Source organism: Canis aureus, chromosome 3 (assembly GCF_053574225.1).
Source record: "Canis aureus isolate CA01 chromosome 3, VMU_Caureus_v.1.0, whole genome shotgun sequence".
NCBI classification, from domain to species: Eukaryota; Metazoa; Chordata; class Mammalia; order Carnivora; family Canidae; genus Canis; species Canis aureus.
In genome coordinates this window covers 171071-315249 of record NC_135613.1, presented here as the reverse complement: position 1 = coordinate 315249, position 144179 = coordinate 171071, and the positions used below count along the sequence as shown (strand labels likewise).

Below are 144179 nucleotides of genomic sequence, written 5' to 3'. Positions count from 1 at the left end.
ATAATATATTTAGATACTATTTATTTAATATTTAATATAATATTTATATTATATATTTATATATGTTATATATTATACATATTATATTATATATTTATTATATATTTATTATATATTTTAATATTTACCTTCCAAATTTGCTATAAACTGTATGCTAAGAGCAAACATTTTAGGTACTTAAATACCACTATTAGTAAATATTCAATATTTATATCATTTTTCCATTTATTCATCAAGAAAACTCAAATGAAGTACCTATTATTTGCCACCTATCTCTATGGAATAGTAAGTAGGATAATGTCATTGGTTAAGTTTCAAATGTTATTTTAAATCATTGGCCAGAATATCCCTGCAAATTAATATTATAGTTTAAAACTATTTGAATTCTAATAACACTTTCTTATGTGGAAATTAATTGCTTTTGAGAACGACAGCAATTCGTCGTAGAAAAGCCTTTTCTCAGCTACACTTTCAGGGATGATGCTCAGATTTTGATGTTTTTACCTGTGGAAGAAGATGAAGGTCAAAGTGTTAATTCCACTATCATTAATATTATGATTCTAATTATTATCATTATACGTTTTTATAGCACCTTTCATCTTAGAGATTTGCAGTAACTAACTGCTTTGTCTATGAGATGATTAACTCTTCACTGTGTCTGATGAAAATTTCTAGATGAAAAATAAAGTAGATCGTCATAATGGGGTTCAGATATCTCCCCATGAAGTGGAATGAAACTACTGTGGTTGGTTTCACCTTCTTTTAAATCTTATATAATTTGAGTTGAACAGAGACTAACTGAAAAGTCCTGAAATTATCTTCCCCAGAATGTGAGGAGTGACAGTATCTGATCCGGCGGTTCCAGCAAGCGCATCCAATTTTGAGAGGCCAGTTTGATAAAAGAATATTGGCACAACTCTCCAGATATCTGTTCCCCCAATTAACAATGTAATTTTCTGTTTTTTTTTTTTTTTTTTTTTTTTTTTAATGGAGTCTGGGAAATTTGTCTTGGCAATACCAGTCTCTGCCTGGAACTTATACTTGTCACAGATGATGACTGCTCCAATTCCACAGCAGGTGTAGGTGATGGAAGGTGATGGAGAAAATGAGAATAATAATATATAAACTCCAGAGCCATACTACCCCTTCATGCCCTCTTGTAGCCAGGTTTCTACGTTACAGAAACCCATATTTTTGCAAGAAGACAGACCCCTGTCTAGACACCCTAATAGAAGTTAGCTACATGGGTTTGACTTTGCATGGCACAATGAATGGACATCTGAGGAAACAAAGAGATAATGGATCAAAAACAAACTGTTTCTATTGAGGAATTTTAGATTTGGGACAGACTTCAGCAATCCTGTTGCTCACTTCACTGTGGTGGATCACAGATGTGTTCAGATACTTGGCAAATTTTGAACTTAACATTTGTTTATCCGTGTGTGGTACAGGAAATATATGGATATATGTGCTGCACACTTACACGTGTAAAGAATTTAGGACGGCATATCCGCCCTACTCTTTTTCCCAACCAACTTATTTATAACCATGGGTAGGAATGAGTTCCTAGTGTGGAAGATATTTGAGAAATACCTCAAGAAAAAAAAAAATGAAAACAAGGGAAGGTCATTCCTGCAGGTGATACCTTAATATTAAATCCCAATTATCTGCTTTCTTGTTTCACCAATCAATAGTTCAGACATGTGCCTACCTCAAAGCTTACCAGCCATTTGAATTCTAGCCAAGAGTCTACTTTTCCATTCCCTCTTTTCCTAGTATTTATTGGAGGAATGATTGTATTTTGCACCTAGACTGATCTACGAGTACATGGCCAGCGGCCATTTTTGGTGACACAGGTTTTCTATTCTGTAGTAAGCCTTGAACAAAGCAACTGTTGCGAGGGCCCATTGCCAGAAACTCTGGCACCAATTTGCATGTACCCATCGGACACCAGCCACTGAGCCTACTTGTGGCTCTTCCAAGAAGGTCAAATACAGAGCCATCGATACCTGGCAAGACTGACAAGGAGACAGAGCTATCAAACAAGGACTCAGGAGAACTAGTCACAGAAAAGAGCTTATCTCTGCTCAACACATGCAGTATTTCTCTTGTAAAATATGCCTTTTGAGTGAAAAGTAACCATGTCCACTTGTTTAATTGATGGAGGGTCCATGTATTCAAACTTTATCTGGACAAACATAAAAAAAAGGAAAATACATGGTCTGTATGTTTGTATGGCAACGAGGATGGGGGTAAATATGTCTAATATCAAACTGAACAAACTTTTAGAAGCTGGACAAAAGTAAATTGAGGAGGCACTTAATGACTTGCACAGAAATACTCAGAACAGTTTTATCCACAACAGCTAAGAAGTGGGAGCAGCCCAAATGCTCATCAAGAGGAGTATGGCATATTCATTCATACACGAATACACATTGTATGAATTACTTATTGATTCGTACATTGTATGAATGGTATATTCCTACAGCAGGATATATTTGGAGTCTATTAATACAGAATAAGACACTGTTCTGCAATTTAGGAAGTAGCAAACCATCAATGTAACAGCAACACAGATGAATCTCAAAAATTTTATTTTGAGAAAAAAAGTCAGAACCGAAGGAGTACAGACTGTATTTACACTGAGCTCCAAGAATAGGCAAAACTAAGGCAAGAAAATTGTGAGTAGTGATTTTACTTGGGGCACACAGCGGTGCCCCCTCATTCTACACATGACGAAAACCGAAGCTGCCAGAGCAGATTGGCAAGGTTATGAGAATAATTAGCAACAAAACTGAGATATAAATTCCCAGACATAGGCTGTCTCCTCTTGGCTCATATTTATTCAGTCAACACATGCTTATGCACCCTACCTTTTGTTCCAGGTGCTAGGCTAGGCATGAAAATCAAATGATAAAAATAAACTTGGTCTATGCCCTAAGTGGCAATAAAGCATAGAGGATAGGAATGCGTTTATTGCAAACCGAATATTTTGGATTCATAGTGCATAGAAGAAAACTTCTTAATAGAATATAGGTTGTTCATCTCACACTTCCAAGCTCTCATCCTTACCCTACCTGGGAAGAGAGGAATCTGCTAAGCAACAACGTCAGTCCTTGGGTCCCAATTTTCTCTAAGGAGGATACAGAGGCTGCAGCTCTGTTCTTAAATGCAGCCATGTGAAAGGATCCTGCCATTTTCTGCCACATTTCCAAATACTTCCTCTATTCCTCGAAGTAAAGGCCCCTCTCCTTTACTACTACACTAAAGCTATAGCTATTTTAGATCTACTTACTTCCTTCACAATGTTGTGAATTCCTTAAAAGTACAATATTATTACATTCATCTCAATATCCACTGAGCATACACCCCCATAGGCCAATTGTCTGCCTAGCAGTCTGGACCCTTTCCATCATCCACTGCCCTATTCCTACTCCAGGGACTGTGGGTCTATCTAATATATAGGTTGTACGGCCCCATGTCACCTATGCTCTGGAAGGAAAATGGCTCCACCAAAGGCTCAGCTCTAACGTAGGACATGTGTATATCGATCTTGAATTAGAACAGAATCCCCAAACTTCGGATGTTTTCCCATGACCTCAGCATCATTCATTCTAGCTTATCATCAGCCCCACCTCATCCAACCAAAAGGTCCAGTCAAGCCTCGGGCTTTGAAATAAGGAGGCAGGGCACCCCGGGTGGCTTAGGGGTTAGTGCCTGCCTTCAGCCCAGGGCATGATCCTGGAGACCCGGGATCGAGCCCCACGTTGGGTTCCCTGTGTGGAGCCTGCTTCTCCCTCTGCCTGTGTCTCTGCCTCTCTCTCTCTCTCTCTCTCTGTCTCTCATGAATAAAAAAATAAATAAAATAACATAAAAGTAAGGGCAGCCCAGGTGGCTCAGTGGTTTAGCACCTGCCTTCAGCCCAGGCCCTGATCCTGGAGACCTGGGATCAAGTCTCAGGTTGGACTCCCTGTGTGGAGCCTGCTTCTCCCTCTGCCTGTGTCTCTGCCTCTCTCTCTCTGTGTCTCTCATTTTAAATAAATCGAATTTTAAAAACAAACAAAAAAATGAAATGAGGTAACACAGGAAGGATAAAACTTTATCCGATTCAGCACATTGCCCTTGGCCTCCTGGAACCCCAAACCTGAACAAACAAGGAAATGAGTACCTGTCAGGGCTAAATTCTAAAGTTCTCATGTGAAACAGCAAAATAAAAATGGAAGATAATTCTTAGAGCATAGAACTTGGAAGATAATTCTCATACAAGATGCCAAGCACTGAATACACAACGACAAAATACCCAATGGAGAAATAGACAACTCAAACTGGCTGCTATCAGAAAGACAAAGAAAAGCCTCATACTTATTTTTTTTTTCTGTTCAACAATGTTGAATGTGTAAATATTAGTTCAGATAGAAAGAAGAGAAAGAGCGTATCTACCTACCTAGCACCACCAACTTCATTTGATGGGAAAGAATATCTGACAAGTTGACCCAAGCCCTGCCTGGCTAGAGACCCTCCTCCCATCTACATCCCCGCTTCTATGATTATTTAACCAAAACTTTGGATGCCACATAGACAACCTACATTGGAGCCTCAAGCATGATAAAAATAAATAAGGTTTTGGGACACGTGGGTGCCTCAGTGGTTGAGCGTCTGCCTTGGGCTCAGGGCGTGATCCCTGGGTCGGGGGATCGAGTCCCACATTGGACTCCCTGCATGGAGCCTGCTTCTCCCTCTGCCTGTGTCTCTGCCTCTCTCACTGTGTCTCTCATGAATAAATAAATAAAATCTTTAAAAAAAATAAAAGCAAAAAATAAATAAGCTTTTAATATCTTCTTCTTATTTATTTTTTGTTTGTAATTTCTTCAAAAGCATATCATTGAGAGTCTATATGGGTTCCAGCATAACAGTTGAGACAAACTTTTAAACCAAAATGTATTATTGCTCTTTTGCCATGAGCACGTATTCAGTTTAAGAATATTTATTCAGGACCCAAGAAATAGCTCTAGGCTTTTCTTTTTTTCAAGTTCAGTCACGAGTTACAAAGAGCCTTCATTATGAAAATTTAATTGAGCCACGTGGTTTTGTGTCAATGCGCACTGTGAAATATTTTGCTTCTGCCGGTGGGAAAGATATTATTCTTAGTTAGGTTTGTAAAATCCTACAGCTTTAATTCTTCTCTACCATTCTGAAATAGATCTGGTTTCTGGCAAATTGAGTCAGTAAGTAGAATTTATTTTTTTTCCTTATAATTGCTTTATTTTCCTAAAAAAAAAAATATGTGCAACATGAAAAATGAAGCAGGACCGGAATAAATGGCTGTCAACTCAACAAACCTTAAGTAAATTTTATGCCTGGTGCTGCCATTGGTATTCAATATCACTAGATATTTTACCTTGAATAATCACTGATGGACATTGATTTTGTCTTTGCTCTTCACAGCACAGCAAAATTAATGTGAAAGTCAGACTCAAATGAGTCCCAATGGTGTCCTCCGATCTCTGCTGAGAAGCACATTTCAAATACAGAAGAAATGGCAACCAGCTGAGACCCGTTGTATCTTGTATTGTAACAATTAATGGATATGAATAGCCCTCACGGGAGAGCTCGGGTTACCTTTATATCAACTTTGGAGGTGAGCGTCTGAAACAGTTCATCGAGGTTAATATGTAGTGGTTTTATGATTTGATTAATCCTCACCAATTAAAATGATGATGTTTCTCTTTTTTTTTTCACATTATAGTTTTGTAATTATTCTTTGGGGCATGTGGATAGAATAGTGAAATGCCAACAAGGGGGTAATAATTTCATAGGGGTTTAGAGTCAGGGAAAAAATGCTTTCCTGAATGTAGGGGGGTTTTTTTTGTTTTGTTTTGTTTTGTTTTAAGAGAAGAAGAGAAAGATAAGAGCGTAACGTAGTAGTGTTAAGTGGGAAAGTAGCTATGAACATAGGGCGTAGAGTATAGGTCTCTACCCGTGATTCAAGGTGTGTGGTGATCTGTCGATGGTGCCGAACCCTCCACCCTCCCATTTGTCTGCCCCAGACTAATTCGGATTACGTGATAGAAGACTGAAGGAAACACAAGCAGCTGCCTTCGGTGAGCTTGGGTCTATAAAGATGGTGAATCCTCATAAATAGAGGATGCTTGTTCCTTGCTTTTACATCTCTCAGCACCTAACTCGGTTCACAGGGTAGAGAAGGTAAGCAGGTGCTTAGAAAATGTCGAAGTGTAACAAATAAAAGACCGCCTGATAGTCTCTTTGTGTAGCAGCTACACCTGGCGCTCCATTCCTCAATGCTTGGCTCTCACTGCTGAGCTTGTACTCACCGACCGCATTTTATGGCAAAAACAGTCAACTCTCTGCCTAAAGATTGTTCTCATTAGCCAAGCATTCGCAGCCCACGAAGGGCAAGCCCTTGGGGCGAGGTATTAAGCAGCACTAGAAACAGCCCTCCAGGAACAAGAGCAGGAGCTGGGGACACATCATCTTCAGATCTTGGGTAGAACAACCCAGGGATATTCCTCAATGTCTCCCAGAGTTCCTTAGTGGGATTGACTCCAGGGCTCACAGAAGTCATTGTCTGATTCATGCACCCTATATTTTCTGCCTTTCCTTCCCCATCTTGCTTTTGCCACACACACCCCCTTCTAGCACTTCTTTAAATCACTTTCCAGGTGCTCCATCTTGCCATAAGTCTACTTCTAGGGAAATTCAAATCAAGACACTTTGTTTGGCAACATTCCTCAGCATGTTAAAAAAAAAAATAGATGATAGCACATGGCATCCTTTGCCACAAAGTGTTTTAAAAGGCAATGCAAAGAGGCAGCTGTCAAGCTCAATTCCAGTAGCTGCAACTTAACACCTTTTCGTTACACTGACACGCTTCAAGCATGTATGTTAACTGCACAGCGTTTGTAGGTGTCGGCATTATACCTCGAGCACCTACTCTGATATTAAGGCAGTGATCACAGAAGCAAAAACGTTCTACACAGTTAATCAGATCCCTTCGTGGACAAGAAAAAAAATCCAATCATTTCTCTTCAGTGCTTTTCTAGTTCAACGTTACCCTTGCAGCTGTCTGTGCAACATACACTGAAGAGAAGATTTGGCAATTATTTGGTATAATTTAATCAAAATAGACAGCAAATCAGATAATGCAAGGCAGAGTTACCTGGGGACTAGATTTCATCTGTGTTGATGATACAACTGCCAAATTACCATTTTAATCTCTCCTGAATCTTTACCTCCCTTAATGGAACCAGTTGTAATATCATTGGATTTTCGTTTTACCATTTTCACATTCAACAGTTTTGATCAATTGGATTGATTTTCTCGTTCTCAGTCTATCTCAACATTTTGAAATATTTTACGTCAAATATTAAGACTAGATTATCTCTATGTTCAAAGTGAGTGTTCCCCTTGATAACCAAGCACAGGAGATAGTAAAGAATCCTCAAAGCTATATACTGCTAATTAAATTTATTATCAATTATGTGACCTTGAACAAAGTTCTTGATCCCTCTAGGCCATTTATCATTTATATGATAAGAATAACAATGCCTAATTTTCAGGGACTTTATGAAAATTAACAATAACATATTTGATGCTGCTAGCACAATGCAAGTGCTCAGAGCTATCATTTTTGTTTTGGTATTGCTCAATTTTTTCCAGGCTAATTTCTTGTCCAATTGTATTAATTGCCTCTGAAATTGATTATGCTTCTTTGGAAAGCTCTGCATTTCATGTTTCCCACAATTCACATAGGACCAGTTTTAGCCAAGGCTTTCATATGCTTACAATTTCAATCAAGTCAACAAATAAAACTTTGCATGGACAGCTCATGAGCTAGAATTAGAAGTGCCTGTTTAGATAGTTTCCATGGAAAGGAAATACAATTTTAAGATAAGCCTAACAATGTAATTAAGTGTAATGTGTCCCTAAGCTAGGAAGAAAAGTAAATTTGAAATTATTAGTTTGGAGTTAACGTTTTAGAATTTAGCCTGCTGAATTGCCAGCTATAACAAATAGCAATTACAGGATGGCAAAGATTAAATGAGATAACGTAATCAGATCACCTAGCACAGTAGTCGGCACAAAAGGTTAACAAAAGAAAAACGTGAAATTGCATTACCCTTCTTGCTATATCATGGTCCAAGATCATGTGGTTTGGGATATACTACTTTATCTTAATGTCAGACATCAGAGATGTTAAATATGTAACATTTCCTTATGCATTTAAGACCCAGAGACATCATTTATAATGAAGCAGAATTTTAAATGACTTCTTCACTTTTTTGCCCATAAACTGCACTTCCTTTCTGTCTTGAAACTAAACAGCTGGGAAATATTCCCAAACACTCATTTGCAGTGATTTAAATTTAAGATTTTTGGTTTTAGGAAGAATAAAATATGCCGGTCTTGGGCTTGTTTCTTCCTCTGAACTCAGATTGTTAGGATATGATGCATCCTATGGCACAGGGCCCAATTTGTAAAAATGATCCAGGTTTACAAAAAAAAGTTTATGTCTAGAAAGCATTCTTAAACTTTCCATTTGGGATCTGTATTCTCAAGAGGGATGTAATCCGACTAAGGTAAGAGATTCATTCTATCCTATGAAATATCCAAAAGATCATGATATTTTAGATGTATGCCACAACAATGCAATGCACACGCCAGGTGGATAGCCAGCACTTTCGTTAATATGCCTTTCATTTCATTTTAATTTTCAAGCTTTCTACCAAACAACCAATTAGAAAGTTAGTTCTATGTACAAAGAACCTTTTCTTTCTTTCTTTTTTAAAGTAAAACATATGCATCTTTCTTTGGATCTTTTCATGCACACTCTTGAACTGCTTCTGCAAAACAACAGAAAATTGGGTGCAGTGTGATGGCACCACTAAAGTCTCTTTAGTTTCTGTAAGCATACATTGCTCACGAAGTGAACCAATTAAATCAGGTAAGTTCTGCCGCAATTTTGTAAAGAGAGGTCTATAAGCTATGAAAAATTTTCACTATGTTGAGCCTGACAACTAACGAGGAAAAGCAGAGCTTGCATAAGAGTTTCCTGAATATCTATGTATTTGCATGGTTTGTTTAAAACTTTACCCACATGATTATTTTTCAAAACATAATTTTCTCTTCTTCAGGCCTCCCCCTTTTCAGTTTTAGTGTAACTGGACATTTATGCATATTACAATAGTGATGCTGTCTTAATACACACTGTTGATAACAGTCGAGAACCTTTACATGGAGAACTTTTTATTTTCAGTAAGGCAGGCCCATTAAATAAATGAATGTGAAGGTCTGAGTCCTCCCCACCTTCAAATTAGCAGATATGTTAACTAAATTTGGATGGTAAGCCATTGAATAATTCATAAGAAAATAAATATGACATAAAAGATCATTGCAAATTTGTACTGTTTGCTTTCCTCTTAATTATAACTGAAGAAGAGAGCTGGCTCTGTGGGCTGCTAATTGGGGTGGAAATGGGAGTGGGGAGCTCATTTTCTGGAAGCACAATTCCCAGACTTGGTCAGCTTGAACTTCAACACTGGAAATAATCCCAACAATCATGATCCTAAAATGCTCCATCCTGGAACTGGGGTAACAGTCAGGACTCCTTTCCTATTACAGTAATAACCTATTGCCTGGCACAAACCAATAGGCACCAAAGCCAAGTTCTTTGCAAGAAAATGTATATTAGCTCTCACTGCTTGAATAATAATTAAATTTGGACAGTTAACTACACTAGATATGACAGTCTGTTAGGGAATGTTCCATTAGAGAACTAGAGTATTTGGATATATTACAGTCACAATGGATTTGAAAGCCCTTTCTATATGAAAATGCAGAAACAATCTCAGAATTATCTTTGCAAAGACAGGCTTCATGGACATGCCTAAAGGTCCAAAGTGCCTGCAAATAAAATGGATTTTGTGATCCCAAATAATTGTATCAATGGTCCAACTTTTCAGAGAAAAATGTTTAGCAAACATGTACCTATCTATTGGATTGCCATGAAATTCCCTACAAATTATCACCATTCTAGGGATGAGGAAACTGAGACTCAAAATGCATCAGCACTTTAATCAAAGTCACAGGGTATGGCATATTGCATTTTCTAAAGATAGTCACAACAACGCCTCCATATGTTTTTCTACAATGAAACCTTGAGGTGGAGTCTATGTTTCCTCCTCTTTTTTTCTGAGAAATCTTTTACCAGCTCTACCCAACAGAGGATGACAGAAGTGATGCTATTGGACTTACAATGGTAGGTTCCGTGCACCTTCTGACTTGCTCTCTTGCGACACTAACCTTGGGGATACAATGTAAGAGTTCCAACCTCGCCAGGACTGCCACACTGGAGAGGTCACACATAGGTGCTCCTTGGATATGCTGAGCTGAGCTTCCAGCCAGCAGCCAACATCCACTGTCAGTCATGCGAGTGCACCATCCAGAACATCCAGCCCAGCTGAGCCTTCAGATGACCATGGCCCCCAACAACATCCAACTGCAACTGCATGAGGGATCCCAGGTGAGAACCTCTCAGCCAGACCCTACTTAAATTTCTGGTCCACAGAATCAAGAGCAAAATGAAATAGTGGTTTTAAGCCACTAAGGTTTGGGGCAATAATAACTGATACATGCATCATCAAGCTAGGCTTTGAAGCTGAATGTATCTGATCCAGGGGCACTATTTTTCCCAATTATATATTCTCAGGGGTATATAATTCCCATTATTTTTCATAATAAGGGTGTAGGGTTTCAGTGAAGAGAACATAGGGCTTTCAGATCTACCTTTAATGAATTGAGTGGTCAGATAGGTAGATTCAATAAAGACTGAGTTACAACAAAGATAAAAGAAAATATGAGGTAGGATGCTGACATTCATTAAGCCATTAAGCTAAACCAAAAGCATAAAAGTCTCTAAGGCACTGGAATCTAGCTCAGTTCTTGTGGTTTAGTGGTTAGTTAGGAGACAAAAAAAATGTACCAGAATAAAGGTCTCTATCTTATCCCCACCCTCAAAAACATCCTCTGTTCTATCTCTCAGAAATCAAATACAGCAACTATTAAGAGTTTAGCTTCAACACAACTCACAGAAGGGAAGGGACAGCTAATGGATGCAGAATTCCAGTGGAGGCAAGCATCTTTCATAAAGGTGAAGCAGAGCAATTGAATTTGTTCTTGTCAATCACCATCAAACAAGATATATTGAGTATCTGCGCAGTGCAAAGAATCCTGAGATAGAAAAAAAAAAAAAAGGAACAGAACATAATTTCCATCCCCAGAGAGCTTCGGCAAGCTCCCTAGGGATAAGACAAGCATATGTGAAATGATGGCACAATTTACTTACTTTTTGCTTAAACACATGTAATACTTTCACAAAGGCCCTGAGGGCATTATGGAAACAAGAAGAGAAGAATTCTGATAAAAGAGAAGTAACCTAACATTTGAGGGTCTGAAGTGAAACTGTAAGATAATTCATATTTTTCTCATTTGGAAATAAAAGGATAGGATTAGAGGAGGTAGGTGATTTGCCCAAAGTCATCCAACAGAGTCAAGTTTATTTTTGGAGCCTGTTAATTTAGAAGCCTGCTTTCTGCTCATTGTGCAATGAAGGTGAAGGGTAGAGTACAAACAGAATGCTAGGCTCAGGACAGCTCTCAAAATGCGCAATTAAAGAGAATAATAAACAAACAAAAACATGCATCCGTGTTAGTCCATCTCCTTATTTCCTGCATCACTTGATTTGCTGCATTCTTTAGTTTTTTTCTTGCCTTGTGTTGGGTTGAAACCAGAATCTCAGCAACTCGCCTCCTGATTCCTGGAAGCATTGTTATACATGCTACCCTTTTGGTCTCTAACTTGCCTCCAACACCCACGTATAACCAAATCAACTGCATTTTTGAAAACTTCTTGCAACTGTTTGTCTTAACTCCTTGATGACAGCCAAGCCCTCTATTTCATATTTGCATTTGTTTATGCTTCACAGCAGCTTCCCCCATTAAATGGAGACATGCAGGCCTAAAATGGAGTCAGTGGTGCTAAACCCAGAGTCAACAAACCAAGACTGAATACCGACCTGAACTGCGGTTTCTACCCCTAGGAATATTTTAACCAGTCAACATGGAATCACCTGGTCAGCACTAGTGAAGATATCCCACCCAAAAGACCCCCCTATTGCCCTTAGGAAGGGGATCTTGCCCAAAACAATGCATTCCTTGCTGATAATTTCCCTCTTTTTCATACTCTTTGGATCCCTTTCTGCAACTCGGAAGAGCTCATGAATCATTTAGTAAAACCAATTTGATCTTTTCATTTTTTTTTTAAGATTTTATTTATTTATTCATGAGAGACACAGAGAGAGAGAGAGGCAGAGACACAGGCAGAGGGAGAAGCAGGCTCCATGCAGGGAGCCTGATGTGGGACTCGATCCCAGGTCTCCAGGATCAGGCCCTGGGCTGAAGGCAGTTGCTAAGCCACTGAGCCACCCAGGCTGCCCGAAACCAATTTGATCTTCAAATTTACTCGGATAAATTATGTTTTTTAGCACTCCCCATTAGACTTGCTCATCTGGTTGTTAAGAAATCTAGACAATCATACAAAAAGAGTTCAAAGAAGAAACTGTACCTGGACCTGAGCTTGTTGGGGATGTTTTCCTTGACTAAGCCAGTTTTAAGCGTGACATATAAAATGATGGAGTGATAAATATGCAATAAATATGAAGACGCTGGTGCAAAGTAAAGGTATGGGATGGTGGGGAAAGGAAATTAAGTCATACTACAATAAAATTTATTTCTAGTTTTTTTTAAATAATGGAATGACTTACATTGGCAGGGAAGATGGGAAGAACATAATTTTGGAAATGGATTTAAATACAACTATTATAAAATGTGATGGCTTTGTCTTTCACTAAAATGTTATTTTTATCTAGAATTTGCCTAAAATAAAAATATAAGATAAACTTATATCAAGCACCTAATCCACCCCAGGCATTCTGCTGTGTATGTGTATGTGATTCACATTGATAAATATTAAGGTTTGCACAGAAATAAAAGATGGAGACTCCATTGTGGGCTAAATCCCATCTTTGCAGTTTGGAGGCTTTTTTCATCACAGGCAGATGATGTCACCAGTACAGATGAAGCAAGAAGACAATTGTGTATTGAAAACCTTTTCTCAGATGCAAATTGACGTCTGGGCATTTACCTTAATGGCCTCCTCAATTCTCACAGGGTAGTTAGTGCTTTCTGGAGAGGTTTTCTACCCTTTTAAAAATAACATTATTGGGATTTTATTTTAACTGTCTTTCAGAGGCACTGAAGAAAGAGCCTAGATGTTTATGGCTCTTTCGTTTTTTTAAAGCCAAGTACTCTCTAGCCATCTTGATTATAAGGGCTTTTTTCTTCTTTCAATTCTCTATTCAGTTACCCTTTGGTATCAAATTGATGACGGTCAACATTAGTTAAGCAAAAAGCTGTCCTATTTTCCCCCTTATTTGCCTTTTCAGCAAATCTCACTACCTGAAACTCATTTACATAGAATAAGAGCATAAAAGCATGGCTCTGGAACCAAACTGCCTGAGTTAAATTCTCAACTGTCACTCACTGCAACACAAAAGGATCTTGGACACAATGCCTGGTCTCTTTGTGCTTCGGTTTCTCTATTTGTAAAAACGGGGATAACAATATAATCTCCTTCATAATAAGGTGACTTTTTTGATTGGATATATTTGACATGCAGTTTTTCTTGGGTAAATTTGTAATATTGTGTATATGTAAGGTATACCTCCTGTTTCTTGATAAATTTATATATTGTAATATGGTTATCCTTGTAATGATATTAAAAACACATACTTAAAGTACAATATTTTTGTCTATGTTCAATAAACTGTACTTTAAATATTTATGGCTATTTTAGTATTTGTTACAGGTTTGTGCTCTTAAACTCAATCTTATCCCCCATTCCTATCCCCTGACATTTTACTCCAGTGTTTTATTAATGTTTCTTTTTTTTTTTTTAGATTCCATATATAAGTGGTATCATAAATGAAGTGATATCTATAAAGAGCTCTGGGAAATTCCTGGCAGGTGAGATAAGCCCTTTATACATGTTAGCTCCGGTAAGTACTGGATGTAAGATCCAAGAGGGCAGGAGTTTTTGTCTATATTGTTCACCATTGTATCTTGGGTAAACTACCTAGTGTCTCCTACATAATAGATGAATTATATGAATAAGTACATAATTTCATTCATTTATTTTATTTTCATAATAATAAGGGAGACACCGCTAGAATTTTATTATTCCAGACAAATATAAATACAAAATTTAACAAAAAGAAAACATTAAATCCTGCTGCTAACCAAAAAATTAGACTCAAACGTAATGAATTTTACCATAGAAGAGCCTCTAATCGATCAAAAGTGTGAACAAATAGTCCAGAGAATTTCAAGATGAGTTGCAATAACAGATGTTGAGTTGCAGGTATTTATTAAGCATTTACTATAAGCCAGGCATTTGACACATATAATCATTGTATTGCATGCTAGCATAGCCTTATGCTTATAAAATGGTGATTTTTATCCTGATTTTACAGATGAGGCCCTTGAAGCTCAGAAAAGCTAAATAACTTGCCGAGGTTACTAACTAGTAGCTGACATGTAATGGAGTCAGGTATAGAACCCGAGGATTTCAGACTCCAGAGAACATTTAAATACTACACTAAGTGCTAACATATTCATTTAATAATGCATTGAGAGTCTAAAATATGTCAGGCTCTATGTCGAGTATCCTGCACATGAAACTGTGCTAGAAGATGGGACGCCTGGGTGGCTCAGCGGTTGAGCACCTGCCTTCAGTTCAGGGTGTGACCCGGGATCCTGGTCCTGGGATCGAGTCCCACATGGGGCTCCCTGCGTGGAGCCTGCTTCTCCCTCTGCCTGTGTCTCTGCCTCTCTCTCTGTCTGTGTGTCTCTCATGAATAAATAAATAACATCTTTAAAACAAAAATTAAAGAAAATGTGTTAGAGGAAGAGTTGGAATAAAAAAAAAAAGAGTTGCAACAGGAAAGTTAAAGAGAAGATGAGTATCTGAGGTACTGACTAATATAAAGGGATACACGTGCTAAACAGCATGAGGAATATTGAGATTGTTCTGCAAAAGCTGGACTATCAAACCAGTGATTGGAGAGAAGGGGAGAAAGTCAGTCATAGGTCTGGTGAACAAACAAAAAGTGGTCCTGAGTGAATCCTGTGGTTTGTCTTTGGCTTATTCCTTACTCTCTGACTTGCTAGAGATGAAAGGAAGACACAACTCCACAACGACACTAGACTGCCCTGGAGCCTGAGCACACTGTGTCTTCCCCTGCATGTGCTGTGGTCCCTCACGGTGATGCATTGTTCTAGCTTGTTTACCTGTTGCTCTCTCCCACTGAATATCAACTCTTCCTGGACAAGGACCATGTCCCGGCTGATTTTAGTATCTCAGCTTCCTTAGTTAGCACAGTTTACATAGTAAACGTACAAAACTCAACTCAATGAAACAAAACTTGCTTATTACAAGTCTGGTGAACTCTAGAACGTGGGACCGATCAACCCAAGATGAGGGATATGGTCTGGGGTTGAGGTGGTGTCCTGGCAAAGGAAAGCAATCTTGAAAATCCTTCAACTGTTGAAAAAGCTCATGTGGGCACTGGACAACCAGACAAATGGGTCAAGGCAAATGGCAGCTGAGGGAAGAACATGTTTGTGAACTTTTAAGGATATTTTCCATGAAGTGATTGAGCATTCCTTATCTGAGCATCCACATATTGTACTCCTCTCAGAGTGTAGGCCAAGCAACATAAACTCTTTGATCTCATCAGATGGCAGAGGTATGACTCCCTTGTCACACTGTCTTCCAAGAAGCTCAAACTACAATTACAAGTCTTAGCCTCAGCTGCAATATCTATGTTTATCTTGAATTTCTGTCATATTGAATTTCTCTTATCTTTTATTCTCCAGTGTCCATCAGTTATTTATCTCTTTACTCTTTATTACTCTAGTGAGGAAAATGTATTTTTTTTATGTTTGTTTAAAATTAGCATCTCCCTCTATATATATTAGAAATATAATAAAATACTGTTGTTGGATGGGCACAGGTGCTATGAAAAAAGAAAACTCCCTAATTGTATCCAAGATCACATGAAAATTAATGCTTTTAGTTTTTGATCTATGTGGGAAAGTTTGACTTCTTTAACTCTATTAAAGCATGAAAGTACATACCACAACATAGATGAACTGTAAAAACATGCTAGGTAAAAGAAACCAAACACAAAAGGCCTTATATTGTATAATTCCATATATAAATTCCATATATGAATAATCTTAAGTAAGCAAATTCACAGAGACAGCAAACTGATGGTCCCCATGGGCTGGGGGTGGGAGAGAGAATGGGGAATGACTGCTTAATAGGTATTGCAGTTTCTTTTTTAGGAACATGAAAATTTTCTGAAAGTAGGTGGTAATGGCGGTTTTACAACATTGTAAATATTGTATTTACAATACAATATTTTTAATTGTATTTAAATTAAATTATTTAATTTAATTTATTATAATTCATTGGCTTTATTAAAAGCCAATGAATTATATACTTTACAGCGGTTAGAATCATGGATTTTATGTTATGTGAATTCTACCTCAATTTAAAAAAAAAACACAGAAAAAATCAAGATCTTTTGTCCACAAGAATATTTTTTTATCTTCAATTCCAAAGCTTCAGGATATTCATCTGAAATCAAACACACTCTGAAAGTTGACAACATTTACTCTTACAGAGATTGAGAAATTGAAAGACTGAATGGTTTGCTTCTAAAATAAGAAGTTAACCTCTTCCCAAAAAATAATCACAATAAAGAAACAAATCCTAAGCCACTTTTCCCCCCAAATCACTCCCAGCAGAGCTACCCAGTCATACAGTATGTCTTCACTTCCATAATAAAATCTTTTTTTTCATGTTCATAATAAAATCTTTAAAAGTGCTCTAGGAAAAATAATTTCAGATGGCACAACAATATTGAGTTATTATCAAACCCCTAAAAGAACCAATATTTATTTAAACAATATTTATTTATTTACAGCAAGTAAAAAAAGCAAAGAAATTTGTTACTTAAGATATTTTGGTTCTCTTTATCCTTCTTTAGTCATTAAATAGTTCAATCTTCCCCCTACTGCTAAATAAATCAAGCTCTTGCCAGTTTTCTCACACCCCACTGACGTTCTTCAATCCAACATATCATACAACACTTTACTTAGCAATGTCCTCCTCCTGCTCCAAGTATTCTTGTCCTCCTTCCCCATTTTCATGTAAGACAATGAAGTAAGACACCAAACAAAGGAAGAAAAAGTGAAGCTCACAGAAAAAAGAGAGACAAGAGGTAACATGAAGGAGATCGTGAAGCTAAGAGATTAGATCTTGCTGCCTAAGGAGGACTAGTCGCACAGCCTTGCTAGTTATGGTGATACAAGGGTCACCATTCCATAGCGGCATCACAACACGGGTTAAGGTGACAGGCTTGGGGTCAGACACCCCTGGGTATGATTCCAACTCTTTACAAGTGTAGTCAAGTTTTTATCTACTCTGAGCCTCAGTTAACTCATATGTAAAGTGGGATCAATAATACCTATTTCATGAAATCATGATGGGTAAATAAGGTTATGTTAGCACAACACAGAGTTCCTACTGTACTTTGAGTGCTACTGAGGTGCCTGGGTGGCTCAGTTGGTTAAGCATCTGCCTTCAGCTCAGGTCCTGATACCTGGGTCCTGGGATCCAGCCCTATGTTGGGCTCACTGCTCAGCAGGGAGTCTGCTTCTCCCTCTCCCTCTGCCCCTCCCCCTTGCTCATGTGCTCTCTCTCCCACTCCATCTCTTTCAATAAATAAATAAATAAATAATCTTTTAGAAAATAAATAAATAAACTTTAAGCATTACCAACAGGAAAATGAACATCTTATCACTACTATCAACCTTATGGCCTTCCTTATCTATAAACATGGTCCAAAGATATGTTAAATTGTTTGGTTTTATATTAATATATTTTTTTAGCATTCCAGCAAGTATGATGATGGCTTATTTTTCCCATTTATAAATTTTATTTCCCCATCCTAATTATTTATTATTTACTTATTTGAAGGACTTTTACATTTTTTCCCTGTTCATCTTGTATAGTATCCTTGACCCTTGACCCTTTTGGGACCTTCCAATATCCTACCCTTTGCTGTGAGTAGTCTATTTTCAGCTCCTCTTGGTTGCCACCCTGCAATTCCAAATCACTACTGAGACAAACACTAGTCAATTGAATAACTGAAGAGGACAGTCCTTCCACTTGCATTTGCCTTTTAGGAAAGACTAATAAGTTGATTCACAGTCTACAGCTCAGGGATGAATCTGGAGAGTCAGTTCCCGGCAGGCAGGGCATATGCCTTCTGTGTAACAGCTGTCTCTTTGTGCTGCAACTTCAAACACAGTATTGTGCTAAAACAGCAAGTAATGTAATAAAAAGTGGGACGATTCAGCTTCCCCTCTACATGCTGGGGCATGTGAATAGGAAAAATAAAGAAAAAAAAATCTGACGTTTCATTAGCGAAATGGAGGAACTGCCCAAAAAACAGCTGGGATAGAGAAAAGGGCTGGGAGATGATCTTTCCACATCTTCTTTGCTAAAGAGAAACCCCAGTTATTCTCTGGCTCACCTCTAATGTCTTGCCAGTAGCATCGGATTCACTGAAATGAAGGCAAAGAGATGCCGACATCTGTGCCCAGCATGAAAACCACCAAACTGAAGCAGATCTGATAGCCTGTCGCGTGGCATCAAGCCAGAGGAAGATATCAATGATGTACTTAATAAAATCCAAAAAAACTTGCAGGTATCAGAGTATTTAAGAGAAATAGAAGAAAGAGCATTTGGACGCACCATGGACTCTACAGTATATTTCTTTTCTGAAAATATAAGAATCATAGGATTTCCATGAATGTGCTAGGTGAATGAATGCAGTAAAAGAGCCTATCATGATGCATAGTATCAGAGGAAATTCAAGGGAAAAAAATAGTATCTTTTAAGTAATCATAGTGCCATACTATTTCACATGTATCATTCAAATGATCTTCATGCTAACCTTTTGAATTAGGGAGAACTTTTTTAGTTGATAGAAACCAATTTCAAACTAGCTTACACGATGAAGAGAATTTATTAGCTAGTCTGGATTCATGAATATCACATACCTTGGAGGATACTCCTGTCAAACTTATATTATGTTGTCCTTGGACAGAACTCCTCCTCTTAGAAAGTGGAGTTGATTAAAAGAGAAGGAAAGTTTTGAGCTTTCTCTGTAGTCAATGCTCTCCATTTGTGAGCAAGCAATCACTATTTCTTCCATATGTCCTCAAGATTTCCTACCTCCACACTGCTAAACGAGTATCAAAGATCTTGCAGAGAGGGAAGGAGAGAAGAACAATGGAAGAGAAGAAAGAAGAAATGATGGAAATGCTATAGAAAAAGGGGGAGACTATCAATGGAATATGAAAATAAATTAATGTTCCAGTGTGTTCCATTTTCTCTCGAAACATAATAATAAATTAGGACCTCATTAATCAACAAGGATATGCTAAATATGTCCTGTCCAATATGGTCGTCACCAGCCACATGGAGTTACTTCCATTTAAATTAATTAAAATTAAACAAAGTTAAAAATCTGGTTCTTCGGTTGCATGAGCCACATTTCAAGGGCTCAACAGTCACACGTGGTTAGTGGCTACCATATTGGACAGCGTGAATATTAGAACATTTCCACCACTGCAGAAAGTTCTATTGGGCAGCACTGATCTATACAAAAGAGAAGCCAACGTAAGCTTTTTTAAGGCTTAATTTGGTGGACAAAATAATGAGAAACACAATTCATACTGGGAGAAACATAGAATTGAAAAACAAAAGAAGATAAACTTTCTGGTGGGGGCAGGACAGATCAGCCTATAGTGGGTAAATCTCAATCAGCTTATAGTGGGTAAATCTCAATCAGCCTATAGTGGGTAAATCTCAATCAAAGATAAGGTTTGAGCTGGGAAGTAAGAAAATGGGATCTGTAATATGGGGCCCAAGGACAAAATATAGAATGAGATTTCACCTCAAACTTGTGGATCAGAGATATGCCACTCAAGGGGAGGGATTTACATCTGACTAAAATAGGTAGTTTATTTTTTTTTCTTTCAATGGAGCTGCAATAAAATATACTGTAAATTGGCTAACTGATCAGGTTGCTCCAGCAGTTTCATTTCTTAGGGTAAATGCCAGAGCTTGTAAGTTTTATTATGAATTAAATACAGAATAGTGCATTCTTTCTTAGCTTTCTTAGGTGAGAATTATACTCAAATGGTGATATTTAAGTAAACAGATCACAGATACAAATAGCCATGATCTTAAAATGGAAATGATAAAGTATTTCTTAAACACTAGGTTTAGCATGAAGTGTGACACCAGATGTCACTAAGTGTACATAACCTGAAATTTTTGTAAATCTAAACCTCTGTAATCTGAGGCAGTTTGTTCTTTCTCTAACCTTCCAGATAGATTAGTACATTGACCCTGGTATCAAAAAGTCCTATGATTCTCGATATACCAACTGAAAATGAAGATGAAAGTCAATATTTTCTCTTTTTTTGCAAGTATGGAGTGACCTATAAATGAAAGTAGGGGATTTTCAACTTAAAAAAGATAAAAAACATATTTCCAATGTCCTTGATGGGTATTTTTTAAATGTCAATTTTTAAAAATATATTTATCATTTCTATAATAACATACTCATTATAACAGAAAATATAGAAAAAATGGAATAAAGATAGTCAAACATATTCGCACAACTTAAATACAATCCATATTGACATTTTTTTAATTTAATTTAATTTATTTATTTATTTGCTATATGTAGCTTAAATAAAAAGGTTTTTATCCTACATTTACATTTAGGATTATTTTTAAAGCTGCCAATATACAAACTTTGTTTATATAATTTTACATAAACATAATTTACTTAACCATTCTATTTATTTATTTTTTGACTTTTGGATCACCATAAATACAATGGTAACACATATTTTAGGAGATAAAATGCTGTACAACATCCAATGATTTTGGTGTTCAAACACTGACAGTAGTTAGATTCCCCAAGGTTGAAGACCTGATTCTTTATTTCCTATCTGTGGGATACTGGACAGCTGCCAAAACTCTGTGCCTCAATGTCCTCATTTGTAATTTTGAATTAATAGGGTTATTTTAAGAATTAAAAGATTCCAAAAAATAAAAAATAAAAAAATAATAATAAAATAAAATAAAAATAAAAATAAAAAAAGATTCCAGCACCAGGTAGCCCATTGTCTTCACAAACAAAATATCTGCATAGGGTAGATTCCCAGAACTGAAATTACTAGATCAAAGCTATAAAAGCTTTAAGTCTCTGGGGAATGTTCACCAAGTTTGCTTTTTAAAGATTCATGTCCATGATTCTGCCACCAGTTGTTTTTGGGCATGACTTTACATTATCCAGGCACCAGTCCTGTTTCCAATGGCTTTCTAACTTTTAGCAAGTAATCATGTAAACAACAGCCTTTTTCAGCCAAAATATAAAACAAACTAAAATTCCACACACACACAAAAAAAAAAAAAAAAAAAAATCAAAGCATCTTACTCTAAAACACCTGGAAGGAAATAATCTAGACATTTATTTTAAAATATTTACCACATCTTTCTCAGGAGACCTTTATTCCTTTATTTACATTCTCAGTGGGGAACACAATGTCCTACCAGCAAATGGAATATCACTGTTTATAAGTAAAAGCAACAGTATTCAAGGAATTTAGAAAGGATGAATGGAAATGATAAACATCCAAATGATAATAAGAGTTTCATCATTTTCCCTTTTTGCAGCTAAATAAAGCTTTACAGTAGATCCCAGTTGAGGGAATCTACTGGCAGATTTTGACTACCCAGATTTTCTATCGCATTTCCCAAGGTTAAATGTGTTGCCTTGAGGCAGCTGCTCGAAATGATAAAGGGGACACTGTAGGACAGTGGTGCTCTTTGTAATGTTAATAATCCTGATATCTGATGCAACTCTGGGGAAATCTGCCAGTTCTGGACTTGAAAATCTAACTCAGTTAAATGCACATTATTGCAAAAAAATATATAATAATAATAATAATACGATTTTTTTTTAATTTGGCAGAAGCAGGAAGATAATTTGAGCATTCCTCATACTTAGATACTTTATTTCTGTCACTGAATTGAATTTGCAAAGGATAACATGTTGTGATATAAAATTAATGTGTTTTTTTCCTACAAAAGCAGATGGTATTTTATTTCAGAATTCACATATATTTATACGCTTATTGGATTCATTTTATGGTATAAACTAACCAGGATAGTGATCTTCTATCATACTTTTTTACTCGTTTATTTATTTAAGATTTATGCCCCATCTGGCTTCAAAGGGGCATGAGAATTCTGTAGATGAAAGCATAGGTAAAATGAGACATAAACCTGTGGTAAGTTAATAAAAAAAAAAAAAAAAAAACAGAAGGAATGAACACATTCAGAACCAGAATTAATACAGGTACTGCTTTGGGTTAAAAAAAAATATACATATCCTCTATATTTTCTAATTGCTAATTCAAAAAAAAAAAAGAAAAAGAAAAAAACACAAATATTTTGACTCATCATATAAATCTCTACCCACTACCTTTTTTTTTTTTTTTTTTTGATAGGAAATATCCAATAAATCTATCTAAAGAAGAAATGATTGGGATGAAGATATGGAGCATTACAGGAGCCAAGAACAAAGAAGGAAAAGAAAAGGGAAAAGATAGTAGAGGGGATGATTCTAGAAGGAAAGGAAAAGGGCCTTCATGGATATGACATGATCTTGGGTTGGTTCAAGGAAGGCAATAATGAATACAATGAGGTTACTATCACAGGACAAGGTTTGGCAAATAGCAATTGCTCAGTAAATGTTGAAAGCAAATGAAAGTAGGCACTTTCACATGTTCTTTTTTCTTTGGACTTCCTTTTGAAGACATCAAGTCAACCAAGAAATAACATACTTAATTGCAGTTTTATGAAAGGCATTTTCACATTATTCAATTCATTATCACCTTAACTCTCAGTAAATGTTGAGGACGAAAGGAATAATATAGTTTGTATTCTGATGGTCTGACTTTTAGGAATCTGGAAAAAGCTGGAGAAATTGATATAAATTGGAAAAAGAAATAACAATATTGACCTTCTCATACATATATCCTCAGTCATCACTGTCTCCTAGCTATCAACTCCCCACTTGTGTGAATTTAGAGTTTAATTTTTATTTGCAAACTCTAGACATTATGGGTATGTTAGCTGAGCTTTCAGTAGTCAAATAAAATGACATCAGAATATTTCAAGCATAAATAGCTACTGAGGCAGAAAAAAAAGATGTCAAGACTAGAATACCTATTATCCAGCAAGAACAAAATTACAGGGCATATTTTAAAAAATAAGTCATAGCTGGTAGAAACCATAAATTTAACTTGGTTGCATTTATCCCTCTTCCAGAGATTACTGGACAGGGAGAATGATTGGCTGAAAGTCATAAAACAAGAAACGAGAAATGCTGGATTTACAATTGGGTTAGGCGTTATATCTGCCCGCAATCTTGACCTTTGTGATTTGCCTTTCTTCAATTCTAGAATTCTTTGGGGTCTAAAATAAGGGATCCAATGGATAAACACTGGGACCTGCAGCTAGGCAGTCTTCCCTTTCAGAGTATGACAGAGACAGAAACAGTTGCCTCTGAGGCACCTTATCATGATACTTGAAAGATGCCCCATAAATTTCTGCTCCTAATGTTCCAAGAATTCTCCTGGCTGTTGACCTTCCAGAGATACAAATTTTAGCATTGTGGCACCCTATCTCTTTTCTATAAATTCCCTTTGGACTTCAGAGAGCCAGAGTTGCTTCTCCATCTTGCAAACAAAAAACATTAGATAAGCCTAAATTTGCCAATTCCTGATTATCTTTCTCACAAAATGCCAGGATACTGAACATAAAAGCAAATCCACTACAGTATTTTGATTGAATCTAAGGACTCCTTTCTTAGCTTCCAAGTAGGTTTTGGGAAAGGAGCTTGTGTACAAGTGGCTTATCTGGGAGGTGATCTTGGGAAGCAGGAGCCAGGACTAGAAGAGAATAAAATAAAAGAGGGAAGGAAACCAAGGAAAAAAGTACCTTATCCAGTTGGCCATAACAGTCCCACTGGAACTTTAAAGACTATATAGAATTATTTCCTGGAGGCATGAAAGGAAAAGATAACCCATAACCCCGTTCTTCTCTTGTTGAGGGTTGCCTATGGGCATTTACTACTTTTTCTACAATTCCATGTCTTCCCAACAGACTCTTGCAGGTATCCTCTGCTAAGGGAAAGCAATGAGAGGAAATAATGGCTAAGGCAAGAACTAAAAAATAAAAGAAATTGATTAAGTGCAATGGCTGTAGGGTAGATAAATATAGAAAAATATTACAGATCTACACATTATCTTACTTAATACTGAGATGTATATTATTTCCATTTACTGATGAAATAATTCACATTCTGAAAAATTTAAATGATTCTCTCATAACCACAAGGTCAGTAACCAATGAAGCAATCACTTTATTTTTAACTTTGGAAAGTCAATCTGTTTCCTCACTGGCTCTTGAAAAATACTTTAAATATCTTAAATATATACTCTCCACCTTTGCCTCTGATCTTATTGAAGGTATGTGTGTTATGTTTTTTCTCCAATATCTTCAGGGAGGTGTTTTGTTTTACCTAACATGGCTTATTTCACTGTATTAGCTGGGAAATAAGGGGGCAAATAATAATAAATGAAAAATATTAATTAAGCTTTTATTAGATCTAGGCAATGCTCTAGTTTAAGTTGTTTACATGCATTTGCTAATTTAATTTTCACTGCAACTCCATACCATAGCTCTATCATGATATTTATTTATTTTCTTTGAAAGGTTTGTTTTATTAAGACTTTTTTTATTAAATCACATAATAGGCATTTTGTGCAGTCTTATTCATTATTAGTTTATCATGATATTTACTTCATATATTAGAAAAAATGAGGCAGAGAGTAGTTAAGTGATCTGCCCAAGATTACCCAAGAAATCCCATTCTAAAGTGGTGCCTCGCCCACTGTCATACACGGCCTAATATCTTGCATGTGTCTGTGCCATTCAAAGCAATCTAATCATGAGAAGTTCAGTTAGAGACTGGGGGAAAGCTCGGGTATCTTCTGAGTTCGTTTGCAAAGTTATTTAATTTTTGACCTCTGCATGATTATTAATATTAAAAATTCATACTAGAAATAGAAAGTTTCAACACTATTTTTTTGATCTCTCGTTATGTGCTAAATGCTTTACGTAGTGACTTATTTCATCTTCTCTGTAGTCTTAGGAGGTAGGATTTAGGGGATGAAGACCGAGTCTCAGAGACATTCAATAACTTACCAAAGGTCACTCAGTTGCAATGATAGACATAATTAAATTAGCATTCTGGCTGAGACTTCAAAGCCCTGCTCTGTAATCTAAATGTGTAAGGATATTTATGGGAAGGATGGTTCTATTCAAACATCAAATGTGGAGTTGAACTCTATAAAGTACAATGGCTTACAATTTTTTTTTTTTTTTTGGTCTTTCCAATCATATCTAGTACTAGTACTTTTTAAATTTTTTTTAACAGTGACAGCTTTTGAGCAAAAGCTACCTATATATTAAATCATTATGTTGTATATCTACTAATACAATATCATATGTAAGTTATATATCAATTTTGTAAAAGCTACCTGTATAAATATCTGCATTGGTATTTAAATAATTTTATTTAATTTTAATAAATTGAAACACTACCTCCACTCTCTTAAAAGGTGTTTTAATTTGTTTCTTGGCCAATCTACATCAACAAGATCTTCCTAGCAGCTCACTGAAGCCTGAGGAAGGCAATTATCCAGGGATATAAGAAGAGAGTTTCTAGGAAAGACAGACAGAAATTCACTTGATACTGAAAAGAATAAGAGCTAAATGGAGTAGTGCTAAGGTGTGGGAGAGGATAACAAAATAGGAAGTTTGTGGAACCTTATATGAAAAATGGCCATAGCAATATATCATACATTCACTGTAAAAAATTAAATAAGATAAGCCACATACTTAGCTCAGCATATGCTTTATAAATTTTAAGTTTTCTAACCTCTATCGTCATCACCACCACCAATATTGTCATCATTATCATGATCACCATCCCCTTAATCATAATTAGGCCCCTGTCTACTTCTCAATATCAGCTCCATTGCCTTCAAATTTTCCATAGCCTTATATGCAACATCATTCCTATTATGAGCAGAAATTGATACAAATATCATGGACTTTGTAGATCTTAGTAAAATTGCATAGATTCTAATAAGGAAGTTATTATTTCTTATCAAAATGTTAAAAGGGAAAATTTACGTAGTACTTGAATTGGCTGACACATAATAAATGTTCAATAAACAACTGCTTAACATGGACATAGTACTATAAGGTAATATGGAGTATACGTAAAGTAGAAAGTGGTAATATGGAGTATATGTAAAGTAGAAAGTCTATATCAAGCAGAAAATATGACACTTTGAGGAGACTTTAGTAAGGAGGCTATTTTAAAATGTGAGAATGAGAATATAGAACCCATGAAAGATATTACAGTGCCCTGGAGCTCTATTTCGACCCCTAGTACTGACTGGGTAAGAAGAGAAGAAGTTTTGTTAAAAAATGGACAGGACTGTGCAGAGAGCCATTGTGTGCCAGCTGAGAACATTGGTTGAAAGAGGGAACAAGCCTGCAGTGAGTCACGGAAAGGATCCAGGAGATTAAATATCTCAAACACTCTCTACTCTCCTTTCCATGGGTATAATCTATACAGGTCAGTGTCTTATGGCACAAAACAGAGAGGTAAAGGGTAGAAAGTGGATCTGAAAAGGCAAGCAGACAATGGTTCACCAAAGGTCTATTTAAATAATTAGCTTCTGGGGTGCCCAGGTGGCTCAGTCAGTTGAGCATCCCTTGATTTCAGCTCAGGTCATGATCTCACCATTGTGAGATCAAGCCCTGCAGCAAGCTCCACATTGAGCATGGAGTCTGCTTAAGGTTCTCTCTCACTCTCCCTTTCTCCCTCCCCTGCTCATACTCTCATAAATAAGTAAGTAAGTAAGTAAATAAATAAATAAATAAATAAATAAATAAATAAGCAAGCAAGCTTCTGCACATATGTATAAAACATATAAACACATATATATACATACTCACCAGGGAATGAGGCATAAAGTTTTCTTCTATTACGTCAAATGTCATGATAACAGGTTTTCTTTAGCTTAACAGTCAAGTAAGAGTTCATTTATTTGTTTTTCTTGTTATTTCCTTAATGGCAAAGATTTATTCCCTTTTGTATCTCAGTTTTCACTGCCAGTCACTATATACTTAGGTCAGTGTAGTTACTCGATAAATTGGTTATTGTATGGACTTGAATCAAATATCTGTTGGAAGCCACCCTTCCCTTAAATGAGGAATCTCATATTGGACTTAAACTTTACATTGGAAAATAACCTTATTGAAAAAGTTAAAGGTTTTAATCAAAGTCACAGAACTGATGATCCATAATACTGGATCAAAGCCAGGGTCCCAATTTTTAATCCCGTTCTTTTCCAATATGCCATTCTTCTCTACATACAAATTCTCCTTCCTGTGAGCTTGGCAACTACATCCACTCAGGACCCAGGACAGTGCTCAGGATATAGAAATAGAATTTTTTTTGTATGTGTGCTTTATTTTCCCTTTCATAGTCATACTCTCTGATCCTAGAACAGTCCTGGGAACCAGGTGGGCACTCCATAATGATTTGCTGAAGAACTAAAAGAGTTGATTACTAGATAGAAAGAGAGAAAGGAAGAAAGAATAAATTTTGTTCTGAGAGAACAGCACATTAATTCTTCCTATTTATGAGTCTTTTCCCCTAGGTACTTTGTTGGGGTACCTTGCACATTTATGCAAATCAAACACGTTACATCAGCAGCTGTGTGCCTGAGAACTAGGAATTGTTAGGGATATTCTCCATCAGCTGATTTCATGGATAGAAAACCAAAGGACAACCAAAGTAGAATTTTATGTAAAGAGAGCAGTCATTTTTCTATGTTCTCTTTCACAGCCATTAAAATGCTATTCCTTATTTAAATACCAAAAAAAGTATTTTATGTGCAGAGCTCACTCTGGACTAATCTCTCAATCTATGGGTGGAATGACTGAAATCTGGCTTTTCTCTCAATGAAAAATTATTAACGGAAGAGCTTTCGAAATCATTTCCTTGTGAAATATAAATCTGTCTTGTTGAATAAAGCATTCTGACAGGCAGACCAGAAAGTATTAATACAAGGTAACAATCTATCTATACTACTGAACTTTATTTGACTGTGAGAAAAACAGTATAAAATTCTATTATGGCACATCAGGAAGGTCTGGCTTTACCCAGGCCTTTGTATTTCTTTTACAGAAATCCTCATAAATCATTTAAGATCATTGACCATATCTTATACCTCCCTTTCAGCCATAGTTCAGATGGAAGCTCTGTCGTACTCTAAATGGCTTTGCTTCTCAAATGTAAAACAGAATTTATGTTTACTATTCTTCTTCAGACGCCCACACTTTCCTTCTGCAAGATAAACCTTATAACTGCTTTAAATCATCCATTTTCTTCATGTGATTACGGACAGACTGGCAGATTTACAGGCCTAAGACCATCTGTGCCAAGAAAGAGGATGATTTTTTTTTCTTAATCAAAAAGATGGCATTGTTTTATTGTCACTTTTACAATCTTGCTTATCTTCACACAAGAATCCTCCATGTTTGACCTGTAGGTATTCACTTTGCTGACAGTCCTCTCTGCTCTCCTACTCTCCCATATGAAACCAATGAAATATAGCCAGCTTTATGCTAAAGCAGGGTTTCCCACCCTCAACACTATTGACATTTAGGTAATGAACAATTTGATAATTCTCTGTTGTGTGGGGGAACATCCTGTGCATTTTAGGGTGTCTAGCCATGTCCCTGGCTTTTACCCACTAGGTGCAGTAGAACACCCATCCCCTAGTTGTGAAAACAAAAATGCCAGATGTCATATTGCAAAAAAGTCTCCCAGGAGACAAAATCACCCCTGGTTTGAGAACCACTATAAAAGTATTTCACACCTGTTTAGTAAATTGTGGGGAAAAAATTAAAAGTAAGATGTATCTACTAAGAGTCTAAAAGAACTCTTCACATCCATTCATACACCTATTCATTCATTTGCCAAATTCTTTCTTTCATTGACTCTTTCTTTCCTGGACACTTGGGGGCTACAGAGATGTCATCCCCAAGAAAATACCATTCTCTTGGAGAATGGGTTTTACAGTTATTTGAAGGCTATAAATATGCAGACAGCTCTGGAAAGGACTTGGTTGGCAGGTCCAGGAGAGAATAAAACTGAATAAATGTGAAGCCTGACTTAAAACTCACGAGCTCTGGCAATAGCAGTCATAGCACTCTCACACACCGAGATTCTACTTTGTGTATTGGAGTCAGAAGAAAACATAATACAAGGTGCTAATGCTCCTTAATATACATAATGCTTCACGTGCTCCATCTCCTAAGAAAACACTACGTTTTAGTAAACATTTAAGAGACAAACTTCAAAATATTTCTTAAGAAACTTGGAGTGAATTATGCAATGAATATAAAACAAAACTTGGATTACAGATTTTTTTCATTTGTTGATACTTGTCTAGAATTTGAAGTTTTTTTTTTACAATGAGTGTGCATTTCTTTTATAATTAGAAAAAAATCAATAAACTTTATAAATGAAAATTCAACAAAAATTCTGGCTTCTATACGTTTGAAGTTAAGCTCAGTGCAGTGAACACCTTACAGTGATTTTTAGTCTCAGAGGGGATTATTTATGGGCAACCACTGAGTACCCCTAGAGAGCAAGGAAATAAAGTTGACACGACGGCATTTTCCAAATTGCTTCTGAACGTACAAAACAGCAGCAGGCCTTTGAAGGCCAGGCTGCCCAGGGAACAATGGTCCATGTAACAAAGTCATCTCTCTCCAGTCCTCCTCACTTCTCTCCCCAAGTGATTTCTGCTATGGCAGCTAAAGCTCCAACACCCCCACACCCAGGGCTCTGGAAGGTCACATTTGCATTGGCTAGAAGGACGGTCCAGGTGGTGCTGCTCGTGGATACTGTCTGCTATTGCTCGTTTGCTTAATTACAGATTCTTCCCTTGCCAGCCTTTCCTTCCTGATCACCTCCTGCTGTGTGTTGTTTGGACATTTAGCTGGAGATAGGAGGAAAGGAAGCATAAAGCTGGGGATCGAGCTATGAATCTGTGAGAAAGACAATCTGCAAGTTGCATGCAGATACAAATGGGGGAAAAATCCACTTGATGAGAAAGGATTCCCCTGAGGACAAGAATAAAATCTTTGCCGAGGTCGTTGGAAACACTGGCTTGAATGCCAGGCACACCTGGTTTCAATCCCTGCTCTTTCAGTTATTAGCAACGGGAACTCTGTTAAGCTCCTCGAATCTACTTTTCTTCTCCTGAAAAATAGACTTAATAATACCTGTCACAGTCTGAAAATTAAATAACTACTATAAGCTGTCTTTACTTTTACGAGTCACTCGTAAATTCATTGAAGTAGTTGGGTACAGAGTACGTATCAGAAACTACTACATACTAAGACATAGTCAAAAAAGGAAACACAGTCAGCCTCTCTGCTCAGAGAGCATCTTGTCTAATTAGGAATCCACATATCCAGGAAATAGACACGTAAGTAAGTATATGATTCTAACGGTGATGTATTCCGCAAGGCAGAAGTTTGCGGGGCCAGTGGAGGGTCTGGAAGGCTTTGTTGAGGATTATCAATATACAAGATAGAGAATTTACCAGATAAAGGAAAGAAAAGTATTCGATATTGGCCGGACAGTATGGAAAAGTATCTTACGATATTATGGAATCTAGGAGGCTCAAATAACAACTCCTTTGTACACTCTGTACATGACACAGTACTTAGCACATAGAGGCCAATAAATATATATTGAACGAATAAATAAGATTTCTAAGAAGTATTTTGTGAATGTTGACTCAGTTGCTAGAAGTACAATTGTTGTCAAATCATTTACTACTCTAAGCCTTAGTTTCCTTCTTTGTTGGACCACGATTCATATAAATACACTATCTCTAGATTATTTTTAGGATCACATGAAAGAGTGAACAGGAAAGACCAGCTTGGTAAAGTACTGCACAAACTTCACTTAAATCTCCCACGAATTAGGATTTTTGTCCAGAAATATCACTAGATGGCAACCCCCTTGAACCAGGAGCCAAATCTACTTTGTTTATCCCTGTATTCGTGGCATCAGTCAGGGTATCTGGACTGAAGCAGATACTCACTAAATATCTGTTACTAAAATATCCATTGGTAATAATTACCGTTTTATTTTTCAATATGTCTACAACTATGTGTACACATATATCACTTTATTATTAGGATCCTACATTGCTTCTGTCTAAGGCATCAAAACCAAGATGGCAATAGCATATCAAACCAACTATAGGGATCCCTGGGTGGCGCAGCGGTTTGGCGCCTGCCTTTGGCCCAGGGCGCGATCCTGGAGACCCAGGATCGAGTCCCACGTCGGGCTCCCGGTGCATGGAGCCTGCTTCTCCGGTGCATGGAGCCTGCTTCTCCCTCTGCCTGTGTCTCTGCCTCTCTCTCTCTCTCTCTGTGACTATCATAAAAAAAAAAAAAAAAAAAAAAAAAAACAACTATGATTCCATGATCTCTCTCTTGTGCTTCTTGCACTATTCACCAAGTCTGTGCCTATTAACCAGCCTGGATAGGCCCTGAAATATTTCTAAGGAGAAGCAACCTGGGGCAATGAGGTAATGTCTCTTCCCGCTACTCCCTACCCCCAACAAAAGCAAACTTGCAGGGAGCCTGGGCTGGGCTCCCTGCTCAGCAGAGAGCCAGGTTCTCTCTCTCCCTCTGCCACTATTCCTACTAGTGCTCTCTCATTCTCTCTTTCTACCAAATAAATAAATAAAATCTTTTTAAAAAATGCAAACTGGCTTCCACTTACTATGAAAGTGGTAAATCCCATAATCTAGAGTATCTGTCCTATAATGCACTCCTTGGAATTGGCAAGAGGGGAACCAACACAAACAAACATAAAGCTCTGGTTACTGCTTTTACTGTGAGTAATAACATCCTTTGTCTCTGAGCCAGGAGTCTCATGTCTTCACCCGGTATCCATAATACAGTAGCAGACTAACCTGTTGCCTTTTAAGTGGAGTAAAATCACAAACTTTTCACCTTCTGGACATCGAATAATAATTTTGGCATTAAGAACTGATATATCTGGGTCTACCTTTCCATTTAACTTTTTTGAGCTCTAGTTTTATCTGCTGAGCCTAAGATTGGGACCCCAACCACAAGTATTGAGCCGGAATTATATTCTTTCACTTGCAACCAAATAGGTCTAACTACAGCATTGTAGTAATAACAAAACCATACAAAATAAAATAGCCATAAACTTATTTGAAATATGCGGAGGAATTTCTAGAGTCTTAGAAATAGTTAAATAATCAGGTTATAAGAAAATCACAAATAGTTCTGGGTATCTCAGACATGGGAACTCATGGCCATCTCTAGGGTAATTCTTAATGACACAACTCCAATTACCTTCTATTTTTATGTTCAAGATTCAAATGCTTAGAAGAGAAATATTGATTATTTGAGCTTGGGCCAAGTATTTTCCTTGTGGCCAACATAGTTTGAAAGAGAACGAAGAGAGAAAGGCATCTTACTAAATATTTGGACTGACTAGAGTAGCAAATACCCAATGAAAAAAGCAAAAACCACAGATATGCTTCAAATATCACTCAGACATATGTCAATGCTCAGTACATGTTGTGTTTTTATCTTATTTTTTAATATTGCTGTTGTCACCATTATTAATAATAAAAATCATGTTACAAAGCTGTCAGTTACTGATGACATAAGCTCATTAAAAAAAATGTCTTCTACTGTTAGAAAATTCATTCTCTACAGAGAAGGTCATAGATGCAAATTTAAGAAATACCAAAATTTTTTCAATGTTAAGTTTACACTGGTCTGGCAACCAGTGGGTGTGAAAGCCTAAACTAGCAAATTGTCTTTAAGTTGATAAGAAAATGAATTCTATAACTGTTGATGTCAATTCTAGGGGTGCCTGAGTGGCTCAGTTGCTTGAGCATCTGACTCTTTATCTTGGCTCAGGTTTTTTTTTTTTTTTTCAAGGATTTTATTTATTTCTTCATGAGAGACACAGAGAGAGGCAGAGACACAGGCAGAGGGAGAAGCAGCCTCCACGGAGAAAGCTCAATGTGGGACTCGATCCTGGGACCCCGGGGTCATGCCCTGTTGGCTCAGGTTTGGATCTCAGGGTCATGAGTTCAAACCCCTTGCCTGGCTCCATACTTGGTATCAAACTTAAAAAAAAAAAAAAAAAAAGTAAACAAATAAATAAATAAATAAATAATAAATAGGAGTGTAGATTCTAGCTGTTTTGAATCTTAGCCTACTCCCTTCCTAATTATTTGATTCTGGGAAATTAAATTAAACTCTCCACATTTCAGTTTTCTCACATTTAATTCATAGAGTTAATTGAAGCAGACAATCCACTTAAAGCATTAACACAGTCCCTGACACTTAGAAAATGCTCAATAAATGTTAACTATAGCTATTATTCAGTGAGCTATAGAAGTCCATGTCTTCACTCTTTCACCTGTCGGCCCGCTCCATATAAATAATAAGTAGATCTGCAAACTCAAGTATGGCCCCTATTGGACATGTTTATAAATGAAAGTAAACAAACAACTGTGACAACTCTGTACATAGATGATAAAGACTTAATCTGACAACATATTTTTCTGATGGAAAATAAAAGACCCAATAAGATTTTTAAATTTACCTGTACAGAAAAAAGTACACTTAAAGAGAGAGTTAATTATTTGGCAATAAAATATTCCTCTTTTACTGTGATATCTGTGAGCAATTTAACCACACTTTTTGATCTTGTGTGATCTACATTTTAACCATTCAACTGTCTTAATTTAGCCATTTGTCTCCTTTGTCTTAGAAGTTGTTTTATTTTTTTGCACTGAACCAAGCTTTCAAAAATTACTGTAAATATTAGTTTTATATAACCACTTTTAAGGAAAAAAAAAGCCCCTTCAGCTCCATTTAACTCTAAAAGGTACAGAAAACACGATATTTTACTCTTTGCATGGTCAGTCTATAGTTGTATAAATTGGACCCCTGAACAACTGAGCTTGCATTCACTAAACACTTTGTCAAAGTAGGACCCAGGAATTATAAAATGTGTTTGCTTCTTGATCTGTGGCATCTTTCCCCCACTTAATCTATGCCTTTTTAAAAATGTGTTAAGTATCTAACTAGGGATTTACCAAAATGTTAGTTACGTAATAACTGTTGATCTCAACTGTTATTGATGACTCCTGAAGAAAAGGGAAAAATCATCATATTTGAATTTCTCACAACTGGGCTCATGCTTTGGAAATATTGACTCTTACTGGACCTTGATCCAGACAAATCTAGGCCCAAAGTCTATTGTTGCCATTTACTCCCTGCCAAACATCACACTTCAGGAAACTGTTCAGCTCTAGTTCATAGGGATCCTGGTCTTTTATATTATTGAGTCTGTGGGAAATATCATAAAATAATTTTTCTGAGTTCGTGTTTGTGATCCCAGTTGTATCAGAGTAGTCCTCTCTCTCAGAAATGACTTTATTTTTACCAATCCCCTTAGCTTTTGTCTTCTTCAACCTTGACACCTATGACCAAAAACTAGGTTTCCATAACAAATTCCTGTCCTGCTTTTCCTCCTGCCTCTTTAATCATTCTTTGGCCCACCTGCATCTCTTATTTTTCCTCTTACCCCATGCATGAAGAGGCCAATAACACAACTGAATCTTTAGCTATATACATCTTCATTCCTAGAAACAACTTCAAAAAATTCTTATCCCACCAATCAGTACCAGGCATCCTTATTCTTGGAACAATTATACAAGTTAGTTCTAATACTTGTCCCTTACATACTGCTTTTGTTCCTAGCCTTAAAAAATAAACACCTTAAAACCAGATTTGTCTGACTCTAATGACCATACTCTTTCAGGTACACACTGCTTCTTTATTACACCTTTTCCTTGGAGAAGGGAAGTGCACTGGTAGGATTCTTCTGTATCACTCCCATGGGATGAAATTCTTAGCGAATACCACTTTGAGGTAAGAATTTCTATCTTCAGTTACCAGATTGTCTCCTGAAGTAATTGAAACCTTTAAGCCTTAGAGAGAAGTTGGTGCCATTAATTAGAGCAATTTCAGGTCGGGCAACAATACTGTTTTCGAAGTGGAAGGGTTAGTTTAGCCTATATAAAATATAGAAATACATATTTATTTAAATATATATATTGTAAAGGATTTGTGTCTGAATAATGCTGCTCCCGAAACTGAGTACATTTAATATAGTAAGGGAGCCTAACCATTTCTTCCTGATCCTTCCAATAAAAACCAAAATAATATTCCGTGAGCTTCAGAAGGGAAAGCCCAATGACCCGGTGTCTCTCTGGAGAATCCTAAGACAGCAGAGCCTGAACTTGGTCCGTGCTACTGCTGATTCGACAGTTTCTTGCTGGCCACTATTCGAACGGATGAGAAAGTAACCATTAAATTCCTTCACCTTGTATCTTATTGGGATCTGGAGAATAAAAGTAAAGCTTACTTCTACTTACTTCTACTTTTGCCTCTGAGATCATCAGAAAACTGATTCCTATTCAGAATAGTCCAGAAGAGGAAGTACATGGATAGACAAGAGACCACATGCCTCTTATTAACTTCACTGTCACTTGATGAAGGCATCAGTGTCCAGCAGTCATGTGAAAGTCAAGGGAGATAGTCCTTTCATACAGAGGCACAGTGATGGAGTACAGTGGCATTCCAAAGAAAGACAAGTGAAGAAACATTTGAAATAGAATTGCTTGTGTTTAAATCCTGCCTATACCATATTTACCAGTTATGGGGCCTTCCACAAATGATTTTAACATTTTGAATTCCAATTGGCTCATTTGCACGATGGAGATAATACTTACATTAGACAACTGTTGATAGAACTAAAGATGATATACACAAATAGTGTGGCATTAAATCAATATCCAGTCAATTATGATTGCCTTTTTTATGTTTCCTACCAACTCCATCTCCTCCAATAATACATTTAAAAGCCAAACATTAATGATATAAAAATCAAATAATCAAGAAAGGTAAGTTATTTTCTGATTAAAAATAGAGAAGAGTATAATCCAAGAAGCTGAGAAAATATTTTTTAATTTTGTATTAAAAAATATTCTGAGGTCAAGTTAATACCTATGTAGTTAGAGTATTCTTATTGGTTGACAATATCTATATAACCAAAGGAGGAGATAGTAACTAGTTACACATTATGCAGTTACAGTCTCTGAATTAACATGTTTCAGAAATATATGCAGCATAATATACCAAAAACATAAAATGGGAGAGGAGTGTAAAAATGTAGAGCTTTCATATGCATTTGAAGTCATCAGCTTAAAGTAGACTGTTATAAGATGTATTATGTAAGCCTCATGGTAAACAAAAATCAAAAACCTATAGTATATACAAACTGATAAAGAGAAGTAAATAAAAGCATGCCATTATAGAAAAAAAATCATCAATTCACAAAGAAAGAGAGCAAGAGAAGAAGAAAGGAACAAAGCAATTATAAAGTGGCCAGGAAACAATTAACAAAATGGCAATAATAAGTCCATATCTATTGATAATTACTTTAAATGTAAATGGACTAAACTCTCCAATCAAAGTACCTAGAGTGGCTGAATAGATTTTATAGACCCAACTACATGCTACCTACAAGAGACTTATTTCAGATTTTTTAAAAATATTTAATTTATTTATTCATGAGAGACACACAGAGAGAGGTGGAGACATAGGCAGAGGGAGAAGCAGGCTCCCTGCAAAGACCCTGATGTGGGTGGGACCCAGTCCCAGGACTCCGGTATCATGCCCTGAGCAGACAGCAAATGCTCAAGCTGAGTCACCCAGGAGTCCCTAGACTTACTTCAGATTTAAGGACACAAATAGAAAGTGAAAAGATGGAAAAAGGTATCATATGCAAATGGAAACAAAAAAAGGGCAAGGAAAGCTGTATTTATATCCCATAAAATAAACTTTAAGCCAAAAACTATTACAAGAGACAAAGGACAAAGAAGGTCATCATATAATAATAAAGAGGTCATTCATCAAGAAGATATAATAGTTCTAAATATTTTTGCACCCAATATAGGAACACCTAAATATATGAAGCAAGATTAACAGATATGAAGGGAGAAATAGCAATACAACTATAAGGGGGGCTTGAATACCCTACTTTCAACAATGGATAATCATCCAGACAGAAAATCAATAAGAACTTAAGTGACATGTTAGACTAGATGAACCTAAAAGACACATACGGAACATTCTATTCAACTGCAGCAGGATATACATATTTTTTTTCTGAAGTACATGGAAAATTTTTCAGGATGGATCATATATGTCAGGATACAAAACAAGTCTTAGAAGTTTAAGAACACTGAAATCATATCAAGAATCTTTTTCTCACTTTTTCTACTAATGATATGAAACTAGAAATTAATTATAAGACTAAAACTTCAAAGTTCAAAGTACATGAAAATCAACACAATCTTGAACAATCAATAGATCAAAGGGGAAATCTAAAGTGAAATCAAAAAGTATCTTGAGACTAAAAAAAATAGAAACATAAAGTATCAACACTTATAAGAACAGTAAAGCAATTCTAAGGAGGAAATTGAGGACCACATTAACAAAACAGAAAAAGCTCAAATAAACAACCTAGCTTTACATCTAAAGAACTAGAAAAAGAACAAACTCAGTGCAAAGTTAGTAGAAGAAAGCAGTAAATGAAATAAAGACTAAAAGGCAATAGAAAAGATCAAATGAAACTAAAATTTGGTTCTTTGAAAAGATAAACAAAATTCACAAACCTTTAGCTAGACTCACAAAGAAAAAGAGAGAAGAGTCAAATAAATAAAATAAGAGGAGATGTTACAACCGATACCACAGAAATACAGAGGATAAGAGACTACAATGAACAAATACAGACCAGTAAATTGGACAACCTAGAAAAAAATGGTTAAATTTCAAGAGTCATACAACCTTCTAATACTGGATCATGAAGAAAAAGAAATCTGAAAAAAAAAAAAAAAAAAAAACAATCCCTAGTAGGGAGATTGAATGAGTAACCAAAAGCCTCTCAACAAACAAAATTCCAGGATCAGACAGCATTCCTGGTAAATCCTACCAAACATTCAAAGGAGAATTAATACAGGTCCTTCTCAAACTCTTCCAAAAAAAAAAAAAAAAAAAGAGAAAAGAAAGGAAGATTTCTAAACGTATTTTTTAAGGCCAGGATTATCCTCATATCAAAGCCAGACAAGGACACTACAAGAGAAGAAAATTACAGGCCAATACTCCTGATGAATATAGATTAAAATATCCTTAACAAAATACTTGTAAACCAAATTCAACAGAACAGTAAAAGCATCATATGTCAAGACTAAGTGGAATTATTTCTGAAACAAAAGTATATTTAACATTGCAAATCAACAAACAGGCTACATAGCATTAGCATGATGAGGATAAAAAAATATATGATGATCTCAATAGATACAGTATAAGTGTTTGACAAAATTCAACATCCTTTCATGCTAACAACTTTCAACGAACTATGTATAGATGAAATGTACCTCAACATAATAAAAGCCATTTATAAGAAGCCCACAGCTAACATCATACTCAATGGTGTAAAGCTAAAAGCTCTTCCTCTAAGATCAGAATAAAACAAGTGTCCACTCATCACTTTTAATTAACATAATACTAGAATTAGGCAAGAAAAATAAAAAAAAAAGGTACCCAAATCAGAAAGAAGGAATAAAACTGTCACTAATTTCAGATTACATGATGTGTATATAGAAAACTCTAAAGATGCCACCAAAAAACTCTTAGAACTAATCAACAAATTCAGTTAAGTTTCAGGGTACAAAATCAGAACACAAAAGTCTGTTGCATTTCTGTGTACCAGTAACAAATTATCAAAAGAGACATTAAGAAAATAATCCCACTTACAATTGCATCAATAAAAATAAAATTCCTAGGAATAAATTTAACCAAGGAACTGAAAAATCTATAGAAAGGAAACTGTAAGACATTGATGAAAAAAATTTAAGAAGAGATACAAATAAAGGGAAAGATATTCCATGCTCATGGACTGGAGGAATTAATATTGTTAAATGTGCATACCACCCAAAGCAACCTACAAATTCAATGCAATCTCTATAAAAATTCCAAAGACATTTTTCACAAAATAGAACAATTCTAAAATTTGACAGACAACCCTGACCTGCCAAAGCAATGTTAAGAACGAAGAACAGAGATGGAGGCACCGTGCTTCCTGATTGCTTTCTGATTTCAAAGTATATTACAAAGCTACAGTAATCAAAATAGTCTGGTATTGGCATAGAATACAATCAATAGAACAGAATAGAGTCCAGAAATAAACACATGCATCTATGGTCAATTAATTTAAAACAAAGGAGTAAAGAATATACAATGGGGAAATTGTGGTCTCTTCAATAAAATGGTGCTCAAAAAATGGATAGTCACTCGCAAAATAATGAAACTGGACCATTATCTTATACAATACACAAGAGTCAACTCAAAATGGATTAAAGACTTGAATATAATACGTGAAACCATAAAACTCCTAGAAAACACATGGGTAAGCTCTTTGGCACTGCCCTTAGCTATGATTTTAACTTGACACAAAAACAACAAAAGTAAAAGAAAACAAGTGAGACTATATCAAACTAAAAAGCTTTTGCACATCAAAGGAAATCATCAACAAAATGAAAAGGCAACCTATACGATGGAGAAAATTTTTGCAAGTCACATATCTGATAAGGAGTTAATATTCAAAATATACCTGAAACTCCTACAACTCCGTAACAAGAAAAACAAATAATCTGATTTAAAAATGGGCAAAGGATCTCAATAGACAGCCAAAGAAGACATAAAAATGACTCAACACCACTAATATCAGAGAAGTGCAAATCTAAACCACAACTGAGATCACCTCATACCTGTTGTGATGACTATCATCAAAATCACAAGAGATAACAAACGCTGGCGAGAATGTAGAGAAAAGGGAACCTTTGCGTACTGTTGGTGGAAATGTAAACTGGTGCAGCCACTGTGGAAAACAGTCTGGAGGTTCCTCAAGAGATTAAAAATAGAAATACCACAGGATCCAGCAATCCCACTTCTGGGAATACACCTAAAGGAAAACAAAATGACTACCTCAAAGAGATACTCCAATGTTCATTGCAGTATTATTCATGATAGGTAAGGCATGGAAACAACCTAAATGTGTATCAACAGGTGAATGGATAAAGAAAATGTGAGGTCACACACCCACACCCACACACCCACCCACCCATCCACACACACACACAGAGGAATACTATTCAGCCTTGAAAAAGAAAGGAAATTGTGCCATTTGCAACAACACGGATGAACCTGGAGGGCATCATACCAAGTGACGTAAGCCAAACAGAGAGAAACAAATATTGTATGGTATCATTTATATATAGAATTTTTTTTTTTTTTAAGTAGAACTCACAGAAAGTAGAACGGTAGCTACCAGGGGATGGAGGAAATAGGAAGAGGCTGATAGGGGTATAAACATCCAATTATAAAATGAATAAGGTCTGAGGAGCATGGGTGGCTTAGGGAGGTAAGTATCTGAATCTTGATCTCAGCTCAGGTGTTCATCTCAGGGTCATGAGTTCAAGCCCTGCATTGAAAAAAGGGAAAAAAGAGGGATGTTTGGGTGACTCAGTGGTTGAGCATCTGCCTTCCACTCAGGTTGTGATCCCGGGGTCCTGGGATCGAGTCCCACATCAGACTCCTGCAGGGAGCCTGCTTCTCGCTCTGCCTATGTCTCTGCCCCCCCTCTGTGTCTCTCGTGAATGAATAAGTGAAAAAAAAAAAAAAGACAGAAAAAAGAAAATGAATAAAAATGAATAAGTCTAAAATCTAATGTATATAACATGGTAATAATGCTTTGTTGTATAATTGAAATTTGCTAAAAAAATAGAACTTAACTGTTCTCACCAAAAAAAAAGGGGGAGGTATAAATAAATATATGAAGTAAGGAATGTGTTAATTCCTTACTTGACATCAGGAATACTGATAGCGGGAATCCTCTAATGTGTTTATTCGTTACTTGATATCAGGATACTTGATAGCAGGAATCCTCTCACAGTCTATGTGTATAATCAGACTGTAAACTTTATAAATCATAATATAATTTGTCAGTCATACCTCATTATAGCTGGGAAAAAAATAAGAGGAGTATTAATACCCCTGTCATCAAGAGGTCTATGTCCCCTACTCTGAATCTGGGTGGGGCTGTGCTTTCCAACATCAATTTTCTAAAACAAACTGGATGTCCTATAATTCAATTAAATTTTAACTACCTAGGGTTAGCACAGACTCCACGGGTTGAGGGGATCAGAGCTATGAGACTGTCCCCCTTCACGCTACGGCCACAAGTCCTGAGGGTTACCACACTTTACCAGATGGACTTGGTCCAAATTCAGAGGTTCCCCTGAACCTCCGCAGGATCAATAATTTAGGACTAGGACAACTCACAGAACTCAGAGAGTGCTATAATGGACGTCACCGTTTTATTATAAAGGATACAACGTACAGCCAGTGGAACAGGCACGTGAAGCAAGGGTCCCACACCCGAGAGTTTCTGTCCCCGTGAAGTCAGAGTACATCACCCTCCTGGTAGCTCAGTTTTTCATCAACCAGAAAGCTCACCAGCCCCTCTACCCTCCCCAGAGGTCAGGCGGTAAGACGAAGATTCCCTTTAACCATATGGTTGGCTTTTCTACCGACCGGCCCCCACGCTGAAGCCAGCTAGAGGCCCCACTGTAATTCACCTCATTGCATAAATTCAGATATGGCTGAGGGGAGTGATTATGGATAACAAAGGACACCCTGATCATTCAGAAGGTCCCAAGGATTTTTGAAGCTGTGCCAGGAACCAGGGATAGAGATCGGATATGTTCTTTATTATACCTCAGCCTGTGATTGCTTCAACAAACAGGAGCTGCCTGAAGTTATTCTGTGGGATTCACAGGGCTTCCACCTTGTGCAGCGAGATACTCGGGCTCAGAGCCCTGAACCGTGCTGTAAGAAGCCCAACCCCATGCGGTCACCGTGCTGCAAACCAACCAAACCAGGCAGGCGCTCTGGTGACTGTCCTAGCTTCCGAGTCAGGCCAATGTAGATGAGCCTTTAGATCACTCTAGTCCCCAGGCCTAGAGCCACTTCAGCCTTTTTTTTTTTAATAAATTTATTTTTTATTGGTGTTCAATTTGCCAACACACAGAATAACACCCAGTGCTCATCCCATCAGGTGCCCCCCTCAGTGCCCATCACCCAATCACCCCCACCCCCCGCCCACCTCCCCTTCCACCACCCCTAGTTCATTTCCCAGAGTCAGGAGTCTTCCATGTTCTGTCTCCCTTTCTGATATGTCCCACTCATTTTTCTCCTTTCCCCTTTATTCCCTTCCACTAGTTTTTATATTCCCCAAATGAATGAGACCCTATAATGTTTGTCCTTCTCCAACTGACTTATTTCACTCAACATCATACCCTCCAGTTCCATCCACGTCGAAGCAAATGGTGGGTATTTATCATTTCTAATGGCTGAGGAATATTCCATTGTATACATAAACCACATCTTCTTTATCCATTCATCCTTCGATGGACACCGAGGTTCCTTGCACAGTTTGGCTACTGTGGACATTGCTGCTAGAAACATCGGGGTGCAGATGTCCCGGTGTTTCCCTGCATCTGTATCTTTGGGGTAAATCCCCAGCAGTGCAATTGCTGGGTCGTAGGGCAGGTCTATTTTTAACTCTTTGAGGAACCTCACAGTTTCCACACAGTTTCCCAGAGTGGCTGCACCAGTTCACATTCCCACCAACTGTGTAAGAGGGTTCCCCTTTCTCCACATCCTCTCCAACATTGTGGTTTCCTGTCCTGTTAATTTTCCCCATTCTCACTGGTGTGAGGTGGGATCTCATTGTGGTTTTGCTTTGTATTTCCCCGATGGCAAGCGATGTGAGCATGTTCCCATGTGCTTGTTGGCCATGCCTATGTCTTCCTTCAAGATAAGAAGCTTTTGCACTTCAGCCTTAATTAAGTCTTCCCAACTGAATCCCCAGATGATATGGATCAGAGAAAAGCCATCCTTGCTGGGCCTTATCTGCATTTCTGGCCCATAGAATGTGGAAAAAAAGATACTCTACGTTGCTAAATTACAAGATAACTTGCTGCTGGGACAAGTCAAAGCAAGTACGGCTGGAGAAGTAGACAGGGATCACGTCATGAAGTGTGAAAAGTGTTGGGCTCAATTCAATAGAAAACCAGTCTTTAGAGTGGGGAGGGATGCATCGTAGATTCCTTTTCCAGATAACTCATACTGGCTGCTATAAGAAGGCTACACTTAAAGCCAGCAAGAGTAGAGAAGGGAGGAAGATGTTGACATTTATTAGGACACTAATGATAGAAATAAAGAAAAGAGGACATAAATAAATAAATAAATTAATTAATTAATTAATTAAAATAAAAATAAATAAATAAATGAATGAATGAATGAATGAATAAATAAATAAATAAATAAATAAATAAATAAATAAATAAATGTAAATGGAGAAAAAAAAAACAGCGGACTTAATGGAAAGCCAAATATAGAATTGGAGAACAGGAGGGAAAAGGAAGAATTAATGATACCCCCATGTTTCTGAAATGAATGGCCAGGAAGGTGCTGGAGCTCTTAGTAGACCTAGATATAAAGACACTAGCAGTGGCTAAGGAAAAGACAATAACCATCAAGTTTTTAATGTATTAAATTGAAATTTCTTTGGATTCTAGGTGGGTATAGCCAGAAAACTGCTCACAAGCCCAAAGTTTGAGAAAGAAGGTAGATGGCTGGTGTATAATTGAGAATCAACAGTTAATGAGAATAGATTAGATCATATAAAGAAATGATACAAAATAAGTAAAGTGGAGAGTCCAAGATAAATCCCCACAGAACTCCAGTGTTTAAGACTTTAAGCAGGGGGACGTCTGGGTGGCTCAGGGTTTTAGCACCTGCCTTTGGCCCAGGGCGTGACCCCGGGGTCCCGGGATCGAGTCCTACGTCGGGCTCCCTGCATGGAGCCTGCTTCTCCCTCTGCTGTGTCTCTGCCTCTCTTTCTCTGTCTCTTTCTTTCTGTCTCTCATGAATAAATAAATACAATATTTAATAATAATAAAAAAAAGACTTTAAGCAACTTGAATCCATGAATCAGAACTTTTTTCATACTCAAGACCTGAGGGCCCTTACTTGGGGTTCAGGGGGCTCATCTGCATGATGGGCCTGAAATTCTGCAACTTCTGGGAAAGGCACACAGGCTGAGATGGGTAACTAGCATTAATTTGTGTTTTTTTTTTTTTTTCTAAATCCCACTCAGAGAAGCAAGGGGACTGCCATTCACACCAGTCTGCAGGGGAAGCCAGACCCTTGTCGCTCAGCATCAGTACAACTAATGGGTAAACTGCCTCTCTGCACAGAGGACCTCTCTGCTATTGTTCTGACCCTGCACCATTACGCAGAGTGGAGAGCAATTGAAAGAAGCTTTTATTACTCCTGGAATTGAAATCCAGAAGCCAGGATTGTTTGGGAGCTAAAAGCAATTTATTCTTAAGCTTTCATTTTTATAAAGTTGAGATGATTCTCACATCCTGTCCCCCCGCTCCTCCTGCACTTTCCATCTGCAAGCTCCAGGGCAGGTATGTCACATTTGGGGAGTCGGTTCAACTCCAGACGGTTCTGAGGTTTTCTGCAAGGCCTACACATTTGCAGAACCCCAAGTTTTGTCTTTAGAGAAACAGCAAGCGGTGTATTTTCAGATGTGAAAGAATTTCCTCCATAGTCAAGCACAGAAAACCATGTAAGTATCATGCATACAACCGGCAATTTTAGTAAGAACTTACGTGTCCCTTCAAAGTGCTATGGGGCGTGTGTGTGGGCACACGTGCGTGAGGAAGAAAGAGAGGGGTGAGGTCAAGGATTTCAAGGAGGGAGGGACCGTTTTACCTTCCGGGAAGCATTTGACAATGTCTGGAGAAGCTTTCGGTTGTCCCAGCTTGTAGGTGTTTCTGGGATCCAGTGGCTAGAGGCCGGGGAGGCTGCGCAGCACCCCGCAGTGCACAGGACAGCCCCCACAGCAGGGAATTTTGCAGCCCAAAATGTCAATAGTCACTAGATTGAGAAAACTTGAGAAAGAAGAGAAATTAAGCAGTTTTTCCAGTGTTGTTGTTGTTCTTTTTCTTCAGAAACATCACATCTCGGGGGTAGGGGGATGTTCCAGGTATCTTGGAGGCTCATGTGCCATAAAATCCGGTGTGAGGAAGGCAAGATTGGTTTGGGCATTATAATTCTATTAGACAGACTTGCTTGGACAAAAGAGAACACATGGACCATAACTGCATGATAAGGCTGCAGAAACGTCACCCTTGTGCTGCGCCCAAAAGCAGATATAACCCCCCAAGCTAGCAACAGAAGGAGACTGGCTGCCTGGACAGACAACGAGACAGAAAATATGCTTGATGTTCCGTTTGGATAGAGGCGCCTGCTAGCTGCAGCTCAGAGCCGGTCTTGGAGATTTAGGAACCAGAAGGGAAAATGGCCTTTGACCTTCAGGGGATGCCGGGAGACAGACGCCTGAAGAGCCCGGGGAAGAATTTCTGACCCCAGAACGGGCTTCTTGCATGTGTCAAATGGTGTTTCTTTTTGTGTGAAAATTTGCTGTTTCCTATTAAAATATGAGAAAACATCCAAATTCTCATGCAGCCTCCCCGAGGCTCCAGCTCCTCTGGTTGGCCGCGCTCCCTGCAGGAATCCCTAATTCCCAGACCCTCCCACTGCCCGTTACTCAAGGATTCGCTCTTCTGGGAGATGGCACGGGGCTGCCCCTTGTCTCATGGCGCACTGGGCGCCTCGGTCTGAGCAGAGACTTCCAGGAAGTTACGTGTAAAAACAGGCGCTCGAGGAACAGACGAGACGAGCTTGAGCATGAGTAGCTGAAAGACCATTTGAAGAAAATGGCCTTGAGCTTCTTACTAACCCTGCTGGTGACACAGCGGCAGACACAGGACATACAGCGTGGAGGGAAGGGCGCTAGGAATTTAGATAGAGACAGTTTTCCCGGAAAAGTAAATTCTAGAGTCTGTACATTCAGTCCCTACTCTTCCTGACCTTGACAATAAAGAGAGTGGAATGTGTTTAATTGCAGCAGATGCGGAGAGATGACTCACGAATGTAGAGCCTCTTAAAAGAAAAGTTCTTATGCTCAAGTACACTTAAAACCCAAAGGGCCGCAGTGTGTCCCACCATGCGTCCACCCACCCCACCACTTAGCAACGACCCCAGCCCAAAGTAAAGTCCAGATCTTCCAGGGACCGTGGAAGGAAATGGATGCACTGCTCTGAAACACGCTGCGTGGAATTTCATGGAGGCAGAGACTTCAAACATGAACTATGGTATTAGGTGTTATGTCCACATGATGACGCTAACTTTTTCAATAGTGAAGCCACTAAAAATACAGAAAATAGTTTTCTTTTAGTCCACGGAGCCACCGGTTCAGTATGAACATCTAAGTACGAAAGCTGGAAGAGCCTCCACCCTCAGGTGTTGCAGAGCTGGAGGAATAAAGGAAACGCCACAGTAGGCCAAGACAGATGTTGGAAGCAATATGCTTGGCCGCGACTCCCGATGTCAGCACCTACTAGCTACGAAAAGTTGGCGAACTAATTGCATTCTTCCGAGTCAACAGTTCTCTCACTTATAGTGACTGTTACCATCCGCCTTATTTATGGGTATTAGGCAGGTAATGCAGATAAAACGTGTGACATGATGATCGCCTTTGCTTTGTTACTAAATTCCCGTTCCATTGTTTCCTAGGAAAGTTGCGTATTGCATCTATGGATCCCTCTTAACTCTATCCGGTCACTTGCTGCCTACTGTCTCTGCTCATTTCCTAAACTGAACCCTTCTTTGCACACTCTCAAGCCAGTAAGAGAAAAGCCGCTTCATTGGACAGATTCCCGGATATGACTACTGCCCTCTAAGACATCGAAGTAAGGCCATCCCAGCCAAGGTCTCATCGACTGTGATAAATCTGCTATGACAATTGCAAAGGCCCCCGACCTTTTCAGAGCACTTTCGATCCTTCATCCAAATGCCCTTCTATGTGTCAGGTTTCTCCAGAAAAACAAAACCAACAGGATGTGTATATACAGAGATTTGTTTTAAGGCATTTTCTCACATGATTATAAAAGCTAGCAAGTTCAAAATCTACAGGGGAGGCAGGCTGGAGACTCAGGAAATAGCTATTACTGCAGGCCAAGTCTGAAGGCCTGTCTATGGCAAAATTCCCTCTTGCTCAGAGGTCAGCCTTTTACCTATTCAGGCCCTCAACTGATTGCATGAGGCCCACCCACAGTATGGAAGGCAGTAAAGTCCGTCAATTAAAATGTAAATCCATTCAAAAGCATCCTCACAGAAAAATCTAAAATAACATTTGATGAAATATCTTGATACCATGGACCAGCCAGGTAACACAAAAATTAACCATCACAACCCTCTCTGAATCCTCTCAAATTCCATACAGATTTTCATTTGCTTCCAGTTCTATTTGTCCAGGTTTTGGCAGAGACCTTTCAGTGCTGTGATGCCGGTCCCTAATTCTCAGGTTAGCATAATGTCCACAGTCGTTTCAAGAACTACGATCATGGAAGATATTTGAAAATCATATATCCAATAAGAAGTTGATATCCAAAATATATAAAGAACTTATGCAACTCAACACTGAAAAAACAAATAATCCAATTTAACAGCACGCAGAGGAAAAATAGACATTTTTCCAAATAAGATATATAGATGGCCAACAGACACATAAAAAGATGCTTAACATCACTAATCATCAGGGAAGTACAAGTAAAACCACAACGGGATATCACTTTACACTTGTCAGAATGGCTAAAATCAGAAACTTAAGAAACAGCAAATGTTGCCAAAGATATGGAGAAAAAGGAACTCTCGTGCACTGTTGCACTGTTGGTGGGAATTTAAATTGGTGCAGCCACTGTGGAAAAAAGTATGGAGACTCCTCAAAAAAATCTAAAAATAGAATTACCCTGTGATCCAGTAATTCCTACTGAGGGTTAACCCAAAGAAAAAAATACTAATTGAAAAAGACGTCTGCACTTCTGTTTATTACAGCATTATTGACAATAGCCAAGATATGGAAACGATCCAAGTGACCATCGGTAGATGAATGGATAAAGACGATGTGGCGCACACACACACACACACACACACACACACACGGGAATATTATACAACCATGAAAAAGAATGAGATCTCACCATTTGCAACAACATGGATGGACCTAGAGGGTTTAACGCTAAATGAAATAAGTCCATCAGAGAAAGACAAATACCATATGATTTCACTCACATATGAAATTTAAGAAACAAAACAAATGAGCAAAGGGGAAAAAGAGACAAATGAGGAAACAGACTCTTAATTATAGAGAACAAACTGATGGTTATTAGAAAGGATGGGGTGGGGGGTGGGTTAAATCAGTGACGGGGATTAAGAAGTGCACGTGTCATGATGAGCACGGGGTGATGTGAGGAACTCCTGAATCACTGCGTTGTATACTGGAAACTAATATAACACTGTTATACCTGTTAACACTGTTATACCTGTTATACCTCACAGGAATGAAAAACAAAACAATTAAAAACAAGAAACAAAACACATGAACAAACAAGAAAAGAGACAAATGAAAGCACACTCTTAAATACGGAGGACAAATGGGTAGTTGCCAAAGGGGAGGTGGGTGGGTGAAATAAAGGGGATTAAGAGTACACTTACCTGGATGAACACTAAGAAATGTACAGAATTGTTGAATCATTACACTGTACACCTGAAACTAACATTTTGGTAATTATACTTGAATAAGTATAATAATTGAATAAAAATGAATTTTTTAAAAAAGACCTGTAATCACAAAATCATAAACCTTCTACATTTTAGACCGTCCCATAGTACACAGCCATGTCTTCTTCAGACAGTAGTAGAGATCACAAATATTTATTGAAGACATATCAAATTCTAGGCTTTTACCAATCTTAAATATGGCGACAACAAAAAATAGCCCCCTGCTCACACAAAACTTACTTGCTTACATCATACGTTTAGAAATGAGATGTATGAAGCGAAGATGATCCCTTTCACTGCATTTATCACAAGCTGACATCAACAAGGCACTGTGGTCAAGTTTAGATGCGATCATCTGGGAAGGCCTGCCTGAGGATACCATTCGAGCTCAAACTGAAGGATCAAAAAGAGGGGGGCAGGACAAGAGCTGAGAGCCCCTCCAGGCAAGGGAACAGGAAGGGAAAATGGATCTTGAGAATCCAGAACAGCATGCGTAGAGTACAGAAGGTGAAGGGGCAGCTGGAGGGGAAGGGCCGGGATCCCATGGGGTCTGGTAGGCCACAGAAGAATTTGCTCTGAATTTAAAAGGCCCCAAAGAGACATAGAGGCATTTAATGGGAGAATGTGCAACAGACCAACCCTTATTTTTAAGCCTATTCTTTGGGCTTCTTTAGGGAAAATATGAGAAAGTGACGTACAGTAACTGTCCCTAATTTTATCTACCAATTGTCTACAAGATTGGGCCTTCTCATTTATATTTATCCCAATTGGGAGAGTCGGAAGATTTAGGTAAGTGCTTCCACCATCTTACTTGTCTTGATGGCTTAATTTCTGCCCAAATCCTGTTAGCCCAATAATAGAGGCTTAGTCACAGTTTTGAATAATCCCTGATGCTTGTTGGTTTCCACCTTAATCCAGTCTCACCATTATTTCAAGCAACCAGGGGCTGGTATACTTTATTATAGTTAGGAATAGGTTTTGAAAGGGATATAGACAACGAAGACATTACAGTTCTTCAGAATTCCTTTATTAAAATATATGTATATGCTTAATTAAAATATTTAATGAATGTGCACCATGTGTCAGGCAATGTGCTGGTCATTAGGGTTTAGAGTAATGGATACGATGGGCTGTCCCTGCTTGAATAAAAATAAATGACTTAATGAATGAATCTCAGAATATTCAAGTCAAAGATCATACTAACTAATAGAATTTTTCCCCAAAATAAGAATGTGTCTTCATATGGAAATGGGGATGGTAGGATTGTTGTAAGGATCAAATGCTTTAAATTGTCACAGTGAATAGTACATAGCTAAACACATTTTAAAAAGCCATATTTATAGAGCCCTTGACATGAAAAATGGAGGCGCTTAGAATTACAGCACTACTGTGATTTCCTGCCTATATTCAAAGCTTGTTTGAGCTGTGGATGTCAATGGATTTTAGGAAAGGATTTATATGTGATCCGCTATGGATGAGCAATTTCTCAGCAGATTACCTAAACCAGTTGGGTGCATCCTTCAGTTATACTGAACTCTTGTGTATTAATACATGCTTTGTCTGGGGCCCCTGGGTGGCTCAGTGGTTGAGCGTCTGCCTTCGGCCCAGGGCGTGATCCCTGGGTCCTGGGATCGAGTCCCGCATCGGGCTCCCTGCAAAAAGCCTGCTTGTCCCGCTGCCTGTGTCTCTGTGTCTCTCATGAATAAACAAATAAAATATTTTTTAAAAAATACATGTTTTATCTATCAAAGGGGCCACCAGCTAGACTCTAGAAACAAAATTAGCTTTAAAAAGCTAATTTTTTTTATTGGTGTTCAATTGGCCAACATATAGAATAACACCCAGTGCTCATCCCGTCAAGTGCCCATCTCAGGGACCATAACCCAGTCAACTGAACACCAGTAAAAAAATAAATTCATAAAATGCAAAAAATAAAAATAGAAATAGAAATACCATATGATCCAGTAATTCCACTACTGGATATTCATCCAAAGAAAACAAAACACTAACTCAAAAACCACCGGGGTGGCTCATTTAGTTGAATGACCAGCTCGTGGTTTTGGCTCAGGGATGATCTCAGTACTGTGGGATCAAGCCCCATCCTGGGATCCCTGATCAGCATGGAATCTGCCTGAGATTCCCTCTCCCTCTCTCTCTGCTCCTTTCCCCACTTGTGTGCACATGCATGCTCTCTGTCTCTAAAATTAATTAATTAATTAATTATTTTAAAGAAGCTAATTTTTTTGTATACAAAAATGAGATAGAAATCTGAATCTTATTGATAGCAGAACAATATCTAGGGACCTACAGAGAGACAGCACTGCTTTCTTCCAGATAGGACAGACATGAGGTATTATAAGTATTAGTAGTAACAATCACATCATTTGTATTGTAAAAAAAAATGTGAACTTTATGAACAAATCCCGCTTACTGAACGTACTAATGATAATGCAATGGCATCTGCTGACACTTACTATGTGTCTGTCCTGAGTACTCTGTATCTGAGTTACCCTCTAGCCAATCCAAAGAAGTGATCTGTTATCCCACACATAGTAAAGTCAGGGCTTGGGGAGGTCACGCGAGTTACTGGTGGACTTGAGACATAAGCCAAGGCGCGCTGAGTCCAGGGCTGTGCTTGTGCTGCGCACACTGTCTCAGTACGGAGGTGTGATGTGCCCACCCCCGGGTGCGGTTTCACACCCCCTCTCTGGAAGGGCAAAGGCTGCTCAGCAGCTCTCATGCTGGAGACGAGCAGCCTGCAGATGCCAGGCGCAGGGGCGCTTGAACCAAGCCCACTGGTGGTAAAGAGAAGCCTTTTGTAGCAGCAGGCACGGGCTGCCTGGCGTTTGCCAGAGGTGTAGTGGCATCACCCTGCCTGAGAAAGCCACGTTCTCTGTGAAATCTGTGGTTCTGCACACTCCTGTTGTCCTGCATTACTTCCGAGCATGCTAGATTTCAGAGCATTCTCTAAGAGGAAGGGGGAAAAGCAAGCTCAGTAAATCGCAGTATTTTTACTGCCTTTGCCAAATTTGACATCTTTCAAAGTAACTGTGAGAAGCACGCGCAATCTCTGCCAACTGCATGATTTAGCAGCTATAAAATCCCTCTGAATCAAACCCATTTTGAAATAAAAAGGAACCTACTTGAGAATTTCATCGCACTGCTGGATACCTACTCAAAGATCAATCACCTCTCTTCATTCTGTATTCCTGGTATATTTTTAAGTTTAATCTTTTTTTCAGCTTACCCATTTAGTTAAGGGTAGAATTTTAAAAGACTAAAGATCGAGCAAGGAGGAGGAGGACATGAGATCTGAACAAAGAGTTTCTTTGTAATCTGCACAATAGAATTGAAAAAGATGGTCTATTTTCTTTTCAGCTCTTCCCCCAATGGTGCAGTACCTAGAGTCTCAAAACTTGAGTGTCCTTTCCCCTAAGGAAAATAGTATCTCTCTGCAGGCTGTCTAGTAGGATGAAACAGCTGTGTTTCCTACTCCACAGGGAATTTCTTTAGATGAAAGTCTGTTTTTTAGGCTGACTATGATTGGGTGAGGAGAAGACTAAACACGTTGCTTATGGTTTGGCCTCCAATGACAACCGGAAAAAACGTGCTCATAAAATGTATTACAAAAGGAATTAAATTAACTATCTTAAAACTGAAATATACATTGTAAAGAAAACACTCGTATAGAGAACTATAGAGGTGTGAATATCACCAACCCTCAAAAGAATAAAAATAAAATTGTTTGAATTTGGTTTTCTATAAAGGTTTGGTGTGTAAAGAGCAGGAAAGAAATCTTGGCTTACACTTTGAGTCTTCATGCAAATATTTCAATTATGACATATGTACAGATACTTCGCTTCTGTAGATGCATACACACTGTATGTTTAAAGGTGACAGCAACAGAGGAACACTTTTTCACAGTAAATATTCTTTTTCACAATAAGGATGTTTATAAAGGACTAGTACGTGTTGTTCTATAAAACTACTAAGAAAATTCTAAATTCTCCTTCAAGGGAAAAAGTATATGTTAGTATTACCACCTAGCCTCTATCTTCCTCTCTCTCTCGGAACAAGTCCCCCCAAAAATCACACCGAAAAGCCATTCATAAACTATAAATGATTATGAGACCATATTTTTCTTGTTTGGACAACCAATAACATTTTATTAACAGACCAAATTGATTTCAACAGTGACCAACGTCAGGGTGCATCCACTCACATGGAATTGGTGTGGAGCTCATAGGTTTGCAATTGTGTCTGTGCAAGACAGGATTTTTGAATTAGTGTGTGTTCACTTTGCATAAGCCATCAAGTTACCAAACTGCAATTTATATCTTGAATGCAAAGTGCATTAAATTATTTTATCGCATGGCATCTACAACTTTCTTGTAAAATACACCATAAACTCTGCAGTGTGTGTGTGTGTGTGTGTGTGTGTGTGAGAGAGAGAGAGAGAGAGAGAGAGAGAGATAAGTTGGGCCACAGGAAAATTTAGAACTGGAAATGATAACCTACCACCAAAACATAAATAAAATGTGAGTTATTAGGACAATCACATAATTTATTATCTAAAATGGACAATCGTGGGAGGCCATGAGCTAGGACATATGGCCACACTAGCAAAATATTCTCTTCCTAACCAGAGCATGAAATAACAGCGGCGTAAGGGCAGGGTGGGGTGGGGGCAGCTGTTACTTTATGCTCTTAGGAAGGGGCTAGGCTTACATTTTAATCTAAGCAAAAAAAAATAAATAAATAAAAAATAAAACAAAATTTAATCTAAGCTCTGATAGGTATTAGTTGTGTGCATGTGTTTCTATGCATCTCCATTTCTGCGTTTGTAAAGTAACAGGGAGTACGTCTAATTTTGATTTAGGGTTTTTTAATGCAAAAATGTATATATCAAGGCATAAAATATCAAACAACCAAATCATGGTGTCACTATTTTCCCTATTTTATGCATGAAACAATGTATTAAGTGAAGTTAAGTGGTTTGCTCATTGTCATTCGGCAAGTAAGTGGTAGAGCTGAAATAAGAACGCTCGCAGTTGGTTTCAGTATTCATACTCTCACACATTGTGATATCCTGAGGATGATTATACCAACCTTTTAGAGTTTTTGTTAGGGCTAAATGAGATACTGGATGCCAGACACTTATCACAATGCCCCAAAACACAGTAGAATTTAAAAGTTACTAATAATGGAATTTTTAAAAATAGCTGTAGGGCCGCCTGGGTGGCTCGGTCAGTGAAGCATCCAACTCTTGGTGTCAGATCAGGTCATGATCTCAGGGTCCTGGAATCAAGCCCCATGAGGGGCTCTGCCCTCAGCAGGGAATCTGCTTGAAGATTCTCTCTCTCTCTCTCTCTCTCTCTCTCCCTGCCTCCCACTGCTCCTCCTCCTGCTCTTTCTCTTTCTATCTCTCAAATAAATAAATAAATCTTTCTGAAAATAGCTGTAAATATTTTTTTGAGGTCACCCATATGGGACCACTTTAGAAGTGAGAGCCCTTTGATGATTCTGTACCTAAGTCTCTCACTTGATTAGAAACCTCTACTAACCTGATCTATAGTGAATAATAGCTTGTAAATCAGAGAGTGAGAATTAGGGAACAGTGCATTCATTTTATACTCCTTATAATCTGGGACTACAGCCATTATTGATTTTTTTTTTTTATTCAAGGCACTCAATAATTTTCGTATAAGGAGTATTTCTTCTCAAGAAGTAGGAAGAATCAACCCGGTTGAAAAGCATTTGATAAAATTCAACATGCATTCATAGTAAATAACTATCAGCAAACTAGGAATGGCAGAAACTTCCTTAAACCTGATAAAGGGCATTTAAAAAAAATCTGTCAACTAACATGATACATCATAGTGAAAGGCTGAATGCTTTCCTCCAGAGTGAACAAGAAAAGTTCACTCGTGCCACTGCTATTCCACATTATATTGAAGGTCCTAGCCAATAAAATTAGTTTTTTTAATTGAACAAATATATAAAAGGTGTCTATATTGAAAATTAAGAATTAAAATTATCTCTATTTTCCATTTTAAAATTATAAAATTATCTACATAGAAAATCCTAGGGAGTATACCTCAAAAAGCCACTAGAGCTAATAAGTGAGTTTAGAAAAGTTACAAGATGCAAGCTCAATGAAATGAAAATCATACATATTTTCTCACATAGCAATGAACAATTGGAAAGTGAAATTTTAAAGCTGCCATTTTTTCTCTCTTAGTATGTAGAAAGCTAGAAAGAGTATCACTTTCATCCAACTGTAAAGAAAAGCCAGATAATCAATAAGACTATAACATTTCTCAAAACCTCAGCAAGCAAGTAGCCTGGAATCCAAGGAAAGACAGACAATTCCCGAGGAGAAATACAGACACTACACTGCTTTACCTAAATCAGAGCACTGGACAAAAGACAAAGCCACCATAGAAGCAGGTCAAAATACTTTGGTTAAAATTTTTAACAAACTGCTAAAGCTCAGCTGTGGCCAGTGTGAGAGAAGAGAATCTGTGGGAGCTATAGACACAAGAGGAGTCTACACCCATTTCTAGGCATGGGGTGCTTCTAATGAGTTGAAATTTATATGTTGAAGTCATAATCTCTAGTACCTCAGAATGTGACCTTATTTGAAGATAGGGTCTTTACAGAGATCATCAAGTTTACTTGAGGTCATTAGGTGAATTCTAATCCAATATGGCCGTATTCTCACAAAACGGAGGAATTTGGACAGAGATATACATACAAGGAAAATGATGTGAAGGGACATAGAGAGAAGATGGCTATCTACAAGTCAGGTAGAGGCCCGAAACATACCTTTCTCTCACAGCCATCACAAAGAGCCAGCCCTGTTGACCTCTTGATTTTGGACTTCTGGCCTGCAAGACAATAAATTTTTGTTGTTTAAGGTCCTTTGTTATGGCAGGCGTAGTGAATTAATACAGTGCTCATGAGAAAAATGGGGTGGAGTGGGAAACTATGAGACAGCCTCCTTCAGTGGTGTTGGCCGGGGCAGGGTGGGGGTGGGTTGGGCCAGGAATAGCTTTTCTCTTCCAGTGACTGTAGGATGGGCACAAAGCCACAGCTGGATCCTTCTCTCCTATCTCCCCCACAGAGAAAAAATCATAAGCAGCCAGGGCATAGGTAAAGAGTCATTGAGGCAAATGGAAGGAAGCAAAAAATAATCCTCAGACTCTGGAAAAGGGACAATAATCCATCTTGGATCCAGACCATTAGAGGTACCCTAATGCTACCCACGGCGTAAAGGCTGGATCACAGAAATATCGCTCTTCTCAAGATCAAGAGATAGGGCATGCCTACAACCGAGGCCTTAGCAGCACAAGACAGGATGACCCCATGCCACTTATCGTCACCCAGTCATTAACTAGGAACGTGTGACTGTAGTCTAACTCAGGGGAAGAGTTACAAGAGTGAGGGGAAAAGCCTCATTTCTTGGTGTTCATATTGATAAGAAATATATAAATCTGAGGGTAGAACAGAACCATTGAAAGAATATTCCAACTTCTAACCCTACTCTAAGGGTTAGAAGGAATTTCCAAAGGAATTGGAAACCAGTGATCAACTGGGAGGAACCATAGCAATAATAAAAACAACAAAACACAAACCCAACTCACCTCTTGAGTGAATTAAGTGAACTCCACACAGTAACAGTCTAGCAGAAAAAGAGCTCCCTATTTCTACACATAAACCTTAATCTCTGCTATTCTACATAGGGTGTCCATCATTCAACCAAAAGCTGAGACATATATACAAGAAAAAACCCACTGTCAAGGCACAAAACAATCAACCAAATTTAGACTCACGATAGTGGGCCCTCAGACAAGAAATTTAAGATTTCTTCAGAAATTCCTTCAGACAAGGGATGAAAAGTAACTTCATCATATATTAAAATATATTTTAAAGATTTTATTTATTTATTTATTTGAGAGAGACTGGCAGACAGGGGAGAGAAAGAAGCAGGCTCCCCACTGAGCAGGGAGTCTGATGTGGGCCTTGAGCTCAGGACCTTGGGATCATGACCCGAGCCAAAGGCAGATGCCTAAATGAGCCACCCAGGTGCCCCTTAGATGGTATATTTAAATAAAAACCATAGTAACATAAATAAATAATGACTTTGATGAGTTCATCTACACAAATGAGGAAAGAACCAGTGAACTTGAAGTTAGGTCATAGAAACTGTCCAAATTGGAATGCAAAGTAAAAAGAGTTAAAAAAATAAAAATAAAAAGGAATATCCTAGATCTTTAAGGCAATAACAAAGTTGCAGTATACATGTAACTGGACTTCCCAATAAAAAAAAAAAAAGAGAGATAAAATAGGGCAGAAGAAACATTTGAAAAGATAATGGCATAGACATTCCAGAAATAATTATGTGAACTCAAAGACCCAAGAAACTCAGAGAACACCAAACGGGATTTTAAAATAAATCTTAAAAATAAATAAATAAGTGCCACATGCTGGAAACCAAACATATCAAGAAAATATTGAAGGCAAGTATAGGAAAATAGACATTACATAAAAGGAACAAAGATATTCATTATAAAAGAACTTATCAAAAGCTATATAGGCTAGAACATTTTTTTTAAGATTTTATTTTGTTTATTCATGAGAGACACAGAGAGAGAAAGAGAGAGGCAGAGACATAGGCAGAGGGAGAAGCAGGCTCCATGCAGGGAGCCTGACGTGGGACTCGATCCCGGGTATCCAGGATCAGGTCCTGGGCTGAAGGCAGGTGCTAAACCCCTGAGCCACTGGGACTGCCCATCTAAGGAACATTTTTTAAGGAGCTAAAAGTAAAAGAAAATTCTCAACTCTGCACTCTGCTTTTAGGGAAAACCATATTTTAAATATGAAGAAACTAAAACAACAATGAGATACCACAACATGTATATTAAAATGACTAAAATCCAAACACTGACAATATGAAATGCTGGTCAGGATGCAGCACAACAGAAGCTGATTTCTTGTAGTCCTGAATGTAAAATAGTACAGCCGCTTAGGAGGGTAGTTTGGCAGTTTTTTACAAAGCTAATCAATTGTCTGACCATAAGATCCAGCAGTCGAGCTCATTGATATTGACCCAAAGGAACTGAAAACATGTCCACACATAAACCTAGACACTACGTTTATCATTGCTTTGTTCATAATTCCAAAATGTAGGAAGCAACCAAGATGACTTTCAATAGGTAAATGTATCAACTGGTAAACACAAAATTTGTCAGAGACCTAATGTAAACCCTAAAACTACAACATTTCTAGAATGAAATAGAAAATACTTATGATCTTGGGGTTAGGCAAAGATATCTTAGACAATACCAAATTCATGTTGTAATTCACTGACCTATTTAAGAAATTAATAAATTATGAAAATAGATAAATCTAAATTATAGAGTTCTCTGTAAAAGACACAGTTAAGAGAATGAACTGGCAAGTTACAGACCAAGATAAAATATTTGCAGAAAATACATCTGGAAAAATACTTGCATCCAGAATACATATCCAGGATATATAAAGAAATCTCAAACATCAAGAAAGCAAACAACACAACAGAAACATTGCAGAAGAGATGAATAGACGCTTCACCAAGGAAGATATAAGATGGCAAATAAATCTCTGAATGATGCCTGACATTATTAGTTATTATGAGAATGCAAATTAAAAACATAATGAGTCGTCTCACACCTGCCAGAATGGCTTTTATCAAAAAGACAAGAAATATCAGCTGTTGATAAGAATGTGGAGAAAAGAGAACCCTCATGCATTGTTGGGGGAAATGTAAATAGGTGTAGCCACCCTGGAAAACAGTGCAGAGGTTCTTCAAAAAGTAATAAATAGAACCTTCAGAGATGCCAGCAACTCTACTTCTGGGTATTCATTCAAAGGAGATGAAAACACTAAGTCAAAGAGAGACCTACGTCTCCGTGTTCACCGCAGCATTATTTACAACAGCCACGGCAGGAAACTGAATGAATGAAGGAAGGAAAAGGGAGAGGTAAATAAATATATATTTAAAAAATATATATTTGACCACAAAAACGAAAGAAATCTTGCCATTTGCCACAGTATGGATGAATTTTCAGAGCATTACGTTAGGTGAGATGATCCAGAGAGAAACACACTCTATGATCTCACTTATATAGAGAATCTCAGAAACAAATAAAACATAAACTCAGAGACACAGAGAACAGACTAGTGGCTGTCAAAGGTGGGAGGTAGGGGATGGAAGAAATGGGTAAAGGTGGTTAAAAGGCGTAAACTTCCAGTTACAAAATGAGGAGGTCCGGGAAGGGAACGTGCAGCATGGAAACTTAACTTAGTGATACTGTACCGCATATTTTTGAATTGCTAAGAGAGTAGGTCTTAAAAGTTCTCATCTCAAGAAAACAAATTTGTAACTCTCTATGGCAATGGATGTTAACAACTTACTGTGATAATCATTTTGCAATATATACGCACACGGCATCATTATGTTGTATACCTGAAACTAATATATGTCAATTATATCACAATAAAACACGAAACAAAAAACATAATGAGATAGAATACCCAGTGCTGCCAGATATGCACTTGGAACTCTCACAAATTTCTAACGGAAATGCACAATGTTACAGCCACTTTGGAGAAGTTTGTCAATCTAATAAATTAGGCACACATATTCGATATGACTGTGTAGTCCCATTCTTATGTATTTTCATTTCATGAGAAATGAAAACTTAGGGGCATCTGGCTGCCTCAGTCGGGGGAGCATATGACTCTTTATCTCGAGGTTATAAGTTCAAGAACCCCACAATGGATATAGAGATTACTTAAAAATAAATTCTTAAGAAAAAGAAAACTTAAGTTCTCGCAATATATTAGACATAGATGTTTAGTATATTTTTTATCCATAATCACCTATCCTAGATACAACTGAAATACCTACTGATGAATGGATAACCAACCGTGGTGCATCCACACAGTGGAATGTCGCTCATCAATAAAATGAATGAACTACTGATTCACACATCTTGGGTAAATCCTTTTTTAAAAATTTTTTAAAACTTGAATTACAGTGTAGTTAACATACAGTGTTATATTAGTTTCAGATGGACAATATAGTGATTCAACAATTCCATGTGCTCATTATAATAGACTTACTCTTAATCCCCTTCACCTTTTACACCCATTCGCCCATCCATCTCCTCTCTAGTAATCATCTGTTCTCTATAGTTAAGAGTCTGTTTTTTGGTTTGTCTCTCATTTTTTTCCTTTGTTTTTTTTTTTTTTGTTATTGTTGTTGTTTTGTGTTTGTTTTTTTTTTGTTTGTTTTGTTTTTTTGTTTTTTTGATTCCACATATGAGTGAAATCATATGGTATTTGTCTTTCTCTGACTGGCCTATTTCACTTATTATACTCTCTAGCTCCATCCATGTTGCAAATTGCAAGATTTCATTCTTTTTTATGGCTGAATAGTATTCCATTGTGTGGTAGGTGTGTATGTGTCTGTGTGTGTGTACACACCACATCTTCTTTATCCATTCATCTATCTATGGACACTTGGGCTGCTTCCATAGTTTGACTTTGCAAATAATGCTGTAATAAATGTAGGGGTGTGTCCCTTCAAATTAATAGTTTCATATTGAGTAAATATCCAGTAGTGTGATTAGTGGATCAAAGGGTAGTTCTGTTTTTAATTTTTTGAGGAACTTGCCATCATCAATAAATCTTAAATGCATTTCTTAAGTGAAAGACCCAAAGGTCATGAGGGAAATTTGGAGGATGACAAAGCTGTTCCTTAATTATGAAAGTAATTGTAGGACTACACATTTTGTCAAAATTCAGAACTCTAAACTAAAATAAGAATTTTACTTTTAAATCTTCTCTATCTAAATCTCTATCTAGTTAAATTACTGATTTTTCTCTCAGATTCCATCAAATCAAAGCATTTGCATCCTCTACTTGTACTTTTATAGAACTGTAATTAAACATCTGAGAATGATGGATACGACTTGAAGTATTGTGCAAATAGAGAATTGTTAGAAAATTTGTTGGTTCATTCTCTCAAAAAAAAATAGAAGAAAATCTATTAAAATGATTGATTAACACAGAAATCATGTGACCAAGGAGCCAATAAGTTAATTGAAGTTCATTCATTCTACTAGCTCATCTGATGAGGAAGAAGTTGACTAAATTGAACATAGTCAAAGATTTTTGTATCCAATTTGCCTTCTAAATAAATTTTACGTCTATGTATATAGACTTTTTTCATATCCTTATAGAAGATTTAATAACTTGGAAAATGTACCAAAATAACACTTAGGAAGACATTTTAACAAAACTCCCCAATCAGACTTTTTAAATCTTATGAGTGTGATTTAGGATGCTAGCAGTAGATAAAATTATTTTCCATCACCCATTTAGAATATTTGATTACTAATTTACATAGGCAAGGCATCAGAATATAATGAATGTATAAGTCACCTTTGAGAGAGAACCTTTTCAAAATTGAAAGTGAGTACCTTGTTGCCTTCAACCCAAGAATACTAATGATTCAAATACATTCTGTCCTATTGGGTGAAAGCACCCTAAAGCACTAATATGCCCAGAAGTTAGAGTTAGTTAATACAAAAACATGTGGGTAGATGTAGCAATCTTTTATTATTTGATTATGAAGTACCACTTTTACCCTTCAACCTGAGTGATTTGACGACAAGATGGTTAAGACCATCTTTGGGGTGTTGACGCCTCAAAGGAACTATTCTGATTTATGACCTTTTCACACAAAATCACGATTGTCTTGTTTAAAGGGGTTCTAGGTTGCAGCCCGTTTGAGTACAGAAAAATAATTTAAAAGTTTACCACAAATAATTCAAAATTTCCATCAAAGTTTGGATTCACAGTTTCTTCCTGTATCTTTCTCTCCTGGTGGCCAGTTGCCTCGCTCTTACACAGTATGTTCTCAGACTACAAAGTGAGAGCGGTAGTTTAGGTCCCGGGATGCTCAGCTTCTAATCCCACTTAGCATGCTCAGCAGACTCCTGTTGCCAAATACAGCCCTTTTTTCTAAGATATCAATCTCTAGCAAATAAAATTGTGGTATTTTAATGAGAACTTTATTAAATGTCATCACTCTATATCTTATGTGTAGGATTGACCAATAGATCGAAACAAACATTTGAATACTTGAGTTATATTAGATTTTGCTAAGAATAAATATCTTTATATTGATGGCTCGATTTTGGTGTGGACTATTAACCAACTAAAATAGGCTTTAAAAAGGAGTTCCAGACCTACATCCTCTGAAGTGTGTGATCTTGAATATGCAGCTCAGGCAAAAATGCCTGGAGAGAAGTGCCAGCTATTTTGGAGCCATGAAACAGGTAATTTGAGTTGATTTTTCTTAAGATCATTGTAGTTTGAGTAGTAGGTGGATATTCTTGCTTACTACAGTTGCGTGGTTTAATTTGGTTCTGCTTTCCCTTTATCTTTTATGAAGTGTTTAGGAAGTCTCATATTATCTCATTTTTGCTCTACAAACCAAGGGATCTTGTCTCATCAGCACTGTGCCTTAAGGGTTGGGCCAGGGTAGCAGGTAATATCCCCCGGTAACTAGTGTGGTGACATCTCCCATCTTTCCCATCTGCCTTCCCCACTCTGAATTTTTTTTTTTTTTCCTGCCAGCACTCCAGGTATTAGTAAAATTAAGGGAGACAAGTTTTCCTTTTCAGAACATCAAACTGAAAAACTTTATTCTAAAATTATTAATTAGTAATGATAAAGAGCTATAGAAAAATGATTTTTGAGAAAACAAAGTAAGATAAAAACAAAATAGTATTTGGTGTGGCAAGTATTCACAAGACCCACAGATGCTTTATGTTACTTGTAACTCTGACCTTGTGTTAATTTAACAAACATTGGCCCATTCCTCCTATGAGCTCAGCCCTAGATCTCAACCTTTTTCCCTCTGCAAGGCAGTTTTACAGTTTAGAATGTATTTATCATTACTACTGGCCCATGTGAATTGGTGACCATTAAAAGGAATATTCTTTTTTTAAATCAAGACAACTTCCCACAGTTGAATAGATAAACTTTAGGGGTCTTTTGGTTTGTTTAATTGTTCTGGGCTTTTTCAGCATTTTTGTTTTCTCTGGATGCACGTACTTTTGCAAGTGGGATATATGAGCCATGTAATTATCATTCCTATTGAGTTTTCTTGGGTCTATAAATAGGAAACTTGCTATCCTTCTCATATTATTCCTCAGTGGGGGAATTCTCTTAGTCTAACACTAGCCCAGAGAAGAACAGTGTATTTCTGAAGGCCTCTCAACTTTTTGGCAGTTTTTTTTTCTTTTTTTTTAAGAGCTTCACACATACATACCATTCTATAATCCCAAAAGAGCAGAAAAGAGAAAGAAGCTGCTTTATAGGACACATGCTCTCCTGCCAGGGGTAGACTCAAGATCACATTGCTTCTTTCCTCTGATCGACTACTGATGGATGTGCATGAGCTGTTTCTGGCTACTGCACTATATTTTCTCCACAACACAACCGGGTATTTGACACAGTCCAGGCAGGCCTCATGTTACTAATGGGCCTTCACAACAACAAGAGGCCACATGTCTGTACGACATGATATCTCAGCTGGAATTTAACTTCTATTATTTCTATCTTGTTTTGTGACCTTTGGCAAGTCTCTTAACCTTTCTGAGAATCTCTTAACATTTCTTCAGTCCCACGGTTTGAAAAGTGTGGATAACAATAGACATGGTTCTTGCCTTTCTGAGGTAGCATGAGGATTAATTAGCTATATTTGTTAAGAGCTATATAAATGCTAAGTATTATGATTATTCTTTGCTCATGTTAGCATTACAAAATGTCAGTGTGTTGAGTGGGAGAAGATGGGGTTATAGGGCCCTGATGGAGTATGTCTCTCCTAAAAGTTCCCCTCTCCGGTGAAATTACTAGAACTATGTTTAGTTGCCTTGATTAATGGTCTCATGATCACCAGGAGACAGCAATTAGCTCATTTAAAGTGATACATACAACTATGACTCACAGTTTTATACAGACCATAAAACTCAGAGAGGGACCCCTCCAGATAATCGGCAAATCGGTGAGTTATAGTGGGGTATGATTACTCTGTGGGGTCCATAGCTGGCCACTTGGAGATAAGTGTGCTCTGTACAGGACCAAGACAATATCAATTCTCCCAAAGAGAACTGGATTATTATTCTACTAACTAACTGCTTATGTTCAAGGAGTCACCTTGGCTGGTGGCTCTAGGCGCATTAATCACTCATAATGTAACTCTCTTCCTTAAGCCTGAGTGCTGAGCAATGAGCAGATTGTTTTAAACAAACAAATACATAAATAAATACACAAAGGCAAAGGGGCTTTTGAACCAATAATCCTACAAGGATGCATACCAATAATTGATACTGATAGGTCTTCCATTTCCTCTATGACTCCATATAGTCTTTACTACCTGGATACTTGGAAGTCTGAATAGAGCCAGTGTCTTGCATATATATTTCCAAGGTAGTGAATTCTTAGTTTAAAGGAAAATATTTTATTGCTTCTATTTGGATCAAAGTAATTATTTAATAGATATCACAGGGCCTGCATACAGATTCTAGTGTTAATACACTTCTTTAGAATATGTGTTATATTACTGGCATCCCACCACAAACGGTTTCCCAACCTTGGTAGACTGCTGGAAGCCATGGATATTTTTATTTAATTTATTTGCACTCAATACTCGAGAGTTGAGAATATCAACCTCTCATTCCTTTTTGATAAGTAAATAGTGCTCTCACTACTACCACGACCACCAAAAGAGCAGAAGAAATCTGCAAGGAGGCTTATACAGAGAAGGCAGGTTAAGAAACCTTGTGCATACTCTCATCCATGTTTTCGCATACAGGGTCAGTTCCCCATCACATTGAGGAAATTGAGGCAGATTATTAGACATCTTCAACTGTTCATGTGAGAATTATTTAAATGACCATTCAAAGCTGGATGATAGGTAAAAACGAATTTCTGTGGAGACTAAACTCTGATGCTGCGTTATATTCCATAACACTTTTACCCTGACATCAAAATTGTATTACTTTTTATGTAATAGACATTGACTTGTATAAAACCCCAGAGCAATAGCCATTGGTTGGCAGACAGTGGCAGGGAATGCTTTAATAGATGCACATTAACAAGAATCTAGTGTGAGTCTAGCAAGAAAGATGAATCTGCCCCAGACAGAAGGGTAATAGCATTAGCTAAAATTTCACATAACTATTTAGAAGTCAATGACTTACTCTAAGTTTGGACAAATGTTTCTCATACATGCACTTAAATGTCTCCTCCCTCAAAAAAAAAAAAAAAAAAAGGTGTTTGTCTCCTTTTCTCCTAGACTGCCAGCTTATTATAAGAGCATTTTGTACAGGTGAGTACAGAAGTACATCAATCGAAATACAATTGTGTCATCATTTCAAGCTCAATAGACACAAAATATGTCTCTTACTTGGCAATTCCCACATTGTTATCAGGAAATAGACACAAATCAACTGTAAAGGTTATATTTATTCATATCTAAGAAAGGTTTTCTTGTCAATAACTGGGTATAGATTTTTCCCTACTGATTTAAACAAAAGGAAGATCCACAATGTTTTGGTAATTTATTCTTGTCTTCATTTATATCTCTACAGAAGTAGAGTTAATATTATATGATGCCAATATATTTTGAGCAGAGTAATACTCTCAGTGCAGCAATGACCTTTTCCCCTGTAATTAGTTCCAACTGAAATTAGATTCAGTAAAAGCATCGCTCCAATTAGAGCTAAATCAAAACAAAACTCAGGGCTTGATTTCATACAGCAAAATTGTTGAGGAAAAAAAAGGTGGAGGAAGAGGGGATCTTCTTCAAATTTAGTTCAGCAGATTGAACCAGATGGTAAATCCTTTGAACTCTAGAGAAAATGCGCATTTATTTCCAAACAGGCCTATGTTAATATTTTCCATGATTCATAGGGATTTTGTAGTCTCACCTGGATTGACCAGTTTTCCCAAACTCTGCAAACAGCAAATCAAAACTTCACAGTTCTGATCGAGGATAAAGAACTCTTCCAGCTTCCTTTGGGGATAACATCATAAAACAGAGAGCCAAGATTATGAGGATTACTGAAAAACATTTACTGCTTGTCTCATCCTAAATAACTCTACACAATCTCCAAACATACAAGTCTATGCCATGAGAGAATGTCTTTTTAAGTTGAGTGTTCCTAACTGTAAAAAAAAAACATGCAAACAAGCAAGTCAATAAACAAAAAGGGGAGCAAAACCAAGTCCTAGTTCATGAGACATATTATAAATGTGAGTTACATTTCTTCCCTTTTCCTTATCAAACTGGTGCTGAGGCACAAAACATCAAAATCCATGGCCTCGCCAGAAGAGAGGCTTCACAAGATACAGTAGTGGGAACATTAGGCTTCAGAAAACAAGGTCGGGACTAAATCATTAGATTTAGCTCCAAAGTCTAGGTTAAGAAGTTGTGGTGGCCACAAGGATATGCCTCACAGACTACGGGAAGAGACAGCTATTCCAGATGTGAATTTGCCTTTCATTCACAGAAATATATTCTAACTGCTGTCTGAGTACTTGCAGAATTCCTGGTCGACAAGCATGAAGTTCCACACAGCACAGCATTCAACCAGGGGACCTACTCTACAGCAAAAGAGGTGTAGGAGTGGGCCCATGACTATGAGATTTACTAGTCACATCACAGACGACACCAGTTAGCTTCACAGACCATTGGAACTGCTTCAAAAGGCACAGGTACAATGGCAGCTTGGAAGAAACACTAAAAAAATAGGGTTTCATCCTTCGGGACATAACATACTTATTAAATCAGAGATCAGTGGGCAGCCCAGGTGGCTCAGCAGTTTAGTGCTGCCTTCAGCCCGCAGGTGTGGTCCTGGGGGCCTGAGTCCCATGTCAGACTCCCTGCATGGAATGGAGCCTGCTTCTCCCTCTGTCTGTGTCTGTGCCCTCCCCCTTTCTCTGTGTCTCTCATGAATAAATAGATAAAATCTTTTAAAAAATCAGAGATCACTATATGATGCTATCTTCCCAACAGGGAAAATACATGGGTAAGTGGGAGCAGAAGTGTCCCCACTTACCATCTCTCCCAATTGAGCCACAGGGGACTTCATGCTTTCTGTCCTCATAATTCTAGGCTATGAAAAATTGGAGATATTGGACCCAAGATTCATGAGCAGACATCATCATGGTTCTTCTATTGAGCTACCAGATACAGCTGCCTCCAGGGTCCTTTAGACTACTTGTGTCCAGGGGCCAGCAGATGAAAAGAAGAGTCACTGTACTGGTGGGAGTAATGTGCCCTGATCAGCAGGAAAACCTAAGGCTGCTTTTATACAATAGGGGCGAGGAGAAATATATACATTGAACCGAGGCTCAACCAGGTACGTCCTGGCGCCCTCATATCACAGAATAACTATGAGCACACACATGTAACGGTGCCTCACTGAGGGAGGTGTGATTATCCAATGTTCAGATCATTCAGGTATGAAGTTTTGGTCACACTACCAGATGAGCTACCCAGATCTGCTCATCTGGTGAGCAGTGAGGTGAGAGCTCAGAGTGAAAAGAATTTAGACTGGATATTGGAGGAGGAGAGAGAATATACCAGAAGCAGCTCCAAGGTCAACTGTATTTGTAGCCATAGTTCACCCCTGTAGCCTCCTCTTTATGAAATTCCCCTCAAGAAGAAAGACCCCAGAAACCATGGAGGAGCTGTTTGCTGAATCTGTGTGAAAAGCAGAGGTGTGAGGCACAAGGATGGACAGTGGTAACTAGGAGAATGTTCTGTGTAGACCTCCTATTCCAAGATCTTCTATTACCCTCTCCGAAGGGGGGGAGAAACTCCAAGGACCTCAGTTTAGAGGTTGCTAGACCTCCATCTAGAAATCTGCCATTGCCCTGGCTCAGTGCTCACTTCCAGTCTCTGTTTTTCACAATATAAATTGTCAAAGAGCATGACTGATTCAACTTGGATTGAGTGTCTAAATCTAGTCCAGTTGTCTTTTCCCAACGAGGAAGGGTTACCTAACACCAAATGGCTGTCGGTTTCAGCGCAAGAGAAGTCTCCCACTGCACAGACCCCATCTGCTAAGAAATCAAAAGCAAAAGTCCAAATTGATATGACAAATATACCCTCTATGATTCCTCTGATGTAAAAGAATCCACTTTCTTCAGAAGCAGCTTTTCCATCTGGGGATGGTTCTAAATATTCTCTCTGTCCCTGGGTATTTTTGGAACTGCATGAGGCCACTGCCTCTTAAGGTAACACAGATGATATCTGCTGCCTCTCAGAATTTCAATAAGTGACCAGAAATCTGTAATCTTTTGAGCTTCTGGAAATTTCATCATTTGATACGATTTCAACCACTTTTTCTCTCCATTCACTCCATGCCCCCGGCTCGCAACTGCAAATGAGGAAAATAGCTTAAAGATTTGTGTTAGTCTCCAATATCTGTTAGGTTACTCACTTGCAAGTGCTCCAGTGTCAACAGATATTTTGAACAGAGCAAATCTTCGTTTTACTTAAGTCAATGAGGGTTGAGAGTATTTGTCATTTTTTCTGCCCACATTTCCATTTTGTTTTCTAAACCTCAACCTCTCCAGAATGCAATGGTTTATGAGGATCCTGCATCTAAAAGAGTTTTTGATGTTCAAAGCTTTTTATCTTCTGTTTTACAAATGAAATACATCTTCCTACATTGCAAAACACCACTTACAGTGAATCCCTTTGGGAAAGACATTAAAGTACCATTTCAGCTTTATCAATAATGGAACTCCATTGGCAGAGACCCAACACAGAGACATCCTTCTCTCTGGCTACTTGAAGAGTATATTCTAAGAAATTCCTTGGAATTGGCCTGCAAAAACTGATAAGAACAGCAAAAAACAACAACAACAACAACAACAAAAACAAACTGATAAGAACAACAACAACAAAAAGCCTAAGTATTGTCGGTGAAAAACTAAGATGTAGGCAAAAGAAAGGGAGGCTTATGGGATTCTTCTGGGGTCTCTAAGGACATTAACTTAGCTGACATTTACAAGGTGTCCAAGAAATGGGATTTTCCCCATTATTTCCAAGTGAGAAACTAAGGCTTAGAAAGGTTAAGCAAATTGCCATAATGGTCACACAGTTCACATATTAAGGAGATGGGACTCAAAAGCACATCTCCCTATAATCAAAGCACATATTTTTCAAAAATATAGCAGTATCTGTTCTCTATTCCTACATCAACATTAGTCTTCCTCCTCCCTTGTCATTAAATATAAGAAGAAATTTTAAAAGGCAAATTTGACAAGACTTCACAGTAAGTGGTCAGTTGCTGTGCCCTAATAGCATTGCCTGTGGGGGCAATACAAACAAAAAACAAGGGAATAAATAATTATAGTTTAGGGGTGCCTGGATGACTCAGTCCGTTAAGCAACCGACTTCTGATTTTGGCTCAGGTCATGATCTCAGTGTTGTGAGATTGAGACTCACGCTCGGTGGGGAGTCGACTTGGTATTTTGTCTCTCTCTCCCTCTACTCATCCCCTCCTCTCAAAAAGAAGAGAAAAGAAAATTATAGTTTAAAAGCTAACGAGTATAAAATGTCAGTGGAAATCAAAATTATCTGATGTCCTACCCTTATCCCTATCCCCATGTGTGCTAAAATAAAGTTTATGTCCAAGTGGCAAGGAGAAGTAGAGTTTACTGAACTACATTATGTGCTCTGTGTTTCAGATGCTCTGTCTTGTTTTATCCTAACAGTACTCTCCTTGAGAGAATACAGTTCTCATTTTACAAATGAATAAACTGAAACCCAAAGAAAGTTTAACAGAATTATTCAGGCTACAGAAAACTTAATAGTGGCTTGGGCAAGCAAAGCATTGTTTCTCAGGTAATAGGAAGTCTGCAGTGGGTAGCAGAGGTTAGAACAAAGGGTCAACACTGTCAAAGTCAGGGTCTCAGGCTCCTTCTGCCTCCCTGACGTGCCATCCCCAGCCTGTGGGTTTTATCCTTATTCTTTCAATGTGGCTGCTGGACATCTGGACATTGTAAACACATTCCAGCTGGGAAGATAAAGAGCAAAGGATGAACACAAAAGGGCCATGCCAGCCAAATCTGTCCCATTTTATTAAAATGACAATAGATTTTCTGGAATCCCCATCCAAAACTTTATCTTCTTCTTCAGAACTCTATCACATAACCACCTATCTCTGCAAGGGAAGCCAGTACATTGAGTATCCTAAACTCAAGTTAGTAAAATCAGTGTTAGTAAAGAGTTAATATTTGCAAAGTGCTTAGAATAAGATCGGACATATAGTAAATGTTATGTATTTAATAAATGAAGAAATGAAGGAATTAAGTAATGATAAGATGAAGGAAGGAGACTGGATACTAAGTAGGCAAATAGAATAATTTAACACGGAGATAAATGACTTGTCTAAATGGCCCGGCTAATGAATGGTAGTGATGTGATTCCATCCCGACGTTTTTGGATTTCAAAGGACCTTTTCAATATTTTCTTTCCCTGTTATTACTTAATAACATCCCCCAACCCACACACAGTTTTAAAATTCCAATGTGACTATGCCCGTGAATGTCATGTGATTTTCATGAGTGCTGCTTCAAATATTAGCATTAAAAGTGAAGAACTCTGTTATGAGAAAATAGGCAGGCCAGTCGAACCAATTTCATTCTCTAATGGGCTCCTTAGCTTTTCATATCCCAGGATGGAAAAAGATTTAAAGTAGCACGGCATTCACGGAAGCCCAACCTTGGCTTAAATTTAAGAATCTCAGACCTTTCTTGTATTCCTACCACTTACTTAATCTAATGCCACTGATAAACTGTAGGCGAAACACGGGACTTCCCCAATAAATATTGACAAATGAGCACTTAACTGTAATGTGGGAGCTGCCTTTTATTAGCTAGTTTTCCAGCATTTCTGGTTTTTTTAGCCCTTGCGATGGTGAGTAATCTTAGTGTGTTAGTGTGTCCAACTATTGACAGTACATCCATATATCAACACAGTGGGTAACCTCCTTTGCTTGACCTTAGAAATCCTTAAATGTCACATATCATCCTCCAAATACAGACAGGTCAGGTTGACTTGAGTTTATCCTAGATGACAGAAGGGAGACTCAAAGATCAGCCCTTATAAAAATTCATTACTGATGAATATTGATATTTTACTGGAAAATTAATCAGTATTATTAAACACCAAGAGATTAATGCTGGCTTGTTTTACGGAAGACAGAATCAACCACTACAAAGAGCTATTAAAACAGCTGAGTCGGAGAAGGACAAACATTATATGTTCTCATGCATTTGGGGAATATAAATAATAGTGAAAGGGAAAATAAGGGAAGGGAGAAGAAATGTGTGGGAAATATCAGAAAGGGAGACAGAACATAAAGACTGCTAACTCTGGGAAACGAACTAGGGGTGGTAGAAGGGGAGGAGGGCGGGGGGTGGGAGTGAATGGGTGACGGGCACTGGGTGTTATTCTGTATGTTAGTAAATTGAACACCAATAAAAAAAAAAAAAAAAAAAAAAAAAAAAAAAACAGCTGATATAAAATGTTTACATATAATACATATAGAATGTGAAAATGACTGACTTTTCTTTCCAAAGTTCAATCAAGGATAGAAAGCAAATGGAAAAGCCAAGAATGAAGGGTTCAGTGGTATAAGAGATTGTCTGTGGTCCTCCTCAACAGTCCTGTCACACCCAGAGCTCATATTGACTTTAAGTGAAGTACCTCTTTACTACTCAAATAAAGGGAATTTGGCCTCTGCTTTAGCTGATATCCACGGTGGATTCACTACATATGCACTGGCTAGGTGGACCTTAAAAACCCAATCAAATAATGAAATCCCATCCCTTCCCAAAAAGAAATTACTGTTTTCTTTTCATGTGGATTATGACTTGTTTAAACCCCAATGACTATTCAGTTTCTGCTCACAGAAGACAAATATTTGCTAATTAAGGGTAAGAACAGATAGAACCAAAAGGTCAATCTGCTTATTCCTTGTTAGAAATTACACAAGGAATTTTTTTACAAGACATTTAGAAATTCTTGTCTTCCATGCATACTGACACCATTACTGTAATTTAACCTGCCTTCCTTTGTGAGATTATTACTTAGTGTGAATCCCAGAATGAGAACCAAGAATGATTTCTGCTCTAGACACTCTTGAACTATTTCACCCAGAATACTGTGTAATCTCCAGTTCACCTTCTGAAACTGGACTCCCTGTGTTTGAATATGGGTTCTACTACTTACTTCCAGTACGGTCAGGAACATTATTCTTATAATGGATTTAGAGTACATTCACATGTAATATTTTTCCTCAGTCACTCTATCCTTTCAAAAGGTTAATAAACTACTTAGCTATATGAATACGGTCTTAGAACCCCAACATGTCTTAATGCAAAACCCATTCTCCAGCACTCAGTGACTCACCATCTGATTAATAGATTAATTCCTTTCCTTTGTTTCTGGAATAGAGTGATATAGTAAAAGGAATGTAGACCTATCATCTGAGTGGGAAGCATCATATATTCCAAGATGAAAGGTAAGATCTTTAGGGAATGTCAGAGCCCCCTGCTCATAAGCTTCAGTACATAAATGGATATGTATCAAGGTGCCTCTCATTTGCTTTAGTAAAACCTCCCTTTGAGAGACATTAATTAAAATATTTAAGGATCACAGCTGAGTCCACAATTTGAGTAGAAGCCAGATATTGAAAAAAGGTCTCTCTTTCACTGTGTTATTTATTGTTGATAGAAATATTCCAGCTGCTACTCAGAATGCTAAAACAACACTTCAAAGATGTCATGCATTTAATCTCCTCCTGTCCCACGAGGACCAGAGAAATGAGTCATGATGTAAAATGGTTCTCCTGCAGACATTCTGATGCTACAACAGTGGAATGAAAAGAAAGAGGCATTCTGGTCTCAAGCAATAAACCCAAAGTACAAAAGGTCTCTAAGAATACAGTGACAGGCTGGTCCAAAATCCAAATTATTGTGCCAACAGGCCAACAGCTGTGACCTTTCTAAACATCACTATGTCAGATGCATCAATAAATTTTGATGAATAATTTCACTTCCAGGATTATCTTCTAATAAAATGATCATAGTCAACATATCTCTCAAATCTCTATTCTACTCACACTCAAATCTCTCTTTTAAATTTCACATAAAAACTGCCTGTTCTTCAAGAATATCACAGATTTTAAACATATCCCTCCTGAGCCTCCTGGGTACCTCAGTCGGTGAGGCTCTGACTCTTGGTTTTGGCTTAGGTCCTTATCTCATAGTCTTGGGATGAAGCCCCATGTTGGGCTCTGTGCTTGGCATGGAGGCTGTTTCAGGTTCTCTTTCCCTCCTCCTTCCTCCCTCCTCACTCTCTCTCTCTTTCAAATAAATAAAATCTTTAAAAAAAAAAAAGTATCCTCCCTATGCTGGCCTCTGTAAACGCATAGCATCATAACCTCCCCCCATGAACTCCATCCTCGACTGCTTCTTCTTCCTTACTTGCTAAATAAAACCATCATGTCTTGTCACTATTAATTAAAAGGAAAAAAAAGCCTCCTTTATCTCCATCCTAATTCCCAGTCTCCTACTATCTTAGGTCCAACTATCATCATCGATGCTTTGCATTAAGGGAATCATTTCCTAACTAGCCTTCTTGTCTACTTTGCTCCCACCAATGCAATCTGCACAAAGTCACCAGTAATCGTTCACAATGCCTTTGTAATTATGTTGTCCCCTCAACCCCCCTGGCTAAAATAGTTTAAAATTTTCCACTGCCATCAGGATAAAGAATACATTCCTTAAAATTTTGTAAAAGTCTTTTCTTGATCTAGCCTCAACCTGTCTTCTCAAGAAATCCATTACCCCTCACACTCAAGGTTTTAGATATACTGAAGTACTTGTAGTTTTTCTAAGTTGTCAGATTTTTTTTTTCTTGCTCATAGGTATTGGAACTTGCTGTTGACTACAGTTAGAACAGTGGCTCCTTCCTCAATATTTTCATTTATCTGGTAAATTCTTATTCACGTCTGAGGTCTGAGTCTAAAGACTGCCTCTTCCAAGTTTTCTCTGACTTCCAGGGCTCCAGGGCAGCACAATTGGTTAAGCATCTGACTCTTGATTTCAGCTAAGACCCTGATATTAGGTTCTTGAGATCAAGCCCCTCCTCAGGCTCTGTGCTGAGGAGTTTGCTAAACACTTTCTCTGCCACTTCCCTCCACATGCTCTTTCTCTTTTTAAAATAAATAAATATTTTTTTTAAAAGAAGTATTCTTTGACTTCCAGTTTTCTCCAGTATATATCGCATGCCCCGAGCACTTTTCACACAATAATGCAATTGCCTTTTTTCCCCCTATTCCTCTGTAGACTTCTGTGTTTCCAAGATTATTCAATTCAGCAACCACATTTGATGAATTTTCAATGCGTAAAACAGGGTCTTGCACAAAATAAGTACTCAATGAAGAATTTTAAATAAATACCAAGATATTCATCGAGGTTTGATTACAAAAACAAAGAACTGGTAACTATGCAAAATGCCAAAACATAGAAGTGAGTGAACAAACTTGGGCACATCTCAAAGGTAAAAAAAAAAAAAAAAGCGTTTTTCCTTTTCAAAATAAAAAAGTCTTTGAAATTTTTCATAGAAGGGGCCATAGAAATGATAAAATACTAAGTGAAAATCAAACAAAATATGCATTACCAATATGATGTTAATCAAATAGATATATGATAGATGGATAGATAGATGATAGATAGATAGATGATTGATAGATAGATAGATAGATAGATAGATAGATAGATAGATGATAGATAGATCGATATAGATGATAGACTTGAAAATATACAAATTTGATGACAGCGTTTATATTTGGTATATGTATAATTTTTATTTGCTTACTATGCTTTGAAGTATATTTCTGATTTCTTGTGATGAATCAAGTAAAAAATAATAGAAGAACAAAAGGGCTGCAGTGAATTCTGACTCCACCTGGGCCAGTGTCCACAACCAGAGAAGTCACATTTGCAAATGGGGAGCATCGCAGCTGGATTCTCAGAACAGAGCTAATGCTGAGAGTTCGATGGGTGGCATATACTGGGTCTGATACCAGTATCAAAGGCAGGAATGAAAACCAGGGAGCCAAGAGAAGTCCAGAAGGTAGAACTCAATGAATGGCCAGGAGAAATTTTCTCCCAGTATCATAAATTGCACCAATAATGATCTAGTCTGTATCTGGGTGGGCCAGCAATGATCTAAATTGATCTAAACAGATCAATTTCTGGGAGTGGAAAGAAATCTGAGCGGCTAATTAAAACCTGAGGTAGTCTTACATTGCCTAGATTAGATATGTATGGTCAGAATTAGAGTAATTATTTTTAGGGCAAGAGGGTAAATATAAGATACTCAGACCGATTTCAATAAAACTCACACTGGACCCCACTAGCTAATGGAAATTAATTCCTCCATATATCTTCTTCAAAATGTGCACAATGCCTAGACAGGGGTTAGCAGTAGGTGAAGGAATCATTTTATATTTTAGAAGGGTGGGGAAGCCAAAGGCAGAAGTGGGGGGGGCAATTTTATTACTATTCTTTGATAAAGACAATGTTCCAGCATTCTTTAGTAATTTTCAAAATGGAACTAAATAATAAATGTTCTCTTCAAAAAGAACAATTACCTAGTTAAATTAAAGAATGTTTTCCTCATGAGGATTGCAATTAAAAATAGAGGGCAAGAGAAACTTGCCTTAGCATTTGCCATCACCCCAGGGTTTGTTGATCAACTTTATGCTTCATTTATGTCTCCATAAATCATACTGTGGAATTAAAAGTGTGTGGCTGACATGAATATTGCCCACTTTGCAAGGGAAAGACAAAGAGCAAGAAAAACTTTATGCCAAAGCGTGAGGCTATCACACAAAAATTCTTTCCAATTATTATCTCTGCTTCCCCACAAAAGCGAGATTACTCTCTTGGTGGATGTCATAGAATTGAGGCTTTGAAATGGAGATGCCAAGCTGTAAATTACATTTCTGAATCAATTATGCCTCTATCAGAAAGGCTATAAATAACATGCAGAATTACCAGATGTGTAATTTTTTGTTACACTTGAACATTTGGTGCGTTTAGAATGTCTAAGTGAGGGACTTGGGTTAATCTGTGAATTTCACGGATTCATCTGACAAGACAGCAGAAAAATGTGGGTGAGAATTATGATGACCTTGCTTCAAGGAGACTTACCAGAACAAGGTCGACTCAGGAATCTGCCTGCATTTTTCTTAAAAGAGACTTAGACGGGATATGGTCATGGAGCCCTTTGGTGTTCACTGGCTGAATTCTCAAAAGAGTTGGAGCAAAGGACACATTTGGTTTCGGATGGGTTACTTGAGCAACACATAATTCGGTGATGAGCCCTTCCTTTGACAGCTTTACGTGGATTTTATTTTGTCACCCTCTTGAGAAGTCTAAGCAAGAGACTGTTGGCCGGCTGCGTTCTTATGACCAGACTCAGCATCTGAAACTGAAACATCGAACAGTGGGTCCACATGAGGACTAGAGTTTATCAAGTAGCCTCAGCCAGTGACCTTCCCAGGAATCTCACTTACTCCTTGGTCTGTTGCGTCATAGCATTTTGTCCCCTATGGCAAGTTAAGCTTTTATTACTCTTACGTGTAGGTGGTCATTTGTGTTATGAAATTTAAAAGCTGTCATGTAATAGGACTAAGGGAAAAATATTCCTCTCCATTTAGGAGAATGTAATACCCACGTTTCCCTGAAAGATGCTCAGGTCATGTAGGAGCTTCCTTGTTACTGCAGTAGAGGAAATCTGGCTCCCTCTGTGGAGTGAGGCAAATACTATGCAACCAAATAAATTTTTATTGGTTATGGCTAGAGTTAACTACCACGTCTTAAAGCTAGCAAAAGGAATAAGTCTGTGTGTGTGTGTGTGTGTGTGTGCGTGTGTGTGTGTGTGTGTTTCTTAGCACAGCATAATTAAATGAAGAAAGTGTACAAAATCAGCTGGAGCCTGACAGATAAAATATATCTCAGATCATAATGTTGAAACTACCACACTAAGATTCCAATCCAACTCAGTTTTCTTATCCATACAATGGATATAATGACATCTAAACTCCAGCATTAGTTTTTAAATTAAGCTGGATATGCTTACAAAATATTTTGCATAATTCTCTGTCATAGAGGAAGTGGTTCTCACTATCACTTAGAGATCTTTTTCTTCTTCTTTTTCTTCTTCTTCTTCTTCTTCTTCTTCTTCTTCTTCTTCTTCTTCTTCTCCTTCTTCTCTTTCTTCTTCTTCTCCTTCTCCTTCTCCTCCTTCTCCTCCTCCTCCTCCTTCTTCTTCTTCTTCTTCTTCTTCTTCTTCTTCTTCTTCTTCTTCTTCTTCTTCTTCTTCTTCTTCTTCTTCTTCTCCTTCTTTAATTCAACATGCCTCTCCCCACATTTATCTTCTACCTACAATCATCTGCTCCCAGGGAGAAGTGCTGCATGGCACTTAAGAGCTTAAACTCAGTCTGGGTTCCGATCCTAGTTCAGACACTCAACAGCTTCTTGAGCTTTGGCTCAATATATAACCTACCTCTGCCTCTGTTTTCTCGTCTGTTAAATTGCGATAACAATAGTAACCACCTCACAGAGATGATACTTTCCTTACCCAGTGAGTGTTTGTTTGCAAGAATAACTGAGATAAAGCAGGAAAAGCATACATAACACTGCCTGCCACATAACAGCACACAGTAAGTGCTGCTTATAATACAAATACTTTTAACATCTGTTAAACCCATTCTTCCTCCACTATTTTGTAGGCTTCAAACTTCCATTTGCATGTAAACTCTATGTGAGAAATGTGTTTACTTCTTCTGGTTAAAATGATCCTCACCAGCTTTTGAGTAAGAGGATACAGAGTGGACTGGTGAGTGGACTTCAGAAGAATATTGGCAGATGTCAAAGCTAATGCACTTACTGAATGAAAAATCAGCCTCAGCTATCATAATGGGATGCACCCAAACCACATAAGGTATGAATATGAAGGCTAGTAGCAAATCCTCCACAAAAGGAAGCAAGAGGAAGAAGGAGATGAAGAGCACCACAGTCACGTGCATGTGTGTAATTATTCTAGAGGGATGTTCTTTAAGTAGCTGGAGTTCACACTTGAAAAAGGCCTCTTTGATCCTGATTTCCAATAATTAGAAAAATTAGCAGCCATGCATTTTTAGAAAGCTACTAAGTATCTGCTTGTGAAGCCCTGAAAGCATTGTGTTTTTTGTTCCGATGGAGCAATGCATCCAAATGCAATGGACATCTCTTCAACAAGTATGAAAGGATCTGTGGCTTTGGCTTTGCAATATCCAAAAGTATAAACCATCTGAATTATTTTTTTTTAAATACTGGAGGAGACATTGTCACATCAGAACTCGTTCACACACTTGCCCTCATAATGGATCTGTGAAGATGTGTTGAGACTCAACGTTTCAACCAAATCCCAAAGATCCTGCAATATTCTGATGAACACTTTGCATATGGTTACCCTCAGAATAAAGGATATTTTCCCCCATTTAAGGATAATAATAGAGTAATATCAAGCCTCCACACTGAAGTATAATTGTCACATCGCCTCACATTATACCGATAATTTGCACATTAAACATTCTTATTTGTTTAAAACATGCTGTTTTGCTCCTATCTGAACAACAGCTTTTTGGGAACAGAAGGAGAAAATTAAAATCTTAGAGTTTACTCTCTAAAGCATATAGTCATTAAATTCAAGTCACAGGAGGAAAACTGATAGGGTCAAATCTTCTCTTATGTCAACAGCTAAATGTGAGTAAATAAAAAGGAAAATTGAAGGATTCTACTAGTAAAACATATGATACACGTTTAGTATAATTCACACAAATTTAAAGCAAAAGTAGGATAGCACAAGAAAACTAAGTAAATTTGTAATTTAATGCTAAGTGAAATATGGATAAATTGACTATGAAGACAAAAAACAGTTATTCTCACAATGAGAACATATTTCAAGATATGGCCTGGGGAGCATGGATAACTCATGCTAGTCTATACTTTCTGAGTTCGTTTTGCCAAAGGAACAAACTCTTTGCTCTTATTTCTTTTGTAGGATAAATAGTCCTAAATTGATTATAAGCAGAAAATGAAAGGATTGAGACTTCACTGCTAAACTTATGTGCACCTATTTTAAAAATTTATTTTAAAAGATGGAGGGTTTTGGTAGTATGCGAGGATTTTTTGGATAAATGAAAAAAAATTCCATTGCTGAAAAATCTCTGACCAATTAAGGATATTGCATTAAAAAGTTATTTTGATAGTTGACTTTATTCTTAGCACAGTTTCATGTGAGATGGTATATAGAGAGAAAATGGACACATAAATTTGAACATAGGAGCCAGTGACGAAAACATTGCATTTACCCTGGATCAAACTTTGATGAGGACAGAAGTGAGGCAGCCGATGCTGTGGCTCAGGCAGTGTTAGTGGAGAGCTCATTTCCATGGGTTTTCAGATGAATAGATGTTTCTGACAATGGCCTTCTCAATGTAAAAAAAAGAATATTAATTTCCTATATTCTCATTTAGATATGATAATACCTTGTTTGTAACAGTATACCCAATATGTTTTCCCCTAAAATGTAGCTAGATGACAAAACTCCAAATTCTGGCTGGCTGATTTATTCTGAAAAGCCCATATTATATAGTTCAATTTCAAAGAATTAAAACTAGGCTAGTAGCAAGCTACTGGGGTTTTTTTAGAGATTTTATTTCTTTACTTATTTGAGAGAAAGAGAGAGAAAGAAAGAGTACAAGCAGAGGGAGGAGCAGAGGGGAAGGGAGAGAGAGAGAGAATCTCTAGCAGACTTGAGAGCCTAACTCAGGGCTTAATCTCACAACTCAGGGTTGTGAGATTGAGCCCTAAGTGACCTGAGGCAAAATCAAGAGTTGGTCACTTAACCAGCTGAGCCACCCCGGCCCCCCTACAGTTTTTTTCTAATACTTTTATAAGGCACTTTTTTCCTAATCAGCTTTATAAGGCACTTTCACAAATGCCACACTGTAGACTATTTAATATGCACTTGTTCATATATCACATTTCTTGTAGCAAGATCCTTGTGAGATGGGTAAGCTTCTAAATTAGCTCTAGGCTCCTGTGGTCTCAATCCCCTTCCACACATTTCAAAGAAGGATGCTGATCTGGATTGGACAAACTCCAGAATAACATAACACGTCAAGATCGAGAGACTAGGGATGTCAAAGGAGTGAAAAGACCCAGCATACTCACTGAATACATTCTCCTTCTCCGTGTGGCTATTGGAAATGGACCACTGGAGTATTGAGAGGGACCAAGGATATGTAGCCAGGGCCACCATCATGCTGGCTTAGGGTTTGAACTGTCTTCTTTTCCTCAGCCAGGTATGCTCATACTTGGATGGCAAGACAGGAGGGATGTTTTTTGGCCATACCAAGGTGCAGCAGGGTAATGGTCTAGGTAAGAAAGGCCCAAATTTATGGATAGAACCAAACCTGGTAATGTTGTCTTCCTACAGCTTACCTGTACCACCAGGAGGAAGAACCTCTGGAGAAGCCATATTGCCAGTGATTTCTACCACTGTGAGTTTATGCCCAGACAATTATCTGTCTCTGTGAAGACAAAATTCCTAGGGCATTTCCTAGAATTCCTCTTCTGAATGACAAACAGGTTTGTGTTACATTCTTTATCTTCTTTACATTTTATTCACCTCATATTTTGATAGATGGCATTAGAGATTTAAAGCAAGGTTACTACCATTCTGTTCAAGATAAGATTATGTGGACAACGAAAGAGTACACACTTACTTGTATAAAATCATAAAGCACAGACTTCCTCATCCTTTCTTCATGTGGCTAAATTAGCCACACAAATCAGTTTTCTAAGCATTCAGAGACACCACTCATAATTTCACAGATTTTATGCACACTGTTGGCATAGGAAGGAAAATGTCAAAGATCTTCTACTGAAATAATTTGGGCAAATGACAGAATGCCGACTCATGGCAATAATTCAGACAGGAAATAGATTCAAGTAAACAAACATTTAACAACTTACACAGTGACCAATTGATAATTTTATTCAGCAGCTGATAGAAAATTCTGGATTTGTGAAGGGCTTATTATTCCTTGACAAGCAACTGTTCACTACAGTCCATTTAAATATTTGGAAAGGTTAATTGGGCATATTATCCTCTTAAAGACACAAGTAATTTCTAGTTTTCACTCAAATAAAGAAAATCAGTGCATCCTTTATTCATTTTATTGTTCCTTTCTTTGTTGTTATATTTTGGCAAAGTACTGGGGGATAACTTATTTACGTCAATTAGACCTAAGTTCAATTCCACATGAGCTACTTATTAAATGTTTAATCCCCTTTATCCACATCCTCTGCAACATTTGTGGTTTCCTGCCTTGTTAATTTTCCCCATTCTCAGTGGTGTGAGGTGGGATCTCATTGTGGTTTTGATTTGTATTTCCCTGATGGCAAGTGATGCAGAGCATTTTCTCATGTGCATATTGGCCATGTCTATGTCTTCCTCTGTGAGATTTCTGTTCATGTCTTCTGCCCATTTCATGATTGGGTTGTTTGTTTCTTTGCTGTTGAGTTTAAGAAGTTCTTTAAGATCTTGGAAACTAGCCCTTGATCTGATAGGTCATTTGCAAATATCTTCTCCCATTCTGTAGGTTGTCTTTTAGTTTTGTTGACTGTATCCTTTACTGTGCAAAAGCTTCTTATCTTGATGAAGTCCCAATAGTTCATTTTTGCTTTTGTTTCTTTTGCCTTCATGGATGTATCTTGCAAGAAGTTACTGTGGCTGAGATCAAAAAGGGGTTGCCTGTGTTCTCCTCTAGGATTTTGATGGAATCTTGTCTCACATTTAGATCTTTCATCCATTTTGAGTTTATCTTTGTGTATGGTGCAAGATAGTGGTCTAGTTTCATTCTTCTGCATGTGGATGTCCAATTTTCCCAGCACCATTTATTGAAGAGACTGTCTTTCTTCCAGTGGATAGTCTTTCCTCCTTTATTGAATATTAGTTGCCCATAAAGTTCAGGGTCCACTTCTGGGTTCTCTATTCTGTTCCATTGATCTATGTGTCTGTTTTTGTGCCGGGACCACACTGTCTTGATGACCACAGCTTTGTAGTACAACCTGAAATCTGGCATTGTGATGCCCCCAGGTATGGTTTTCTTTTTTAAAATTCCCCTGGCTCTTCAGGGTCTTTTCTGATTCCACACAAATCTTAAAATAATTTGTTCTAACTCTCTGAAGAAAGTCCATGGTATTTTGATAGGGATTGCATTAAATGTGTAAATTGCCCTGGGTAACATTGACATTTTCACAATATTAATTCTGCCAATCCATGAGCATGGAATATTTTTCCATCTCTTTGTGTCTTCCTCAATTTCTTTCAGAAGTGTTCGATCCTGAAAAAAAATAAAATAAAATAAAATAAAATAAATGTTTGATCCTGAACAAACTGCTTGATTTCTCAAGTTTCCCCATCTATACAATGATGATTCTTACAAATGCTACTTACAAGTAAGTCTGTCAAGAGAAATCAATGAGCAAATATTCATAAAGGTACTCAACAAATACTGGGTCCTCTGTACTTAAGGCATTGTACAGGCATGAAAGAGCTACAAAGATATTTAGGGAACACTTACCACCTTTAAATAAATGAATTTAGTAAGAGGTTATATTTATTTCTTAAGATTCTATTTATTTGAGAGAGAGTGCACATGAGTATGGGGAGGGTGAGAAGGAGAGAATCTCAAGCAGACTCTAGAGCATGGATCCCAACATGGGGTTCACCCTCATGACCCTGTGATGATGACCTGAGCTTAAATCAAGAGTCAGGCACTTAGCTGATGGAGCCACCCAGGCATCCCAAAGATTATGTTTAAATAACTAATTTTTATTATTTTCAAATAACATTATTGGGACCATAGTGTGAAGATTGAATTAGGTTGCTCTTCAACCATGTGTGCCCCTTCAGTCATCAGATTCTTCTTTGCCCCACTCATACCCTAGAACAGAGACCATGTTTCTTGACTGACAAACCCATACCACCTTTGGCAATATTCAGCAACCTCATGCATATTCCCTTGAGTGTGTGTTCTCTGTTATTAGGAAACATGGAAATTAAAAGGAACTAAACAGTAATATTTGTGAGAGTAGAGACTATACTTTTGCTAAGTATTTTATTACCAGGAAATTATAAGTATGCAGTCAATTTTGTTTGCATGAATAAATGTCTGCTTTGTTCCTAACACACCCTTAGAAGAAGTTGACTATGTGTCTTGTTGGTCAATCCTCCAAACTACCTTGATAGTGAAATACAAACACTGTTTTACATGGAGAAAATCAAGGTTCAGAGTTGTTTATTGATTTTCCAATATCTTATATATACTAAAAGACTGGGTTGGTATTTATGTCAGATCTATATAACTCCAAGGTTCCTGTGCTATCATCTACTTTAGCATCCTCTCTCCCTGCATGAGGTTATTCATCACAAGACTTTTAAAAAGTATTGATAAATGTATTAGTTAAAAACCTTTATGACTTCTTTCCCAGAAAATAGTAGATGGATTGAGCATCCCCACTTAAGAGATGAAGTAATTATAATAATAACTAACATCCATAATAATAATCATCGATATTTTCCATTTTGTTGTAGTTCCTTAAAATTCTTAATTACTTTACACATATGATTTTTAAATGTTAAGTGACTTGCCCAGTGTCACACGACTTTAAGTGATAGGGCCAGATTTCTCTGTGATTTGAAGCCCCTTCACGAAATCATTCCTTATCCCCTAAAACATGCCAGCAATGTACCTTGCCTGGACATTGCTTGAGAGTCTTCTTACAAATGCAGAAGGGACAGTCTCTTCTTTGCCCTTTGTTCCATTCCACTCAAACAGCCCAGTGACATGAGCAGGAAGGCCTCCTTCCATGAGCTGGTAACAAGCAGGTCCAGAAGTAGGTGGATACTGGTAAGGTTTACCTCCTCAACATCTGATTGCACCACCTGCTTCACCAGCAGGTCCATCCTATAATACTCTCTCTTTTGATAACAACAAACATGTCAAAGGAACCATAAGACATTATTTCTGGAAAATGCTTAGAAAACATCTCGAATCTGATCTAGCCACTTTGCAGATGAAGAATCTGAGATGCTGGAACTGATTTTCTCAAGGAAAAGTCAAGATTAATGAGAAAGTCAAGATTAAGAATGTTTCTTTCCTTCCTCCTTCCTTGCTTTTCTTCTGCAACAATTCACTCCTTGTCTGTCATTTGATAATGACTGTGTAGGACTCAAAAGATGCAGATTGTTTTCCTATATATCTCTATGTGTATATCTGTGTTGTGTGTTTTGCACATGTGTGTGCATGCATGTGTGCATTTTTCAAATAGGATTCTTGCCACTGAAGATATAAGCTTCATCTTCCATGAATTCACTGTCTATTATTAGAGAAACAAAATATGCAGTTATACATGTCATGATAGCGATATTGTCAAAATTGAATACCAGTTATACATGTCATGATAGCGATATTGTCAAAATTGAATACCCCTCCTTTGAGAGCCAAATCAGCTTGTTGGTGCCTTCTGTTTCTTAATCTAAACCTTGTTTCTTCCCTCCAGATTGATTTTTATCGCCTTGTCCATTGCAGGCCTCCCAGGAGACCAGAGTGGGTGATATTGTAACCCACAGTGGACCTCAGGGACCAGACCCTGTAGCCAGGACTATGACACTTTCCTTCCATTAACCCTGACTGAGTACTATAAAGATGGAACATTTTGGTTTACAATTCCCTAAACACCTCTTGAGTTCAGCTTGCCTCAAGTAGGACCATACATCAGAATTACATTTTCCCTAGCTTCAGTGCCTTATAGTATGGTTGGTTCCAGGAAATTTAGGTTTCAAGCACCAAACCCTGTTCTTAAAAGTCACTCTTTCAAATATTCAAAATATTCTATTTGTTTGTTTTTTTAAAACTCAGTGGAGGAGATTAAACAGAAATGGCTTCTCATTGAAGAAGCTAGTATAGAAGCTGGATTATAATTAGTACAACCGGTAAGTACAGAACTTCCGTTTGCAGGAAGGCTAATTGCCTACATCATCCAATATTTATAGCCAATTTGGGCCACTGGTATCCATTTTTGCATGTAGTGAATGGTTTAGGGAAGGGGGTTATTTAAAATTTTAACCAATATGTTCTTTCCTCAAAATAACAAACCTATAATACTGTAAAGTGTACAGGGATAAACTTTGGAAAGAGCAGATATACATCAGATTATATATATATATATATATTATATATATAGTATATATACCAGATATATTATTTATATATGTATATGTATTTATATATTATATATTTATGTACATATTTATATATGTATATATGTATATATATATCTATAGGTAGAGAGATAGATCAGATATATTATAGATATATGAGATCCCCAGACCCTGGGATCATGACCTGAGCCAAAGGCTGATGCTCAACCGCTGAGCCTCCCAGATGCCCCTCATTACTGACATTTTTAGTCACACACTAGCTCTGTTTTCCTAAATAATCAACATACTAAAGACTTTTGTTACATCTAATAATAGTCACTTAGACCCAGGAATAGTCTTCTGGTTTAAATCATTAAAAAATCTTCATGTCTGAGAGAAAGAGAAACAAAAAATACGTTGGTTGGCATTTCTAATTCTAATCTGTCTTTGCCATGTACTAATCTTTCCATCACACTCTGGAGCAAGAACAAATTATTGCTGAAGTGGGTAAATATCTTGGAAGAGTTGTGTTAGGTAATACAGCAAAAACACCCTCAATAAATATTTCTTCTGAATCATTTGTACCCCACATATTTTCTAATGACCGCCATGTCCCATTCACCATTCAACTTCTGAGAATGCCATGGGGGAGTAGACTTATCCTCTCTCATGAAGTAATTCAAGCCTCTCTTTTGAGCCGTGCAAACAGAAAATTAAATGCCATTGCCAGAACAATTCTTTCTTTCTCTCTCCTCCATCCATCCAAGATGCCAAAAGGAAAGCCTAAGGGGAAGAAAGTAGCCTCAGCCCCTGCTGTTGTGAAGAAGCAGGAAGCCAAGAAGTAGTTTGGGAAAAGATCCAAGAATTCTGGTACCAAACAGAACATCTAGCCCAAAAAGGACTTGACCTGCCTTGTCAAATGGCCCTGCTATAACTGGCTGCAGCTGCAAAGGGCTATTCTCTATGGATGTCTAAAAATGCATGATTAACCCATCATTAACCAGTTCACCTAGGCCTTGGACCACCAAATAGCTACTCAACGGGTTAAGCTGGCCCACAAATATAGACTAAAGACAAAGCAAGAGAAGAAGCAAAGATTGTGGGCCCTGGCTGAGAAGAAAGCTCCTGGCAAAGTGGAAGTCCCCACTAAGAGCCCCCCTGTCCTCCCAGCTGGGGTTATTACTGCCACCACATTGGTGAAAAACAAGAAGGCTCAGCTGGTAGTGACTGCACATGATGTGGATTCCACTGAGCTGGTCGTCTTCCTGCCGGCCCTGCGTTGTAAGAAGTAGGCTCCCTACTGCCTTATCAAGGGGAAGGCCAGGGTGGGGCTTCTGCTCCACTGGATGACTTGCACCACTGTCGTCTTCACACAGATTAACTAGGAAGGCAAAGGAGCTCTGGCTAAGCTGGTGGAAGCTATCAGGACCAATTACAGTGACAGCTATTTTAAGATCCACCGTCACTGGAGAGGCAACCTTCTGCTTCCAAAGTCAGTGGCTAACACCGCCAAGTTGGAAAAGGCAAAAGCTAAAGAACTGGCCACCAAACTAAGCTAAGTGTATGCTGTTGAATTTTCTGTACATAAAAGTAATAAAAAGTTATCTTTCCAAAAAAAAAAAAATCCCATTGCCAGAATAATAGTATAGATGCAAACAAACTAATACAACGTCATAGAAGAAAAACAAATGACTGTTCAGAGGGGAGTCAGGAAAGGTAATAGGAGGCAACAGTTGAGAACTGAAGAGGAGCATTTTAGGTGCATGTGTGGAGAACAAAAAGAGGCAGATAGGAAGCGAGGAGGCTGGAGAATCCTAGTGGGATTAATCACAAGTTGTCTAATCACGAGTGAAAAGGAGAGCAGAGTGGAAGGATGCAACTAAAGCTACTCCTGTTCCTACACACTGGTATACATGCAGCTCTTCAGACCAAAAACAAATATTCTTAAAAATTAAGCTGTTACTGCTTTTGGTAAAGATGACTGGACTCTTCCAAACTGGAAAAGATTCCCGGTTTTTCCTGCTCTCCATTAGAACTCATCCTTCTGCAGCTCCTCTCTCCCCAAAGAAGCCCCCAACAGTAAGTAGTTCTTATGCGGAAGGCCAAATGATGAGACGTTCCTCGAGCCGCACCTACCAGCCAACTGTTGCAAGCATCATTGACTGAGGAGATTCGCCTCATTTGCATCACTAAGTCAGTGCAGAAAGACAGTGGTAAATAGCAGCGGAAACAAAGAAATAGATCATTTAAATAAAAGAAAGGCACTGCCACCACCGTCTATCTGTGTCTCCTCCACTGAAATTCACCCTGGAGGGACCAATATAAACTAATATGAAAATATGCTCCCTTTGTATAAAGGAAATCCAATGAAATGGAATTCTAATTCTGCGTTTCTGACAGTCTAACAGGAAAACGAGAGATGCATGCAGCTGCAGTACTTCCAGTTTTTGCCGTACGCCACACTCAAATTCTGGAGATAAGAAGACAAGCCATAGTCATTGCTCTCAAGGATATAACGATTCTTTAAAGGACACAGATAGGTAATTGCAATGCAAGTTGGTCAAGTGTACAAAGAATGATACACAAAATGTCATGGGAGGATCCAAGAGGAAAGAATTATCCTATCCTTAAAGCTGGTTGATATTATGTAGGGAAGGGAGGATAATTAACTATGAAAACTTAAGAGGCTACATTTAAGGCAGAAGGTTAATAAACAGAAATGTTGATAAGGGTTGCAGATGATGTGGAAGATGGAGTGGCCTGTCAGGAAGGGGGGATAATGTACAAAATCTCAAGCATATGAAATAATAGGATCACAGCAATTATTTCTATAACGAGAAGAAAAAGAGATATCAGGGAGACTGGTGGGAAGCAATTAAGTGATGGGAGCAGGGATAGGAGTTTAAGCTAAAAATATTGCAGGGAGCCAGTTTGTAAGGCCTGCTTGCTATATGCCGAGAAAGTTGCATCATATCAGATGCTTGAAATGATCAGATTTGCTTTCCAAGAAAACAAAGTAGGTAGAAGGTGAAACAAAGGGATTTTAGTTAAGAAGATTTAAGAGAAAGTTATTTAATAATTTGGAGTGGCAGATGCTGTAACCCAAATCAGTGTTTATATTGACTGGGATAATTTTTGGAATTCAGTCAAAAAAGCAACAGCCAAAGAATATTTAATAACAATAAAGTGCTAGGCTTTTCTCCCAGCCCAAAATACCTTTTTTTTTTTTTTTTTTTTTTTTTTTTAAGAAAAAGCAATAAGGAACTCCACAGAGATCTTGCTCTCAGAAATCCCAAGAATCCCAATATGGTCTCAAGGTTTTGATTAGTGCTTAACAAAGAACAGGTGTTTGATAACCACCACAAAGCCACCTCAGTTAAAATCAAGGCGAATTCTTTTTTTTTTTTCTTTTTTTTAGGATTCATTTATTTATTCATGAGAGAGAGAGAGGCAGAGGGAGAAGCAGACTCTTCGCAGGATCCCGAGGTGGGACTCGATTCTGGATTCCAGGATCAAGCCCTGAGCCGAAGGCAGCCACCCAACCGCTGAGCCATCCATCCAGGGGCCCCAAAACCAAGGGGGATCCTGCAGGGCTCCTCAGAGTTAACCTGTTCTTGAACTCTAGGTCAACTAGCCATTGGATGAGGACCACCCACCAGCTAAAGGAAGTTCTCAGAGAGTCAGCTCTACAGTGTCGTCAGCAGCCAAGCAGCCCTGCCTCTGGGGAGTGAATGTCTTGTACTCAACGGGGGCGGGGGGACAAGTCTCCATTGCACACTGCGGTTTTCTAACACCTTCTAATTTATAAAGGAGAAAGCAAAGGATTGGCTTAAACTGAGGGCAGGCAGGAGGCATCAGGAATCAAAACTGCAGTTCTCCTGGTGTAGGTCCCAGGGTAATAGCAAGCACTTGTAAAGCACCCGGTCTACAGCCCTATGCTGACCATACTCCACTTACACGCTTGCCCCACTCTCCCTGGGCACTAGTGCCCTAACCGAGAAATGGGACAGAACAGCAGTGCTCAGCTCACAGCTTTCCTGAGAATAAGATAATATATTTCATGGGTGTGTGGTGCATAGTAAGCAACCACTGGATAACGAAATGGTATTATCTTGGAAACCCTGAGACTACAAGAGTGATTTTCCTCTTTTCTTTCCTGGGTGGTCCCCAACGAATTATGTTGGGGAAGTAAACTTTCCACGTCTCAATTTTCAGAAGTTCAAAGTCTCCTTCTGTTAGGAGCCCTGATTTTCTTCTAAAAGGTCAACTGTCTTCTAGAGGATGAACATGAAGTAAATATAAATTAATGGCTTCAGAGAAAAGGTTCATTCCCCTAACAAGCGTGGCTCTCCCGTGCAAGCATGTCACCGGAGTGGAAAGACAGGAGCACCTGACAGACCTGCGAGTTTAAAGAAGTTGCTTGTACTCCCAGAATCTAAGTTGCTTTACTGATAGTAGGACCCTCTTCAAAAGGTTGAATTGAAGAGTATGTGAAGGAGTATCCACATGTGAAAGGCCAAGCAAACTGGCGGGGAACACGAGCTCCTTAAGGGCTTCAAATTCCAGATAATCACTCCCTTTTTTGTTCTTGGTCGTGGTTAGTTTCCAAGAGAACAGGTCCTAGTTCTAGTGCTTAATTATTCTTCTCACTGAGCTGTGTGGGATTAGACCTCCAGCGATTCAAAATCAAACAAACAAAATAGCCTGAAACCTCTTTACCTTATTAGAAAAAGGAAGTGTTTTTTTTTTTTAACTCAACAGAAAGGGACATGAAAATTGTATACTTTCTATGAAAGTCGTGATAATATGTGTATTACCGATAGTTGGAATAATGCACCCAATCATGGGTTTCGCCAAGTCAACGTCTTTGAACCCTAACCTTGCACCCGGCTATGTAACTGTACTAATATTAGGACAGCATATGAGGGCAGGGATTATAACATTAAACAATTTGCATTCTTAATCTAGCTCTGGGGATCCCAGGTGGCTCAGCGGTTTAGCACCTGCCTTCGGCCCAGGGCCTGATCCTGGAGACACGGGATCGAGTCTCACATCGGGCTCCCTGCATGGAGCCTGCTTCTCCCTCTGCCTGTGTCTCTGCTTCTCTCTCTCTCTCTCTCTCAATCTGTGTCTCATGAATAAATAAATAAAATCTTTCAAAAAACAAAAAACAAAACCTAGCTCTGCCACGTTACTACCTATGTGATGAATGAAGTTCCCTTAAGCCTCAGTTACCTTTTTTTGCAAAGTGAGCATGAATAGTAGCATCTAATTCATAAGACTGGGTGATGAGTGAACAAGATAATGCATGTAAAGTTGCTTTGTGCCGTACCTAGGACTTAATGACTCTTACCACTGTAAGCAGCCATCATTTTTAAATGCCATATCAGTTAGGGCTGCTATAACAAAATACCACAAATCGGGTGGCTTGAGCAACAAAAAAGTATTTTCTCACAGTTCTGGAGGCTAGAAGTCTAAGATTAAGGTGTCAGCAGGTTTGGTTTCTCCCGAAGATTCCCTCCTTGGTTGGTAGACAGGGGCCTCCTCCTTTGTCTTCACACAGTCTTTCCTGTGTGTGTATACCCCTGGCGTCTCTTCCTCTTCTTATTCGGACACCAGTCATATCAAATTAGGGCCCCAATGTAATGGCCTTATTTTGACTTAATCATACCTTTAAAACCTTATCTTCAAATACTGTGACATTCTAAGGTTCTAGAGGTCGAGGCATCAATACGTGAATTTTGGAGGGGACAAAATTCAGCCCTTAACAACAACCTACTATTTGTTATCTACTACATGTCAGGCATGATGCCAGAAACCACGTTCTTCTGGCCTTGCACCAAGTGTGTTTGCTGTACTTCATAAATCCTTTCACTCTTTAAGTCAGCTTACTTACTCTTATGGTTTTATCAAAATAGAAAGACTTTCTTCCTAATTATTCTATACATATAACATATCTACATTATAAATACTCGGACATTATAAAAATGTATAAAGATAAAAGGAAACCTACCAATAACCTCACCTAAAGCTATAACCACTGTTTCCAATTTTGCATATGTCCAGAATTTTTTCTTTTACACAAATTTGTTATTTTCCAGCACTAATATTATACTCTGCCTTTGTCCGTATTTTTTACTTAAGATATTTTAGACAACGCTTTCCATGTCAAGAAATAAAAATCTGTATCACAACGTTAACATCATGTATTTCATGGTAACTGTTTTCTTTTTCTTTTTTAATTTTTTTTTTTTTTTATGATAGTCACACACAGAGAGAGAGAGAGAGAGAGAGAGAGGCAGAGACACAGGCAGAGGGAGAAGCAGGCTCCATGCACCGGGAGCCCGACATGGGATTCGATCCAGGGTCTCCCGGATCGTGCCCTGGGCCAAAGGCAGGCGCCAAACCGCTGCGCCACCCAGGGATCCCCATGGTAACTGTTTTCCAACATTAACTTGTTTAAAACCTTTTTGCTGGGCAGCCCGGGTGGCTCAGTGGTTTAGTGCTGCCTTCAGCCCAGGGCATGATCCTGGGGTCCTGGGATCGAGTCCCGCATCCGGCTCCCTGCATGGAGCCTGCTTCTCCCCCTGCCTGTGCCTCTGCCTCTGTGTGTGTGTGTGTGTCATGAATAAATAAATAAAATCTGTAAAAAAAAAATATTTTTGCTATTATAAAAAAAAGTTCAGTGAGCATCTTACTTAAAACATCTTTGTCCTGATCACTTCTTTCATATACTTTCTTACATAAAAGCTTAAAAAATCCTTAGATTTGTTTATACATATTTCCAGATTGCACTCTAGAAAGATGTTCCAATTATACTCCTAAGTGCTAACAGGTTAATATAATTGCCAGGAAACATGCTGATTTTGCATCAACCCTTTTCTACCCCCTGCCTCCCCCAACCATAACCATCATTTTGAGAAGCCATATAATATTAATCGAACCAATATAATATGGCCCTTTCTGCTCAGAGTGAAAAGGCTCAAACAGATGATACAATTTGCAAGTAACACATGGAAACATATATCCAAGTGCTAAATTGCATGTAGTACAGATGCTAAGCACCCTGGGAGACTCAACTTGTTTCTTTCTGCTTTTAGTCCCCAGTCAGGGTTGAAATGAAATAGATCCACGAGCTGCAATGTGTCTAATGCATTGTACTAAGGGAATACTTCATCTTCTGACTCAACTTTGGAGAGATTGAAGCAAAAATAGGGATCAACCACCTCTCTACTTTCACCTGGCTCTGTGATTATCCTGACCCACTAAATGCCTGCTGCACTGGTTTTCTTTAAGATTCTCTAGTATCAAGCTCATTGCTAAACAAAAGGCTCTCTACTTCCTCTCTCTCACCCAAGTGTTCTTCTGCTATGTCATCTCTCGATAGTTTCTTCTCACTCTTCAGACATTGGTGCCATTCATCTCACTCAGGACATCCTCAAAACAGCCCTCATTGGTGGCCTAATTAAAGGCACCTTCAATTAACTCCATTGACCTTCTTTATAGTACATACCATAGGCAAGAATTACCTGGCTTATTTTGTACTTGTTTCACTTTAGCCTCTACACACTAAAATATAAGGTCAATGAGGACAGTAATCTTGACTACATTATCTATAGAACTGTGTATTCCTATTATATATAGCATTTCTTAAACTTCAAGACACATTTTTTCACATTTAAATATCAAGATGTGTTTTATACTTAATGTCATTCAGACAGCAATTGAGATATAATTGGCATTGCTTACACATGGTCAAACTTGGTGATAGCTGCTCATACCGTCATCTCTTCATTGGAATTTGCATACTGTTGAAACTGCATGTGTAGAGTTTAACTGCCATGTAAAATATCTTAGAAAATATAATGTTACAATTCAGCCTTTTACTGAAAGACTGAATACACAGAAAGTCATAGAAATAGAGTACCAGTAACAGAACATACATTTGACATTAGTCAAACAAATAATAGTAGCAAAAGAAAGGATCACATTTTCATATTTTCCTTCAAAACAAAAAGAAGTGCATTATGGAGCTTATGAAATAAAAAGATATTCAAGTAGAATAAGATGTGTTACACTTTATTACTAAGATATATGCAAAAGCTCGGTCTATTATCTGCCAAATAGAAGATTTACAAATCACAAACATTTATACATCCAAAAAATGGAGCTTCACAATACATGAAGCAGAGAGAACTTCAAGTAAAAGTAGACAAATCCGAAATTATGATCAAATATAATTTATAGAAAAAGGAGAAAGAGTATAAGAAAAGACATGGAAGATGGGAAAACCACAAACCTGACTTAATTGACTTTTAGAACATTCCTCCCAACAAAAGCATTGTATATAGTCTTCAAGTGCACAATGGAATATTTACAAATACAGAGCATAATCTGAATCATAAAAAATCCAGGTCATACACCATTAGCTTATACTACAAGCACACAAAAAAAATTCAAAATGGATTAAGGGCCTAAATGTAAGACCTGAAACTATAGAAATCCTGGATGAGAGCATAGGCGGTAATTTCTCCAACATTAGATGTGGCAATTTTTTTCTAGATATGTCTCCTGAGACAAGAGAAACAAAAGCAAAACTAAATTATTGGGACTTAATCAAAATAAAAAGCTTCTACACAGCAAAGGAAACAATCAACAAAATGAAAAGACACCTTACTGGAGAAGATATCTGTAATTGATATCCCTGATCAAGGATTAGTATACAAAATATATAAAGAACTAATACAACTCAACACTCAAAAAGCAAATCTAATTTAAAAATGGGCAGAAGACATGAAAAGATACTTTTCCAGAAAAGAAACATAGTCAACAGACACATTAAAGGATAATCAACACTGCTGATCATCAAAGAAATGAAAGTCAAAACCGCAATGAGATATTACCTCACAGCTGTCAAAATGGTTAAAATAAAAAAACACAAGAAACAAAAAATGTTGGAGAGGATGTGGAGAAAGGGGAATCCTCATACACTGTTGTTGGGAATCCAAACTGGTGCAGCTTCTGTGAAAAACAGTATGAAAATTCCTCAAAAAGTTAAAAATGGATCTACTCTACAATCCAGTAATTGCACTACTGGATACTTAACCAAAAAATACAAAACACTAATCCAAAGGGATACATGCACCCCTAGGCTTATAGCAGCATTTTTTTTTACAATAGTCAGTCAAATTATGGAAGAAGACCACATATCCATCAATACATGAATGGATAAAGAAGATATACATAATGTAATATTATTCAGCCGTAATAAAGATTGGAATCTTCCCATTTGCAACAATATGGAAGGAGTTAGATAGTATAATGCTAAGTGAAATAAGCCAGTCAGAGAAAGACAAATACCATCCAATTTAATTTATATGTGGAATTTAATAAACAAAACAAATGAGCAAAAGGGGGAAAAAATAAGAGAAACTAAGGCACAGACCCTTAATAAAAGAGAACAAATTGATGGTTACCAGAGGGGAGGCAGGTGGAGGGATGGGTGAAATATTAAAAATAAATTTAAGATAACAATTAAAAAATAAGGATATAGTGGATACAAAAATATCAAGTCATAAAAGTATTTTCTTTGAATACAATGAAATTAAGATAGAAAACAATAACAGAAATATCTCCAGAAATCCCAAAATATTTGGAATGAGATAAAACTCTTACAAATAATTCATAAGTCAAAGAAGAAATTAACAGAGAGATTAGAAAGCTTTTCAACTGAATGAAAGTGAAAACACAACACTTTTGAATAATATCACTGAATACCTATATTTAAGAAAATGAAGAGAAATGAGGAAGAAGGCAAGGAAGAGGAAGAGGAGAAAAATCCCAAACCAATAACCTCAGCATTCATCTTGAAAAATGAAAAAAAGGACAAACTAAACCCAAAATTAAGAAAAGAAAGGAGATTTTAAAATGAAATTCAGTGAAATAAAAAGAACAGAGAAAACCAACAAAACCAAATCTGGTTGTTTGGGCAAACCAGAAATATTGATGAATCTCTACCAAGATTTTTTAGAGAGAGACAGAGAGGAAGCAAGTTACCAATATCAGGTATAAAAGAAGTGAAATTATTTATAGATTCTAAAGATAAGCAAATATTATGAAAAATTTCGCACCAAAAAAAAACAATTTAGATGAAATAGACACATTCTTTGAAATGCATGAAGTACTAAGGCTCACTCAAGAAGTAACCTAAATAACTTATATCTATTACATTAATTGTAATTGGAGTTAAAAGCTCCCCCACAAACAAAAGTCTGTGCCCAAATAGTTTCACTGGTAAAATCTACCAGATACTTAACAGAGAAGTAATAACAACTCTACATAAACTACTGTAGAAATTTAAAAATTAAAGAGTACTTTCCAATCTATTTTTATATGACCAGCATTATCCTAATACAAAAATCAGACAAAGATATTACAAGAAAAGAAAATTATAAGCCAATAACTCTCATGATCATGAATACAAAAGTTCTAATCTTTTAGCAAAACAATTCCAACATTGTACAAAAATGATAATACATCATGACCAAGTTGAGTTTAATCTTAAAAATGCACTATTGGTAAAAAAAAAAAAAAAAAGGCACTATTGGTTCAACATTCAAAAGTCAATATAATTCCCCATATTAATGATTTTTTTAAAAAACTATTTGATAATCTCAGTAGATACAGAAAATACATTTGACAAAATTTAATGTTAATTCTTGATTTAAAAAAAATTTGCAACAAACTACAAATACAGGAGAACTTTCTCAAACCAATGAAGACATCTACATAAAGCTTATAGCTACTATCAAAAATAATGGTAAAAGCCTAAATATTTTCCTACTCAGAACAGGAACAAAGATGCCCATTCGCACCAGTTCTGTTCAGCATTGTGCTGGAGACTGGCCAGGGCAATAAGACAAGGAAAAGTAATAAAGGTCCTCCAGTTTGGAAAAAAAGAAGAAAAAATGTTTTTGTTCACAGATGACATGATTATCTATGCCAAAAAAAAAACCCATGATGGAATGTGCAATAAAGCAAGTAGAACTAGTAAGTGAATTTAAAAGGTTGCAGGATATAAGATCGACATACAAAATCAACTATATTTCCATTTACCAGCAACAAACAGGTAGAAGTTGAAATTTTTCAATATGTTATTTATAATAGCAACAAATATATGAAATTATTAGGAAAAAACCTGATAAAATATATGCAAGACCTGAGCACAGAAAATTATAAAATGTTGAAACTGAAGAAGACCTAAGTAAATAAAGAGATAAACCATATTTATGAAACAGAAGACAGAAGTTCTCCCCAAACTGATCTATAAATTCAATAAAACACAATCAAAACCAAATAGAAATTTTTTTGTAGAAATTGACAAACTGATCCTCATACTCAGAGGTAAACACAAAGGACCTAGGATATCCAAAATAACTTTGAAAGTTGAGAACTAATGTAATTATAAAGCTACAATAATCAAAAAGAGTGAGTTGTTGCCATAAAAATGAACAATTAAGTCCACATAACAGAATAAAGAGTCCAGAAATTAGATCCAGACATACGTGAACAACTGATTTTCAACAACAGTATAAAGACAATTCAGTGGAAAAGAAAAATATTTTAAACATATGGTGATGGAGAGGTACCTGAGTGACCTAGTCAGATGGGCATCCAACTCTTGATTTTGGCTCAGATTATGATCTCAGTGTCATGAGATTGAGCCCTGAGTTGGGCTCCACAATGGGCATGGAACCTGCTTAAGATTCTCGCTCTCTCTCTCCCTCTCCTTCTTCTCTCCTCCCCGTTCACTCACTTGTGTGAGCATTCTCTCTGTCCTCTCTCTCAAAATTAAAATAAACACTAGGGATGGAATAATTGGATATCCATATGCAAAAATAATAATAATGTTGATACATACCATATACCAAAATTTACCCAAAATCAATCACAGACTTAATATAAACTGAAAATTATAAACTTCCAGGAGAAAATATAACAGAAAACTTTTGTGACTTGCATTAGGGAAAATTTTCTTAGATACGACATTAAAATAAAAGTCAATTAAAAAACAAATTGATAAATTGAACTTTATATTAGTATTATCCAGAGAAGCAGAATAAATATCTTATATGTCTTATATGTCTATATCTATATCTATCATCTATCTATCTATCTATCTATCTATCTATATATATATATATATATAGAGAGAGAGAGAGAGAGAGAGAGATTTATTGTTAAGAAATTGGCTCATGCAATTATGGAAGCTAAAAAGTGTCAAGATCTATAGTCAGCAAAGCTGGAGACCCAGTCAATATGTGATTCTAGTCTGAATTCAAAGGCCTACGAACCAGGAGAGATGAAGGTATAATTCCATCTGATAACAACAAGCTTGAGACTAAAGAAGAGCTAATGTTGCCATTTGAGTCCAAAATCAGGAAAGATCAATGTCCTAGGCTCAAAGCAGTCAAGTAGGAGGAGTTCCCTCTTCCTCACAGGAGGTCACATCAGGGATAATAGCACAATCTGCTTTCCTCAGTATACCGATTCAACTGTTAATCTCATCCAAAAACATCCTCACAGACACACCTAGAATATTGGTCCAAGTATCTCGGAACCCCATGCCCCACTCAAGATAACACATAAAATTAATTACCACAGACTTCAAGATCAATCAAATTCAAGATTACTCCTCCTTAGAAGACTTAATGAAAAGACAAGAAAAGACTGGGAGAAAACATTTGCAAAGCACATCTTGATCAAGGGCTTGTATTCAGAGTATATTAAAAACTCTCAAAACAATAAGAAACCAAATAACCCAGTTTTTTAAATGAACAAAAAAGATTTGAACAGAAACTTCAAAGGGAATAGATGAATGGCAAATAGGCATATGAAACAATGTTCAACATCACTAGTCATTAAGAAAATGCAAATTAAAATCACAACTAGATAACACTATGCATCTATTTAAATGGTTAAAAAAAAATGTAATTACCATACCAAGTGTTGGCAGGAATGTGGAGGAACTGGGATGCTATAAACTGCTAATGGGAAAGTGACATGAGGCATCACTATGGAAACAATTGGGAATTTTCTTTTTTTTTCTTTTTTTTTTTTTTTATTGGTGTTCAATTTACTAACGTAGAGAATAACACCCAGTGCCCGTCACCCATTCACTCCCACCCCCCGCCCTCCTCCCCTTCTACCACCCCTAGTTCGTTTCCCAGAATTAGCAGTCTTTACGTTCTGTCTCCCTTTCTGATATTTCCCACACATTTCTTCTCCCTTCCCTTATTTTCCCTTTCACTATTATTTATATTCCCCAAATGGAATTTTCTTTAAAAGTTACATATGCGGGGATCCCTGGGTGGCTCAGCGGTTTAGCGCCTGCCTTTGGCCCAGGGCACGACCCTGGGGTCCCAGGATCAAGTCCCACGTCGGGCTTCTGGCATGGAGCCTGCTTCTCCCTCCTTCTGTGTCTCTGCCTCTCTCTCTCTCTCTCTCTCTCTCTCTCTGTGTCTATCATCAATCTTTAAAAAAAAAAGTTACATATGCATTTACCATATGATCCAACCCTTCCTCTTGTATTTACCTAACAGTATATGTTCATTCAAAGACTTGTGCACAAATATTCATAAAAGATATAATTTTAATAACTAAGACCTGGAAACAACCCAGAAGTTCATCAATGGGTAAGTGGATAAATTAGTATATCATACAATGGAATACTACCTAGCAAGAGAAAGAAATGACTTAACTAATATACACTACAAACATGGATGCATCTCAAAACAATTAAGCTGAATGACAGAAGCCAGAGCATGAGGATGTGGAGAAAAAGGAGCTGTTGTGCACTGTTGGTGGGAATGCAAACAGGTGCAGCCACTGTGGAAAACAGTGTGGAGGTTTCTCAAAAAGGTTAAAAATAGAACGACCCTAGGGTGCCTGGGTGGCTCAGCCAGTTAAGTGTCTGACTCTTGACCTTGGCTCAGGTTTTGATAGCTCAGGTCATGCGTTCAAGCCCCACATTGGGCTTCCATGCTGGGCAAGGAAACTACTTAAAAAAAAAAGAATTACCCTAAGATCTAGTAATTCCACTACTGAGTAGTTACCTAAAGAATATGAAAACATTGATTGGAAAAGTTACCTGCATGCCTATGTTTATTGCAGCATTATCTACAATAGACAAATTATGGAAGCAGCCTAAGTGTCCACTGATAGATAAATGGGTAAAGATGTGGTGTATGTACACGTAATGGAATATTGCTCAGCCATAAAGAGAGAGTGAAATCTTGCCAATTGCAACAATATGGATGTATCTAGAGGGTATAATGCTGAATGAAATAAGCCATTCGGAGAAAGACACATACCGCATGATTTCACTCATATGTAGAATCGAAGAAATAAAACGAGTGAACCAAGGGAACAAAAAAATAGACTATGGAGAACAAACTGATGGTTACCAGAGGGAAGGTGGGTGGGTGGGAAGATGGGTGAAATAGTTGAAGGGGATAGTGATAGCAAGCAAATCAATGGCTGCCTAAGAACATGGTAGGAGTAAGGGATACTTTTGTGCAGCTGGGGAGACAGGGATTGCCAAGGGGCTTGTGGAAAATTTTGGGGGTGATGGCTTTGTTCACCATCTTGATTGTGGTGATGATTTCATGGGTGTAACATACATTAAAATGTATTATATACTTTAGATGTGCGCAGTTTACTGTATGTTATTTATACCTCCATAAAGCCACTAAAAAGCACGCATCTCTAATGTGACAACTTAAAAAGAGCAAGAACAGATTAGTTCCCATATCATATATAAAAACACGTTATAAGAAGAAAAATATGACAATAAAACGCTTACTTATAGAGGTGCAAAGAGTATCTTACATGAAATATTCTATGTCACGGCCCTGTGGTATAAATCTTTCTTTGAAATTAAACACCTGGTTCACAGGTTAACAAAAGAGAGTTCTTATTTTCTGAATTTTTAAAATATATGTTTTTTTAAAGTTATAAGATTAAAATCACAGTGAATATAAATATATTTAATTGATTCTTTAAAAAGTAAAAAAATGTGAAATGATATATAAAGCTACCAAAAATGCTAGAGAATTTTTTCAGATAACTAAGAAAACATATAATCATGTATAATTTTTAAAGTATGAATGTGTAAAATATATAAATTTTTTTAAAGATTTTATTTATTTATTCATGATAGAGAGAGAGAGAGGCAGAGACAGGACGAGGGAGAAGCAGGCTCCATGCCGGGAGCCGGACACGGGACTTGATCCCCGGACTCCAGGATCACACCCTGGGCCAAAGGCAGGCGCTAAACTGCTGAGCCACCCAGGGATCCCCAAAATACATAAATTTTAAAAAGCGGAAATATAATAATATATAAATCCATATCCCAGGGCAACTACTCTGTTTAAAAACAAACCAAAGAAAGGGAGACAGAACGTAAAGACTGCTAACTCTGGGAAACGAACTAGGGGTGGTAGAAGGGGAGGAGGGCGGGGGGTGGGAGTGAATGGGTGACGGGCACTGGGTGTTATTCTGTATGTTAGTAAATTGAACACCAATAAAAAAAAAAAAAAGAAAAAAAAACAAACCAAAAAGACAGATATCAAATGTATTTTGCAAATACCTGAAATCATAATCACTATACAGTTTCGTATTATGATTTTTTCTTAATATTGTATCAAAACATTTCTTCAATTACAACAGAAACTCTACTATCTGACTGTTTGGTTTTAGATGGTTTTAGTAAATCCAAAGTGTGTGGTTATTGTTCTATGACTTCTTTAAAGCTTTGACTGCTCTTAATAAATAACATGGATTGGGAAAAGAGGCATGATCTTATTTCCACACTTTGTATGCCCCTCACCATTCAATAGGACTAGAAAAAGTTTCCAGTATTTTCTCTGCAATTTTAAGTCTTTTTGGGGTTTAGTATAAATAGTTGTAGGTCAACATCTCAACAACTTTCTATAAAATACAAAATAGAATATGTCCAAAATGCTATATTTTTCAGGACTATTAAGTTTCAATGTTATTAAGCTCAAACTTGAACTAGCCCTGCAGGGTGAACTGCGAGAAACACCCTCATAAATTCTCTGTGAATTCAGTAGCATTCCGTTGGACAGTCTGCATACTTCTTCAATATTCCCAAGAGGCTCGTTCCTGCTTTGGATTCTTCCCCTAATATACATACACTTATTTATAAATTTTGTAATATGAAAATCTATCCATACATAAGAAATACAAGGAAAAAAAGACCTTCCTAAATATGAAACAAAAATGAAAGGAGTCATATTTTAAGAATAGTTATTTAAGGTATTATTAGAATAAGTAACCTCATTATTGTCATTAAAAACATAGCACTATGGTTCAAAGGACTGGCTCATAGGTCAACTTATTTCAAAATCGTGTTTTAGCAAAGCTAAACTAGCTAAACTCCCACAACACAGAAATAAAAATGAAAGGGAAAAAAAAAAACATCAGCTTGCTAGAGAAGTCATAATACTCATTTATCAAACACATAGGGTTTGCTTCATGTTGTGGATGCATCGTTTTTAAATATCGTACTAAGGATGATGATTTCATACAAGCTTTAGTTAATATCTCAATTCTCAATTCCAATTCCAGAATGTGCTATGTTAATAATCATGTCTGTAATGTATATATCAAGTAGTTTCCTAGAATTTTTTTTTTATTTTTTCAGTCTTCTTGTTTGACTCGACCACAGTCGTTTGCAGCCTCACTGTGCCTGCCAACAGCACTGTAGGGGAGTAAACAAAGTGCGGCTCTGTCGTTCTCCAGTGTTTGCTTTTCTGCTTGCCTTATTGATAGAATTTGAAATTCATGATTCTTTGCAGTAATCATTTTTAACAATTTTATTGAAATATAATTGACATACAATAAATTGCACATATTTAAAGCATACAATTTGATTAGTTTCAACATATGCATATTCTCAGGAAGCCATCACCACATTGTCTTGGTTGTGCTGCTCTATATTAAGTCTTAAAAACCAGATAGGATATTCTTTATTCTTTATCAAATAAGTCATGGCTGTTCTAAGTCCTTTGCATTTCTGTATGAATTTTAGAGTCAGTTTGTCTATTTCCACACACACATCAAGACAACTGGAGATTTTGACTGGGATTGCGCTGGATCCGTAGGTCAATTAGGGGACAATTTATATCTTAAGAATTTTGAGTCTTCTTTACCAAATATCTATAGTCCTATTAAGTATTGAGAGAGATTATTAAAATCTGTGACTAATATTGTGGAGTTGTCTATTTATTAGTTGCAGGTCTGTCAATTTTAGTTCATGTCTTTGAAGATCTGTTATTAGGTGCATAAACATTAGAATCCTTATGTCCTCTTGATAACTTGATCCCTTTAGCATTATGAATCATCTTTTTTCCTGGTAAGAGTCTTCTCTCTGAAACTATTTTGTCTGATTTTAAAAGTCGCTCCAGATTTCTTTTGATCAGTGTTAGCAGGGTATTTGCTTCCACTACTTTACTTTTAACCCATTACATTAAAGTGCATTTCTCGTAGGCAGCATAAACAATGTTCTGTGTTTTTAACCAATCTAAAAATCTCTACTTTTTACTTGAGGTATTTAGACTATTTATATCTAAGGCAATTATTCATATAATTAGGTTTCTGTCTTAATTGTTTTCTATTAGTCCTATCTTTCATATTCCTTTTTTCCTTTTTTCTGCTTTCAATTATATAAATTAAATATTTTTATGAATCCAATTTATTTCCTTTGTGGGTTTATGAGCCAAAATTCTTGTTATTTTAGTGGGCTTGTGGATTTTAGTGGGCTTTTTTTTCACTAATCTAAATGTATGTATTCACCTTTAATTTATCACAGTCTACCATTAAGTGATATTATATCACTACAAATATAGAACAACATCCTTGTATCAGTATGCTTTCTATTCTCTGCTTTCCCCCTTTATGCTGCTATTGTCATATTTGTTGTTTTTATATATGTTTTAAAGCCACACTATGTTGGTATTTTTTTTTTTTTTTTGGACAGACAGGGATCGCTTACAGATATTTGAAGACAAGAAATAAGTAAAATTAAATAAAGAAAGTTCTATTTTTGCCCAGAGAGTTACATTTCCAGTGCTCTTCAAAGTCTTCCTATGACTCACTGATGCTCTATGCATTTTTTATTCTCTTTTGTCTCTTTGCTTTTTTCAGCTTCTACTGTTAGGTCTTTTCATGTTTACTAACCTTTTCCTCTACAATGTCTAATCTGCTGTTAATCCCGTTCAGGGTATTCTTCATCTCATACATTGTGCTTTTCATACCCAGAATTTCTATTTGGATCTATTTTAGATCTCCTATGTGTCTAACTAACTTTTAGGATATATGTAGAATACAGGGACGCCTAGGTGGCTCAGTGGTTGGGCGCCTGCCTTCAGCTCAGGTCATGACCCCAGGATCCAGGATTGAGTCCCGCGTCGGGCTCCCTGCGTGGAGCCTGCTTCTCCCTCTGCCTATGTCTCTGCCTCTCACTCTCTGTGGGTCTCTCATGAATAAATATATAATTCCTTAAAAAAAGGATATATAGAATACAATTATAAGAAATGTGTTAGTGTCCTTGCCTATAATTCTAATATATGTCAGTTCTGAGTTAGTTTTAATTTTTTCCTCATTATGAATTATATTTTCCTGCTTCTTTGCATGCCTCCTAAGTTTGCACTGGATGCCAGGCATTTAGAATTTACCTTGCTGGGTACATGATTTTTTGTATTTCCATATTCTTGAGCTTGGTTCTAAAATGCAGCTAGGTTACTCCAAATAGTTTGATCTTTTTGAATTTTTCAATTGATATTCATTAGGTAGCACTGAAGTATGCTCAGTCCAGGGATAATTACTCCCTACCACTGAAGTCAGGGCCATCTCTGCATTCTACCAAATGTAGGGTATGGTAGGTCCTATCAGTGCTCCAAGACAGGCAAGAGAGCACTAGCCCTTTGGACAGCCTGTGGAAATTTTGAAAAATTTAAATTTGCAGTCCCATTCATTCCCTACCCAGGCAGAAGCTGGGACCTGGGGTTTTTCACCTGCCTGCTTGGTGTGGAGACTGAAGGAGGAGCTATGGTAACGCTTGCATGCTCATTCACACCACCATCTTTGTTCTCGCTGATCCTGAGGTGCCTAGATAATACGCCAGGCCCCAACAGTGTGCCAAGACAGGTAAGACGAAGCCAGTGTCTTGATCAGCCTCCAGAAAAGTTGGAGCATTAGATTCGCAGTCCAGTTCTTTTCCCTCTCCACGGAGGTGCTAGGAGTTGGCGGTTTCTTCGGGTTGTATGATGTGGTTAAGGGGGTGTGTCTCGATTTTTCCCATCCACTTCAACGTGGCTGGTTTTGCACTCTCCTGGAGTCTTGCAACTAGTTTCTGGATTTCTCACTAAGGAAATTTGTCCATATATTGTTGTTGAATCAATGTGTTCAAGAAAGAAAGGAGGGTCAAGGGCTTCCAATTCCACTATCTGGCTAGTCACTCTAGGGAGTGTCTTCTCTGAAATGATAATGTGGATCTTTTTGTGTGATGTCAGCAAATGCACAGAAAACACTATGAACTGAGCTAAATGCTATAAAGTAATACAGTACTTTTCACTTAGAGCATTTAACCAAGGAAATTGACTGGCAATATGAAAAGGAAGCATTTGCTTGAGAAAATTAATAGAGGATGAGTAGAGAAAAAAAGTCTGCAAGAAAAGGAAGTGTTTCCATAAATTACCTATAACAGGAAGAAGTGTGGAGCATCAGAACCTAAAGCATGTGTCAGGCAGGAAGGTAGCCGGGGTCAGATCATGCACAGTTTGAAAACCTTGATAAGTATTTTAGACTTTCTTCTGAAAGCAATCAGAAACCACTAAATGATTTTTATCAGAGAACAACACAACCAAATTTGTGTTTTGAAAAGACTAGACTTTTTGTTCCTTCCAGAAAATCAAAAGGAAAGGAAGAAGCTGCACGGAAAAAATCTAGTAATCCTTGACCTAAACAGTATATTGGAAGGGAGAGGAAAGAATACACCAAGTACCAGCCCACAGAACACATGGGGTAGGAATGTACTACCCTCCTCGCCATGGCAGCACGGCCAATACCGGGCAGTACTGTATGTGATCAAAAGTGCCCCACATTGTGGAGTACTACACATTTGGGTACAATTCCTCGCCACTTCTCAATTGTGAAATTCTAGACAAGTCAATCCCTATTTTACAGATGAAGAAACTAAAGCTGAAAGAGGTTAGTCATACATACTTCACACAGATGTAGCATGATAGGTACAAATCCTTTCTGTGTACTGCCAGCCCCATAATAAGTGTGCAAAAAACCCTTTAGTTCTTAGGGGTAGTGGTGTTGTGAAACTAAACCAGTTCAAAAAGATTAAGTGATATCTGCTCCAGGTCACACAGATGATAGCTATAAAATTGTTTCTAAAAAAATTGCCTCTTCTGGGGCACCTGCGTGGCTCACTGGTTGAGCATCTGCCTTTGGCTCAGGTCATGATCCCAGGGTCTTGGGATCCAGTCCTGCATCAGGCTCCCCGTAGGGAGCATGTTCTCCCTCTGCCCATGTCTCTGCCTCTCTCTGTGTATCTCTCATGAATAAACAAATAAAATCTTTTTTAAAAATTACCTTTTCAGCTCACACAGGTTATTTAGAAAAAAAAAATTAATTATACCAAATTATATCAACACACAAAGAAAATTCACACTCTGGCAAAAACATCTCAAAAATTTCATTTAAAAGAACATTATTTTATAAAACGAGATTTTAAATGATTGTGTTCTATTTCTGGACTTTCCAGCAAAAACAGAAAAATTATTTTAAACATAAATGTTAACATCTGTGGTACTATATGGCCATAAAAGTCTGGATCAAAGCTTATAGTGAGAAACAGATTGTAGTCTACAATATTGTAAAATGAAAATATCTGCAGTTGTGTTTCACTATGACCATTTTGCTTTCATTCTTTCACATAAGTCAATAAGAGCTATCTTGTTATTCAGAATCATCTATATTTGCAAACTCACATAGGGACACCTACATAAACTCCTTTTGAAAAAGCACATGTGTGTTCATTGACCCATTAAGTCAATGCACATTACAATTTATCCTACAAATATGCTGACCCCCATCACATTGGCTTTCAAAAGAAGTTTTTAAGGAGTAGCAGCTTCAGGCAGTGATCCTCTTCACTGTTTGTCTAGTTCATCCTTATATAGTGTGTCTATTTCCTTGGAGATACTCCGGAAATTGAATACTATGGAAAAAATGTTTACAATTAAAATGATTGTCTTCTCTGCTCAAAATCCCAGTAGATGTACCTTTTAGGGACAATATCTTTGAGTGTGCTTGCATTTGGATTTTTTTTTTTAAGTTTTTTAGTCATTTACATTTCCTAAGCTTGAACCAATGTAATAACAAAACCAAATGACATCTAAAGAATCCCCTCTCACTTGAGTGTGTAAGGACCAAATTCTATGAGGATGAACAGATCCAGATAGAACCCTGTTACCACTTCAGTTCATTTTGCTGCCTCTTTAGACAAATCACATGAAGCTGAAAAATCACCCTGTTTGTAATCAACAGCTCAGCCCTAATACCATCACAGTTTGCTCTGAAAATGTTGCCTGAGCACTTGAAAAATCATCTTAAAATATATTTTTCAAGTGGCAAGCATAATTGGTGTAACATGAATTAGTCCGACTAATATTCAGACTGATGATATTTTGATCTTGTGCAGACACTTACCATGCTCTTACCTGTAATGCAAATATGGGAAAAGCTGATTAGTGATTATGGGAGATCTAACTTTCCATGCTGACACTGACCCTTGAATTTTTCTTTTAGTTCGAAAAACTGATCTTTGAGCCAGAGTTTGGTAAAATGGGATTACTCTTTGGATTAGATGTTATCTAAGGAAGCTTTCAGTTGACGTTTTATGAATTTATGCTCAGGTCATGTGGAAAGGGACACATCCCTACAGTGAAGGTAATATAGGTATTTGCAAAGACAAATCTCACAGGTGTTTTGTATGCCTAGCAAAGGAGATACCAGTATATTAACGTAGATATATTCTACAAGATAGAATTTAAAGTGGACAGGTAATTGGTTTTTTTTTCCTTTTGATGTTTATTTCCTCCAGTTTACAATCCTGAATTAAACATGCTGCTCAATTGTTCCATGCAAACGCTTCTCTTGTTTTACTCTGTTTTTATTTTCCATCACCAGTGCCCACTTCCCTTCTCCTCACTACACTTAACTTTGTACATAACTTTGTAAAACATACAATATTATTTTATGGGGTTTTTTCCAGCTTACATAAATGATACTCAACTTATAATTCAAAATTATGCATCTAAAATCAATCCAGGGATCCCTGGGTGGCGCAGCGGTTTAGCGCCTGCCTTTGGCCCAGGGCACGATCCTGGAGACCCGGGATCGAATCCCACATCGGGCTCCCGGTGCATGGAGCCTGCTTCTCCCTCTGCCTGTGTCTCTGCCTCTCTCTCTCTCTCTCTCTGTGTGACTGTCATAAATAAATAAATAATTAAAAAATAAATAAATAAAATAAAATCAATCCAATTTTTATTATATGTACCCAGTACATTGCTTGTGATGTTTACTTATTTTACGAGAAAGAGACACATAGTTTACCTCAAATTTTTCATTACTACAAATATTATACAAACAAACCGAAATCTAAAGATCAACAATGGAACATCTGGGTGGCTCAGTGGTTGAACATCTGCCTTTGGCTCAGGACAAGATTCCCAGGATCAAGTCCCATATCGGGCTTGCAACAGGGAGCCTGCTTCTCCCTCTGCCTATGTCTCTGCCTCTCTCCGTGTCTCTCATGAATAAATAAATAAAATCTTAAAATAAAAGATCAACAAAAGAACCATGTTAGCAGGGAGACTCTCCCTTAAAGAAGGAAAGGTACAATAATCTTGAGCATATCCTCTTTATAGACTCCCGTGACAGTTTTTTTTTTTTTTTAAGATCTATTTATTTTGAGAGAGAGCATGCAAGGTGGGAGTGGGCAGAGGGAGAGAGAAAAAAGGAGAGAATCTCAAGCAGACTCCCCCTGAGTGCCAAGCTGCATGTGAGGCTTGCTCTCTCAACCCTAGATCATGACTAAAACAGAAACCAAGAGTCACAACTCAAACGACTGAGCCACCCAGGCACTCCAACATTTTTTTTTAAAGATTTATTTATCTTAGAGAAAGAGTGAGAGTGGGGTGGGGAGGGGTCGGTGGAGGGCAGAGGGGGGCAGAGGAGGAGGGAGAGAGTGAATCTCAATCAGAATCCCCACTGAGCACAGGGATCCCCACTTGATCCTACAATCCTAATATCATGACCTAAGCCAAAGCCAAGAGTCAGACGTCTAACCAACTGAACCACCCGGGCACTCCTATGTTACACTTGTAATAGGGTAGAAAACCAGAAGTGGAGATTGTTAGTCTACAGATATGTTATTTCTAATTTCATTACTGTCAAACTCTCCAAAACGGCTGTATCATTTTTTTTAATATCTCTGCCAGTAATACAAGGCTTCCATTTGGCCATATTTTTCATCAAATTTGGCAAATCCTGACTTTCTGTTGTCTCTTTCAATGTCATGGGTGAAATCACACCTCAGTTTTAATTTGCCTTTTCCTCATTATAGTAAGCTTGAATATCTTTTCTCATACTTATTTGGCACTGTAATAGGATAAGCTAGGCCATGTTGAATTCTCAATGACATAATTCAATAAGCTCTTATCTCTTATGCTGGTCCAGGCTCCAAAACAACCCTCCACCTAGTGGTTGCTATGGGCAGCTTCTGTCTCATGACTGAGCCACTATGAGGCGGGAGAGAGGACAGGAAAGGCGCAACAGTCTTTACCGTCTTGACCCAGACATGACATATGTCACTCAGAGCCCATCAGCCAGAACAAGCTACTTAACTCCACGGAAGCCTAAGGAATGGGGAGCACTGCATGAATATTTTGTGAGTACTGTCTGTCACGGTGCTCTACCTTTCCAAGAAGTCTATATGCTTTGGCTTGCTACAATATATTTTATGTCTTCATAATAAAAAAAAAAAAAAGAAAGAAAAAGAAAAAAAACATGTAAGCAATGATGAAGGAATCAATTTTCTGTGTCACTGCCAGATATAATCATGTCATTCCTCTGTTCACAAGCTTTCAATGGCTCCCCACTGCCTAACAGGCTAAACTTCTTGGCCTACTTTTCTCTCTAGTAATAGCAGATCAAATTTAGAATGACTTTTCAATCCCATAAATTTTTGATCAGTTTTTATTCAATCTTTGCGTAAATTGGAGGATGGCGATGGTCCCTTAAGAATTGGTATAGAACTGAATGAAATTTAATAAGGCTCCTGACAGTTATGTGATGGTGATTTGTACAGCTTTCATTTTGTAACCTTAAGCAATATTGACCTCGGGGAAGAATGGATAGAATGAGAGACAAAAAGGATGAATATGTTCTTCGTCTTTGTTCTAGTCTTCCTACTTGATAACAGCCCCAAAGGAAGTCTAAATTAATTTCCGAATTAAACTCACACCAATTTCTTTTGAGAAAGCTGACTCATTGTCAAGAAATTTCTTATACAGTATGCAAGGAAAGATGACAGGTAAATGGATTTTACGATGAGCACATTGACAGGTAATATAAAGGTATTGATAGAAACCAACAAACAAAAAATAAGTGTCACAGGTTGAATCTCAAAAGGACAGCCTAGGGAATTTGGGAGGTCCCTTTCACATAGCCAGTTTTACTTTGAACCCCAAGAGATGGCCCTGATTTTCTCAAGCAGAAAGAACACATTTTGAAACTAGGCTCTTCAATTATTTCAGTCGAGCACAAAATACAAATAGCTCTTAGGGTGAGCCAAAGTATCTAGAAGTTTGTAGGCCTGCTTTAGAAAAAAAAAAAAAAAAGAAGAAGATTACCTCTGTTAGATTTTGTGAAATGTCATTTCAATTATTTTTGCACAATAGCATTGCAGAAACAACATTTCCTCTGATTAGCTTGACACGTGATAATTTGGATAGACTTTAACTTTATTTATCTTTGACTAGAACAAATTGTCTCTCTGCCCTTGTTTATACAAAATGCTGTTATTTTTGCTCCTTTCATTTGTATAATCTGTGGCTTGGTTTCATCTTAAATGCTTATAATTGTACATTGAGGTAGGCTTTTAACTGCATCAAACTCACAGCTAAGAAAGCAAAACGGTGTGCAGAGGAGAGGTGGGGGATGGATTCAGTACAAACATGGGATGTGTTACACAAAACCCAAGGATATTTTTTTTTTTAAATTCCAGCAGAACAATGAAGTAGCAAAGTTTCCAACTTTAGAAAAAAAAAAAGGAAAATTAAAGAGAAAATATTTCTAATGCAATTTTGCTCCAATTCTACTTTACACTGAAGAATACTTCCTGACTCTCAAACTTATTTCTGTACGTTTATATCAGAGAGACTCCCAACACTCTGGCCTCGCCCTCATAGGGAAAGTTCACATGTGAAGTTAGAAGTCCACCTTAAATAACATTGGTGTATTAAAATATGTTTGGAAATGACAATTAGCCTTGAGAATGTATAAACACATACACTATTGTGAATATAAATGTGAATTTTATTCCCTTAATTATGCTACATTTAATTGGACCATACTGGAGTAGATCATAGAATCAGGCAAAACCCAGAGTTTAAAAGCCATTTCAGAGGCTACTTCAACTCACAAAGCTTGCTTGTTTTCCCTCTCCAACACACTTTATTTTAAATCTGTTGGCTTATATTAAAATCTATTCACTGTCGATCTGGCCTTTGTATGCGGTATCTAGATGGATCATTTATGTAAAGTCTCAGGACTGAACAGAGAAAATGAAAAAGGAAAAGGAACTGACTGAGGACCTACAACCGGTCACTCTTTTAAACCATTTATATGTATTAACTCTCAAAATCCTCACAATTATCAAAATCTACACCTATTTAATTTAATAGCCTTAATGTTTATTGCTTATTTTTGGCTTTTATGTTTTTGTCTTTTTTATATAAATTTAACGATGTTCCTCATAGAAACCATGGAAAGACATTCAGAAGAAACTACAAATCATCCATAATCTATGATATTGTCACTATTGAGCTGCTATTCATTTTCCATGTGGAAGTCTTTGTTTTTAATGTAATTGGAATCACACGGGTTATACAGTTTCTTGCCCTTCAATTTTCACTGAAATCATATCATCAACATTTTCCTATATTATTATAAGTTCTCCATCCGTGATTTTGAAGGGCCCATTATGTTTCATCATTCAGATGCACCATAATTAGTCTAACCTCTCTGGTATTGGGTGGGGGGCATTTAATTTGCTTAGAATCTTACTTTCTATGAAACCAGAATGCAGCTACAATAATAATACTGTGAATTGCTGTGGCCACAGCCTCCCTTTTGAGGTTATTGCTGCAGCCCAATTGAAATCTAAAGGTCAGCACAAAAAGTACACTAGTATAGGATGAAGGGGAGGGGATAGTTCGGAAAGATAATTGAGTGCCAGCAGGATACACAGTGCTCTGCTCTCTTCTGTATTCTATTATTCCAGCCAAAATTTAAAAGGGTTAGGTTCAAAACATTTAGGCATTTATGCGCTGGGCTCCAAATCTTCCTGAAACCTAGTCAAATTTGTGCACACCTCACTGACTCCTAATATAAATTCATTTTTTTTGATAATTTTTTTGGGGGGTTGGCTTTTTTTACAACTAGCAACCGGAAGAGAACTAATACATATTTATTAGTGAACAAGCAAGTTTAGTGTCTACAACAAAGGTAATAACAGACTCACACTACCCTGAACATAGGTATTCCTATAAGGAATGGTAAAAGTAAATGGGAAGAGTTACACAGTGAGAGTTATCTACAAATGTTGAAATATTGTCTTGTGTAAGAGGAAATAGATTTGTTCTGTCATTACAAAGAACTTAGACAATGAAATATAATTTTATTTAATATGAAGAAGAGCATTCCAAAAGAGTGGAATAAAAAAGATATCAGGGTGCCTCCAGAAGTAGTAGGTTTTCCATCACTAGAATACGTAGTTTTATATTTAGTAATCATTTGATGAATATGTGAAGAAGGAAAGTCAAGATATTGGTTTTTCAAAAAAAGAAAGAAAAAAGGGTGAGAAAGCTCTATTGTGTGACATTCCAATTGAGTTCCAAACTTAATGTTTGCTTTCTTATTATATAATAAGCTATTATAACAAGAAGATACCTTTTTTAAAGTTTGAAGATTTGTCTATTTGGTTAGTTTTTGCTTTTTCACAATGAATGCTGCTGTTTCTTTGTTTTTTCAGAATGAATAGTTTTTCTTTGAGGGGCCAGGACAAAAGCTTGGTAGGAATGTTACCAACTCCTGTGCCACCAAGATTATTTTTCCAAAAAAAAAAGAATGAGAAAGTGTCATGGAGACTTATCACAAATTATGGCTTAGAGGGAAGGAAGTCAATATCCAGGGACATAGTGTCAAGTCTGAGGGTGAGAGGAGACAAGAAATGCAAGAACAAATAACAATATCTGGAAATTGTGAGAAAGAATCAGAAAGCAATGGAGAAAATGGGACAAGGCAAGTGGATCAGAAATACCACTGAGCAAGTGTTACCTTCCATGGTGCTTTATGCTAGGCATGGGTCTTAAAGGAAGAGTAAATGGCCCAAGTAAAAGGGAAAAAAAAAAAAAAGTTAACACGTTTATGGAGAACATACTATGGTAGTATTTTCTCTCTCAGGCATTGACATAAAAGTGCAAGAATCAATTTTAAGAATTTCGATACAACTGTGGATATAGGAAGTATGATAGAGGTTCAAAATCCTCAGAAAACAACAACAACAACAACACTGAAGCTCTTAAAATTTCAGTGCAAGTACAAACTCACAGAAATAAAAACCTAGATGAGGAAAAACAATCACACTGCAGTATTTACCTCTTGAGCTCTCAACAAGAGAATCTGTTGCTAGAGGGCCTATCATGCGTGCTTCAGTCAACTTGAACCCAGAGACCCAGAGACAAGGGGCATGGGCTTTGCAATGATACAGGCACGAGGCCAAATCCCAGCTTCGCTTTCACCATGTTACCTTGTGCAAGATGGCATAACTTCTGCAGGCGTCAACTTTCTCATTTGTAAATTGAGAGTTGTCCTGGAGGTTAAGGAGAAAATATGTTTAATGAGTGTAGCGCAGTTCTCAGGACATTATAAGTTGCAGTACAAGTGTAGCTTCGGTCCTGAGTTCTTTAAAGGTCTGGTGCATGCATCTGCTCATTAATTAAAAGCTTACTGGCTGTCAAAGCTTGGCCTGATCTTTTCAGCCACTACCATTACAGAGGCTAGAGATCTTCACAAAATGCAAGCCAAAGGTGAAGTCAGTGATGGCATCGGAATAGAAGGAGGATGCCTGGGATGCCTGGGATGCCTGGGTGGCTCAGCAGTTGGGCGTCTGCCTTCAGCTCAGGGCGTGACCCCTGGGTCCTGGGATCTAGTCCTGTGTTGGGCTCCCAGCATGGAGCCTGCTTCTCCCTCGGCCTGTGTCTCTGCCTCTCTCTCTGTGTCTCTCATGAATAAATAAATAAAATATTAAAAAAAAAAAAAAAAAGGAGTATGGCAGGTTAGGATCTGAACTTCTCTGAGGATCTGAACTGAACTTTCTGAGGAGAAAAACCAGAATGGTCTTTGTTGAAAACAGACCTCTATATGTCACAATGATTGGATATTTGAGTATGATATTGTCCAAGGATTCATTAGTCTAAACCAAGAACCCTATAGAATTTGGGCTTCTCTGGACCACGTAGTTCCCTTCTAAACCTGCTGCCTACAAGGGAGTTAAATAGCAGCCAAAATTATTTAATTCATATCATTTATTTTGATAAAATGTTGTATAACTCAGCTTCCCAGGGTTACTTAATTTACAGCTTTTAGCTTGACAGCATACCAAATATATAGCAGAACTTGGCACCTGACTAAGGAAACTGTGCACACGTTGGGTCAATTTTCAAAAAAGTGTTTTCAAATTGCAATGACTCCAAGGTGCGCTTCGTGACTTATAAATGATGGCAATAGATTCATAAACAGAAACTTGGGAGCAGAGAAAGATAGAAAAAGTGGAATGAGATTAGAGAGAAAATTATTGATCAAGGATATACAAGAGACACTTCAGCAAGAGAAAGAGGTGTACCACAAAAATCCCAGCCCCTCAACAGCATATAACCTCTAAATTACTAGAAAAATAGCAATAGAGTTTTTCAATATCTAATTCAATGGCAATGAAATTTTTCAATATCTAATTCAATTTCCATGTGACAGATAAAATTAGAAGTTCCAAAAAATAAAATGACCTACCACTTTCTATCTCTCTTTTTTGAAGGTTTTATTTATTTATTTATTTATTTATTTATTTATTTATTTATCTCTTATTTATTTATTTATTTATGAGAGAGAGGGAATAAGTGAGTGTGGGGCAGAGCAAAGGGAGAGGGACAAGCAGACTCCACACTGAACACAGAGCCCAACACAGAGCTGGATCCCAGGACCCTGAGATCATGACCTGAGCAGAAATCAAGAGTTGGATGATTAACCAACTGAGCAACCTAGGAGCCCCTCATCGCTTTCTAAAGTCTACATCAATATTCTCACACAATCAGCTATGGAACTATGGTTTCCTCACTTCTGTGCAATTTCCATGTTCCATTTTGAAGTGACGACTTCATCATGAAGCCCACACCTTAGAAATACAACCTTCAGAAAAAAATACAAGATAAATACATAAAGGCAGTAGGAAGTAGAGCCTAATGGTAAAAGGATTAACAGCAGCAACAAAACAGCCAAGATCTGATTTCTCTTTTAACATTACTCATTGTATGGCCTTGAATGATTTGCAAGGATTTGCTTATCTTTCCCCGAATGCTGCTGTGGTTTTGTTTTTTCTGGATTTGTGAATTTACTGGCAGAACGTTAGTGAGATATAAATAAACCAATTTGCCCAGTTATTGTTGCAATAGTATTATATTAAAAAAAAACAGATGTGAAGTAGTTAGCATAGTCCCTGGCACATAGAGGGTATTTTGTAAAGGGTCTTATTACAAAAGCCAGAGTTTCGAGTACATCTTTCTAATCAAACTGCTCCATCTGATAGACCCACTTTATTCTAACATAAACACTGAAAACCTTAACTGGACAAAAAGGTAGAACCTGATTATGTTCACTGACTATAATGGGCATCACAAATACAATATATCCATTTTCATACAGAGATGAGGCACTGAAGCTCACTGAATCAAAATGTTCCATGTTAGGTAAAGATTTGGTTTGATTTTTTAAACGTATATAAAAACAAAGATTTGAGAAATCATCGGCGGAAAACGCAGGAAAGTGCTGGGTAGATCATGACCTGTTGGCAGAAATCTTAGTTAATGCTTGCTGATGACCATGCAGAAAACTGAAGGTCATGAATTTTCCAGACTCCTTCTGAGATTCATAGCTAAACTACTTTTTTTTTCCACGTCAAATAAGACAATAGAAGTTGAAAGTTCAAGTAAAAAGAACCTCTGTCAATCAATACTTGGAGGAAGTGATTAAACAAGACCATTGCAATTTTAGCGAATCTAGACCCTAAATCAGAATCAAGTGCATAGCAAGGAAGCAGAGGTCTCTGTTCTTGTTGGTGATTTTTTCCTTTGGTCCAAACTTATAAGAACAAAAGGTAGTGGAAGTAAAATGCTTCCATTTTTTGAGTTCTATTTCTACTGCTCATTTGGAGGAAGATCCTGAAGGAGCTACGTTAACTCACTCTCCAGAGTGGCCCATGGGACTATCATGGGTAGAAATAACTACAAAAGCCTACACGCTGGATAGAGGTTTAGAAAAACTGCTCTCAACCGACATGGAACTTCTCGTTTTATTATTTGGAGGCGATAAGTAAGAGAGGAAAAAGGTGTGTACAACCTTTCATAGTCCCTTAATATTCCATATTTTCAGGAGTCAAGAAGAGAAGCAGGGAGCAATAAATTTTGCCGATGGCTTTGTTTTGAATGACATCACAGAATGGCTTTTGAATTCCCTCAACCTTCTATTTGTCCTGGCCACCAGGCCAAAGATCCAGGCTCTAACCCTCCCACCTGAGTCCCCTCTGGCTTACCTTCTCAGAACATCCATTTTGAAAGACTAGTGACGGAATTTAAAACAAACAAAAATAAAAAGCCTCACCCCTTGCTCTCTCGAAACTTGTTATTTAAAGTAAGATTCTTGGAATTCCTTGATAGCATGCTAGAAATGCAGATCCTCCAGCCCCACTTCAGCTGCAGTGAATCGGAATCTGCATTTTAACAAGATCCTCAAGCGATCCCATGCACGTGAAAAGCTGAATAGCCCTTTTCTAGATATTTCCATCATTGAGAAAAATACAACAAAGTCTCCCGCCTGTTCCTTTATTATGTCCAAACAGAACACTGGCAGCCCAAATTATGAAATGATTATTTGTTAATTGTGCATGCATTAGGTAAGCCCAGCAAGCATTTTGATTCAAATGCATCCAGAATGACTCTGCTCATCAGTAGGAGCACAATCTGTGAATTTACACCTGGCTCACATAAACCACAGCTATTCATCATTTGTGGGTCTCTCCACTTAGGAAAGGGACCTGCAAATGAGAGGCTGTGCGTCCGGGACAATAATGGTTTGATGGTCTGTTAACACCCATATTCTGAATTCTAGACCGACCTTACGAATAACAAGCCTATTTTTACTGTACTCAAGCTGGTGCCAGCAACCTTCATTCTTATTAACACTAGCATTTCACTTCTTAACACATCTATCTTATGTTGCACAGAACATGTCTAGGATTTGCCCATGAGCTTCAACCATGCACATATAAATAGGTGTCTGTAAGAGAAAGGCACTCTGGAAAAAATTCCCATGCTTACCAAATAGAAAAGTCAATACTCAAACATTCCTAAATTCATTTCTTGAATGGTAAACATTTCTTTCTTTTTTTTCTTCTTCTTCTCAGCTTTATTTGAATAGTAAATATTTCTTGAATGGTTTTTAATGTGCCATACTGGTAACAAGATACGTGCAGGCTTACAAATTAACCTTGAGGAGATAGGATAAGTTAACAGATCATCATGATGCTCAGTTATATGCACTAACTAGGGTAAGTTTAGTGCGATGTAAGTACAGAAGAGATTCCCTAATAAAATCCTCAGAGATTGGAGCATATTCCCTAGAGAATATGACATTTAGGTCAATGTGGACAAATAGCAGCTGTCTGATTAACATAAAAGAGGAAAGGAAAGAATTTACCAGACCGGGGATGGGGGGAAGGAGTAAAACACCTCAAAAGATTAGAATTGAGGTGTCAGCAGGCTGTGTTTCCTTCGGGAGGCTCTAGGGGAGAGTTTGTTTTCAGGTTCACCGCTTGTTGGCTGAATTCAGTTCCATTCAGTTGTGGAACTGAGGTGTCATTTTTTTGATGGCTGTCAACTGGAGGCCACCCTTAGATCCTACAGGCCTTTCTCTAGTCCTTGCATGTGGTCGCCTACATGTCAGAACCAGCAAAGTTAAGAGAAATCCTTCTCACAACTGCCCAACTCTCCGCCTGCTCTTCTACAGCATCTCTCTGACTGGCTCTCCTGCCTTCCTCTACTATTTACCTTGAAGTGCTTGTGTGCTTACTGATACTTCATGATGATCATTCTGTTTCAAGGTCAGCTGATTAGTAATCTTAATTCTACTTATAGAACCGCTCCTCAGAGGATAGGCATCTTAGGGGATAGCTACAGGATCCTGCCTACCATCATGTTTAAAAGGACTCATTCAGGGAAGAAGGTATTAACAAATGACATATCAGGAAAAGGGCTAGTACCAAAATCTATAAAGAACTTTTCCAACTCAACACCCCAAAAAACAAATAATCCAGTCAAGAAATGGGCAGAAGACATGAACAGACATTTCTCCAAAGAAGACATACAAACAGCCAACAGACACATGAAAAAAATGATCAACATCACTCGGCATCAGGGAAATACCAATCGAAACCACAATGAGATTCCAGCTCATGCCAGTCAGAATGGCTGAAATTAATAACTCAGGAAACAACAAATGTTGATGAGGATGTGGAAAAAGGGCAATACTTTTGCACTGTTGGTGGGAATACAAACTGGTGCAACCACTCTGAAACACAATAATAGAAGTTTCTTGAAAAGTTAAAAATAGAACTACCCCATGACCCAGCAATTGAACTACTAGGTATTTATCCAAAGGATATAAGCATAGTGATTCAAGGGAGCACCTGCACCCCAATGTTTATAGCAGCAATGTCCACAATAGCCAAAATATAGAAAGAGCCTAGACATCCATCAACAGATGAACAAATAAAGAATATATATATACATATATATATATATATATGTATATATATATTCATCAACAGATGAATAAAGAATATATATATATAACGGAATATTATTCAGCCATCAAAAGAAAGAAATCTTGCCATTTGCAATGATGTGGGTGGAATTAGAGGGTATTACTAAGCAAAATAAGCCAGTCAGAGAAAGACAAATACCATATGATTTAACTCATGTGGAATTTAAGAAAAAAACAGATGAACACAGGGGAAGGGAAGGAAAAATAAAATAAGATAAAAATCAAGAGGGAAGCAAATCATAAGAGACTCTTAACTATAGGAAACAAACTGAGGGGTTCTGGGGGGAGATTGGGGAGGTAGGATAATTGGGTGATGGACAGAAGAAGGGTACTTTTTGTGATGAGCACCAGGTGTTATATGCAAGTGATAAGTCACTAAATTCTACCCCTGAAAATAATAATACAGTATTTATTAAGAGCAGATTCCTGGCATGATGAAAGCTGTGCTGTCTATCTAGTGGTTGGTCAGGCTGGTGGGTCTGAATGTCCTTGAAAATCCTGGATTCTAGCAGCATTAATGAGATCACATCACATTTTGCCCCAGAGTTCCCTCCTAAGTACCCCCAGAACCCTATCTCAGTCCTTTTGCCACACTAGAGCTTCAAGGGATCTAACCACCAGCTATAAAAATGCAAAATACTAAGCAAATCACCAAACAAAAAAGGTGGGCAGCTAATTTTCTGAGAACCTAATATGATACAGTTAGACAGTATGCTCTCGTTTCTGGATCAGAGAGGTGACTGATCTGAGGGTGGGGCTCTGGTTTCCTTTCTGATATATCGGGAGCTCACCCAAGCAGAAGGAGTCTGGGTGCTGAGAAAAGAAGAAAACCCAATGTGTGCACTCAGTTTTGTTATTAACTGGAATGATGCTTTCAAGACAGCGTTGCTTTAAGAACCACCCATTTAATTTCTTAGACTTTGAAAACCTTCTGGTAGAGTAATTGCCTGACACAGAACACCTAGGAGGCGAATTGAAATAAAAAGCCTTTTACTGAGTGGCAGAAAAGAAAGTATTAAATGCTTGATTAGAAGTTCTGTATCACTAATACTGAATGCAAAAACAAACAAACAAAAACAAACAAACAAAAGCCAGGTGACTCCTATCTTACATTATGTCTTCTCTGTCATTAGAAAACATGCAAATTCTCACTCTGGGATACACTGGGCATCCCAAAGTGGCTTTGAAATTCCATTTTCCTTGCTGAAAACAAAAAAAAAAGTAATTGATTCATGTGTTCTGTTGAGTATTTTCTCACTGACATCACTTCCTTAAAACACTCCTTTATGATGTTTCAGCTTATTCCTGGGTTCTGTCCTTTCCACTATTAAAACCTTAGGTAACCCTCTGAGCTTCAGATTTCCCAACTATGATATGGAAATGCAAACATTCATTTCTTGGATATTTAAAATAAATAAAACACAGACAATTATCTGGCAAAGAGTAGATGCTCAAACATTAAATCTCTTATCCCTGTTCTCCTGTCTCTTTATATTCTAGTTAACCTCTGGCTTGTGCTTGCAAGAGCATCACAAGCAGATTATAAATTCTCTAAAAGCAAGAACTGTACTGATGAGAACCCATGAAAAGATTCTTTGGCCTTTAGGAGCTCTAGGCCCAGGAGTGCAAAGGTGACCTGGATTAACCCAACTGCCCTCTCTGTGTTGCAATTTCTACAGGTTTAAGAGGTTCTTTAAGCATATAGATTGCTTACCTCTAAAATGTTAGGTCAACACCTATTTTTCACTTCTTTAAAGACCCTGTTGAGCAGAAAGTAGGCATTCAATTACTGCTTGCTGACTACTAGCTGAATGAATATCTTCAAAATGATAGACTTAGTGGCAATAGATGCTTGGGTAGTGATGAGACTAGATTCAAGGCAAATTATTAATTTTAACCAAATGTTTCTAAGAGAATTTGGAAACAAAATATTTCCCTTTGAGAGTTAGAAGACAATAAATGGTGGCCAATGGGCAATCTTCTCTTAAAGTAGATTTGGATATGGCCCTGTAACCCTGGCTTCTTTCTGCTCTCAGTGATGTTATTAATTTATTTTGCACTTTGGAGTTGGATTGCTACTCATCATGGGGAATCACTATGAGGACACAATGGAGAATTCCTGAAGGTTATGGAATCATACAAAGTTCTTATAGATCATGATCTCACATAAACCACCTCAGAAGTTTATGTGCTTCTGTACTAGCACACCTGGTACATTTTCTTGGTTGTTTTGTTTTTAAATTATTATTGAGTTTTAATGTACATAAAATACATGCTATTTTAAGTGTATATTTTGTCAAGTGTGTTTTGACAAAATATCCATCTTCATGAGTACCATCCCATCACCCCAGAGTTCCCAGTATACCTTTCTACTCAACTATCTTCCCAAAGACAACTATTTCTCCAAGATCTATCGCATTAGCTTAGTTTTGTCTGCTCCAGAAACTCATATACAGAATAACACAATAGGCAATGTTCATGTCTACCTTCTTTTGCTCAACAGAATGTTTTGAGATTTATCTATGCCTTGTACATCAGAAGTTCATTCCTTTTTATTGCTATTGTTCTGTTGTATAAAAACACCACATTTTGTATGTCCATTCATTTGTTCATGGACATTTGAACCGTTTCCAGTTTTAGGCTTTTGTGAATAAAGCTATGGTGAAAATCTGTGCCCATTGTGGACATATTTTGTATTTCTCATTGGTAAATAGATAGAAATAAAATTGCTGGATCAATGGGTTGGATATATCTCCCAATGCATTTTTTCTTTTATTCCTGAAGGTAAAGCTCACAAAACATTTTTTCTTCTTCTGGCCTCCATCCTATTATGGGAAATTTCATTATTAATCTCCAAAAATACACAATGTGGATTTAGCACTCACTCACTTGTGCTGGGATCGGGGATAAGTTTTCTGCATGCATTATCTCATTTAATCTTTTTTTAATATTTTTTTAAATTGTTCATTTGAATGAGAGAGAGAGAGAGAATGCAGTCAGGGGGTAAGGTTAGATGGAGAGGGAGAAGCAGACTCCCCACTGAGCAGGGAGCCCTACATGGGGCTTAATCCCAAGACCCCAGTATCATGACCTGAGCCAAAAACAGATGCTTAATGGACTGAGCCACCTAGGTGCTCCCACACTTAATCTTTTTTTTTTTAATAAATTCCCACATTTAATCTTAACAGAAACTTACAATTATCATCATTTGCAAAAGCCCTAGAAGATATTAAGGGAAGCCATTGTTAAATTTATGTAAGAGTTAGGACCCAATAGAAAGTAACCCCAGAACCTGCATTCTTACCCATTTTACTATATTACCTCTTTGCACAAACTTTTATCTTCTCAGAAGACAAACTACTCAGTCTTTGAGGCAAAACAGTGAGTGCCCTCCTAAGTGGAAAGGCTTCATCTCCTAGACTCCAAATGTAAGATGCCAAGGAACCTGACTGATGAAGAGTTATTCATTCCCCCAACTATTATGATTACCAAGTGAGAATGTGTTAATAGCTCTCAGGAGGATACCCTACTAACCAGATCCCTCTAACAAGAGTGTAATTTGCAATTAAATGATCTTGACTGTAAATCCTCTATACCCAAGAACATCATCTCCATGGATTAAATTAGTACTAGTTCACAATCTTTAGAATAAAACAAAATCATCTGAAGAACTGGTTAAAATACATATTTCTGGTTCCCACTATTAGAATTTCTAATTCAATAAGTCTGGGATAGGCTTGAGATTTTGCATTTTTAACAAGTGCCCAAGTAATGTTGATGGTGCTGGTCTTCAGGCCACATTTTAGGTAGCAGTAGGACAGACTATCTACATTGTTGTAATATTCTCTGGTGAGAAACTGTGTTTTAGTTGGAGAAGATGATGAAGAGGGTTATCCAGCCAATTACCAGTAGGCCTGGAGCTAGAAGGTAATCCTTGGAGTCTTGAGTTTATATCACTGGCACTCAATGCTGGAATTTCAAGAACCAGTTAAATTGCAAAATTAAATGAGAATGATATTGATCTGCCTCAGCATTTTGAGATGGATAGATAGATGATTATGAAAATTGGCAGGTAGGTACATAGGTTGGTAGGTAGATAGAGATGATATAATTTCAGAATATGTACCTTTCAAATGAAGCAAAAATCATTTTGAGGAAAAAGTCACTACCTTGCTCTTACTTTTATGGTCTCACCACAAAAGATGGAAACTTTCAAGAAGATTCAGTGTTCTATGGAGCCAAACATTATTCCTTTCTGAGACACTTTTTCAGTGATCATATAGACCCAGCTCTACACAGACACTTCATCTCACTTCCAAATTATTTAATTTCTTTACCAAAGCAAAAGTTTGGCAAATTATTTAATTTAACCTCATTCTTCTTTGTCATTAGAACAAATCTAAGTGTCTCAGCTGACAAACACCACTTTAGAAACACCCTGATCCTGATAAATGGTTTCTTTAAATGTCTTAAAAGTATTATTAGCATAGATGGTTGTTTGATTCTGAACTCCCACTCTCCTGAGAGCCGTGAGGGTGGGAACCACAATCCAGATTGGGAGGGAATTATGCCCTCAGGCAGAGTGTGAGATTAGTATGCAGAACCCATACTTGTGACTGTGACCATGAATTTTTAAAGTCCTTTTCCTATTTTTTCTATTTTTCCATTTTCAGGTTCCCAAAGGAGAGCTCAATTATTCACTGTTACAAAAATGGCCATTGATTATCTTAAAAATCCAGGTGAGAAAAAAAAGCAACAATACTAACTGCTCAGCTGGTTAAATAGTCAGCTTTTAATTAATAGATATAATTGTTTTTCACACCTTACTAAATAACATGAAAAACAGAAAAGAAACAGTTTTATCGGTGGTTTTTAATCGTTTCTATAAGTCTCAGTCATAAAGTAATTACTCAAACAAATGAAGGAAGACAGCATAATCCATAGCTGCACTAAATATCTATTGAAAGAATTATGTCTCATTTTAAGATAAAGTACATAAATGATATACAATTCAAGTAAAGTACCTTTTTTATGCACTTTACCACTTCATGAAAAACAAATCGCAAATAATTCTATTTAATGATTAGGTGGTATATACAAAATAATGCACCATTACTATTTCTAATATCTCTAGCATTAGGATGGATTACAGTGCTCGCTTCGGCAGCACATATACAAAAATTGGAATGATACAGAGAAGATTAGCATGGGCCCTGCCCAAGGATGACACGCAAATTCGTGAAGCGTTCCATATTTTTGATATATGTTGGCAAATCGAACTCCAATAAAAAATATATACAAAAGAAGGATGGATTACATTTGTTATATTCATAATATTGTTATTAAATATAAGTATAGCTCATTTTATAAAGCACTTTTTCAGTGCAAAACACTTTTTTGCAGCATGACTGAAGTTAATCCACACCACCTTAGTGTTAGAGTCTCTTCATTTCTTTATTAAGAAACTGAGAACAAAACAGTTTAAAGACCTGTTAATCATCTAGTAACTAGAAGACCTGCCTAGGAATTAAGTTCCTGTCTGCATGACTCCAAAACCCAGGCTTCTAGTCCCTCCCACACTACCCCCAGCTGAGGTTCAAAGACAACACCCTAAGGGGCACCTAGGTGGCTCAGTCTGTCTTCAGCTCTGGTGATGATCCCAGGTTCCTGGGATTGAGCCCTCCCCGACTGCACTCCCTGAAGGGGACTGCCTCTCCCTCTCCCCCTCCCCTTTATTTACTCATGCTGGCGCTCTCACTCACTCTCTCTTTCTTTCTCTCTCTCTCTTTCAGGTAAGTAAATAATTAAAAAAAAAATAACACACTTGATATGATTCAATGCTCAATGAGATGACAGATGTTCCTCAATATGTTCTAGCCCGAAGTGGAATGTTGGTGTAGAAGAGGATTTCTCATTCCATGATCCTTACCCTCGGTCTCTGGTTCTCCTTTTTTAGGCATCAACCCACAAGACCTGAGGCCCATTCTGAAATGTCTCATTGACCAGTGTTCCTGCTTCTATATCCTAATTCCTTTTCCTCTACTTTGCTAGTGGAGAAAAGCCTTAATATTGCTTTGTCTGTTACTATTAAAGTACCATTAAAATACCACTCAGCTTCTTATTTTCTCAATAGTCTAGCAAGACAGATTAGCCAGACAGCTCATCTAATTACCCCAGGACAAGAAAGGGCATGCATGAAATGGAGGAAACCCAAGAGTTCTACCTCATGTAAACATTTTTCTTAATATTCCTAAAATGAGTCCCTATTCCTTCACCTCTTCCCTTTCACAATAAGTGGAATTGTTAAATAAGTGTTTCACAATAAGTGACAGTGTTTTAATTATTTCATCCATAAAGGTCACTCTGATATTATGGAAAGAAGATGGCCTCTGGAATCAGACTTACTTGGGTTTTATTTTGTTTTAAGATTGATTGATTGATGATTGATTGATTTAGAGAGTGCACATGTGTGAGCAGGGGGAGGGAGAGAGAGTCTCAAGCAGATTTCATGCTGAATGTGTGGCCCTATATGCAGGGCTTCATCTTACCACCATGAGATCATGACCTGAGCTAAAATCAAGAGTTGGACACTTAACTGGCTCAGCCACCTAGGCACCACTAGACCTGGGCTATAAAACCGGTTCTATATTTGAACAATTTTGACCACACCATTAACTCCTTGGAGTCTCAAATTTCATGTGTGCAAACCTCTACAAAGAGACATTTTGAGGATCAAGGGGACAATTATGTATAAGAACCTGGTACATCAAATAATTAACATTTGCTTATTACATTCCCTCTCCCTCTTCTGGGGATGTAATAATAAAAAACAAAACAAAACACATGCTTACCATCTGTAATATCTCAAAATACAATAAAGGAGAGAGAGACCTAGAGGCAAATCAGTAAAAAAACAAACAAACAAAAAACAATGCTAAATAGGCCAACAACTCATCTGCCTCTGTTTCTTTCCTTTATTCCTTTCCATGCACAAATCAGTAATCCATACATTCAAAAAACTATTAGACAAGAGTTCCAGAAAGTGGAGGAAATAAGTGCAAGGTCCCAGAGTCAGAAATATCTGAGAAATTCAAAGATTAGGAGAGAAATTAATATAGCTGCAATGTAGTGAACCTGGGGAGTGGAATGAAATGGCATGACAACCAGGCAAGCGCTAGACTATGGGAAGTCTGATACAGTCCCTTCTCTCACATTGAACTAGTCATTTCCTTAGAACAAGATGGCTTTACATTTTACAGAACTACATGATATGAATTTTCCTTTATTTCTGGATGATTCTGTTGAATTTCATCTTTAGGGGACATTTTGAAGGCTCGGGATGGATCATTCATCCTCTGTTCTCAAGCATTACACATGATGCTATGCCTCCTGGTAAAGTCCCTGGGGGAATAAATTTAAGTAATCCATTTTGGATTTCTGACCTCCAGAATCTAAGATAATAAATTTGTGTTGTTTTAAGCTAACAAGTTTGTAGTAATTTGTCACAACATCCATAGGAAATTATACTACAGATGATAATAATTCCTTCCACTTGCCAATCATTTGGCACCACTTTCATATACATTTGTGTTTTTGTACCCTTCCTCTGAGTTCAGCAAAACTTTTATGATTTCCATTTTTCAGCCAAGGAAACCTAGCTTTAGAGAATGAACAGATGTGTCCACAGGCCGACAATGAGTTAGGGCTATACAGCATATCTGAGTCCTACCCAAACACCTCTTCACTATAGCACACACACTCTGTAATAACAGGTCCCATGTTACCAATCCTTGTATCAAGACTTCCTTTTATTGCCTAGTTAACCTCTCAAGTTATGAAATGGTAGGAATGGACATCCTGGTCCTACTATTCTGGAAGTTAGTCTTTGCAGGCATGTCATGATTTATAGGTTTTAAGGATATGCTTTCACAACCTTTGGTATGGACTGAATGCTTATGGCCTCAAAATGTATAGGCTGAAGCCCTAACTCCCAATATGATGGTATTAGAAGGTGGAGTCTTTGGGAGATAATCAGATTTAGATGAAGTCATCATGGTCTGGGCCTCATGATGGGATTAGGGTCCTTAACAGAAGAGGAAGTGACACCAGAGCTCAACTTTCTTTGATTGGAAACAACTGCTCCAAGAGATGGAGGTGTTCTTCACGGCATCACTGGCATCACTTCGTCCTCAGTAGACAGAGGGCAACTGATTGATCACCACACAACTGACGCTGGGGCAACACTTTACATGACACTTTCAAGATAGAACAAACACAAGCTTGGGTGTTTTATATAGTTCATTTCATCTACTCTTCACTACCATCCAGTGAGGCACATGCTCCACGAGTGCTAGAATGATTGATCAAGCAATCAACTGATTGATTTTACTATTTTCATTACTTTAAGACACATGACTTTTTGAAAACATCAAATTCTTAGCTGCCTTTGTATATCCGTGGCTTACTCATCAGTATTAGCCATTTTTGTGAGTTCGTTATCTTACCTGCTTCAGCCTTTATAGTTAAGAGTCCGGGGAATGGCAGGGATACCTCACAGTTACATTTTTACATAAGAATGGATCTGATTTCTGACATCAGTGAACAAACCCATTTGTCTATTCCTGCATTTCAGTACTAGAAATCCATCATAGTTATCTGCCAGCTGTTGGTTCACCCCACTCATGACTTCTTATTGAAAAATGCTTTCTAACTTCCAGCAAAGTCCTCACTACATTTGTAGTTTGCAGGTATCTAAAAAGCTTGAATTTTTAATGAATTCCTAATGTACTCACTCAAGCAAACAAGAAAATTATAACCATGGAACATTACATTTCAGACATTAATCATAATTACTTAATAATACCAAACAAGGAGATTTTATTACCAACTGAGACTTCTTATTTAACATCAGAATCAGAATAATTGTCACATTTGCACATATTCTAAATGATACCACGTATTTCCGAATGCCTACATTAAACAGTTTAGTCATAAAGAGATATTTTGTCAGTTAATTTAATTTAATTGCATGGCATAATCATTTCACCTATTTCCCTAAAAACAGATATTTTAATAAGAGAACTGCAAGGAGGTTATAAAAATCTCACTTTCTCAATTGCTGGGAAAGGTCTGTGCTGAAAGTTACCAGACAATCACCGGTTCGAGGTGTTTCCATAGTTCTTCAATACATTTGTTACATACCATTAGTCACCAGGTGAAGCCCTTCACTAACAGCAATACCCTCCAGCAGTGGCCCCAGAGGATTTAACACTGATTGATGGCGGGTCACCTGGAATTGGTTGCCAGAATTTCCAATTTTCTGTTGGGAAATTGCTTATTTCTCCAAGTCTATTCCCATTTTTACAAGTGGACAGAAGCTGAGATTATACATTATTATGTGTCTAAATATAAAATTGTGATGGATGGTGTCACACATTTAAAGAGAGTTAAGCATTTAATTTAAGATTTTAAAAGTTTAAAGAAGTTTAAAATGTATTTTCAATCTTTCTTGGGAATTCATAGGCTGATCCATATTGGGAGAAATAGAGAGATTGCCTGAGGATTGCCACTTACATGGAGAATTATTTTCATAAAATTACCCTTTTAGATTCTCAAAGCAGTAGCGCCATAACTTTCTTGTAAATATATCTGAGGGCCCCAGGCTCAACAAAGGACCGAAGGGATGAATAGGTTCTTTTCACGGGGAAGGGGGCGGGGGGGGGGGGACTATACTAACTGTGACAAAGAAGAGAGGAAAGCAAACAAAACTCAAAAGCCACATTAGAAACAGAAGGCAAAGTTTGTTATTTACATTAAATTGTTATTGTTTGGACAAATATATTAGGTGTCCATCTTATTTTTATTTTTAAAGTAAACTCTACGCCCAATGTGGGGCTTGAGTTCACAACCCAGGGATCACGAGTCCCATGATCTACTGACAGAGCCAGTCAGGTACCCCTTAACCGTCAATTTTAAAAGAGTGTGATTTTAGGATGCTAAAATACTCTAGAACACCGTAATAGTACTCTGCACATATTTTTGCACGCAGGAATTCTATTGAATTCTTGAATGAAGCATTAAATACCTGGCTACCTATATAAAGATATTAGAGGCAACAGGTAACAGTCCAATGACAAGTTTGAAATTTAGTCAATATGGGTCACTCTGGAGAAACAACCCGGCAAAACCCTCAAAATCCTTAATGCTCAACATTATTATTTAATCTATCTGGGGACTAAAAGTGCCTTTATGACTTTAGATTCTTTTATACAACAAATACTTGTAAAACATATAGAGAGGCAAAAAAACAAAATTTTAAAATATTACAAAACATTCAAAGATTAAACTACCCAGAATAAAAAAAAAAAAAAGGTTAAACTGAATTCTCTCCAGTCAGAAATAATTACCATTAACATTTTTGTCCTTTTTTCATACATACACAAAAGTACACAAGTATGTATGTATATGGGGAAAGAAAGAAACACAATAATACTAAACAGTAAAAAGCCTGTTTTGCAAACTATATACTTTTTCTTTTACTATTATGAACAACCTACCACATAAAAAAAAAAAACTACATATATTTCTAACAATGCCATTTTAAAGGCTGCAGAGAATTTCATTACATAGTCATCTAATGCATTTGGTCAATACTCTACTGAGGCTTCTTTCATTTTTGTTATTTATTCATTCGACAAATATTTATGGAATATATGTTCATTGCTCAATATTTACTTCATCCCATATTGGGAATGCAAAGCCTCTGTTCTCATAGAGTTTACATTTTGGGGACTGAGAGATAAAGACAAACAAGAAGTGCAATGCACACAACTAAGTATGCCAGTTGGTGTTTAATTCCTACAATAAAAATGTAGGATCATAATAAAGCAAGAGAAGAAGAAAGAGGGTGGCAAGAAGTAAGGGATGATCTTCCCCGCGGTTATTTCTCCTTCACAGCACCCGCTTCATTTCCATCATAATTCTTACAACTAGCTGTGATGCCGTTGTTCATTAATCTCTTATTTCCTGGTTCAGGGGCTCCCCCCACCCCTGGAATATAAGCTCCAGGTGCCAGGTTTCTGGGGCTCACTTCAGTGCCCAGTGCAGGGCCTGCTATATAAGGAACACTCAGTAAATATGAGGATAAAAACACAACCAAGGAATGCATGAACAGGGGGATGAATGCAGGGGGAGACTGTGATTATAGACATCCCACAAGGAACTGGTTTCCAAACATGACCTGCAGCTTGTAACTCGAATAACATTCCACAGAAAGGAGCGTGCCCTGAAGAGCTGCCCCCCGCCTGCCCTAGTTACCAGTATTCAAGTGCACACTCCATATACTAACCTGAATGATACAAAATATGCGATGACACACTTTTAATCTTTATGCAAAGCATCATATAGGATATATTTAAAAGCACCTTCTTTCAAAACGTCGCAATTCATCAATCTAATCGGGGCAGCTGTGCATCAAGCCTGGTGGCAACGTGTTTGGTTCCTTTACCCACCTCCTTGGTGTGCTGCCATCCACTTGCTAACTACACAGTCCTCAATATCATATCGATACCAGGAATCTGATACTAGTAAGAAGTGGACGTTCTCTTTTTCTTTAGCAATTATGTCCAAGAACTACTGGTATTGTAATTAGCCACAATTATGATTCGATTTTATTCAACGTACTCACTGTCATTTGAAATTATATTTTTCATTTACTTTGTCTCACTTTCCAATACCACATCAGGTCCATGAGAGCAGAAATCTTGTCACAATTATTCTCCTTATATCCCTCACCCTATCCTATCCTCAGTGCAAATAGTACTGGACTCAAAGCTGGTATTTGATTTTTTTTTTTTTTTAATGAAAGAACGAACGATTGAATGAATGAACAAGTGAACTCTGTCTTAGTGTTCCATATGGATTCCATGTGCAAGGTATCTTTCCATTCTTGTGTATTTCATCAACTTCAGCTGTATGGGGGTTGCCCAGCTGTACAGGGGTTACCCATCTACACGGCAAAAGGTAAAATCCTAGCTTCCATCAACAGTCTCTAGTCCTATAATAAATCCAAATTACATGATGTTAAAATTGTGTCCCATGTGCCTCATGTGCAAACTCAGTGCAGCAGATGCTGCCATAGCTCTGGCACCATCTGCAGCTCCTTATATGCCAAGGACTACTTCCTGTGTCTCTCTGTTTTTAGAATATGGTAACATGACAGTGGGTAGGAATTAATACCCTAGAAGCAACTCTCAGCCAATGAGGGGTAGAAGTGGGTGGATAAAATACCCAGCTTCCTCATTATTCAGTGGAACAATTCTGAGGCATATTCTATATGGATATCCAGTAGGTTTTGAGTCCTGGTTCCCACAGCAGACATCACTAATTAACAGAATTTTATTTGGTCTTCCTCTCTTCCCTTTTTTTAAAAAGATTTATTTATTTATTTATTTATTTATTTATTTATTTATTTATTTGAGAGGATTGGGACAAAAGGGGAGAGAGATTGAAGCCCAAGCAGACTCCAAGCTGAGCACAGAGCCGGATGACGGGCTCCATCTCAGGACTCTGAGATTATGACCTGAGCTGAAACCAAGAATTGGGCCCTCAACCAACGGAGCCATCCAGGTGCCCCTCCTCCCTTCTCCATTCCCTCAATCATTTGCCTGGGATTGAACCCAAATTCCTGTCTTTGGGTCTCCCTTTAGAATAATGCAAGGTTAGACTTTGGAAAATAATTGAGTATCTGTCACATAAAGCTTTTGAAAAGATTCATTGAGTTAATACAAATAAGGAGTGCCTGGGATGTAGTCTGTAGTCCATAAGTGTTATCTACTAGTTATTATCAATAATTATTTGTTGGGGATCCCTGGGTGGCGCAGCGGTTTAGCGCCTGCCTTTGGCCCAGGGCGCGATCCTGGAGACCTGGGATCAAATCCCACGTCCGGCTCCCGGTGCATGGAGCCTGCTTCTCCCTCTGCCTATGTGTCTGCCTCTCTCTCTCTCTCTCTCTGTGTGACTATCATAAATAAAAAAAATAAAAAAAAAAGTTTAAAAAAAATAAGTATTTGTTTCTCCTCAAACCCCCTTAATTCCTCCTAATTTTGCTTCTCTATTTAGGTCCACACTTTCTTCTTGATAGTTGTCTCGATCCCTAGATAATTTCTGAGATTTCTAGGCTAAGTTCGACTCCTTTGAACTGTTGGTATTAGTTGCCTTTACATTCGTCCTTCTCTGGAATGAACCAAACTGGGCCATCCCCAACAGCTTCAGAGGTAGGAAAGTGAAATTGGACAGATCAAATTAAAAAGATTTACATTTAAAAAAAGTCTTACTGCTAAAAAATAGCTGAAAAGACTTATATTTTCCAGCTGGGCCTTTTTTCTCTGGGGGGAAAAAAAAAAAAAAAGATTGCTAAAGCAATTCCTAGGTGGGCATTTCAGGACTCTTATAGTAGATCCAATTGACCAAGTGTTCATGCTGCTGGGAAGATCAAACTCCTTTTTACTGGTATCAGGGCTCTAAATTTCTTGAATTAATTCTCAGCTAGGATTCATTCTAGAACAATTCCAGAAAGTCTGACTTTACAAAACAGATGGGTCAATTCCCTTAATGTATTATGAGCATTGACTTCACTATATTAGTATGTAGTCAGGTAGTCACCTTCTTGCTATTCATCTTTATCCTCTCTCCTAACCACCAAAGGCTATGAAACATTACGAGTATGCAATAAATACATCTTGATATACATCTTGATAAGTTGGTATTAAAGTTATAAAACAGTGAATTCTGTTTTGCATGTAGATATCTCTGAAACAACCAGATGGTCTCTATTTAGACTAGCTGACCCCAAATGTAGATACTAAATCCCTTTCTGAAGGGTTGCTCTGACATAATTGTGCTGTGTAAAATGAGGATGACTTCATTTTTTCAATTACTTTAAGTTGTGGCAAAATATACATGACATAAAATTTACCATCTTAACTATTTTTAATTATATATTTCAGTAGTGCTAATTAATCACATTCACACTGTTACACAACCAATATCCAAAATTCTTTTCATCTTGTAAAACACTGCACCCATTCTTAAACAACTCATTTCCCCTTCTCCTGAGACCCTGGCACCTACCCTTCCATTTCTATCTCTATGATTTTGACCAACTATTCTAAGTTTCTCATATAAGTGGAATCATACAGCATTTGTCTTTGTCTCTTAACATAATGTCCTCAAGGTTCATTCATGTTGTAGCATGTGTCAGATTTCCTCTCCTTTTTAAGGCTGAATAATACTCCATTGTATGTAAACACATTTTGTTTACCCAGTCGTCTGTCAGTGGACACTTAGGATGCTTCTAACTTTTCATGATTATGAATATTATGAACATTGGTGTCCAAATACCTCCTTGAGACCTTGTTTTCAATTATTAGGTTTAATAGAAGTGGAGCTGCTGAATCATATAGTAATTATGTTTTTAATCATTTGAGGAATTGCCATACTGTTTCCCATAACACTGGTGCCATTTTACATTTTTACCAACAGCACACGTGGGTTCCAATCCTCCACACGGTGATCCTTTTTTAAAAGTTTCTGAATGTTACCACATCTTGGACTCCACTTCTTTTCTTTCTTATTAACTGTAAGGATCCTACTTTTATGCTCTTATTTACCTTTGAACAATTTTAAAAAACTAATATTCACTAAGTGCCTACTTCTGACCCTTCTGATTTTTTAAATGAGTAAAGTACTAGCCCCCAATCTCTAGAATCTTTATGACTAGTCTGATACATGTAAAGATACTTGAAAATTACAATGTGATATGAAATTGTCATCATAGCTATATGTAAAAAAAAATACCTTACAAACTTGTACAAAGTGATTACCTTTGTTAGAAGAATCTCAGTGTTGGAATTTCAAGAGAAGACAGCATCATGTTTGAATACAGACTGCTGAGGAGTTTCAAGTTGAAAAAATAGTGTAGGGGAAAGTGCATTACAAACTAGCAATAACATATACTCAAATATATAATATACTATGATTAAGTCAGTCCCAAAGACCATTAAATATCACATAAAATTCTCTTTTTTTTTGTTTGCATCAACAATGCATGTATTAAAATTTCATTCATGGAAATATAAAATGGAACAGAGAAAGTGTCTACCCATCAGGAACTAGTCATCTTTTCCAAAACAAGACCAATCCAGACGCAGTCATACAAAGCTTAACCACTGAGATTCAGTTAGTCATCTGGGATTGTGACAGGGGCAGAAAGTAGCCATCCCATAGTGAATCTGAGATGGAGTGTTTCAAGTGTTTAAAAAGTCTAATGAACCATACATCCATTAATTTGGTCATGTCATAGAACCATTGTTACCCTAATTAAGGGCCCATTGGTATGAGGCACCATGACAGACACTTCTGAAAAAGAGTCCTCATATTTGCATGATTAAAATCAAAGTAATAGAAAACTGATGCAGACAGATTCCAAGGACATCTGAATGCAAAGTTCCATCCAATTATAAGCCCATAAAAAGGTATATTTTATATATTTATATATACATATATTATATGTAAATATATATATTATGTGTAGACATAGATATCTTTTGAAACTATTATATCCTAAGAAAGAATCCATATTGTAGAATAGAGGAGAAATATGTGTCATTGGCAGGTATGTATATTAATAGAGTGGATCAGTGGACCTTTGGGGGAAAGTCATTACCTCTTGCATTTATCAGGAAAGTTCACTCAAGGATGTTTTGGAAAAGTTCAATTTTTAAAGATAATCATCTCCTTTCTACACTTTTCCCATAAAGAGCTAACCATTAAGGTAGTAAATCATAGATCACAGTTAGTTAGCATAACCTAGATAGCAGAAAAAAGGTATTTTTTATATGTAAAAAGTAAGAAATTTACTACCAAGATAATGTTATCAGGTGCCTGATCATTTCTACCTGTGGAAATAAAGTCTGATACACAAACCTATCCGTAATATTTGGGTTCATATGAGCTAACCTTATTTTCTCTGTCCCCAGAGCCAACATGTGTGTAATTATTAGATATATATATAATTTTTTTTATCAAAGGCATTGGTGCACATCAGTGAGAACTTTCAACCACCTTGAAAATGACTTTTAGAATATTTCATTAGCAGACTGTCTTTCAGAGCCTGAGTTGACATTCATGTTTCTTCATACTAGTCTTTCATCCATAAAACCCTTTGTTCTACTGAACAGTTTCCAGACAATGTAGGCAAAAAAAAAAGGAAAGAAAGAAAAAAAAAAAAAAAAAGAAAGCATCCATTTCAGTATTTGATCAGTCTTATTCAAATCTCATTTATTAATAATCCTTTGAGATCTTTCTAAGAATTTTATTTCCTTTCTTTCAGTACTATATTATTTCCTAAAAAACTCCCAAATTTAATGAAATAGAAACTTGATATTTCATAGGAAGTAGACACAATTCATGGTTAAATTTTATCCATTTCTATCACTTTCAATAAAGTTTATGGGAAAATAACTGCTGTGCTGAGCTCAAAGATTTGTTTTTAATTACAGAAGGTTGAATTTTTAGCAAATTTTTGGGAAAAACACCCAATTACTTAAACAGCATTTTATACACACCAAAATACATGTTCAAAATGAAATGATCTAAATAGTCAAGTAGATATTTTTCAGTATTTTAACAAAAAGAAAATGTTAAATGAATATTGTGAGGAACATGAGGATTTGTTTATAACATATCGTATCAATTGGGTTTGTTTTAGAACCACAAAGACAGGACTATCTACAACATAGAAACCCACTGTGTCTAGTCTCTGCAAATGCAAAAATCATGTTGGCCTCTTCAACTCTTCCAATATTTATGTGCAGATGTGTGTCATTTTAGCTGATATACTCTGGAACCTTAAAAATAAAGCTGTTACTAAACAGGTAAAATTGTTATGTATACTGGCATCACATTGTGTGAAATATGTACATTTCAGAAGCAGAAAATCCTGCTTTTGCTGCCTATTAATCCTGCCACAGTAATTTAAACAACCATTGGGAAAGTTTGCTCTTAAAAGTTAAACACAAACCATTAAAATCAGAGAAACCCCAAGCTCAATTTGATTTATTATCTCTTAAACATTATGCTTCTGCCTGTTGGATAAAGGGTCCCAGCAGCCAGGCTGAAATTTGTGAGGTTCTTTTTCTTAATAAAGATACTGATTTTGCCTTTTGTTCCAGACCCTGGAATATCCTAGTTTCATTATGTTTTAATATTTTGTTGTACAAGCTAATTTCCTTTTATGGTAGTTCATGACATAATGTTTTGTGAATGAAATAATAAGTAGAAATAGAATTTGGTTTCAAACGATGTAACTTAGACGTGGGAATTGTCAAAAAGAGTTGGAAGAAGCAAGATTCTCTTTACACTCTTCTTTCAAAAAATATTACTGAAAACTTCTAAATATGTCCAAATATTTCATTTTTAAACTTTTAATTTCAATTCCAGTTAACATACAGTTACATTAGTTTCAGATACACAATATAGTAATTTAACAGTTCCATCATCGCCCTGTGCTAACCATGACAAGGGCCCTCTTGAAGCCTCATCATCTGTCCAACCCATCCCCTCCACCCACCGCCCTTCCGGTAACCATCAGATTGTTCTCTGTAGGTAAAAGTATACTTGGCTTGTCTCTCTCTATTTTTCCCTTTGATTGTTTGTTTCTTAAATTCCACATATGAGGGCAGCCCGGGTGGCTCAGCCTTCAGCCCAGGGCATGACCCCGGGGTCCTGGGATTGAGTCCCATGTCAGGCTTCCTGCATGGAGCCTGCTTCTCCCTCTGTCTCTGCCTCTCTCTCTCTCTCTCTCTGTCTCTGTCTCTCATGAATAAATAAATAAAATCTTTTTTAAAAAATTCCACATATGAAAAAAAAATTCCACATATGAGTGAAATTATATGGTATTTGTCTTTACCTGCCTGACTTATTTCACTTAACAATATACTCCCTAGCTCCATCCATGTCATTATAAATGGCAAGATTTTATTCTCTTTTATGGCTGAATAATATTCCATTACTTACACACCACATCTTCCTTAATCACTCATCAGCTGATGGACACTTGGACTACTTCCGCTTCTTGGCTACTGTTAAGTACTGCTGCTATAAACAAAGGGGTGCATGTATACCTTTGAATTGGTGATTTTGGACTCTTTGGTAAATACTCAGTAGTGTAATTGCTGGACTGTTCTAATTTTAACTTTTTGAGGAACCTCCATACTGTTTTTCACTGTGGCTGCATCAGTCTACATTCCCACCAAGAGTGCATGAGTGTTCCTTTTTGCATGTTGTTCAGTTTCCCTACACCATTTAAGAGATACTCTTTTTCCCATTAGATATTCTTTTCTGCTTTGTCAAATATTAATTGAGCATATAATTATGGATTCATTTCTGTATTTTCTATTCTGTCCTGTTGATCTGTTTTTGTGCCAATACCCATACTGTTTCGATTACTACAGCTTTGAGATATAACTTCAAGTCTGGAGTTGTGATACCTCCGGCTTTACTTTTCTTTTTCAAGATTGCTTTGGCTATTCAGGGTCCTTTGTGGTTCCATACAAATTTTAGGGTTGTTTGCTCTAGTTCCGTGAAAAATGCTTTGGTATTTTGATAGTGATTGCATTAAATGTGTAGGTTGCTTTGGGGAGGATAGACATTTTAACAATATTTGTCCTTCTAATCCATGAGCATGGAATGTCTTTCCATTTCTTTGTGTCATCAGTGAAAATTTTACTTCTTCCTTACCCATTTAGATTCATTTTATTCCTTTTTATTGGCTGATTGCTGTGGCTAGGACTTCCAAAGCTATGTTGAATAAAAGTGGTAAAAGTGGACATCCTTCTCTTGTTACTGACCTTAAGGGAAAGGCTCTCAGTTTTTCCCCATTAAGGGTAATGTTAGCTGTGAGTTTTTCGTAGATGGCCTTTATCACATTGTCCCCCTAAACCTACTTTGCTGAGAGATTTTTATTGTGAATGGATGTTGTACTTTGTCAAATGCCTTTTCTGCATTTGTTGAAATAATCATATGGTTCTTATCCTTTCTTTTATTGATGTGATGTAACACATTGATTAATTTATGACTATTGAACCACCCTTGCAATCCAGGAATAAATCCCACTTGATCATGATGAACATTTTTTTTAATGTATTGTTGGATTCGATCTGCTAGTATTTTATTGAGAATTTTTACATCCGTGTTCATCAGGGATATTGGCCTGTAGTTCTCCTTTTCAGTAGCATCTTTACTCGGTTTGGGTATCAGGGTAATGCTGGCCCCATAGAATGAATCTTGAAGTTTTCCTTCCTTTTCTATATTTTGGAACAGTTTAAGAAGAGGTATCAGCTCTTCCTTAAATGTTTAAATAGAATTTGTCTGTGAAGTCATCTGGCCCTGGACTTTTGTTTATTGGGAATTTTTTTATTACTGATTCCATTTCTTTGCTGATTATCATTTTGCTCAAATTTTCTATTTCCTCCTTTCAGTTTTGGTAATTTATATACTTCTAGGAATTTAACCATTTCTTCCAGGTTGTCCAATTTGTTGGCATCTGGGTTTTCATAATACTCTCTTATTGTTTGCATTTCTGTAGTTGGTTTCAAACTACTTCTTAAACAAGAGAACCAGATGGTCATAGAGCACTTTTGTAATGCCTTTCTGTAGCCAGTTAGATAGGAAATATTTTTCAGTCAATCTTAGAACTGAGACACTGTAATATCAGATTGAAGATCGAAATGGAACCAGTTAAATAGGAGAAAAATCACCAATAAAGCCTTTCTGAAGAAGCTTCATGAAGAGAAATAGCTTAGCAATGAAATTAAATTCACAGGAAAGATGTTCCAGCCTTCGTGCAAAGTTGAGATGACTTTTCAAACAAGAGTCAAACTCTCTCCTGATAAGATGGGTTAAAACTCATATAAGGAAACTACTCCTTGAAGGTGCAAAAGGGATGGTAAAAGTGAGTTGTAGAGTATATATATATACTGAAGAGGGATGAAGGCTATAAATGGCTTTTTTAGCTCTCCTAAATATAACCAAATTGTGTTCATATGTCAGATTATGCTTTTTGGAGTGTTTCTATGGGTCTTGAACATTTGAACATTTCGGTGTTCAAAAAATTTCACTGAGCATCTTCTATATTTCAAACACTGAGCTAGGCACTGAGGTTATAATGACATATAGAGTGGAATCTCCACTCTGCAGGGAGGGAGACAGTGTATGCAGAGCTTATGTGCACATATATCTTCTTACAGACTGGTCCTAATGAATGCCTCTTTGTAATGATTTGGATTTTATCCCGGAAATTTGGAGACAGACCATGGGAAACTGAGGCACTATTTTGAGTCAATAACTTTGTATTTCTCAGCATATAATCATGAATAAAGCTCTGCCACCTTAACTCATATCTGCCATACCTTACCCAAAATTAATTTTTCAGTCACCCACCCCCAACTGTCTCTTGACAGTGGGTCCTCCTCTTCAATTCTGTTCCATCCCAAATTTATTCTTCAGAGTCTACGTCCTGGCCCAGTGTAGCCCTGAAAGTTATTTCACCAGAGTCCCCAGTTATCTCCTGTGACCAATTCCAATAGATATTTCTCTGTCTGTGCTGTGTACATTTCGTTTGCCCCTTTGGGATCCACTGCCATCTCTCCTCCAATTTGCTCCACACCAGAGGCTGATCTGTATGGGCTATTTCACAGACTTCCTTGCTTCTGATTGGGCTTGCCCAGTGGAGAGCACGTGCAAGAGAGTGAAGGGAAGGATCAAGACGGTGTCAGGGTAATTCCCTCCAATCTCCCTGAGAAGCCCCTCAAACAAAGTTCAGAGCTCTCTCATGCCAGGTTCTGGTAACTGCTCCCTCTCTTCTTGCCCCTTTAGGCTGAGGAGCAGTTATAGCCCCACTCTTACTAGTCCTGGTGAGAGGCCCTGTCACATGGAGTTTCCCCCACACCTTGGTAAACAGCCCCTTTATTAAGTGCTCCTCTAATTAACCCATTTGAGAGCTCAATCTGTTTCCTCCTGGCAACCTAACAAACTGCAGTCCTTATCTTAACTTGCCTGTTCTCCAACATTTGATAACCAATGTCCACTTCCTTCTTATCTCTGACTCTACCTTCTTCATCTCCTTAATGAGTCTGTCTTAGTGTGGTCAAGGAAGAGTGACTATATTAATCTTCAACAGCTCTTCCCCATAAACATATAGTCTAAGTAAAAACAATGTGCTTTGAAGGAAATGTAGCTTCAAAACAAGTTCCCTATGCAGTGTCCTTACACACACACACACACACACACACACACACACACATCCCAAATTCACTTTATGCCGCTGAGCACCTCCAAAATAAATTCTAGATTCACTCAGTGGCTTCTCTTCCTCTGCTTAGCCCTTAAATACTGTTACTTTCCACATGTACATTTTACATTTTTTATGCTTTTCTTTTCTTTTAATATTTTATTTACTTATTTGAGAGAGAGAGAGTGTACGAGCAGAGGAAGGGGCAGAGGAAGAAGTAGGCTCCCCGCTGAGCAGGGAGCCCAATGTGGGGCTCCATTCCAGGACCCTGAGATCATGAACTGAGTTGAAGGCAGATGCTTAACCAACTGAGTCACCCAGGTGCTCCTATTTTAAACATTCTTTCTATGAAACTTCAAGTCCATGGGTTTGATTTCCTTACAAATGTTGAACACCTACCACTTTACCAGTCCTCTCCTCTGACCTCTTGTCCCAACAATCCTTCTGAGTACTGAGCAGTTCCTTTAGGAGGAAAATCTCAAACTCAACAAATTCATACCAGAATTACTAAGAGCCCTCCAAGACTTACCCATTCCCTGTCCCAGTGAATGGCACTGATATCAGCTCAGAATCCCAAGACAGAAATCTGTGAGCTGTCCTTGATGCCTCTTACTCCATTGCCCTTCATTCATAAATCATCCAGGCAAGACCATTGGTTCTATCTGCTTACATCTTAAACCTACCCTTCTCTTTAACTCAACCTCACAGCCTCCTAACAATACCACCTGAATCAAATCTCACATTTTTATAATCCATCTTCTATACCAATTCTCTCCGATGTTTTTTTTTTAATCTTATCCTGTTACTCTCACTTTGTAACCTTCAATGACTATATTAAATTCAGAAAAATATATTTGAACTTTCCAAAAAAAACATGCAAGACCCCTATCTACAGTTTTTAGGCTCATAGCTTCACAAAACACACAGGTGTCATAAAATCTAGTCATTTACAATTAATGTTATATGATCATATACACCTGTACACGAGTCCTATTTCCAAACTCTCCATTCTATTACAGTGTTCTATTTGTCTATCCTTATGCCAATAACTATCTTTATTGTAGCTTTACAAAAGTCTTGCTGCTACCAACACACATACCCCATAGTTTGGGTGCTTAGTGCTGCATATTTCCTCCAAAGTATTGCTTGGCTGGCATGTCACAAGTTTTGGATGTTGTATTTTGATTTTCATTCAGTTCAAAATACTTTCTAATATTCCTTTTGATTTCTTCTTTGATCCGTGAGTAAAAGTGTGTACTTGAGTTTCCAAGTATTTGAGGGCTTTCCAGGTATCTTTTTGTCACTGGTTGGTAATTTAATTCCTACATAGTCAAAGAACATAAGTTGTATGTTCTCAATCTATTGGATTAGTTCTATGGTCCAGAATATGGTCTATCCTGATAAATGTTCCACAACTTAAAAAAAAAAAAAATCCTGTTATTAGGAGGAGTATTGTATAAATGTCAATAAGATCAAGGTGGTTCATTAGTACAATGAGTAAGTCTTCCATATCCTTATTGATTTTTAGTGTTCCTTTTTAGGAACTCCCCATTATTGAGGGGAGATTTAAAGTACCCAACTATAATTGTGAATTTGTTTAGTTCCCCTTGCTGTTCTACCAGTTTTTATCTCAATATTTTGAAACTCTTATTAGATGATTGAACATTTATATTCTTAAATCCTCCTAATGAATTGACCCCTTTATCATTATGAAATGGCTTTCATTTACTCTGGTAATATCCTTTGCTTTGAATCCTACTTTATCTGATATTAATATAGGCAAGTATTTTAGTGTTAGTATCATATATCTTTTTCTATGGTTTTATTTTAAATCTATTTCTGCCCTTGTAAATTTTGTTTCCTATAGGCAGCACATAGTGAGATAATGCTTCGCTATTCAATCTGGTAATCTCTTTTAGTTTTTTTTTATTATTTTAGTAGTTGCTTGGAGTTCATTATATATTTTATTTATGTAAATATATAAATACGGAAATGTAAATATACATTTGTTATACTGTATCATATATATAGGACATTTTATCACTCCATATGAAGAATTAAAACCTCAAAGATTATAATTCTATTTCTCTCTACTCAGCCCTTTATCATATATTTCATTTTTACATGTATTACAAATTGTACAATGCACTGTTTTGTTTTAAAAATTAATAATCTTGTAAAGCAATTTTAAAAATAATGAAATAGGAACACCTGGGTGGCTCAGTGTCTGAGTATCTGCCTTTGGTTCAGGGTGTGATTCCAGGGTCCTGGGATCGAGTCCCACATCAGGCTCCCCACAGGGAGCCTGCTTCTCCCTTTGCCTATATTTCTGCCTCTCTCTGTGTCTCTCATGAATAAATAAAATCTTAAAAAAAAGAAATAATCTTGCATATTTATCAATGTAGTTACCATTTCCAATGCTTTTATTCCTTTATGTAGATTCATGTTTCCATCTAATACAATTTGCTTTCTCCCTGAAGGACTTCCTTTAGCACTTCTTATAATATAGGTCTGCCAGAAATTAATAATTTCAGCTTCCGTATTTCTGAAAGCTTTTACCTTCAGTTTTGAAAGATATTTTACTGGGCCTAAATTTTAAGTTGACAGGTAAATTCTTGTTTGTTCTTTTTTAATTATTTAAAGATGATATGCTTCCATTTTCTCAATTATATTCTCCAGTGAAAAATGTACTGTTATCTTTGTTCCTCTTTATGTTTTTTTTTTTTCCTGGATCCTTAAGATTTCCTCTTTACTAGTCATTTTAAGCAATTTGATTATGATGTGCCTTGGTGTAATTTTCTTCATTTTCCTTATGCTTGGGATTTTTTGAGCTTCCTGCATTTGCAGGTTCATAGTTTTCATTAAATCTGGAAAATTTTAATGACTACAACTATACTTTTTGTGCCCCCCTCTTTGTGGACTCTAGTTACATGTATACTAGGCCATACAAAGTTGTCCCACAGCTGATTCTTTTTCTCACTGTCTTTTGTTTTGGATCTTTCCTGTTGTTATGTCTTCAAGTTTACTAATCATTTCTTCTGCAATGTCTAATTACATCAATTTCTTTCAGTGCATTCTTCATTTCAGACATTGTAGTTTTCATCTCTAAAAGTTTTATTTGGGTCTTTTTTGTATCTTTCATGTTTCTACTTAACTCATGACTATATGGAATAAAGTTATTAGAACTTTCTAATGTCATTTTTGTTTAATTCTATTATTTGTTAGTTCTGGGTTGGTTGCATTTGGTTGATTTTTCTCAATATAGATTGTATTTTTCTGCTTCTTTATCTGCCTCAAAATATTTATTGGATGTCACACATTTCAAATTTTGCCTTCTTGGGTGCTAGATATTTTTGCATTCCCACAAATGTTCTTGAGCTTTGTTTGGTGACACAGTTAAGTTACTTG

At 37.3% G+C, this 144179-nt stretch overlaps 2 long non-coding RNA genes, 1 other non-coding gene and 1 pseudogene across 4 annotated transcripts; 3 read left to right on the top strand and 1 right to left on the bottom strand.

Moving 5' to 3' along the window:
• Positions 1 to 13610: 13610 nt before the first annotated feature.
• LOC144304768 (uncharacterized) lies at positions 13611 to 25789 on the top strand. The gene is made up of 3 exons (XR_013371728.1): positions 13611 to 13718; positions 14033 to 14131; positions 22800 to 25789. It is a non-coding gene; the product is annotated as an uncharacterized LOC144304768 (long non-coding RNA).
• Positions 25790 to 56291: 30502 nt separating this feature from the next.
• LOC144306148 (uncharacterized) lies at positions 56292 to 121487 on the bottom strand. Of its 2 annotated transcripts, XR_013373178.1 has the most exons (7): positions 121137 to 121487; positions 114081 to 114143; positions 81408 to 83030; positions 80854 to 81056; positions 79989 to 80105; positions 76783 to 77062; positions 56292 to 56306 (listed from the first exon to the last, which is right to left on the bottom strand). It is a non-coding gene; the product is annotated as an uncharacterized LOC144306148 (long non-coding RNA). The 2 variants fall into 2 exon arrangements; XR_013373170.1 differs by lacking the exon at positions 114081 to 114143.
• On the top strand, positions 86659 to 87450 carry LOC144306146 (large ribosomal subunit protein eL8 pseudogene; annotated as a pseudogene).
• A 3086-nt stretch (positions 121488 to 124573) lies between the features above and the next one.
• Positions 124574 to 124680, top strand: LOC144311660 (U6 spliceosomal RNA). Its single transcript, XR_013377246.1, has one exon. It is a non-coding gene; the product is annotated as a U6 spliceosomal RNA (small nuclear RNA).
• Positions 124681 to 144179: the final 19499 nt, after the last annotated feature.